General features: G+C 40.4%; 1 protein-coding gene and 1 long non-coding RNA gene across 3 annotated transcripts; both read left to right on the top strand.

Moving 5' to 3' along the window:
* The first annotated feature begins 53,038 nt into the window (after positions 1–53,038).
* SLC1A3 (solute carrier family 1 member 3) lies at positions 53,039–135,001 on the top strand. Of its 2 annotated transcripts, XM_008956031.5 has the most exons (11): positions 53,287–53,440; positions 53,928–54,015; positions 55,034–55,309; positions 76,187–76,324; positions 117,718–117,922; positions 120,751–120,793; positions 123,583–123,875; positions 126,292–126,525; positions 127,060–127,254; positions 130,533–130,667; positions 132,734–135,001. In XM_008956031.5, exons 3-11 carry the CDS (start codon positions 55,129–55,131, stop codon positions 132,936–132,938), a joined length of 1,629 nt encoding a protein of 542 aa, XP_008954279.1. In that variant the 5' UTR covers positions 53,287–53,440; positions 53,928–54,015; positions 55,034–55,128; the 3' UTR covers positions 132,939–135,001. The 2 variants fall into 2 exon arrangements, with proteins under 2 accessions (XP_003806698.1, XP_008954279.1); XM_003806650.5 differs by lacking the exon at positions 53,928–54,015 and having other exon boundaries at positions 53,039–53,440.
* Positions 76,334–113,822, top strand: LOC134730436 (uncharacterized). The gene is made up of 2 exons (XR_010112199.1): positions 76,334–76,783; positions 77,154–113,822. It is a non-coding gene; the product is annotated as an uncharacterized LOC134730436 (long non-coding RNA).
* Positions 135,002–144,179: the final 9,178 nt, after the last annotated feature.

The raw sequence follows: 144,179 nt of genomic DNA, 5'->3' as shown, positions 1-144,179 counted from the left end.
TAATGTTCTGGGGACTTTATCCATCTACTTCCTAAGTTCTAAAATGTTGGTGTTGTGTTCGTCTATGCCTTTTTAAAAGAAAAATCAATTTACTGGCATTTTAGTAGAATTTAAAGAAGAAGCAAAACTAAATCAACAGCTTTATAAGGATATAATTCACACACCATCCAACTCATTCAATTAAAGTGTAAGCTCAATGGTTTTTAGTATGTTCACAGAGTTGTACAACTATCACCACCACCAATTTTAGAAAATTTTCATCACCCGGGGAAGAAACCTCATACTCATTAGCAGTCACTTCCAATTTCCCTCCAAACTCCAAGCCCTAGGCAACCACCAATCTATTTTATGTCTCTATAAACATTTGCCTATTCTGGGCACTTCATATAAATACAATAATATAATATGTGGCCCTTTGTGACCAGCTTCTTTCACTCAGCATATTTGCAAGATTTATTCAGAATGTAGCCTGTATCAATACTACATTTAATTGCCAAATAATATTCCATTTTATAAACATATCACATTTTATATATCCATTCATCAGCTGATGAACATTTGAGCTGTTTCTACTTTTTGGATCTTATGAATAATGCCATATGGACATTCTTTTTTAACTTTTATTTTAGGTTCAGAAGTACATGTCCAGGTTTGTTAATAGGCAAATTATGTGTCACGGGAGTTTTGTGTACATATTATTTCATCACCCAGGTAATAAGCATAGTACCAGTAGACAGTTTTTCAGTCTTCTCTCTCCTCCCACCCTCCACCCTCAGGTAGACCCCAGTGTCTGTTGTTCCCTTCTTTGTGTCCGTGGGTACTCAATGTTTTGCTCCCACTGATAAGTGAGAACATATGGTATTTAGTTTTCTGTTTCTGTGTTAGTTTGTTTAGGAGTATGGTCTCCAGTTCCATCTATGTTACTGCAAAGAACATGACCTCATTCTTTTTTATGGCTGCATAGTATTCCATCGTGTATATGTATCACATTTTCTTTATCCAGTCTACTGTTGATGGGCATTTAGATTGATTCCATGACTTTGTTATTGGGAATATTGCTCCAATTGCACATATACACATATGTGTCTTTATGGTAGAACAATTTATATTCCTTTGGGTATATACCCAATAATGGGATTTCTGGGTAAAATGGTAGTTTTTTTCTAAGTTCTTTGAGAAATTGCCAAACTGCTTTCCACAGTGGCTGAACTAATTTACATTCCCATGAGCGTATGTATGAGCATATGTATAAACGCTCCCTTTTTCTCCACAGTTTTGCCAGCTTCTGTTTTTGTTTTTTTTTTTTTTGACTTTTTAATAATAGGCATTCTAACTAGTGTGAGGTGTTATCTCATTTTGGTTTTGATTTCCATTTCTCTAATGATTAGTGAATGTTGAGCATTTTTTCATATGCTTGTTAGCTGCCTGTGTGTCTTTTTTTGAGAAGTGTCTATTCATGTTTTTTGCCCACTTTTTAGTGGAGTTGTTTGGTTTTTGCTTCTTAATTTAAGCCTCTTATATATTCTGGATATTAGACCTTTGTTGGATGCATAGTTTGCAAATATTTTCTCCCATTCTGTTGTGTGTTTACTCTGATGATAGTTTCTTTTGCCATGCAGAAGCTCTTTAGTTTAATTAGGTCCCATTTGTCAATTTTTATTTTTGTTTCAATTGCTTTTGGCATCTTCATCATGAAATCTTTGCCAGGGCCTATGTCCAGAATGGTATATCCTAGGTTATCTTCCAAGGTTTTTATAGCTTTACATTTTACATTTAAGTCTTTACTCCATTTTGAGTTTATTTTTGTATATGGTATAAGAAGTCCAGCTTCAATCTTATGCAAATGGCTACCACCATTTATGGAATAGGGAGTCCTTTCCTCAATGCTTGTTTTTGTCAGCATTGTTAAAGATCAGATAATTGAAGGTGTGCAGCTTTATTTCTGGGCTCTAGCAAGTCAAATCCAGCAGCACATCAAAAAGCTAATCCACCATCATCAAGTAGGCCTCATCCCTGAGATGCAAACCTCATCCCTGGGATGCAAATTTAGTTCAACATAAACAAATCAATAAATATGATTCACCACATAAACAGAACTAAAAACAAAACCACATAACCATCTCAATAGCTGCAGAAAATGCTTTCGATAAAATTCAACCTTCCTTTATGTTAAAAATTCTCAACAAACTAGGCACTGGAGGAACATACCTCAAAATAATAAGAGCCGTCTCTGACAAACACACAGCCAACATCATACTGAATTGTCAAAAGCTGGGAGCATTCCCCTTGAGAACTGGAATAAGACAAGGATGCCCTCTCTCACCATTCCTATTCAACATAGTACTAAAAGTCCTAGCCAGAGCAATCAGGCAAGAGAAGGAAATACAAGGCATCCAAATAGGAAGAGAGGAGGTCAAACGATCTCTGTTTGCAGACTATATTCTCTATCAAGAAACCCCATGGTCTCCACCCAACAGCTCCTAGATCTGATAAACAACTTCAGTGAAGTTTCAGGATACAAAATCAATGTACAAAAATTAGTGACATTTCTATACACCAATAATGTCCAAGTTAAGAGCCAAATCAAGAATGCAATCCCATTCACAACAGGATTCACACAAGAATAAAATACATAGGAATACAGCTAACCAGGGAGGTGAAAGATCTCTATAACAAGAATTACAAAGCACTGCTCAAAGAAATCAGAGATGACACAAACAAGTGGAAAAACATTCCATGCTCATGATAGGAAGAATCCATATTGCTAAAACAGCCATACTGCCTAAAGCAATCTACAGAATCAATGCTATTTCTATCAAACTACCAATGACATTTTCACAGAATTAGAAAAAACTATTTTAAAATTCATACAGAATCAGAAAAGAGCTCAAATAGGGAAGGCATTCCTAAGCAAAAAGAACAAATTTGGGGGCATCACATTACCCAACTTCAAACTATACTACAAGGTGGCAGTAACCAAAACAGCATGGTACTGGTGCAAAAATAGACACATAGACTAGTGGACTAGTGGAATAACATAGAGAGCGCAGAAATAAGGCCACATACCTACAACCATTATGAATGTTCTTAAATATATGTTTTCATTTTTCTTTTTTTTTCTTTTTTTTTTTTTTTTTTTTTGAGACAGAGTTTCACTCTTGTTGCCCAGGCTGAAGTGCAATGGCATGATCTTGGCTCAGTGCAACCTCCACCTCCTGGGTTCAAGCAATTATCCTGCCTTAGCTTCTCAAGTGGCTGGGATTACATGTGCCCGCCACCACACCCAGCTAATTTTTTATATTTTTAGTAGAGATAGAGTTTCCCCATGTTGGCCAGGTGAACTCCTGATCTCAGGTGATCCACCTGCCTCTGCCTCCCAGAGTGCTGGGATTACAGGTGTGAGCCACCACACCCAGCCATGTTTTCATTTTTCTCAAGTATATACGAAGGGTGGAATTACTGATCTTATAAGAACTCTATGCTTATAACCTTTTAAAAAATGGCCACACTCTTTTCCAAAGCAACTGTACCATTTTACATTTCCACCAGCAGTGTATGAGAACTCAAATTTCTCTACATCCTCACTAACATGTATTATCTGTCTTAATTATAGCCATCCTAATGAATATGGAATGGTATCTCATTGTGGCTTTGATTTGCATTTCCTTGATGGTTAATGATGCTGAGCATCTTTTCATGTGCTTACTGGCCATCTGGATATCTTTTTTGAAGAAATGCCCATTCAGATACTTCACCCATTTTTTATTGGTGTTATTTGTCTTTTTATTATTGAGTTGTGTAATTTCTTTATGTTTCCCAAATATAAGTCCCTTACCAAACATGTGATCTGCAAATTTTTTCTTGCATTCTGCAGGTTGTGTTTTCACTTTCTTGATGGTGTCCTTTGAAGCACAAAAGTTTTAATTTTGATTATATCTAATTTATATTTTCTTTTGTTCTTTTTGCTTTTGATTTCGTTTCTAAGAAACCAACCGTTGCCCAATCAAAGGTTGCCAAGATTTATGCCTCTGTTTTCTTCTCAGAGTTTTGTAGTTTCAGCTTTTACCTTTAGTTATTTGATACATTTTAGTTACTTTTTGTGTATAGTGTGAGGTAAGGATTCAACTTTATTCTTTTGCATGTGGATATCCAGTTGTCCCAGCACCATTTGTTGAAAAGATCATTCTTTCCCCCATTGAATTGTCATGACTTTCTCATAAAAAATCAGTTGAATGGACACACCCATGTTCATTGCAGCATTATTTGTAATAGCCAAGATGTGGAAGCAATCCAAATGTCCATCAACAGACAAATGGATAAAGAAAATTTGGCATTTTGGTATACACATACAATAGAATGTCATTCCACCTTTAAAAAAAGGAAATCTTATCATAAGCTACAACATAAATGAAGCTTGAGGACATTAAGCTAAGTGAAATAAGCCAGTTACAAAAAGACAAATACTGTGTCATTCCACTTATATGAGGTATCTGAAGTGGTCAAACTCATAGAAACAGGAAGTAAAATGAAGAGAAAGTCAAACTCATAGAAACAGAAACAGAATGTGATGACCAGGGCTTGAAAAATAAGGACATGAGTAGTTGTTGTTCAGCGGGTATAGAGTTTTAGTTTTGCAAGATGAAACCGTCCTAGGTATCTGTTCACAACAACTGGAACATAGTTAACACTTCTACACTTTACATTTAAATGGTTAAGATGGTAAATTTTATATTATGTGTTTTTAGTACAATAAAAAAATCAATTGACTGGAAATGTGAGGGTTTATTTCTGAATTCTCAATTCTATTCTGATGATCTATATGCCAGTACCACACAATCTGAATTACTGCAGCATTGTATTAAGTTTAAAAATCAAGAAGTAATTTATCTTTAATCTTTTTTCATAAAAATTGAAAAAATTGTTTTATCTATTCTGGATTCCTTGAATCTTTATATGAATTTTAGGATCCATTTGTCAATTTCTGCCAAAAGTCCAGCTTGGGTTTCAATAGGGATGGCACTTAGTCTGTAGATCAATTTGGGGAGAATTACCATGTGATGGTGAGTTTTATGTCAGTTTGGCTAAGCTATGGTTCCCACTTATTCAATCAAAAACTAATATAGGTGTTTTGTAAAGGTATTTTGACACTAAATCAGGGAGATGGTGCTATATAATCTGGGTGGGTCTGATTCAGTCAGTCGAAAGGCCTCAGGCACAGAAGTAAAACATCCCTGAAGAGGAAGAAATTTTGCCTATGGATTGAAGTTTCAGCTTATGGCCGAGTTCTAGCCTGTGCTTTCTAAAATCTGTCTTATGGATTTTGGACTTGCTTGGCCAGCTGCCATGATTTCTTGCAATAAGCAAATCTCTTTCTCTCTCTCTCTTATTGTATGTATGTGTGTATAATATTCCCTATTGGTTCTATTTCTCTGGTAGAACTGTGACATATGCATATTAAATGCAAGATTTAACTAAATATTATTAAATTTTACAATCATGAACATAGGATATCTTTCCATTCATTTGGATCTTCTTTAATTTCCTTCAATAATATGTTGTTTTCAGAGTATAAGTTTTGCATTTCTTTTAAAATTTATTTCTAAGTATTTTATTCTTTTTACGCTATTATAAATGGGATAGCTTTCTCAATTTAATTTTTGATTTGTTCAGTTACTCTATGGAAATGTAATAGATATTTGCATACTAATTTTCTTTTTTTTAATTTTATTATTATTATACTTTAAGTTTTAGGGTACATGTGCACAACGTGCCGGTTTGTTACATATGTATACATGTGCCATGTTGGTGTGCTGCACCTTTTAACTCATCATTTAGCATTAGATATATCTGCTAATGCTATCCCTCCCCACTCCCCCCACCCCACAACAGTCCCCGGTGTGTGATGTTCCCCTTCCAGTGTCCATGTGTTCTCATTGTTCAATTCCCACCTATGAGTGAGAACATGCGGTATTTGGTTTTTTGTCCTTACGATAGTTTGCTAAGAATGACGGTTTCCAGTTTCATCCATGTCCCTACAAAGGACATAAACTCATCATTTTTTATGACTGCATAGTATTCCATGGTGTATATGTGCCACATTTTCTTAATCCAGTCTATCGTTGGACATTTAGGTTGGTTCCAAATCTTTGCTATTGTGAATAGTTGCATACTAATTTTCTACCCTGAACCTTGCTGAAATTATTAGTTCTAATTTTTTAATGGATTTCTTAAGATGATTCTGCTATTTTTAACAGAAAAAAAAGTTTCTTTAAGAAAATGGAGGCCTAGCATGGTGGCTCACACCTGTAATCCCAGCACTTTGAGAGGCCAAGGTGGGCAGATGACTGGAGGCCCGGAGTTTGAGACCAGCCTGGGCATCATGGCGAAACCCAGTCTCTACTAAAAATACAAAAAATTAGCCAAGCATGGTATTGCATGCCTGTGATCCCAACTACTCAGTGGCTGAGGCACGAGAATCGCTTGAACCTAGGAGGAGGAGGTTGTGGTGAGCCGAGATCACACCACTAAACTCCAGCCTGGGCAACAGAGTGAGAACTTGTCTCAAAAAAAGAAAAAAGAAAAGAAATAGAAGAAAAGGGGAAAAAAATAATACTTTAAAATATGTGATAAGGAGCAATTAGAGAATGACATAGTATAGACATGCTTGGATGGAAGTGGCAAAGGATACTGAAACGTAAAAGTGTGTTTCAGGTAAACCACAAATAGTATAACCCACGAACAGCTCATTAATTCACTTTTTTTTTTTTTTTGAGATGGAGTCTCACTCTGTCATCCAGGCTGGAGTGCAATGGCACAAACTCGGCTCACTGCAACCTCCACCTTCCAGGTTCAAGCAATTCTCCTGCTTCAGCTGCCTTAGTGCTGGCACTACAGACATGCACCACCATGCCCAGCTAATTTTTTATTTTTGGTACAGAGGGGGTTTTGCCATGTTGGCCAGGCTGGTCTTGAACTCCTTACCTCAGATGATCTGCCCCCCTTCAGCCTCCCAAAGTGCTGGGATTACAGGCGTGAGCCACCAAGCCGGGCCTTAAGAAGTAATTTGAAATCAGATCACAAAGTGCCTTAATAGCCATGCTAAAGAGCTTAGACTTTATTCTATAGACCTGTGCTTCTCAGACTTTAATGTGCATATGAATCTGTGAAAATGCAGATTGTGATTCAGTAGGTTTGGTGTGAGATTCTACATTTTCATCAAGTTCCACGTGAGGCCAATGCTATTGCTCCAATGATCACACTTTGAAGAGCAAAGCTAGAAGGCAGTGGGAGCCATTGTAAGTTTCAATGCACACCTAATTCAGCCAGTTTAAGAAGGCTGGCTCTGACTACAATGCAAACAGGTACAAGCAATATTAAGAGCCAGTAAAAAACTAGATGTCCTGAATTTCCTTTGAGTTGATATACATAGTTATGACATGTTCTCCAGTGGTGTCCAAATGCAAAAAAGGGGAAGCAGGGAAACAGAAAGCGAGTTTACCTCGTGTAGTACACTAGCTGCCCACCCACTGCAATCCCCAAGAGTTTTGCCTGAGGAAGGCTGTTTGCTGTATGACTGACTGGACTTTCTAGCTGAGCATCTCAGGGACTCAGAACCTCCAGAGCCAGCCTCCGATGTGGATCTGCCAAAGTAGTGGTGGTTGTGCATCGTTTCCTTTTGCCCCTTTAGAAATGACTATAGTGCAATACGCCAGAATTCCTATTGGGTAGCTTTGGGCTATCAAAACAGCAGAGAATGTGGGGAAAACAAAGAATGATCTTAAACTCTTTAGAAATGCCAAAGAGTTTAATAATATGCTTAACATTTTTGGTCCTTTGCCTGCACATGCCTGCTCCATGTCTGTTACAGGCACATTATCTTTGTGTAGCTGAGCAGAACTAAGCCTGCAGTATCTTCGTTTTAGGACCTCACTTGAGCTTGCATTTAACATGCCAGGTAATTCTAAACAGGAAAAATAAGGGGAAAAAATGCCCCAATACTATCTTTTATTTTATTTATTTATTTATTTATTTGAGATGGAGTTTCGCTCTTATTGCCCAGGCTGGAGTGCAATGGTGCTATCTCAGCTCACTGCAACCTCTGCCTCCCAGATTCAAGTGATTCTTCTGCCTCAGCCTCCCTGGTAGCTGGGATTACAGGCATGTGCCACCACGCCCAGCTAATTTTGTGTTTTTAGTAGAGACGGGATTTCACCGTGTTGGTCAGGCTGGTTTCTAACTCCTGACCTCAGGTGATCCGCCCACCTCAGCCTCCCAAAGTGCTGGGATTACAGGTGCGAGCCACCACACTCAGCCCATAATACTATCTTTTAAAGCAATTTATTCTCCCAAAATTGTAAAAGTACTACTATATTATTGTAAAAATATCAATTGCAGAAAACATAAAGAAAAAGTAGAAATCAAAGTTATTTACATTTCAACCTCCAATAATTACTATTAATTTTTTTTGGAGGGGGGAGGGATGGAATCTCCCACTGTCTCCCAGGCTGGAGTGCAGGGGTGCTATCTCAGCTTACTGCAAACTCTGCCTCCCAGGTTCAAGCAATTCTCCTGCCTCAGCCTCCCAAGTAGCTGGGATTACAGGTGTGCACCACCATGCCCAGCTAATGTTTGTATTTTTAGTAGAGAGGAGGTTTCACCGTGTTGGCCAGGCTGGTCTTGAACTCCTGACCTCAAGTTATCGGCCTGCCTGGGCCTCCCAAAGTGCTGGGATTCTTTAAATATTTTGATGTACTTCTTTTCATGTTTTCTTTCTTTCTTTTATAACAGATATTTTGCTTACTGTTCTTTCCTCTTAATGTCACAAAATGAGCATTTCTTCTGCTGTTATCACTTTTTAAATAAAATATTTTTTAAAATCACTTTATAAAGCAAGTTGCACTGCCAAGTTTTTCTTAGGAGAATACGTAAAAATTCTCTTTTCTATTTTTTTTTGTGTTTTCAATCAAGTAACATGGTATGTAGTTAGGCTTAGAAAATATGATTTATGAAGATTATATAATATTCTGTAAAATGGATATTCCACAATTTCATCAATCCACCTTTTTCTTTAAAACTGATTCATTCAACAATTTTTTACTAACACTATGTGACAGGCACTGTTCTAGGTTTTGGAATGAGGAAGTCCCTGCCTTAATGGAGATTACATCTTAATGGGGTTGTCAGTTAATTTTTGAAAAATTATCGAATTGTAATGTTGAGTGTTTTCTTCAGCAATCAAAGCTGAGCATAAAGGAGTGTGAGTGACGGGGGCGGCAGGAGTGGACCGACATAGATGTGGGAGGTCACAGAAGTCACTCTGAGCAAGTGAACGATGTGGAGGAGAGGGTTCCACGCAGACCTGGGGAAGCGCATTCCAGGCTGAGGGAACAGCAAGTGTAAGGCCTGAGACAGGAACAACCGTGGCAAGGAGGCTCCTTTGGCAATGCACAGAGCGGCGGGGAAAGTGGTGGGTGGTGTAGTCATGGAGGCAGGCAGGGCCATCGTGCAGGGCCTTGCAGACCACAGGAAGGAGCAGGAGTTCATTTTCTGTGTGATGGAAAGCCCAGAGGAGGAGCATTATGATCAAATTTACTTTCTCTTTTTTTTTCTTTCTTTCTTTTGAGACAGAATTTCGCTCTTGCTGCCCAGGCTGGAGTACAATGGCAGGATCTGGGCTCACTGCAACCTCCACCTCCCGGGTTCAAGCGATTCTCCTGCCTCAGTCTCCTGAGTAGCTGGGATTACAGGCATGTACCACCACCCCCAGCTAATTTTGTATTTTTAGTAGAGAGGGGGTTTCTCCATGTTGGTCAGGCTGGTCTCAAACTCCCAACCTCAGGTGATCTGCCCACCTCAGCCTCCCAAAGTGCTGGGATTACAGACCTGAGCCACTGTGCCCGGCCAGATCAAATTTACTTTCTAAATGTTTTCTCTGGTTGCTGTGCATAGAATAACCCCACTCCTTAAAAATGGCCTAGATACATCTAAAAGAAACCTGGAGAATATTTTTGTAATTTTGGAGTAGGGAAGGTCATGGAAGAGAAGACTGGTGCATCCATTCACAAATTCACTTAATACATTTGAATGCTAATAGCGTGTCAGGTATGGCGACAAGCCCTGGGAATACAGTGGTGATGAAACTCTGTCCTTGTGGAATTTATAAACACATTTGACAACATAGATATTGATGACTTCCGAACGGCACAAAAAGAAAAACAAATTAAAGACAAAAACAGAAAGTCACAATAAAAACAAAAGACAGCAAATGGAGAAGAAAAATGTGCAGTGTATAATCTAAAGGGTCTAATTTTCATACCATATATGGAGTTCTTATAAATCAGTAAGAAAAAGACAAATAGTCCATTGAAACATGTAGGCAAAGAAAAAGAATAGACAGCCTACAAAAAATAAAAATAGCCAATTAACAAAAGCATTTTCCAACTGCAATGATAATTTGACAAATACAAACTATAAAAAGCCAGATTATTAATATTTATTGCTGGTGTGAGTAGAAACTTGAAAAAACTTCTTGGGGAGTAATTTCTTTTTTTTTTTTTTGAGATGGAGTCTTGCTCTTTCGCCCAGGCTACAGTGCAGTGGCATGATCTTGGCTCACCACAACCTCCACCTCCCAAGTTCAAACAATTCTCCTGCCTCAGCCTCCCAAGTAGCTGGGATTACCAGTGCTCACCATCACGCCCAGCTAATTTTTGTATTTTTAGTAGAGATGGGGTTTCACCATGTTGGCCTGGCTGGTCTCGAACTTCTGACCTCTTGAACCACCCACCTCGGCCTCCCAAAGTGCTGGGATTACAGGCGTGAGCCACCGCACCCGGCTCTTGGGGAGTAATTTAGAAATGTCTATCAAAATGTGCACAGGTAGATTTGGTGAACTGTAAACCCAGTGGCCCGCCTGAGGGGTGTGCTGTCCCTTCTCCGCCTCGGTATAGTCACAGACTGCGAGCATGTGACCTACAGTTCCCCAAGAAAATGTCTTTTTCTGAGACTTTAGATCTTAACCGTTAGGATAGAAGAAAGAGTTGGAGTTTACTCATCGCTCAGTGACCCTTGGCCCAAGCTGGCCCTGCTATGAAGGGCATTCCTTTGCTTTGTGATTCTGGGCCCCCACTGCTGCAGTGGTTCTTGCCCATCTTCATGGCTGATTCTCCACATTTTTTTAGCATCTGTGAGTCCCAACTGTCCTTCCAGTATGTTCCTTTTTGCTTACGTTAGCAAGAAGGTGTATCGTTGGATTGCAACCCAAAAATTCTCAGGCATACACTAAACTCTTTCACAGTGGTTACTTGCTAGAAGTGGGACCAAAAGAGTAATGAAGAGGTGGATGGGTATGGGAAAGGGAAGAGGAGTGATACGGTACTATTACACTGGTTTTTGTTTTGGTTTGGTTTTGAGACGAGTCTTGTTCTGTCGCCCAGGCTGGAGTGCAATGGCGCGATCTCGGTTCACTGCAACCTCCGTCTCCCGAGTTCAAGTGATTCTCCTGCCTCAGCCTCCCAAGTAACTGGGATTACAGGCGTGTGCCACCACGTCCAGCTAATTTTTTTGTATTTTTAGTAGAGACGCTGTTACGCCATGTTGGCCAGGCTGGTCTCGAATTCCTAATCTCAGGTGATCTGCCTGCCTCAGCCTCCCAAAGTCCTGGGATTACAGGCGTGAGCCACCGCTCTCGGCCTACATTGGTTTTTAAAATACTATTCACTGCTTATATTTTTATAAGAATTTAAATACAGAAATAAAGAAAAATGGGAGAGTACAGGTAAGCGGAAATTGAGAAAAAAATGAGTCACCTGTAATATTACTAACCAGGGAGGACTACTGTCAACAGTTTGGGGCATACACATGCAAATTTGTACGTGTATGCATGTGTGAGGGTATATGTTTGCATGCACAGACACATTTATTTATATACCCGTATATAAAGATGGGCTTTTACCACATTTGGAGAGTTTCTTTGTCAATCAACAATATATTAAAAATGCTTATTTGACAGGGCACGGTGGCTCACACCTGTACTCCCAACACTTTGGAAGGTGGAGGTGGGTGGATCGCTTGAGCTCAGGAGTTTAAGACCAGCCTGTGCAACATGGAGAAGTCCCATCTCTACAAAAAATACAAAAATTAGTCAGGCGTGGTGTCATGTGCCTGTAGTCCCGGCTATATCTCTTGAGCCCGGGAGGCAGAGGTTGCAGTGAGCCAAGATCATGCCACTGTGCTCTAACCTGGGTGACAGAATGAAACTCTATTTCCAAAACAAACAAACAAAAAGCTGGCAGGGGCGGTGGCTCATGCCTGTAATCCCACCACTTTGGGAGGCCGAGGCAGGCAGATCACGAGGTCAAGAGTTCGAGACCATCCTGGCCAACATGGTGAAACCCCGTCTCTACTAAAACTACAAAAATTAGCTGGGCGTGGTGGTGCGTGCCTGTAATCCCAGTTACTTGGGAGGCTGAAGCAGGAGAATCTCTTGAACCCAGGAAGCGGAGGTTGCAGTGAGCTGAGATCACTCCACTGCACTCCAGCCTGGTGACAGAGTGAGATCTTCTCAAAAAAAAAAAAGCTTTTTCATATCATCAAATATTACTAGATTGTTAATGGCACTGAAGTCTTCACTTGCTATAACATAATTTATTGAATTGATACCTTACTATTAATTTTTACGTTATTTCTCATTTCCAATATTACTATTTAAATGGACATAATAACAATGCAATAAATGATCTTTGATTGGTCATTATTCAGAAATGTAGTTATAAAGGTATTTGAGGGACAAGTGGAGAAATTAAATTATGAAATGGATATGTTAGGAAATTATAGCTCATTTTGTTAGTATAATTTATGGTATTGTAGCTGTGAAAAATGTTCTTTTTTAGAGTTTAACACAGACATACTTAGAGTTGAAGTGTCACACTTTCTGAAAATTAGTTGTAAATGTTTAGCAAAAATGAAAGATGAACAGATGATAAGCAGATGAGAGAAAGAGAAATAGATGAAGCAAATATGACAAAATATTAGCAAGCATGAAATCTGGGCAGGTGGTGGATACTTGAGTTGTCACTAAAATATTCTTTCTACTGTCCTATTTGTTTGACTTTTTTCATAATACAAAGTTTTGCTTAAGAATATCAAATATTTCACAGAATTTTCTGGAGGGTTAAAATCTGAGGCAAAAAAGACAATGAAAAATATCATAGTTATACTCTTTGTACCTTTACATAATTTTCTTAAGATAGATTGCTCAAAGTGAGTTTCTGGATCAATTAGTCTATATTAATTTAAGCCTTTTGATGCAATATTTTATTAAATTACCTTTCAGAAAGATTTTAGTATTTGCACTCCTAATGATAAAAAATTTGCATACAAGAAAGTATATTTCTCCATATCCTCATCATCACAGAGTACTTACTATCAAAAAAACTTTGATAAACAAAACCTGTCCTGAATTTTGTGTTGTCATTTATTTAGTATGTAATATTCATAATTTAAATGTCATTTACAGTAATTCTATGAATTTCCTGTTCATGTTCTTTGTTCTTTTTTTATGATAGTCTGATTTTTAAAGTGATGATTAAGGTCTCTTTATATATTAAGAAAAATAATTCTGTGTCTGTGTCTGTCATTCTGTCACACATATTGACATTTCTTCTTTTTTTTTTTTTTTTTTTGAGATAGAGTCTTGCTCGCTCTGTTGCCCAGGCTGGAGTGCAATGGCACAATCTCGGCTCACTGCAACCTCCGCGTCCCAGGTTCAAGTGATTCTTCTGCCTCAGCCTCTCGAGTAGCTGGGACTACAGGTGCCTGCCACCACGGCCAGCTAATTTTTGTACTTTTAGTAGAGACAGGATTTCACCAGGTTGGCCAGGATGGTCTTGAACTCCTGACCTCAGGTGATCCACCCGGCTTGGCCTCCCAAAGAGCTGGGGTTACAGGCATGAGCCACCACACCAGGCCTCATTTCTTCATATTTTGTCATTTACTTGTTAACTATGTGTTTTTTCCCCAAATAGACCATTTTAATTTCAAGTCTTTCCTTCATGATTGCGCTTTATGATTTTAATCCCAAGATTAAATATTTATCTATTTTTGTATTTAATTAATGTCTCCCTTTACATTAAATACTTTAATCTTACAGGAATATATTTTATTATAAGGTATGCCCTAGTGTACTAACTTTATTTTTCCAAATGGCTAACTAGCTTCCCTTATCATATCTTAAATATATATACTTGAGTCCCTTTCTGTAGTTTCTGTTGTCTTTTCAATTATCTGTTTATCTGTTTCTGGGCCAGTTCCATACAATTTTATTTGCTGTAGCACTACAATGTATCTTAATCTCTGATACAACAGAGCCTTATCATTCCCTTCCTGTTCAACATTTTCTTTTGTTTTCTCTTTTGTTAATTCTTCCATGTGAACTTCAGAAGCATTTTGTCAAATTCTAAGAGAAATTCTATTGGCGTTTTGATTGAAAATGTTACAGCTATAGATATTAGGGGAGAATTTACATCTTTACTATAGAAAGTCTTCTGTCCAGGAACATAACGTGTCTCTGTATTTAATGGTCTTTTTGTTCTCTCAGGAAAGTTTTTAGTTTCTTTCAGGCAGGTCTTACACATTTTAAGTTTATTCCTAGTTACTTTGTATTTTTTGTTGCTTTTGACAACTATATGATTTTTTTCTATTTTATTTTCTAACAAAGGTTTCATCTTTATGTCTTATCATCCAATCTGTAACTTAAATTGGCTTACAGAGTGAGATAAAGAACTAACTCCTCTCTTCCCTGAATCGATGAGCTTTTTTCCAAATAGCAGCCTCCATGGAATATTTAGTCACCAAAAAAAGTTAATACAAAAGTACATAACAAGCCAGGCGTGGTGGCTCAAGGCCTGTAATCCCAGCACTTTGAGAGGCCGGAGCAGGCAAATCACCTGAGGTCAGGAGTTCAAGACCAGCCTGGCCAACATGGTGAAACCCCATCTCTACAAAAATACAATAGTTAGCTGGGCATGATGGCAGCTGCCTGTAATCCCAGCTACTCGGGAGGCTGAGGCAGGAGAATCACTTGAACCCGGGAGACAGAGGTTGCCATGAGCCAAGATCACGCCATTGCACTCCAGCCTGCATGACAGAGCAAGATTCCGTCTCAAAAAAAAAAACAAAGTATGTATACACTGTGATTGTAATTATGTAAAAATATACAAGCATATTGCCAAAGATTAGAAAATAATATATAAAACTGGAAAGCAGTTTTGTAAGAGTGAATTTTTTATGTTTAAATTTTTCTATTTAAGTTGGTTTTCTTTATAATCTTGTTTTCACAATTAATATAAACTGGATATTGAAGAGTTCATTTTTCCTCAGCATCCTTTTGAATGTAACAGTTTCTTGTATTTCACATTATGTACCTAGTGCTTTCAGGTGTTAATTGAGTGGCATTTCCCAAGCTAGACAACCTGGTGCCTGCTTAAAATAAGAGATGAAAAAAGAGAAACCCATGTATGTCCTCAAATATTAAATTCTGGAATAGGGACTTCTGTTTGGCTTAAGTCATGCAGTGTTTTTCTCCTTGCCTAAAAATTTGAAACAAATATTGTTCTGTGTGCCATGAACACTAAAAGGTTTTGGAAGAATCACAGCTCCTGTTGGCAAACACCTGCCACTCCATGGCCTGAATAAAACTTCCCCATCCTCTTTCAGGCTGCGTCTCTCTATTTGTCTCTCCCGTGACATTTTTAGAAATTTCTATTTCTTTGTTAGTTGAACTCCATGTCTTAGCATCCCTGTCACCCTCAGGATTACTTCGTGTCATTGCTTTCTTCTCTCAGTCTTCCCTTTTTTTGTTGAAAGCAATTTCCAATATAGATGTGCATAAAGATCCCTGTGTTCCAAGCAGAATTAGAAGAGGATTCTCTTCCTTTGCAAAAAGACTGCCATGCTATTGCCATTGAGGAACATCTTATCCTACGTTGGGTGAAGTAGAAGCAGAATGGGATACAATTATTGTTACCTGTGTCAAAGAGAATGGTGGATTTTCTAAAGTGCTCAGAATAGATAAAATTGATATGTCAAAGAGTGTTAATAGAATACCTCAGTGGCCTAGCATCATTTGAACATAAACTAGTTCATGGAAGTAAACTTTCCAGATAACTGAAGATTCTCACTGCCAGTCCAACTATTGTATTTCGGTATAGTATAGTGATGATCTCACTGCTTGTAAAGTTTAGGGTCATCTGCCCCTGCATTCAATAGCCTCAAACCCCTACACTTTATTAAAATTAGGCCTGCCTTTTGCCAGACTCTAAGTTGTTCCCTTTTTTCCTATCAGAGTCGTCTCTTTCTAGCAGCATCCCACCTCCTTAATTTACTTCTACTCTATCATGGCCTAGAAACCAGATGAACACACAATTGCTGAATTGAGTCCCAATGAAAACCTAAGAAAATTCTGGGACATGTTCCTTAGCTGTCCCCTGCTACGGCTTTGGGAGGTCTAATGTCTCCTAAAATCTTTCTTCCTTGGTAGGACCGTATAGGAATAACACACCATTCATTCATTCATTCCTTTGTTCATTCAATGAAAAATCCATTCACTATGCCAGATACTGGACATACACTAGTAACTAAGACAGACGACTAGTCTTTGCATGCAAGAAATTTAAAATCTAGTCCTACAAATGGATATTGTGAATTGAGCTTCCAAGAGTACCATGAAAGCATGGAACAGGAGAACTTGTCTACATAGGTCAACTGATAATTCAAATTACAAAAAGAAAAAAAAAGTCCTACATTTCAAAAGGACAAATTTGCTGCCAGGAAACCATAATAGTCCTATTAGAGGCATGAGTCAGAAGCTCTTCAGGGAATAAGTTGTTTCTGGCAGAGGAGGTTGGTTCTGGAAGCAGGTCCAGTCCCGTGCACAGCTTCACGCTCCAGGGCTGCAGCAAGAGACCGGTCCTCTCACACACACCCACCCACCCCTGCAGCTTCTCTTCACACTGAATCTGCACAAGCCCGTTTGCTACTGGAGGAAGATATGAATATAGTCGTTGGGGGACTTGAATTTGTACCCATAGCTAGTTGAGCCAGGCAGGAGAAAGGTACCATGATACATGACTTCCCCAAAGGGTTGCAGGAGTCAGCCAAGGGGTCCTCACTTTCAAGAATAAATAAAATGGAGGAATATAGACTCCTCTCTGGACAGTTTCAAATTTGAAGAGACAGCTAAGAAAGAGAAGTGTGAAAATTTCCATGAGATGAGTATTTTGGTCGCTGGTAGAAGCATCGAGTTCACAATTTAGTTTAGGAAAATCTGAACCAGTATTTCTATTCTTTCCTTACAAGTTCCAAATTTTGTGCCAGAAATTGAAAAGACTTACTCTCCCGTGCATCTCCCCAAACCTCCCACTTTCTGTATGTTTTTGAAAAGATGATAAGCAGTGGGCTTTCCTAATGGTTCCTGACAGTAAGCAGGGCAATGGGCTAAATTATTTAAAAATAAGAAAAAATCTGGAAAAATATTTAACAAGCTAACTGGTGGTTTTTGTTGTGTTCCAAAATGAGAGGCATTCAAAAGAAGGGCCTTTCTGCTTCCTATTCAAGCAGAAACTCAAGATATCATGCCCCAAAACAGGGCCCCCGGAGCAGGGAGATGAGGTCACGGCTGACCACATGAGTGGACCTTGTCCAAGAAAACTCTTTGAAGGTATCCCTTATGGTAACTGAACAGATTGTCCCCTGAGGTTGAAGCAAACACAGATAAAAAACACTCGGGAAAAGCCACTGGCATGGCACAGGGATGATAAAACGCCTGCTGATTTCAGCTACTCAATGCAGGCTTCAGGCCATTTTTCCTTAACTCAGTCCTATGTTTACCCTAAACTCCAGAACTCTCAGTTGTGAAGAGTAAGAGGCTGATGGGTGTCCATTCAATCTGCTTATCATGAAAATTACATGAAAGCTTCCTTCTACTTCATAAGAACCCAGGAATTAAAAATGCAAATTTAATCAGGGACTCCAGGCTCTCCACTCATCCAGAATAATCTTCCTAAAATGTCCCTTTCACTACCCATTGCTCAGAAGCCTGCACAGTCCTCTCAAGTCCGATATAAATGCTTTATAAACAGCCTTGCTGACGTAAGCTTGCTCCTGGGGACACAAGTACTCTGTTCATTTGAGGAAGGTTTCCACATTCTCCCATGTATCTTGTTGACGTCCATACCTGTGCCTGAGCACAGACTACCCTTCTCTGCTAGGTGCACCTGCTCATCTCCATTTAGGCCTCAAGAGGAACATAAGTCCTGACTTTTTCATGCAACCCTTTCTCCCATCATTGACAAACACTTGATTTCTACCCAATTTTTCACAGGTATCTTCACATCAGGGAGTGAGGAGCCTCTGAGATCCACGTAACCCCAAGATCGTGGTGTCTGTGACTTAAAGTAAACATGTGCAGAAAGCTAGTTGCCCAAAACCTTGTACAGACTCCAGCATAAGAAAGACAGGGTATTCACAACCAAACTTTCCCATGCATGTCCAATCTCCCGACCCTCCCAGAATCTTTGGGACATAAAGATTATTAAAGTCTCTAGGGCCATACAAGTGTCAGCCATCTAGCTGATTATACCATAGAGAGAGGTGGTCTGTGGGTTTCCTTCCCTCTCCCATCCTCCCTGACTTGCTTTTGAATAGTTTGCCTTGAGTTGGTAGTAAAATGTCCACCTTTCTATCTGGGTCTTTTTCCATGAGCTATTCTATCCTTTGCAGTATGTTTTACATCAACCTATATCCACCCCAGAAGCTTGTATACTTCCAAGTTTTTGCCGTTTTTTTACTGTACTTGGAACATCTTTGTCCTCCTCTCCTCCTGGGAAATGTCTCACCAGTCTTTCCAAGGTTCAGCTCAAATGTAACTTCTTTCTTCATCTTCTCTTTACTTCACTCTTACATAATATTAACTACTCCCTCTTCCCTATCTCCAAGGTATCTTATTCTTTACTCTGTTTTAGAACTCATCAATTGTGTATAGTCAATTGTTTATATATCTGCCATTCCCAGCCCCTGGAGAGGAAGAACTAACTTATTCTTTATACCCCCAGTTCCTGGCCTTGTGCCAAGCACATAGTAGATGTTCTTAATGTATGGAATTGAATGCGAAGTGCCCAGAGGTTCTTGAAATGGGCCGGGTGCCACTCTTTTCCACACAGGTAGAAGAGGTCTAGCCTCGGGCAATATTCTGCTGCTTCTGCTGCTTGCTGGAGGCCCTATTGACTCTCCCATGTCAACACACAGTTTCTTCCTTCTTATCCCAGCTCTGACACCCACTTCTGGTTCTGCTTATTCTGCAGACCCATTGCAGGCCAGCTTCTCAAATGTTAGTCTTTTGACCCCTCTCTGCACAAGCCTAAGTACTTGCCTATTATACTTGAGCCTCAGTTTCCTCATCTGATAAAACCTACTGTTAGCACTGTTGTATAGAGAAAAATGAGATGTGTATATAAAAAGTGTTTTGTTCTGAAATGTCTAACAATAATGCAACCAAACTTAAGTTTATATTTTAAGGTAAAATATATTTCTAATCCAATAATAGTGATGATGCAAAAACAACTCACAAACTTGGCATGCAAAGGAGTTGGAACTATGTCTATGTGTGGCCGAATAGATTAAGAAAAAAAAATTATAACAATGTTAGTATGATGGAAAAAAATATAAAAAGTTACTGAATATTAACTTGAAAGTTACTGAATATTACCAGTTTTAAGAATGAGAAATGAAAACCTTTTTTTTTTACATCCTTAAGACATCTGATTATTATCTCTCCATAGACACCTCAAATCCAATATGTTCAAAAATAAACTCATTATCTCTTATCCACTCACCCTCCCCCAAACACACTTGCTTCTATACTTACATTCCTTCTTTTGGCCAGTGCCTCTACTATCCATCAGTCCCTCAAACCTGGAGGACCTACCCCTGACTCCTCACCATCCCTATTCCACCTGCCCATCCAATTGGTCACCAAGTACCATGGAGTCTAAATGCTAAAATGCCTCTTGATTCTCTCTCCTCTTATACAAACTCATTGACCCACTTTTAGGTGCTCACAATTTCTCACCTGTTCTGATTCATTTGTGTCCAATTAGATCTTCTGTCTACAGTTCATCCTCCCAAATGCCACTAGAGAGAGCTTCCAAAGACACGAAGCTTAACAGGCCACTTTAAAGTATTCTAGGACTCCCCAAAACTCCTTAGCATGTCATTCAAATTCTTTCATGATTTCACCTCTGCTTACCTTTCTTTCAAGTTATACTTTTAAGAGTATTTTCTAATATGGAAAAGTATCTTCTAACATAGAAAACCTTCTTGGACCTTCCCAAGGTGAGCTTTCTCCCATACATCCTATAGCATTGTGGGCTCACTTTAATTAGAGCATATGTCTCAAACATTGTCATCTCTAATTAGGTATCTTCTCCACCAGACTGTACACTTTTTGCTTATTCAACTAAGATTTTTACAGGAAGATATTAACTGAAATTCTTCCATTGCCTCCTCTTCAAGGCAGGCAGCACATGAGTGAAGTGAGAGGAAGTGGAAGAGAACAATGATGGGAATGGAGGAGTAAAGAAGAGGTGAGTCCCAACGTGGGAGGAAGAAAAGAATAGACCTTGAGGCTTTTGTTGGTGGATGAAGAGAGAAAAACTCCATACCCAGCAAATGTTTGGCCACGTGACACCAGCAAAAATCAAGGAATTTAACCCTTGATATGAGTCATCTTAAAACAATACAGACAGCAAGACTACCCACCATGGCCTCTGAAAAAGGCATCTGACTAGACAAGCTTTTGCCTGATGGATGTGGACTAATCCCAAAGAATGAATGTTTCATTGTGAATTATGTTTTGACCACATATCAACAGGTGACTGCACTTAAAGGACTTCAGAGGTTTTTAAAGAGGTTTTCAAATATTCTCATCACAGAACTCTCTAAGGGCAGATATACATTTCAAAAACAACATGCTGAAGAAAACACACGCTCACACACACACACACTGGCCCAAACATAGTAAAAAGAGATCACAAAAACAATAACTCTTGGTAAATTTAACCAGTTAGATTAGTTCTTTGTTGACCTCTCTCCACACAAACATGCTACTATTGGTCTTAACATCTAACCAAGCCCAAGTTTATATAGTAAGAAATAGGATATTCTAAAATGCCATCTTCTTAGGAATCAGTCTTATACACATGAGGTAGGAATTTTATCTACTTAGTAAATGTACTTTTCTCAACCAAACTTTCTGCCCTAAAAGCACCAATATCTATAAAGAACATACTACAGACTATAATTCTAGTGTTATCATTGACTCAGTTACCTACCACTTTAGATATACCTTATAGCTGTTTTTGTGATTTGCCAACATGGGGTATAAAATAATGCTGAGTCTTTTTAAAATATTTACATTAAATAACTCTGAGCTCTACTCTTCTATTGTGAAAATGTATTGCCTCCCTCTTTGGGGTATCTCACCTCCCATACTAAAAGAAAGAATGCAAAGAGGCTTGCTTTGCTGAAGGCAGCAGTCCTGGTTATTACCCCATGATGGAAGAAAACTGGAAAATATGAGGAGTTCATTCACTGAAGAATGCCAGGCTCTAGTGCAGTTGCTGCTGGTAAAGTGCTTGTGGAAAGCAGGTAGTTTGATACTGAGATTCAATCTTTGGTCACTGCTGCAAGAACAGTGGTGATTTATCATACTTGTGCTGGCCACCCGTCACTAAAGAAAGGAACCTGGGCACCAATTCACATCCATGCTACTGGTCTGGCAGGAGTTTCTTAAGGTGAATTAAAAAAAAAAAAAGACACGTAAAAGTCAACAACAGTCACTACACAACAAAGGCACATTTTCTAGTTACCTGGCTCATTCTGAACAATCACACACAGATGTTTTCCAGATATATGTCCACAGTGCCAGGAAGGGTCCATCAGGAGGAACCTTACAGCCTCGGCCACATCCTGAGCTCCCAGCCAGCTCTTTCCTTGATGATCTGGCCTTGGTTCCTTTCTCTCATAGTGAATGTACACATCTACCTCAATCTGAGCCACCTCAATTCATCAGAGATAATCTCTTCATGTTAATCTGCAAAACAGAGGGTATTGGTGTCTCCATTCTATTTCTTCTAGAAAGCTCTTTGGTTTTGTGCAAATTGTTCACTCTTACAACCCAGACCCAAATCCTAGCCAAGGAGAATGTCTCAGTCAGAGTCCTGACAGTAAAGAGATGGCACATGTATATACTGAAGATAGTTAATAAAAGCACAATTTAAAGATGTGGCAGGGGGTGGGGAGGGAAATGCAATACCATACTAGTAACAAAGGAGGGCCATCACCCTCTATGGGACTGAAGGGCAAGGGGACAAAGTAGATCAGTACCTAAAGAGGGTAGGCATAAGGAGAGGGCTACCTGACAGGAGCTGTGACTTATAGTGGAGGAGCAGGGACACAACTCACCCTCCATGACCTGTTAAGAAAAGCTGTAGGAATAAACACTCCAACCTCACTCTTCTGCCTTTCTATCTCCTGCTGATTATTTCTGTTGGCCAAATGCAACAGAATGCCAGAAGGCAGGGGATCACGGTCAGTGCATGTCAGCATCTTGAGTACAGAGCAGGGTAGAAAAAAATGAAGAACACAACTGGATGGGGAAGGGTGAGACTTAGCATAGAAAGCCAGAGGGGAAATGCCCCATATATTAACACTATTCACAGTGCGTTTCACAAACTGGTGCCAGTCTGTGAGGTATTTGCGGTTGAATTGCCATGAGCTAAATACAGAAATACAGAATGTACATTTAGAAATCTTAATAGCAACTTAGCACAGTCAGCATTCAAGTATGTGATTGCTTCATTAAACAGGAAGTAGAACAGTTCAGTAGCTATTGTTTCCTTGAGGAATATTGTTCATGGCATGAGCTATATTCTAGTGGTGTACAAACAGGCTCATGATAACACATGAGATATTTTAAGGCAAGTTTGTCAACTAAAACTCAAATATTTATAAAAATATTTTAAATTGTGAGAATTTATTTATTTTTACAACTTACTATTCTATCACTTCAGTTATTAACCAAGCCTATTTTTATTTAGATATGAATTACACATTTTTTCTTATTAGAAAAATTAAGGACTAATATTTGTATTGACATTTCCATGTCTGGTATTGGCAAAGTAGCTTGTATTGACTAACTTTTCTGTAGATCGTGCTGAAAATTTTTTTTTTTTAAATCATCATCTGAAGGTTCTGGAGAGCAATAAAAGAAGCAGAAACTGGAGGAGAGTCAGTGTTTCAAATCAGGGAACTGCACTGGATAAAATTTGTAGGTCAGGCACGATGGCTTACGCCTGTAATCCCAGAACTTTGGGAGGCTGAGGCGGATGGATCATGAGGTCAGGAGTTCAAGACCAGCCTGGCCAACGTGGCAAAACCCCGTCTCTACAAAAAATACAAAAATTAGCCATATGTGGTGGTGCATGTCTGTAATCTCAGCTACTCAGGAGGCTGAGGCAGGAGAATTGCTTGAAGCTGGGAGGCAGAGGTTGCAGCAAGCTGAGATCATACCATTGCACTCCAGCCTGGGCAACATAGCAAGATTCTGTCTCAAAAAAAAAATCATGTTTATATAGCTTTTTGTCTGAGAGTTTGCCCCAGTTGACACAAGTCTAAGATAACTAAAACTCAAGCAGAAAGTGCCAGTTTGAGGAATCAGATATGGAATTTGAAGAAAATGTCAATAAATTTAATAATGGACCCATTGAAATTATCCAATATAAAAAGAAAGAGGAAAACATTGAAATAAGATGTACAAAACTTTAGGAACCTGTAAGACAATGTCAAGGAGTGAATGCATAGCTCACTGCAGCCTTGAACTCCTGGGGTCAGGCGATCCTTCTGCCTCAACCTCTTGAGCAGCTGGGGCTACAGGCACACACCACCATGCCCAGCTGATTTTTTTTTAATTTTTTGTAGAGACATCCACACATGTCCAAACACACATAGCACTGAGAAAGCCTTAAGCAATGACACACATGTAACAATAAGCATATCTAGTATCCGTTTGTGGTTTATAAACACCATTGTTAGCCAAAAGCCAGGTCTCCATGGAGAGAAGGAATACAAGATGATCCTGTGGTATCTCATGCTGAAAAGCAAGAAAGTGCTTAAAGAATAAGAAAGCATATCAAAAGGACAAAAAGGCAACTTGAAGGAGCTCCCTCTGGCCAAATCTAGGACAACTGATAAAATCAACTAATGTTAACTATAGTGGGTAAAAATTTGATTCACATGATCTTTGAGTAATTTTCACTAAAATATCTCCACCTTATAAGGGATAGTTCTGGTGGACACCATCTTATCCATATGATCTAAGTCAATATCACTAATATTGAGACAAATCAACATGGTATGCCTCCAGATATGATATACTGAGAAGGATATATCGCTTTATTCCTGCCAAAAATACATAGCCCGAAACTAATCATACCCAAATTGAGAGACATTCTACAAAACAAACAGTCTTGTTCTCTTAAAAAAAAATGTCAAGGTTAAATAAGACAAGGAAAAGTTAAGGAACTGTTTCAGATTAAAGGAAGCCCAAGAGACCTGACAACTATTGCTACATGTGATACTGGATTGGATCATGAACCAGAAAAAAAAAAAATAGCTATAAGGGACATTATTAGGACAAGAAATGAAATTTACATAGGGACTATGGATTAGAAAACAGTGTTATAGGAACTTAACAATGTTAAGTTTCCTGAATTTAATATCCTTATTTTCAGAAAATCCACACCAAATGATTTAGCAGAAAGGGGGAATGATGTCTTGAACCTACATTCAGATGGTTCAGAAAAATAATATTTTAAATAAATACACACATGGATATGAGACAGAAAGAGACAGAGGCAGACAGACAGGGAAGGGGGGATGAGTGGAGACAGAGACAGAGAGGAGAATACTAAAGCACATGGTAGCAAAATGGGAGCTGGTAAGGGCATACTGGAGCTCCTTGTAAAACTCTTGCAACTTTTCTTCTTCTTCTTTTTTTTTTTTTTCTTTTGAGACAGTCTCACTCTGTCACCCAGGCTGGAGTGCAGTGGCATGATCCCAGCTCACTGCAACCTCCGCCTCCTGGGTTCAAGCAATTCTCTTGCCTCAGCCTCCTGAGTAGCTGGGATTACAGGTGCCTGCCACCACGCCCGGCTAATTTTTGTATTTCTAGTAGAGACGAGGTTTCACTGTGTTGGTCAGGCTGGTCTCGAACTCCTGACCTCATGATCCACCTGCCTCGGCCTCCCAAAGTGCTGGGATTACAGGCATGAGCCACCGCACTCGGTTTCTTGCAAATTTTCTATGAACTCGAAATTGCATCAAAATAAAAACTTAAAACATATCATTAAAATTATATAGTATTTATAAAAATATTCAGTGATCAACAAATTGGTGTTATTTTCTTGGAGAATTTGTGAATTATTCTTATTAAAAATAATGTTTTAAACTGAAATTTTCTTTAGAAGTTAAAATAATGCATCTGAGTTCGTTAGCATATTTTTTTAAAAAATTATATTAATAGCTGAACATTAAAAAGAATAAAAGTGAAATAATTATTCTTGGTATATATTCATGTACTTAATCAGTTTTGTAATTCTGTCTATAATACTATGTCACTTGTGTTCTTCCCTTGCTTCTATGTATTTGAAAGCTTTGTTTTTAATAATTACAATTTGCTATACACTTCAAAATAAAAGTTTTTAGTTGTTTCTGTCACTGAATAATTTCATTAAATATTTTCAACATAATTTTTAATATGAAATTATTATTTTTAATTTTCTCATAAAATAGCCTGCAGCGTTGTTTATAGGTGAATATTTTATTAATAAATTTGAAATCCATGACAGCTTCAATTGACTCTTCTCTTTTGGCCATAATATTTTTATGTGAAAAACTACTTGTCTTCACAGATGCTGGCCACTGCACAGGCAGCTCTGGTCAAAGTCTACTAAATAGAGGCTATTCTCAAATTTTGACTTTTTTTTTTTTTTTTTTTGAGACGGAGTTTCGCTCTTGTTGCCCAGGCTGGAATGCAATGGCACCATCTCGGCTCATCGCAACCTCCACCTCCCAGGTTCAAGCGATTCTCCTGCCTCAGCCTCCCGAGTAGCTGGGATTACAGGCATGTGCCACCGCGACCAGCTAATTTTGTATTTTTAGTAGAGGTGAGGTTTCTCCATGTTGGTCAGGCTGGTCTCGAACTCCTGACCTCAGGTGATCCACCCGCCTCAGTTTCCCAAAGTGCTGGGATTACAGGCGTGAGCCACCGCACCCAGCCAAATCTTAACTTTTTAAATTGAGATCTTAAATATTTTAGCCCAAATATTTTTACAGGTACTGTTTTTTTCCTTTAGACTACTTTTTGCAACAAATATTTTTACAAGATGAAATTTATTTTAAAGTGTCCCTTTTTATGATTCTTCTAAATATGTAATCAAATTTAGATTCTGCAAAATAATAGGTCTTCTCAATTTCCATCCATTCTAGAATGTAACATAAACTTATAAAATTAAAACTAAAATCTTCATCAAAAGATTTTTCCCACATGTTAACCTGTTTCACCACTTGAGCTCTCATCGATTTTTTTTTGCTTCTTCTCTTGCTTCTATGTATTTGAAAGCTTTGTTTTTAATAACTACAATTTGCTATACACTTAAAAATAAGTTTTTAGTTGTTTCTGTCACTGAATAATTTCATTAAATATTTTCAACTGATTTTGAACAAGATGCACCCAAAATGAAGAGAACTTTCTTCATCATTATGGTTGATGTTTAGGTTGATTTGCCAAGTAATTCTTCAAAAAGCTCAAACCTTTTTTTTCTTTTTTTTTTTAAGTTCTGGGATACTTGTGCAGAACGTGCTGGTTTGTTACACAGATATACATGTGCCATGGTAGTTTGCTGCACCTACCAACCCGTCACCCTGGTTTTAAGCCCCACATGCATTGGCTATTTGTCCTGATGTTCTCTCTCCCTTCGCCCCACCCCCACCCCACAGACCTCAGTGTGTGTTGTTCCCCTTCCTGTGTCCATGTGTTCTCATTGCTCAACTCCCACTTATGAATGAGAAGATATGGTGTTTGGTTTTCTGTTCCTGTGTTAGTTTGCTGAGGATGATGGCTTCCAGCTTCATCCATGTCCCTGCAAAGACATGATCTCTCATTCCTTTTTATGGCTGCATAGTATTCCACGGTGTATATGTACCACATTTTCTTTGTCCAGTCTATAATTGATGGGCATTTGTGTTGGTTCCAAATCTTTGCTATTGTGAATAGTGCTGCAGTAAACATATGTGTGATGTATCTTTATAATAGAATAATTTATATTCCTTTAGGTATATACCCAGTAATGGGATTGCTGGGTCAAATGATATTCTAGTTCTAGATCCTTGAGGAATCGCCACACTGTCTTCCACAATGGTTGAACTAATTTACATTCCCACCAACAATGTAAAAGCATTCCTATTTCTCCACACCCTTGCCAGCATCTGTTGTTTCTTGACTTTTTAATAATCGCCATTCTGACTGATGTGAGGTGGTATCTCATTGTGGTTTTGATTTGCATTTCTGTAGTGATCAGTGATGTTGAAAAAAGCCCAAACATTTTTAAGGTCTGATTGATGATGCATGGCAAAGAGAAAGTATATACTGCCATCTGAAGTTTTTTGTTTGTTTTTTAACATCAGCTTTATCATAAAAAAATCAGTTACTCTATATACACATAAAAATATGTGTAAAATTTAACCACTAGCAATTCCTATTTAAATTGGTAAAACACCGAAATCTGTTTGGAGGCAATTAGGAATTGTGTGTGCACCACAGTCAATCCAAGTACACTTCTGTTTTATAGATATCATGATAAGAACATAGTTTTTACAGTGGTGCTATGCTCTGCCAAAGTTTATATTCATGTCACCACAGACACAAATAATTTCATTTTCAATGCTGAACTTTTCCTTGAATTCATCTCAGTATGCATAATGGTGTCAGATGTTTCGCTTTCAACAAATAAACTTCCAAAAGCATAACTTGATTTCATGAATTGTCAGGCGAAAAGAAAGTTAAGTCATTAACTGGAATCAGCTTGATCAATTTTCTATTTGACACAACTGATTACTTTGATATACAATTGGAATTATTTAACTGTTTGCAAAGTTCTTCTACTGTTAATGGAGCCAACAGTTCAGCATGGCTTTGCACACGCACAAGACATGTTGGTACTGAAAATGGTTGAAGTTAATTTAGAAGAACAGACATTTAATCTAAATGAAAAGTCACTTCAAAGAATGATGTATAAATAAACCTTTCCACAGCTGCACATATTAAATTGTTTTCTCTGACCACAATCCTCTTAAGATAACTTCCAACTTTGAAGTAGGTGCTGTTGCTTTTTCGGCAGATGCGTGTCATCTGCTTTTTATAGGTTTAGTGATATCACTAAAACCCTTTGATGGATAGTAAATGTCAACATTTTTGTGCAAGTTCTATATTCATCATCAGCTATCTTGAAAAATGAACATTTAAGACCTAATTTTTCATTAAATATGCTCTTTCAGGTTGTTGGTTTTGTTTTGTGTTTGTTATCATCATTGTTGTTGATTTTCCTTTTGTTTTTTAGCTCATTGCTGCTGAAAGTACTTTTTACAAAATTTTTAAATAGAGTTACAAAATAGTAATGACCAAACCATTATAGCAAGAAAGTTTATATTATTTTCTGAATATGACACTTGTGTCACTACTATTGAGCTTTATATCCACCACATATGTCTCATATACCCATCCTGTAATTTCCATTATTTCCTACTGATAGACAATCTTGTGGTTGTGAGTCTTCCCAGCCATGGCTAGGTACATACAGGGCACAACTGACTGGTAGACCAGGTGGCCAGTAGAGACAGCAGCATCAAAGAGCAGAAGGGGCAAGCTGTCGCTATTCACTCAAGTGTGAGTCTTTCCAGCTAGCTGCCTGCATGCTGTTCTTGGAAGGAGAGGTTAATTTCATTGCATCTGAAAAGAGGTGGAGAAAAGAATATGAGTTATCATTGGTCCTCTTTCCAATTTAACCACATGTTGGAGTAAAAACTCTGTTTACTGCACATGCATCTTACATGTGACCGTGGCAGAACCAAAAGTACAAGATAGAGGGCTACCGTATCCATTTTCTGTGCTACATAACAAATTTCCCTCATCTATAAAATGGGCATAGCAATGGGTCTACTTGTGGGGTTTTTGTAACAAATAAAAGAGTTAACAATACAAATATGATTGGGTTAAGGAAATATATAAGAATTAGGTATTATTATAATAATTATTACTGCTTTCTGGAAAAAAACAAATACTATAATACTTTCAACAATTCCTCATTTTTGAAATTGTTAGAAACCAAGTTGTTTTTCAGACTCTTCACTGTCATGAATGCTTTCTTCGTGTTCCATTTGCCAGTTCCTGCCACTTTATAGTTGTATTTCTGTAAATAATAATTCTACTGCTACAACCTCAGCAATTAGCTTTTATGGGCAGTCATGTTACGTATTTGTTGGCTTATATTAAACTTAAGATTTTTTTTAAAAAATGTACACCCAAGTATATTTCATCTAAACCATTACTAAGCCATAGTTTCCCACTTCAAACTCAAATAGCTGGTTTTATGAAAGTACACTTAGAATTTTCCATCCAACCCTTTTTATGTAATCTTGTTAGTTTCCATTCATAGCTCTATTTCTTATGAGATCTTTTTGATCATCCAAGTTATCAGCTTTGGATTATTTGTCATTAAGAGCATAGGTTTGGGCCGGATAAGGTGGCTCACGCCTGTAATCCCAACACTCTGGGAGGCTGAGGTGGGTGGATCACCTGAGGTCAGGAGTTTGAGACCAGCCTGGCCAACATGGTGAAACCCCATCTCTACCAAAAATGCAACAACAACAAAAAATACATAAATAAATAAAATAAGCTGGGCGTTATGGCGGGCGCCTGTAATTCCAGCTCCTCAGGAGGCTGACCCAGGAGAATCGCTTGAACTCAGGAGGCGGAGGTTGCAGTGAGCCGAAATTGTGCCATTGCACTCCAGCCTGGGCAACAAGATCGAAACTCCATCTCAGAAAACAAACAAACAGGCCGGGCGCCGTGGCTCACGCCTGTAATCCCAGCACTTTGGGAGGCTGAGGCTGGCTAAAACGGTGAAACCCCGTCTCTACTAAAAATGCAAAAAATTAGCCAGGCGTGGTGGCGGACGCCTATAGTCCCAGCTACTCGGGAGGCTGAGGCAGCAGAATGGGGTGAACTCGGGAGGCGGAGCTTGCAGTGAGCCCAGATCACGCCACTGCACTCCAGCCTGGGTGACAGAGCAAGACTCCGTCTCAAAAAAAAAAAAGAACATAGGGTTGGGTTGTATTCAAATAATTCTAGGCCTCAATACCAGCTCCACTCTTCATTAATTCTATAGAATTGTGCAATTTCAATCCATTTTCTCATCTGTCAAATGACAATACTAATAAATATTTCACATCACAGGATTCTTGGGGTGATTAAATGGTATAATAGTTGATACCTGTCAATATAGTATATGAATAAAATATTTTATAAATGATATTTATTATATATAACATAATATTAGATTTTAAATGCAACATGTCAAATATTACTATTTATATAATATTAATAAAATATTGTTATGAAAAATTATTCACCAGGATAAAAATAATCACCAGGATAATAATAATAAAAATAATTTTAAAAAACTGTATTCTAATAGAGACTTCCTTCTAGTAGGCATATGACAATTTTAATAGCTACAAATCCATCTGTCAATTTTAAAACTTTAGCAGCAAGAATGATATTACTGTACTAAGATAGTCAACATAAATTTTGATTGACTTCTTACACTCAGATCTTTCTTTTTTCGCAAATGTTTTGTGCCTTATTCATATTTTATTCTTCAGCTCTTTGAATATATCCATGTCAGTGTATCCACCTCAGAAAGTAAGTTCCTGAACAGACTTAACCAGACACCTACACTACCAAGAGGGAGCACACTGGGACAGAAGTCTGCTGCCTGGGAGAGCACGCACACAAAACACATTGCAAGGCAGCTCATCCCAAGGGCTGCACAAATCCTATTCCATCCGAAGAAAAAAGTCACCTATTTCAGAGCCACACACAGAGCAAGCACTCTGTACACATGGAGATAGCATTCCCAGCACTGCTGTATGGATTCCCTCTTCTCTCCTGGTGCCCACATGAACTTCCCCTAGGATATCCTACATTCTCTCTCTCTCTCAGTCCACTTATCTCCCCTCCTACACAAAAACAAATTTTCTCTCTCTCTCTCTCCCTCCTTTTCTCTCTTGGACTTTGGGAGTGTCAAGAAAGAGGGGTGGTGGGGAGGGTTACACTGGATCTTTTACATAATCTTTGAATGTTTAGCAAAGCACAGAGCTTCTCAGGGCATTTCTCCCCACTGCACAGCCAAGGCACCCAACCCAGCTGTTCCATTCACTATTGTCCTGGCAACCCGGCGTGGTTGATCTTTCCCTTGTGCTACTTTTTTAAAAGCCCTTTCATCACAGCTTTTCCCTTTGGAACATAACAAGAAGGGACAGAGGTGAACGAGTGATGGCCGCTCCTTGTCACATTCTCCACATTACTAGGTGGCCTGCACTGCCTGGACAGCCACCCCATCCCCAGACTCCACCCTGCTGAAGTGCCCCTTTCCTGCTGGCATTGGGGCTAGGTCTGACTGCAGTGTGGTCCGCTGGCCCTGTCCACCTTCCACTTTGCTCCATTTCCCTTTCCTCCGAGTGCTTTCGCCACCATCAGGCCCTGGTTCAGCCACTGCTGCTGTCCAGTGCCCTTCTGCTAAAGAGCAACAACTCCCTGGTGAATGCCAGAATCATCCTTAAAAAGTCTAATGGAGAAGCTAGTTCTTTAAGATATCAGCTCTTAATCTCCCTCCTCCAGAACCACAATAATGCTCTGGCCTCGCCAGATGCCTCCGTTACATGTTACTTCTACACACAGGGAGAGACGCTATTCACATTTTCAGGGTGTGTAAACCGAGACTCTGAAAGATTAGTAACTGGAAGGAAGGAGACAAGACTATTTCTTCAGTGTGTAACAGACTCCAGCTTTACACAAACCACCTCCAGGTAAATGTTCCTGGGGCTGGTTACTGATGCTCACAGTCATTAGGCAACTCACCCGACACTGGAGCTGAACCTAACTCCTCCAACTCCAAACCCAGCATTCTTTCTAGAATTTGAGAAAGAACACTTTTCCCCAGATATCTCAGGAATAAAATGGCTCCCTCCCGAAGGCTCCCACCTCCTCCCACAGCCTCATTACCTTCATAGCTACCTTTACCATCCTGGAGGGTAAGGGTGCCATTTTGTTCACCTTGACATCAACTCTCTGTCTCCCACACTGGAGATGCTCAACAATATATGCTTTATGGAGATACTTTAAGACAGACAAAGGTCTCATAGAGGGAAAGCTTTTATTAATACTTAGGATCAACCTCATACACAAAGGCGATTGGAGACACTGACATTTTTTCCTAGGTGAATCTACTCCTAATCTGACCCTCCCACCCAGCGCCATTAAAAACACAACATACATTTCCTTCTTCTGTCTATCCATGGGAGTTAGTAATAGCCTTTATAGCACTTATTACGGTATGTCAATATAACTTCTTTCTCATTCTATCTCTCCACCAGGCTGGGAGTTTATCAAGGATAAGACACCCTGTAATTCATTTCTGTGATAGATGAATAGTAGGTGGTAGGTAAATGCTTTTTGAATGAATGAATGAAGATTAAATGAACCAGATTCTCTGCTTGAAATAGGAGGTGGGGAAGGTTGACATTGTCTATGAAGTTGTCAGACTCTTTGATCTATTGAATGCTAGCGTTCAAAGGCACTTTAGAAGTGAAGCCAAATTCCTTCATCTTACCAAGGGGGAAGCCCAAAGAAGTTTAGCAACTTGCCCAAAGTTGCACAATTAGCCACTGAGCTGGAACTAGACCTCGGGTCTTCTGGTTTCCAGTTTAGTGACTCCTGTCCTTTTGAGAATTTGCAACAAAGAGGAGGGAAGACTTAGAAATCTCCCAAAGTGTCCCCGTTTCTCCTTCAACCCAAGTTCCTTTAGAAGCCAGCCCAAAACTGTTATCCCTTTTTAGGGGCCTTATATCCAAGGCAGCTGTGGGAGATCATGAAGAATTTGAGCTGGGGTGGATAAGGAAAGACACAACTCCCCTGATGTTCTCTCCCCTTCCCTCAAAAATTGCTTTCACTTCTAAGAATTTACCTTCATCTGTAAGGTGGACAAAGTTTTATATTGAAGGACTTTTATCACAAAGTTATTTACAATAGTAAGCATTTTTCACAATATAAGAAGTGTCCAAAACCGGGAAAATAGTTAAATAAATCATGGTACAGCTATACAATGACTATTATGCACTAACTGAAAAATCGCATTTTGTTAATACAATGAATTCATGCATGACATAAAAATATTAATATTAGCTAACAATTAATGTTTACCATATGCCAGGTGCAAGCTAAGAATTTTACATGTCATCTTATTTAGTCCTGACAGCAAGCTTGTGAAGAAGGTACTATTATTACCTCCATTTTACAGAAGAGGATACTGAGGTTTAGAGAGGTTAAGTAATTTGCCCAAGCTAAAACAACAAGTAAGGACAGAGTTAGAAACTTCAGAAAAATGTCTTTATTATAAAGTTATGTTTTAAAAATCTGATGTACAACTTTCTGTATTATATTATTCCAACTATCTAGTTATTTTATTCAAAGAAAATATCACCAATGTAGTTGTTCCTGGCTAGTAGAAATACGTACAGCTTTTGTTTTCTATAATGTGCAATATTTTTCAAATGTTCTATAATGAATAAATATTTCTGTTTATTTATTTGTTTTGTTTATTTAATTCACAGTGAAAGCTTTTTTAAAAAGTATTGTCTCCTCGGGAAATGGCAGCTACATCATCAGAATTTGAAAAAGAGGAAAAGAGGGGATACCTTAGAAAAAGTCCATAGGAAAATGAGAGAAGTTGAGCCATCTGGCTGCTGGCACCCTATTCCTACCTCCTCCAAGCCTCTTCCCCTTCACTAGTAAGAACATTCCCAACTTAGGACCCAGAGTAGCAAGACAGGAGCTGCTTGTCTTGCAGTACCAACCATCGGTGAGATATAGATATATGGTTCAGATTTTGCCTCTCAGATCCACTTGTGCCAAACTCAAGAGCCAATGACCCAATATAAAGGAATCGCGATGTCTTTTTTCTCCCACTTGAACATTTCCCAAATTTCAAATTAGTGAAAGTTGCTGAAAATTGGGTCCCCCACATAGAAATGATGGCCATACTAGTAATGAACAGTTAGTGAGAGCCAACATTCCCCAATCTTCACACTGAACAATCTCTCTGTGGCACTGGAACCTGCTTATGTTTGTCTACGTTCATTCGTTCAACAAACTTTCATTGATCACACAGTATATGACTTTTTCCCAAGCATTGACAATACAGAGGTTAAAAAAATACAGACCAGCCCCCTGTCCTCACAGAATGTGTCTATAAACTCTTAGCATTCCTCCCCTCAAGCCCTGGAATATGGCCTGGCCTTGGTGACTTGTTACTCATTAATAAAATGCAGCAGAAGTGACACCATGTCACTTGTTAGTAAACAGCAATGAAACTTCTCCTTAGCTTTCTCTGGAGTGCTCTTGGAACCCAGCCACTATGCTGCAAAGAAACCCAGGCCACAGGGAGAAGCCTCATATAAGAGTTCTGGCTGAGGGTCTCGACTGAGGGCTCAGCTGATGGCCACTATCAACTACCAGATACATGAATGAAGAAGTTTTTGAGATGATTCCAACTCCAGCCCTCATCTGGCAAGTAAATGAGAGACCCTGAGTGAAACCTGCCAACCTGAGCAAAGGCAATCTTTCAAACTGTGAGAGGTAATAATAATAAATAATGTTTTGTTTGTTTTACACCATAAAGTTTGAGATTTTTTTTTAGGCATCAATAGATGAGTTTACGGTGTAGCAGGGGAAAGCAGACATTAAATAATTATCCAAAAAAGGAAATTACATTATAAGAGTACCGTGAGATTCTTCACTTTCCTGGCTCACAAACCAGAACTGCATCCCAGTTCGTCTCTATGCCCTCCCAGCTTCTCTCTCCTTGTTAATGGCATCTCTGTCCTGACAAAAACTAAAACTGCAGAATTTGTGTCATTCTGCACTATTTTTTTCAGACTCATACCTAATTGGTAATCATATCCTGCTGATTCTACTTCCAGAGGTACCTCCCATCTGGCTCTTTCTTTCCAATCCTACCACCACCTGGGACCACACTGGGCCCTGAGAATCTCATCCCTGGCTTATTGGAATGCCCTCTCCAGTCAGTCTCACAGCCTCCATTCTCTTCCTTGTCAATCCATTCTATTCTCTGCTTTCAGACATATGTTCCTATACCAGGTCATCCCCAATTTTTCCCTCCCCTGCTCACAAAACTTTACTATCTCTTCTCACTTCCCGCCCTCTTCCTTTCTCCGCCATAATGTTGTGTGCTTGACTTAGCTTCTCACAAGACTTTTGGGATTAAGTGATTCCCGGCCAAGAAATAAAAGCAAAATCGTCCTATTCCCCAGTGGATTCGGATGAAAATTGGTAATAAAATCAGGCACAACTCCAAAAGGAGACATTGGAGAAGAACCAAGTTGGGTCTATAGTGTGCCACATGAGATGGCACACATATTTATGCTGTCTGAAGGTCACAATCATGTTACCATATCAAACTGAAAATGTCACCACTATCTGGAGAGCTGGACATGTTTTATTGGGAAGATATTTTTCCTCTCTGTACCTGTTACAAACCCACTGGTTGATTGAGTTGAGTAATAAATATGTGAGACCTTCTGTTTAAAAAAAAAACCAAAACTTTACTATCTCTTCATGGCCTAACAAATGCAGGCCAAATGCCTTAGACCTTTCCTGGTCTGCTGTTCACCTCTGATCTGGCTTTATTTTCCACACAGTTCTGCTACTGCCTGCTACACTCCGATAATCTGGACTTCTCCACACACTCTGAATGCCTCTTCTCTTTGATGCCTCTGAGCTCTCTATCCCCCCATCTGGATGTTTTCTTCCTTCCCCATGTGTCCAGGAGTCTACCTCCTATGACTTTCAAGGCTCTTATAGCAGGGATTGTCATCAGTCCTAAGGCCAGCTAATAATGATAGCTGTGACTGAGATGGCTTATGACCGAACATCTTGCACAATGGAAGTTAGGAGTTTTAACTGAGCGTGCGGTCAGCTAGAGACTACAGTTCCCGCCCTTCTAATGCAACTTGGCACAATCAGGTGACTAAGTTCTGGAACATGGAATGTAATCAGAAGTGAAATGAGCCACTTCTGGGTGATGTCCTTAAAAAGATGAAGCATGTCTTCACCTGGCCTTTTACCTTTCTTGCTTGCTGGGATGTGGTAAGAGCCAGAGCAACCATCTTGGTCTTAGAGCTGGAAGCCATGTTAAAATGTGGAGGCCCCCTTACAGCCACAGAATTCCTACCTCTGGACAGAGAGAAGAATAAACCTCTATTATGCTCTGCTACTGGAATTTGGAGTCTTTTTGCTATAGTAGCTTAGTCTATACCCCAACTAATATAATAGTTAATCGTTATATTGACATTTTTATTATGTGGCAGATACTCTTCATCATGTTATTTAATTTTCATAAATGTCATTGTGAAGAAGATAATATTGAAGATGAAGAAATTGAAGCTCAGAAAAGCTTTGCAACTTGCCCAAGGCCACACAGCTAGCAGGTAATCAAGTTAGAACTCAAACCTAGGCCAGATGATTTCAGAAACTATACTCTTAATCACTATTTATCCCTTTGCTCTATTCCACAGCCTTAAAGGCATAGGTAGATCTCATTCAGGCTTGCCAAGTGTCCCCAAAAGCACCTAGGAAAAAATTCTTGTATATAGTAGATGCTCAATAAATGTTTGTTGAATGAATGATTGATCTTAGGAAAACTTTGTGAAAGTTTCTAACTAAAATAATGTGATACACAGCTGGGCATGGTGGCTCACGCTTGTAATCCCAGCACTTTGGGAGGCCGAGGTGGGTAGATCACCTGAGATCGGGAGTTCGAGACCAGCCTGACCAACATGGAGAAACACCATCTCTACTAAAAATACAAAACATTAGCCAGGCGTGGTGCCACATGCCTGTAATCCCAGCTACTCAGGAGGCTGAGGCAGGAGAATCACTTGAACCCTGGAGGCAGAGGCTGCAGTGAGCCAAGATCATGCCATTGCACTCCAACCTGGGCAACAAGAGTGAAACTCCGTCTCAAAATAATAATAATAATAATAATAATAATAATGTGATACAATTAACTGTTTCTGGTGACCAGTAGGCCGCATCGCTATTTTATAGAGACCACTATTCTGGGTGCTTAATACCAACAAATCTCTTCCCAGAGAATACCATGTATTGGAGCACTTTTTGTCAATATCATTATTCATCTTACAATCAACAGGGAGTCTATGTGAATTATTGGGAAAAAGCGTTTAGCCTGTTTCAGTCATCTATATTTATTTACACAGCTGTTCTTCCCCTTGTTCAAGCAGAAGACTGTGGTTCAGAAATCAGAGACGGAAATAAAATTAGGGGCTTTTTGAAGACTGCTGTGTGGTATCCTGCATCCTGGGCTCTCAGCAGGGATGTGGGGTCCAGGGACTTTCAAAGTCTTTCTTTGTGCTATGTTAAGGGTCCTGGTAGAAAGTGAATAGTGCTGAGAGCTTGGGGCTGTGGGAGAGGTTATTATAAAGTACCGGCATCCTACTGTGAGGGCTGAATGTGTTCCCTCCTTCAGGGCTCTTATCTGGAGCGCTTCGACAGAAAGGGAATAGAACAGAACGTCTGAACTGTTCTAGGGTTGTCTTCAGCCCTCCTCTGGGAAAACTTTTAGCAAGAAACACAAATCAAGGGGAAGCTAAAGAATGATTTTTAAAAAGGGTCTTCAAACAGTAACAGCCAGGCTTTGTTTTTTTCAATTAAGGGGACAAAAAGAAGAAATCACAGCCAATTCTCTTTCCAATTAAGTCTCATGGACCTCCCAAAATAAAACACAGATGCTGTGACGAACACTAACACACTCTTCAATGAAGTACGCTTGAACTCAGTGACACTTAGAGAATGATTTTTGAAACTAAAAATTTAAAACAAAAACAAAACACACAGAGAGAGAGAGAGAGACCATAAAAGCTTATTATAATCATGGCTTGCACTAACTCTATGGGAGGTTATGCAGTAAAGCTCAATTCTTTTTCATCAGTACATTCAAAATAAATTCATTCTTCTCTTTCACTTCCAATACAGATATACATTTAAGATGATTCTTCCTCCTATGTGTACCTACCATACTGATATTAACATATCAGTTTAAAACTAAGCATTATTTCATGTTAGAACATATGTTTGGTAAGAATGCCCATGCCCTAGAATTTCATGAAGTCATGTGTCCCAGGAAGAAGTTACATGGGTAGGAGGGCTAAGATGGCCCTACCACCTAGAGGACATTTAGATTAGGAGGAGCTAGACAAACATTGAAGAGACTTGCTTGACCCACTGCTGTTCGGTTTTAATGAGGCCAAATCTCATGGAACAGGGGCAGAATGGGCGGAGAGTGGGTCATCAGCCCTGGCTAATTCTAGTTTCAATTCAGCAAATTAGAATCACGGTTCGCGGCAGCAATCCCATGGATGCCATCGAGTGTAACCGCCCAACGGTTTCACCTTGCCCGCTGCCTAGACAGAGCCGATTCATCCAGACAGGGGAATTGCAAGAGAAAGAGTAATTCGCGCAGAGCCGGCTGTACAGGAGACTGGAGTTGTATTATTACTCAAATCAGTCTCCCTGAGCATTCGAGGATCAGAGTTTTTAAGGATAATTTGGTGGGTCGGGGAAAGCCAGTTAGCCAGGAGTGCTGATTGGTCAGGGATGAAATCATAGGGAGTCGAAGCTGGTCATTTCCTGGGTGGGGGCCACTAGATGAGATGAGCTAGTTTATCGATCTGGGTGGTGCCAGCTGATCCATCAAGTGCAGAGTCTGCAAAATTTTTGAATTTTGAACCATGTGAATATGTTAACTATTCAAAAGATAAATAAAATGGAAATTATTTAAAAATACGAATTATTCACTCTCCTGATGGTAGTAATGGTTTCACAGGTATATAGCTATGTCAAAACTTATCAAATTGTACACTTTAAATATGTATAATATTATATCACAGTAAAGCTACTAAAAATATGATAAATGACAAATTTATTCACTATCCAATAAATACTATTAGGATATTTGGCTGCCATTTTAGAAAGTGAAATAGAAAAGTTAGATGCTTACATTACAGCAGACACAAAAACATATTCCAATTGGATTAAAGTGCTACATGAAAAACAAAACAAGCTGGGCACAGTGGCAGGCACCTGTAGTCTCAGTTATTCAGGAGGCTGAGATGGGAGAATCATTTGAGCCCAGGCGTTCCAGGCCAGCCTGAGCAAAAGAGCAAGACCCCATTTCTAAACAAATAAACAAATAAAATAAAAAGGAAAACAAAACAAAGCAAAAGCCCTATAAAAATTTTGAAAGAAAATATTGGAGAGTTACAATGTACGTTTATTACTTTTGAGTGGGGAAGGCCTTTCCAAGAAATACACAAAGCCTAGAAGCCATGGAGAAAAAGTAATAATAGCAGACTTCACCACCCAAAATGTAAAGCCTCTGACAAGAAAGACACCATGAATGAAGTTAATGTCATTGAACAAGGCATCAAGATATCCAGTAGAGGCTGGGCACGGTGGCTCATGCCTGTAATCCCAGCACTTTGGGAGGATGAGGTGGGTGGATTGCTTGAGACCAGGAGTTCAAGACCAGCCTGGGCAACGTGGTGAAACCCTGTTTAAAAAAAAAAAAAAAATATATATATATATATATATTAAAAATCCAGTAGAATATATATCCAGTAGAATATATATCCAGTGGAATATATCTTTAGAGATAGCAGGGTCCTCCACTATTCTGCACCACAGGCCCCTATCACAGTCTACTGAAGCAGCTTCTCAGATGACATCTGGAGATAACTGAAAGAATTGTAAGGTGATATGAAAATATCTGTGATTTCTATGGGTGACAAAGTCCGAGTACTGCTAAAACTCATGTAATTTTCTGCCTACATCCATTAGTTGAAGGAATTGCTGAATTTCAACTAAAGGTTAATGAAAATAACCTAAATATTTTTCCCATTCAAGTTCACAGACCCCTGGAGCCTATCCACAGAACCTTTGTAGGGTGTCTCCAACCCCATGGGCAGTGTTCCAGGGAAAGATCTTGGCATAACCTCAAAAGACAAAGAAATGCAAAGGGTAAAATGTAAAAGTCCAATCAAGCGGTATAGCCCCCCTGGGGTTGCTTAAATTACGTGCCCTCAAGCCTTCAAATTCATAACAGAGAGAAAGAAAAGAACACCTTTCTTCATATGGCAGCGTGGAGGTGAGAAGCAGTGCCGTGTGTGCCCAGCTTCATATGTCACACCCAGCCAAAATCTCTAGGCAATGGGCAACATGACTAGCTGAAAACAGAATTCCAAAAAATTCCTCTAGGAAAGCATCTGAAAATTGTTTGGATGACATAATTATTTTCTTAGCAGGTATGTATCTATAATCCTAGGGAGATTTAAATGCAGAGGTAAAATAAATAAAAGACATAGTATTCTTTGCTTATGCCAAATTAGGGGAGACTCTGAGACTATTTGATGTTTTCAGTTCTTGTAATTTTAAGATAATTTGGCATGTTAGATAGGACTTCTGCTTTTTCCTCCCTTATCTCATTATCTTCCTTCCAATTCCTCGATATCTTCTCCACCTCTAGACATTGGAGAGCCCAGGGCCTTTATCTGTTCTCTAGCTACACTCACACCCCGTAGGAACACTATCTATAGCGGATAAAACCAAATCTAGTCTCAAACCAGACCTCTCCCATGAATTCATTCTCTCATATCTAACAGTCTATTCAACATCTCCCCTCGATTGTCTCAAATTTTGACTTCCTGCCCTGACCACACCCCACAAGTCTGTTCTCAGACTTCCCCAAATCAGTAAATTACAACTACATTCCTACAGCTACTCAGGCCAAAAACCTTGGTTTTAGAGTCATTAAATCTTATATAAAAATTTGGCTAACAAAATGAGGCAGAATAATAGAATAGAAATTGGATTAGGTATAATACCAGCTTTTGTAATCGTGTTTGTTGTACTAGCATGTATAATGTTAAATAAAACAACTTCGGCCATTTAATTTTTAGTTATTCCACCCCATTTTGGTTTTGAATCTTCTCCTCCATCTTCATTCATTGTCACGCTCCCTTGGCATGATTACACAGAGTTTTAAATTCCGTATGTGCCACAGGTCCCAAATATAGAGCTCCAGCTTCACCTCTCTCAAGAATGCTGTTGCCACCTAGAGATTTCCATTGGAGATCTACGAGCATTCAGAGCTCTTCATTCCCCTGCACCTAACTTGAACCTTCAGTCCTCCACCTCATTTTAGCCTGCTGAATGTGGAGTGAAGGCTGGGAGTATAAAGCAGTGGAGGAAGGAGGGCAACACTAACATTTTAGTCTATATTCTGTACACTTTTGCAAAGAGATGTTTTGAAGACTTCAGTCTTCAAAAATCTAAAAGGAAAAGAAAATTAATTTAAACTTGTTAACAAGTCCAAGCTCTATATAATGACTGAAAGGGCAATAGAATAAGATAGCAAAATCTGTGGGTCCAATGTGGGTAGAGCTGAGGAATCTGGAAATGTTAAATCAACTTTAAGAGGAAGAGGCCAGGCGCGGTGGCTCACACCTGTAATCCCAGCACTTTCGGAGGCCGAGGCGGGCAGATCACCGGATGTTGGGTGTTTGAAGACCAGCCTGACCAATATGGTGAAACCCTTCCCTACTAAAAATATAAAATTAGCCGGGTGTGGTGGTGTGCGCCTGTAATCCCAGCTACTTGGGAGACTGAGGCAGGAGAATCTCTTGAACCCAGGAGACAGAGGTTGCAGTGAGCCGAGATCATGCCATTGCACTCCAGCCTGGGCAACAAGAGCGAAACTTGGTCTCAAAAAAAAGAGGAAAACCAGGGCTCCGTGTGGTGGCTCTTGCCTGTAAGCTCAGCACTTTGGGAGGCCAAGGTGGGAGAATCACTTGAGTCCAGGAGTTCGAGACCAGCCTGGGCAACAAGCAAGACCCCCATCTCTACAAAAATAAACAAATAAAAAATTAAAAAATAAGAGGAAGAACAGATAGAAGCCATGCTCTAGTCTGTACTGACTTTGTAATGAGGTTCAAATCCCAGTTCTGGCCGGACACTGTATCCCTGAAGAACATCTGTGCCCTTGCCCACTCCTATTTGTTCTTTTCCATTTTCTCATCCTCACAACATCGATTTCAACTCATACAGCCAATGGGCATTTTAAAATGTCCAGGCAGCTCCTTTTGAGTTAAGATACACCTGAAGGAAGGGTTTTCTTCCATAAAGCCCCAACATCTCCAAATAAAGATTGCAATCTCATCAAAAAGACCCAAGAGAATACTTCAAAATGGACAACAAGCAACCAATGAATTCTGCCTAGCTAGAAGCTCCAGACTTTGAGGACTCGTGGATTTGTGATGATTTTTTTCTGTCTGTGATGAGGAATTGGGAAGACCAGACATTCATGGTGGGTAAAGGAAATGCCAGAGAGGAAGCTCCAGGATTACCAGTAAGTGCCTCTTGAAAAGGGCCAGTTTTGGAAAGGTAGGATTTGCTAGTGCCTGGCTATGGTAATGAGTTTGCAGGAAATGACTGATGCAAAGCAGGGTTAACCTGAAGTAAATTTACCCCTCAGCAGGCCTCCTTTCCTTAACTCCGCCCCCACGTATTTTAATCAAGAGGCAAACCCCCAGGCTGGGATTAGACAGGGACTACATTTTAATCACTAAACTTCTTCATAACAATAGACCTCACGTAATGGTCCTAACTTCCTGGAAGATTTTGAAAGCAGAACTAGGGGGAAAAAAATCTCTGAATCCTTTGGGATTTAATGGAGTAAAGGTGCAAGTCCAAGTAGCTCTCTAGAAAGGGGAGACTCCAGCTACCCTGTGCAGGGCTTGAGGGGTGAGTTCCATCTTAAATATTACATTTGAAAAACAGCAAACATCTAAAAAGAGTTTCCCTAATAAAATTATTCACTCTCTTCTACATCTGGTGACAGGTGCTTCTTCTAGTCTTGTCTCTCTGCCTTGTGAATGTTAGCAATTGTGACGATTTGGTGAATCTATTGCCCTTTAAGACAGGTCTTCCTCTAATGGAAGAGAAGAAAAACCAGGGTTTTAATCAGAGCACGGATGGGGGCCTGTTTCTGCTGATAGATATCTTGGAATACGGAAGAATGTTGGCCGCCTGGGGGTTGCTCCCGTGGTATCTGTGTCACATTTGGATGTTTGGGTTTTTTGGTTTGTTTGGTTGGTTGTTTTGTTTTGTTTTGCTTTGTTTTTGGCTCATGGAGATTGGGTAATTCTTGGAAGGTCTTCAGGCTGATTTTGTTGTGGTTGGTGTTACTGCTTGTTCTGCCAGGTACTAGAAAAAAGACTAGCATTCTCCAAAGTGCATTAATATAAACCTATTTTTGATTTCGAAAGTCACACTGAAAACTTCTTCTTCCTTTCTTTTTTTTTTTTTTTTTTTTTGAGACGGAGTCTTGCTCTGTCGCCCAGGCTAGAGTGCAGTGGTGCGATCTCGGCTCACTGCAAGCTCCGCCTCCCGGGTTCACGCCATTCTCCTGCCTCAGCCTCCCCAGCAGCTGGGACAGGCGCACGCCGCCACGCCCGGCTAGTTTTTGTATTTTTAGTAGAGACAGGGTTTCACCATGTTAGTTTTTGTATTTTTAGTAGAGACGGGGTTTCACCATGTTAGCCAGGACGGTCTCGATCTCCTGACCTCGTGATCTGCCCGCCTCGGCCTCCCAAAGTGCTGGGATTACAGGCGTGAGCCACCGCGCCCGGCCCAAAAACTTCTCTTCAACCCAAGAAATGCTGTCACTGCCTTGTCAAGAAAGCAAGGGATACATCTTGTTTCAGCTTTGTTCCCACTCCTCAACTTGTCCTGACTTGGAACTCTCTCCTCAGTCTTTTTTCTGACCTCTTGCCGTGGGTAAACAGCAGTCTGGGCCCCCTTGCTGGTCCCCTCACAGGACTTGTCTTGTTCCCGCCATTTCTTCCGCCTGGCACGCCTCTCCCTAGCTACTCCTAACTGCAGAAAAACCTTCCTCATCTTTAGAGTTCTTTCTGAAATGCTGCCTCTTCCATGAAACCCTCCCTTTTCCCCCACAACTGGAATGAATTCATGTCTGTCCTGTCCGCTGAGGGATTTTATGTTTTCATCTCTCTCATGAGGTCTTCCTCTGACACGTATTTCATTGCACATGTTTTCCCTACCATAATGTAAGATCCTTGAGGACTGCCACGATTTTGCCCCACTTTCTGTATCCCACCTTCCCTCCAGTGCCTTCAAACATAGTGGGAATCTGTAGAATTCTGAGAGTAGTATTTTCATGCGGACTGTTAGTCCCAGCAAAGCAGAATTGTGTAGCGCTTAAGTTCCCAGGCTTTAAGTGCAAGCGGACTAGGGTAGAATCTTGGTCCAACCACTTAACCAGCTCCTGACCTTGGCAGTTGCTAATTCTCTGAGAATCTCAATTCCTTCATTGGGAAAGTGGGAATAATAAAACTTAGTAACAATGGGATTGTTGTGACAAGTAAATGAGGCAAATATAAAACACTTGGCATGGTGCCTGACACATAAGTCTTTTCAAAAAGACTTAATAAGTGGTGGCTCTTTTATTATTATTACTATTACCATTAGCCATAAACTTCTGTGCAGAAACCAAAATATTCTTACCACATGTTAATCTATTTAAATAAATTAAGAGTGATTGCTCTGGAGAGAGGAATTCATGAGCCCTACCAATTCTATCTTTTTCCAAAGACTCTTCTATAAAGAGCAATCAGTTTCTAACAGTGCTGACCAATAGAAATATAATGTGTTATATACATATTTAGAATTTTCTACTAGTTACATTAAAATAAGCAAAAATAAGCAAGTGAAATTAATTTTTTTCTTTGTCGCCCTGGCTGGAGTGTAGTGGCACGAACACAGCTCTCTGCAGCCTTGACCTCCCGGGCCCAAGTGATCTTCCCATCTCAGGCTTCCAAGTAGTTGGGACTATAGGTGTCCGCCATCATGCCCAGCTAATTTTTGTATTTTTTATAGAGACTGGGACTGGGTTTTGCCTTGTTGCCCTGGCTGATCTCAAACTCCTGCACTCAAGCAATCCGCCAACCTTGGCCTTCCAAAGTGCTGGGATTACAAGGGTGAGCCATGGTGCCCAACCAAAATTAATTTCAATATATATTATTTAACTCAATATATCCAAAATATTACCATTACAACATGAAGTCAATATAAGTATTAATGAGATATTTTACATTTTGGGGGTACTAAGTTTTCAAAATCTAATGTATACATAACACATAAAACAGCGCATCTCAAATCCTACTAACTCTATTCAAGTGCTCAATGGTTACATGTGGCTAGTGATTACCATATTGGGCAGCACAGATCTATAACACAGAATTTGAAAACCTCTCCCTCATAAATGAATACTATCATTCCAGGCTTTCACAGAATGTAGTTGGTACTACAAGACAATGTGTTTCTCTGAAAATGGTTAGGACTGGGAGTGCCAACTCTAGACTCTGGTCTGGACTCTGCCATTTACTTGGATAACTTTGGGTAAACCATTAAATTTGGCAGTTTTATTTCCCGCATTTGTCCTGGGGCTTAGCTAGGTCTCAAGGCACAAAAAATAAGACTGCTCTCTTCAACTCAGTCTGTCTCATTGCCACCTACGTCCCTAGGAATAGGCCTAAGACCTGAGACAGAAACCCCTACACATCGTAGCTACGGTTGAACTTTTTTTTTTTTTTTTTTTTTTTTTGAGACGGAGTCTCACTCTGTCACCCAGGCTGGAGTGCAATGGTGCTATTTTGGCTCACTGCAAGCTCCGCCTCCAGGGTTCAAGCGATTCTCCTGCCTCAGCCTCCTGAGTAGCTGGGACTACAGGTGTGCGCCACCACGCCTGCTAATTTTTGTATTTTTAGTAGAGACGGAGTTTCGCCATGTTGGTCAGGCTGGTCTCGTACTCCTGACCTTGTGATCCACCCGCTTAGGCCTCTCAAAGTGCTGCTGTGGTTGAACTTTTAAAACAAGCCATGTTTTGAAGAAGATTTATTTATTTATTTATTTGAGACGGAGTTTCGCTCTTGTCACCCAGGCTGGATGGAGTGCAGTGGCGCTATCTAGGCTCACTGCAACCTCCGACTCCTGGGTTGAAGCAATTCTCCTGCTTCAGCCTCCCGAGTAGCTAGGATTACAGGCATGCACCACTATTTATTAATTGAGGTATCATGAATACTGTGGAGTTCTTAGAGTTTAACTCATGCTTTTCGTTTTTCCCCCAGAGGTTATTCCAGTTTATGGGAATTTCATTCTTAGAATTTGAGTACTTTGAGTTACCCAATCCAGTCATTTCCAAATCTTGCCCCAATAACTTGGAATACGCTCAGGGTCCAGATGCTGGTGGTTGGGGTTAGGGAAGAGAGAGGAGGAGGGGAAGCTAGAGGAAGGGTGAATCAGTGGCTCTGCCTCCCAACTCTTCAGGTTTATAGCTGATGTGTCATGTTTCTTGTTTCATCATGAGATTTGATTGGAACAAAGGGTTAAAAAAAAATTGAAACCCAGACCTCACCTCACTCTTCAGTTTGGAGGAGAGGACCTCCTACAATACTGTATTTGCCCAACCTTGCACCAGTCAGGTCTCCTGACCCCCAGTCTCCATGCATTTTTCTCTAATGTCACATGACCTATCCTGATTTCACCTGGTGATTATTAAGCGATTTTGAAAAATCTACTGCATGTCAGCACACAACTGAGGCCTGGGGTAGGAGTCAACTAGTCATCCTGTGTTAATTCTATTTCAAGCAAGTGTGATCCATCCTTCCTGGGGAGGCAGTGGGATGAGGAAGGAGGCTTGCATTTGCTTCTTCTATGACTCAAAAATGAACTGCCTCATAAGGCAATGGGAATTCCCTGCCTGGCCAAGGAAAAGGGGATTGTTAAGCATTCTGAAGGCTTTCTTCCCTGGTCTTTCAGCTTAGAATCAATCCATAGGCACGACATTCACAGAAGATAGAATTTGACTCAGGAGCACAGCCCAAATCTTGAATGTATGTTTTAACGCTTAAACTAACTTTATTCTAACCTTACCCCCAGATTACTATGATTGCATCCAATGTCCAAAAGTTATTTCAGCCACTAAGGTTGATTTGTGCTCAAGGCCCAGTTTCCACCGTTCACCCTGTTTTCTCAACCCAAAACTGCATTTTCTGTTGCTTTAAAAATTTGCATATTTTCTCAGTGCCTGTTTCTGACTTACAATAAACAATACCCAGACCTCCTGCCAAAAAAATGTCCAAATGCGAAATAGTTGCTATAATAGTCGTTTCTGTGATGGCAACTTTGAGCTGTGTGCTTTTAAATTATAATTACTTTTTTCCTTACAAAAGATGTGTATCTGTCTTGATTGCTGTAATTATGATTCTATACCAGCAAACAGTTATAAAAGATTCATGTCATCACTGTGCTTCATAAAACCCATGCCCCTCAATAAGCTTCCTTTGGTGACTGTATTATGTTTGTGTTTAATTTGTGGCAGGGAAATCCTAATGAGAAGCCATTAATCACTGAGTGTATATAAAAATTTGTGTCCTTAACTAAACAGACCAAAGTGGATATGGCAAGCCCGTTATTGGCATGACATGATTTAGAATCAGGAAAGCGATTTGAGAAAAACAATCTAGTCTAACCTACTTTTACGGATGACATTCAGAACTGGGAAAGGAGAGCATGTGGCTTAGTGACTGCACACATAATGGGACCAGGAGCCCAGAGATCCAGGTTTGAAACCTGAACTTGGCACTAAGGAATTATGGCACAAACTGACTTGACTTCCTCATTCATCCTCGCTTCCCAACTGTGATGTGTAGAATCCACACATTAAGGAGGTGCCTCACCCAGGGAGCTACCTGGGGGCAAGAAAAGGGGGACACTGAGGTAGGCTCTGAATCCCACCCACCCCCCATTCAATTAGAGCAGCCACACTTGGATCTATTTTACATTGTAATGATTGAAGAAGGAACTCATTGGCTTTTTTTTTCCTTTTAAGTTTGATGTTTACTGACTTCCTTTCTCCAAGTCTTAGAATTGGAAATGGACTGATGAACCCTCTTGTGTTTGTGACTGTGTTGCATCTGTTTATTGGTGCAGCAACTCTTTTCTGAGCACCTTCCGTTCTGGTTCCTAAGTATGCAGTAGTTAACCATACAGGCCCTGCCCTCAAAGACCCTGCAGTCTAGACAGGGAGAATTGCAGCACAAAGTGGTAATGACTCTGGAGATTTAAACCCAGGGGGCCTTGGGAGCACATAGGAAAGGCAACCAAGCCCGTTGGATTTGGGGAGTGGGAGGAGATTAGAGTTGACTCCCCAGAAGAAATAACAGATTGTAGGCCTTCCTTTTAATGTTCTTTCCTTTCTTTTCTATCTGTCTTTAAAAAAACTCCTGGGGGCTTCTTTTGGGAAAAGATGAGAAATCAACATGAAGAACTCTTGTCTTAGCGCTGACTATAATCCCCAGCATATTACTCAATCCCTACTGATCTCCAACATCTGGGTCTACAGGACCAGTAATAATAGAGTAGAATAGACCTCAAAGTATTATCACGAAGATTAAATTAGATAATGTGTGTAGAAGTACTTAAAAAACTATAAAGCCCTGTAAACATGTCTGCTGAAGGCTTCAATTCCAATCAACCTACAAAATCTTTTCCAGCTAAACTGATATTCTTGGTTCTACAAAGTCTTGACTCATGTTGAGCAACTGGGGAAAATGTCACTTTTCAATATAAATAATAATTGATAACAATAACATGTGTGAAGCCTTCATTAAAAAGCAGACCCTCTTTAGCTTTAGAATGGAGAAAACATGTTGTTTTTTAAGGCATCATTATGTCCACCTGTTGGCTCACTTGTGAGAAAAATAACAGTTGGTGTAATTTCTTGCCACGTGGGAATCTATGTGGGGGGGTTCCTCTTGCTGGTCTTCACCTTTGTGTTGGTGTTCCCTAGGCTTCTGCCCTTGCTCAGTCCTCTTCTGAAACCCCATCAGAGGTCAAAACAGAAGAACTTGCTAGAGCCACATGCTGATAACTAACTTGAGTGAAGTGAGCAGGACAAGTGGGCTGGAGAGTGCACACTCCACCTACAGGAGGCAGCCTTGGCTCAGTGTCAGCCGACCCCTTCAAGGGCCTTGATATTCTCAAATGGTCAGTATTTTTCAGTGTGAATGCGAACTCACCTAGTTTGTAAATGCTCCTCCTGCCCCTTGACTTCCTAACCCAAGTCTTAGTCACTTCAAGGCTTTGCATTTTACCTAAAACGAAAATTACTTCCCTGCTTAAATCCTGTGGCTGGCTCCCCATTGACTAGGAGTGGAGTTCAAGTTGTAAATTCGGCCCCTACTGGCCTGTTCTCCAGCAGGAACCGCTACTGGCTCCCTGCCATGCCACACGATGGCTGCTATGGGCAGGCACCTGCTAGAAACAGTGTACACAATGTGGATCCAGGCACGGCCCCTTCCCTTAAGTTGCTACCAGTCTTTTTGACATACTAACTGGTAAATAGGCCTCAGCACACAGCGATCTCATAACCTTCTGTTGGGCCCTGTCCTGGCCCACTGCTTAATAATTACGATGCGTTTATGGACTCCTTGAGGAAAGAAACTGGTATTTGGAACACAGTGGTTTCTCAATATTTGTTGAAAGAATAAATGAATGTGATAAAGTTAATTTTAGTTCACCTCTCTGTAGTTGGATGTTTTTAGGCTTCATATGACTATAACTTTAAAATAAAACCTAGTTATTTAAAAATTCAACTAACCAGACTTCACCACAGGTTTTTTTGTTGTTCTGCTTTTTACATTCATATTTAAGAAGAAAAAAAGATCAAGACAAAATGGAAGACAACTACCACAAGTTCTTCTACACCTACTGCCTCTAACACATCCACTGTTACACTCTGGGGTTAAGTCAGGTCCTGTTCATTGTCTTAGCATTCTACAATTTCCAAATTCTAGGAGGAGAATTGACATTCATGATGATCCTAAAATGCAAGCTATTTAAACAAGGAATGATTTTAAAACCATCATTAAATTAAAAATCAACTTGGAAAATATTGAAAAAAGATTAAAAGGTTTTCTAATCCATTTTGTTGCTCAAAAAAAAATCCAATTAACCAAAATTTCCTAATTTTGAATGGTGAAGTTTGACTGGCCTGTACCATGCTAAGATCAGCACGTGCTTATTACCATAATCTCTTGTTCTTCAAACCAATAAATGCTCCTTTTCAGGACAGGTTGGATTTGGTTATTTCTTGTTATACTGACATTTTTTTCCCAAAGAAAGAATTTACCGATAACATACTTAATCACACAATGTTCACAGAAAGACCTTGACAGATTTTTTCAGCAGGAACAGCATTTGCTGCTGGTGTTTGTGTTTTTTTCATTTGATAATACTAACATTAATATGATCCCCCAGCTTCTGTGTCTCCCACCCTGAGTAGCTTTAAATGAAATACAGCATACAGAGACTTGTTCATAATTTCTTGATCTTTCATTTATTTAGTGTTTCTAGAAGGAAAAAAAAAAGATGTTTTAAAGCTCAAGGGACTTAACTATAAAGTAGAGGGGAAAAGGTAGAAATACGCGTTGAGGAAACCCAGGAGGCCCCCAGGCATGACTTTTGCTATAGCTTTCCAGAAAGAGAAAGTGGTGCTTAAAGAAGTAATTCCCAATGTTTCCCTCCAGACTAAAATTGGATGAACTCTGAACTGAGACTCTTTGCATCTCATTTTCTCATTAGGTTTTATTACAGCCAACAAAACTTTCAGTGGTGAATTACTTCCCTTCTCAACAGAATACCAGACTCCCATAATGTCTACACAAACTGAAATAATGAAATGGTTTTTAACCAAGCTTTAGGGATTAGAGAGGAAAAAAAAAGTAAAAAAGAAAGGGCACCAGGGTCTTCCCATCTCTATGCTAACCAAAGTGTGGTTTTCCAGCCCTTTTTCTTGCCTATTAACAAAAATAAAAACAAAAAATGGAAATGCCACTGGGCTTGAAACCCCATTTAAAATCAGATTTCTCTTTCAAGTTCCCTTGCAATACAAGTCAAAGTCATTTCCACCAAAAAAAAAAAAAGCGGGGGGGGGGGGGTGTGCAAATTAATCCTAAACTCATGGCTCAGATAGGACCTGGTATAGTAAATAAATGCTTTTAAAAGTAGTCATGGCATTGAGAAATGGCTCCATGCACCTAAGCCAGAGGCACCAATGTAAAAACTAGTAATTGTGTTTTAACACAAAAGATTGAAAAGCGTTTTGTTTCACATCCTAATATTATTCCACCCACTTAAAAAGAGTTACTTAATATTGACTCTGTATTAGGTATAAGACAAGTTCTTGCCCTCAAAGAACTTATAATTTAGTTGAGAAACCAAAACTTAACATGAGCTTAAAAAGAAGGATGCAGTACAAAACATGGTATAATTAAGTGTTAAACAATGTAGTATAGATGCTCAGTGACCTAGGAGATCAGAGGAAGGGAAGGGTCACTGAGGGCTGGGAATGTCAAAAGCATGTACTTTCAGTAAGTTCTCAAAATGATAGCATGTTAGAAAGCTGTTACAATTGCTGCTGATTTGTAATTTTAAAGCATTGACATGATTCACCATTGCTTTCCAACCAGTAGCTGTTTAAAAAGACATACAGTTGAGGGTGAAAGGAGATATTTCTTTATGATCTCCAGAGATTTGTATTGAGGGGAAAAAAGACATACTTTCTTGTTGAATAATAGACCAAGAATTGAGCATATTTTGCATGGGGAATATTAAATTCAGTGAACAAGAATTCAAACCTCAGGCTGTGATTCTGGTATAAATTTTTGTTTCTAATGAGCCATTTTCTTCCTGCTAAAGAAGATTTAAGTTTTGGGAATAAGTCACCTCAAAAAAAATTTTTTTTAATTTTCTAATATCTATTTTCACAATTTATTTTTCTTTTAAGAAAAGTGGACTAGAAGCGCAAGTTACCTTCTCAAGGCAATGAGAATTTTTTAGCTCTAAAAATGTTGTGTGTGGTAGGGAGAACATTTAGCATCCTTTAAAATGGAGACATCTGAACAGCAACCTATCTTTTGAATCACCAAATCTCAAGTGTGCTTTGCACTGTTGGTCTTAAAATGCTTTTCATTTTCTAGTTTGGCAAAAATTCCAGTCTCTTTACATTTGCTACCTTTTCCGTCTTTGCAACACAGGCAGTGTGAGCTAAATTAGGTTTGTTATAATGAAGTTTTGAAGTTTAAACTGCTGAAATAGAGTCATGTCCCTAACTTTAGACAAATTTAGAGAATCGTAGTAAGCATTATTTTTTTTTTCTACATACTTGTCTGCATTCAGGGTCTTCCCAAGAAACGTCAGTTAATTCCCCGGTTCGAAAAAGGAACTTTCTCGTAACAGTTGTACAACCAGGCTAAAGAGCACACCCTCGTCTTCCCTGAAGGGGAGGAAACATGCAATAATGTGAGGTAATTAAATTTAGCCTTAGAAAAGTCTTTGAAACGTTCTAATCAAGACTTTCAGCTTTCCGATTGTGTGCGCTTTATTTTTCAATTCTTCCTAGTCCCGGTTTTGCATTTCTAATGACAGTGAACTGACAAAGCGTGAAAGTGGTCTAAGGAGCAAAACAAAGCCAGCAAGCCTGCTTCTGGTGTGCCAAGATTAATCAATATTCCAGAAACCTCGGGGTTTCCCCTCCTCCCTGTGCGGTTTCCATTCCCCACTCCTCCTTTCCCGGGCACAGACTCCTCCCCTTTTCTTAAGTTGCCCTGATAGTAACTTGCAGTTTCAGAGCACATGCACACTGTCAGGGCTAGCCTGCCTGCTTACGCGCGCTGCGGATTGTTGCTCCGTTGTACCTGCTGGGGAATTCACCTCGTTACTGCTTGATATCTTCCACCCCTTACAAAATCAGAAAAGGTAAGTGTCACATTCTGTGTTCCTGCTGGGTTTAATTTCTCCTTTCACTTCTCTGCCGATGTATTTTGCCTTCCAAGCAGAGGAGTAGCCTGAATCAAGGCTAGCCATTTTGGTAGATAAAGTCCATGTTAGTCATCTCACGTCGTGAGAGTGTGGTGTCTGTTTATGCCGGGTCCGCTGTTAATTCGGAGTTGAGTCATTCGGGGTGGATTGGGGGCAGATTGTGGCGCGAGATCTAGAAAAGGATCAAGGTTGAGCGGATCTGCTTAAAAGTGACTGGTAAGAGGAATCAGAGCTATTAGTATAAAAAAAAAAAAATCTGGTCTCTCCTATTTCCCGGTCTTCACTTCTCCCTAAGCATTTAATCCAGTGTGAAGTCTTAAACAAATTAGAAGTCTTAGTATCACTGACCCCAACTTGCAATTTTATTTAAAAGGCAAACTGTTAAGACAAGTCTTTTTTTTTCCTGCACTGGGATTGCGAGAAGTCATTTGCGAGGAGTCCTTTGGTTTCCAGTTACCTCCCCCACAGGCGCACACGCTGGCTGCTTGCGTTGGCAGCGATACACATCCATGGTACGGCTGGTTTTCACTCGGATTGATTATGGGAAGGGCTATGGATTAGAGCTCCTGTAAAGCACCAGGAGGAATCCCTTGATTTTTCAGAACAGCTGATTTCCACCAGGAAAGAGATTTACTGAAATGTTGTTAAATAGCGTGAGTGCTTTAAAGAAACCAGAAACCACAAGCTGTAATGTTTGGAATGAAAATTGGTTTCATCTCATCTGTTCTAGAAATCCCAAATTTTTAAATGCTAAAAAGTCAGCGATAGTTTCCTCGGAAGACTCCAGCATGTGTGTCACAAAGAAAAACACTACTTCATACTTCTACTTGTGATAAAAACGAAGCTGAATTGTGATTTCAGATGATTTATAGATGTGCCCAGAGCACTTTGCTTATTTCATGGAAAAAAAATGAAAAATTACCCTGTAAAATAGTCACATGTATTTCCCATGTACTGTGGGCACTTGTGTTCTTTTTATGACCATATTTACTAGTAGATATTATTATATTTTTTTCTTAATGAAGAAAATAGTTGGTTACTTTACTGCATGTAACAGAGACAACTCCCACCTATCAATATCTTAATTATTTTTATTGACCTGGTTATGCTTTCAACCATGTATACAGCATAATTTGTCAAGTAATGATTGAGTACTTTCTGTGCATTGAGTTCAATTGGACATTTACTGAGTGTGTACGTTGTGCAAGGCATCAGCTGGGTTCTGCGGGGGAGGGTGGGAATAGGGGTTCTCAGTCAGATCTAGCTCTGAAGAACCCTTTTATAGCCTCATTGGAAGGGGAAGGATGGATTTTTAAAAAGAAAATAGAATATATTCCGAATTTATGCACATTTCTCACACATGGTCCACTAAAATATGCACACTGCAACCTTGAAGTCTGGTATTGTGGCTCTCCAGTCCTTGATTCCTGCTGAGATTATGCAATTTGCCAAGAGCTTGCCTGGTGTGGAGCAGCACTGATTTCTCACCCTTGGAGGCTATAACTCATGTCTCTTTTTCTCCCATTCTAGTTCTGTTTTCTAATACCAAAGAGGAGGTTTGGCTTTCTGTGGGTGATTCCCAGACACTGAAGTGCAAAGAAGAGGCCCTCCTAGAAAAGTAAAATATGACTAAAAGCAATGGAGAAGAGCCCAAGATGGGGGGCAGGATGGAGAGATTCCAGCAGGGAGTCCGTAAACGCACACTTTTGGCCAAGAAGAAAGTGCAGAACATTACAAAGGAGGATGTTAAAAGTTACCTGTTTCGGAATGCTTTTGTGCTGCTCACAGTCACCGCTGTCATTGTTGGTGAGTCATTTGATTAAAAACAAAAAAACCTGTATCTTGTTTCTCTGGGGCATCTGGCTGCCCGGGGAATATTATCAGATGAACTAGTTGTAGGTATCAAAATGATAGCCTAGGCTTTCCTCTGAACTTGATGATTTTTCTCCATAAAAATGACTGTTTTGGCATGTTTGGAGCAATATATAGTAAACACATCATTAGGCATCATTAGGCATTATGCAAATCAATTGTGTGAGGAAGAAAAATAAATAAAATATTTTCCCATTTCATGTAAGGATAAGGAAGTGATCATTTAATCATGAGGCATGACAAAGCAAGCATGCTAGATTTGGCCAAAATGTAATTATATACAATGTCAGTTGCACTTAAAACTAATTTATACAATTAGTACACCTAAAATGACATGTTGGTTCCAAATAGTAATTATATTCTAACTGGTGCTGACTTGAAGCTGAGTATCAACGCTTAGACACACAGACCGAATCTTTTATGTGTTTGCACTCTCTCACCCAGCAACTGGGAAAGGTAGATTGGGGAAAGTGTTAACACAGATCTCTTTCATTCATTGCTTTGCAGAGCCTGCCATAACCAGCTATACCTTTTTTTGAATCATTTCCATCTCTTACTAATTTAGCAGGATTGACAGCAATCTGTACTAATAAAATATTATTGTTTTGTTTTGTTTATTGATCTTAAAAGTTATAGTTTATTACTTATGGGTGACATTGATCCTACTTTAAAATATAGCTGAAAAAACCTACTTATTTGGAATTTTTGACCAAACCAATACAGAAATCCTTAGATTGACAAACATATACGCCAATGCCAGGTTGTAAAAATATTCTAACTTAACCTACCAATTTGCCACCAAAAAACAGGCATTCAGTACCGTTTTAATCTCTACTTTGGAGTTTGCCAAGATTTCCATCAACTTTAAAGAGGTAATGATTTAATAAAGATTAAGAAAATTCTGTAGTGTGTAAATATAACTTTTTTCAAGAAAATTGAATTTTTAAATTGTAGACAAATGAAGTATAGCAGGAGAGTTTGTCACAAGATTTTAGATACATCCCATTTTAACATCATTGTCTTCCATTAGTAATCACTGGTGATTAATGATGGTTCAATTAATTTAGAGATATTCAAAGAGAACATGTCCTAACTGACCCAGAGAAGTAATGGCTTTCCACAGTAGGTTTCCAGGCTTGAATATATTCCTGGGTGAAATATTTCAGTCCCACATCATTGTCCTGGAAGTCAATGCAAAATACAGTCTGCTTGCCTCATTTTTCACTCTGAATCAAAGTCATTGCCAAGCCAAGCAATAGCTGCATAATAATAATTGCAAACATTTATATAGTACTATTCCAGCTACTCTGTAGGAGTTTTGTTTATATTAGCTCACTTAATCCTCAAACAAGCCTATGAAGCGAGTGAGAAGGTATGATTACTATGATCTTCCTCATTTTGTAGATGAAACTGACTGTGGAGAGATCAAGCAATTTGCCCAAAGTGACAACACTAGTGAACTCTAGAGCTGGAAGTCAAATTCAGTCTAGCACCGGAGGCCATTCTCTTAACCACTCTATTCTTCCTCTGCTCTGCTGCTAGTTGACATCTTTTAAGAGATGCCAGGAAGAGAAATACCCTCATGAGTTGATGAAGGCCAGTTAGCTGGCAGTGCTAGATGCATTCACACAGCATTGTCATTTAACTGCATGATTTACCCAGTTACCTCAAAAGAAAACTTACAGTTCTCCTATAGACCATTAAGCCACTTCTTTCTCATTCATTTAACAAATACTCATTTATAATTCATGATCCTATACGTATAATAAATAGAGCTCAGTAATACTGGAGTATATTTGAAAAAGATGGAGAAACACCATTCAAAATGGTGTTGTAAACACCAGAAGAGTTGAATTTCTAAGACAGAAATGTTTCCATTCAAGAATAGTGGAATGGAAATTCATAAAACTTGAACATGGAAGACAGATTGATGGAGAAGGAAGTTCCTAAGTCATTAGTACAAAGCAATAACATCTCTAATAAAAAGAAGATAATGCCAGGATTTAAAAGTCCGTTTTTCTCTAGGAGTTCTGGGATCATCCGTAGTGTTTTTCTCTAGGAGTTCTGGGATCATCCCTAGTCTGTTTTTCTCTAGGAGTTCTGGGATCATTCCTCACCCAGTGAGGGCTTTCCTAAGATTTGTGAGAATTGCAATAAGAGTTGGCTGAGCTAGGGTAGATAAGTTGGCCGGGTGCCCTCATGGTTGGCTTTACTAATGGAAACTGAGGAGGCAGAAGCAGCAAGAAGAAGGCACTAACAAAGAAACACATAAAAAGAGCTCATTGACAGTCAAAGAGACCACTGAGTCTACATCAAAGACTTGGAATAGCAAATAGACAACTTAGGAGCAAACAGATTTAGGAGAGAAGGAAGAACCCTTCAGTTATCTGTTAGTGTGTCTTCCATCAAGAACCCAGTGGATATAAAGGCTCTATTTAGCTTGTCACTGGGTTCCATGTCTACCAGTCCTAAGAGATAGGAAAAGAATGTGTCTGTACACCAACTCTTAATTTATTTGCTGTAGCATAAGAAAAAACAAGAAAGATGCTAGCAAGGAAGAAGGAGATAATTATTTTCCCCCAAGATGAGAGATGAGAAGAGCTATAGTTATTACCTAGTTTTCAAATTCCTAGGTTTTTATTGCTTTTAGTAAAAAAAAAAAAAAAAAAAAAAAAAAAAATCACTGGGAAAACCTATGTACTGGGTTGAATCTTTTGTTTAGACTGTTTTGTTTTGCCTTTTTGAAATAAAATGTATATGATTTAATGTGTAGAAGTGGAAACTAGAAAAATATTATGATAAAGACATGTGAATCCATATATTCAAAATAAAGCAGAAAATTATAAATATTTTGATATCAATTCATCTACAAGCATAAGCATAGAACCATTTGTACAATTTTATGTCATTTCTACTGTCATTTCTAAGCAATGTCAAAGTCTGAATGTGCCATGCCATGACAAAAGCTCATGTAACAAGAGCGGTTAGCAATCCGAGAGAACACAGTGCCAAGCTCCACATCCCTTAGAGGGCCCATCATGAAAGCATTAGATAATGGTCTGCCAGGGCTGTCGTGGACATCCGTCTGACAAAAACCACACTGGGAAGAGTGGTTATTGTCTTTCTTCCTCCAGAAAGAAATTTCTCCCTTCAGACTGTGGTAAGTTGTGTTAGAGTGACCTCAGACATCTAGCTGAAAGAAAGGAAAAGTCCTTTGTCATGTTCAAGTCACAGAACACTGACTCTTTCCATGGCTAGGGAATGAATTGCACAATAAGAATGAAATCTCAGGCCAAACAATATAAAGAAATGGGTCATAAGATCAGCTGCAAGGTTGGGGGATATTTATAAATAGGAATGCATAGAATTGAGTGGTAGTTTTACCTGAAGGCATTCACAAACACAGTAAACTAGCAGCTTTCTCTGATGTTGGTCTTGGCGCGCACGCACACACACACGCACGCACACACACAGAGTTTACATTTGAGTTCTCCTTTTTTGATGGTCTCCTTGCACAGTTCTTCTTGCACAGTTTACATTTGAGTTCTCCTTTCTCTGATATTGATCTCACACACACACACACACACACACACACTCACAGAGTTTACATTTGAGTTGTCCTTTATATGGATTTGAAAGAAATCGGTGACTTCTCGGAAAGAAATCATCCTGGCTAAATTTTTATAAAGCATTTCCCTCTGTTCTCTAATACTCTGGCAATGAATTTAAATTGCACTAAAATTCAGTGGAGGGAGGATCACTTGAGCCAGGAGTTCAAGATCAATCTGGGTAACATAGTAAGTTCTCATCTCTCCAAAAACATTTTTTTAAAAAGTATCCGGGTGTAGTGGTACATGTCTGTAGTCCCAGCTACTTGGGGGGCTGAAGTGGGAGGAGGATCACTTAAGCCCAGGAGGTTGAGGCTGCAGTGAGCCATGTTCATGCCATTGCACTCCAGCCTGGATGACAGAGCGAGACCCTGTCTCCAAATAAGAAAATAATAATAATAATAATAATAATAATAGTAATCGCTAACACTCACAATGTATGGAAAACTCTATTGTGTTTAAGTATATTAACTTTATTTAATTCTCACAACAACCCAGAGAGGGAGGTAATTTTATTACTCTCATTGTACAGATGAAAAAACTGAAACCCAAATCCTTATCACACAGCTGATGAATACTGAGTGGGATTCAAATCCACCATTCCGGCTCTAGGTGCTCATTCACCACACTGTTCTGGGTGCTATAACACCCATTCTGGCTTTACTCCAGCAATTTGCTGAGGGTCTGCCTGAGGTAGCAACGGAAGAGATGGAAAAGAGAGGTCGAACTGAAAGCCCACTGGTGAGACTTGGCAATTGATTCAATGAGAGAAGGTGGACTGCAGACCAATGGCCCACTTTCTGGCTTAGGTGGCAGAGTGGCTGATGATGCCACATTTGAAGGTAGGATACAGGAGAAAGACTGGGGCCTTGGGGGTGCACGAGGATAAGTTCAGTTTGGACCTGTTGAGTTTGTGGGGCGGGATGCCACCGAGGTGGATATACAATGGAAGAAGCTTGCTGCAAATCAAGATTTAGAAGGTATTCCTACAACCTCCAAACTGAACGAAGACAGTTCTGTCTTTGGATTTCAAGTGAATAAGGATCAGTGAATCGGGCTATCCTACTGCATAAATGAGTCTACTCTGTAAGTGAGTCTATTCTCAGAACAGTTTCCATAACTCTAGGGCCCTCTCCTTCATACTTAAAAGCACTAATCTTTCAGAAATGCTGTAGTGGTGTTCTGTGCCTGGACGTAACTGACCAAGCCAGTTAGGTCAGCCAAGCAGGTTAATCAATGTGGTTTGCTATCAGCTGCTGGACTGAACTGACCTGGTAGTGGGACCACAATAGCCAACTGCTTGAGTTCGTGGAGCAGGCACAGTCGGGCGCCCACACCTCTCAACTTCCTGAACCCCTGATAGCGGGGCATTTTCACACTGATTGAACAACAGCAATCCAAACAATGATGGACAGATAACTGGGTTCAGACTTACGGTTTCTTCAACACTTCTTGGAAATGAGCAGGGAGAGAGGAGCTTCAAGAAGCTGGGGGTAGGGGGATCCTGAGTCCCCTGGTGTTACCAGAGCTCAGCTGTGCTTTCACTCAGCAGAGGCTGGGAGAGGAGGAGGAGGAAGCTATGGATTTGCAGAGTTTTTCTCTGGAGAAGCCACACTGGGTTAGGTTATAAGAACTAGGGTCTGATTTCTCTGTGCTTTATCTTCTCCCCTGGGAAAAAAAAATACAGAAAAATTGTCAGGGCTAGTGATAACACATGTACCCACAGCACACATGCCTCCCAGCCCTCTCCCACCTTCTCCAAAAGCACTCCAGGAGCTGCCTCCTACTGTGACAGTGTAGCCCAGTAAGGTATAGTGGAGATCAGAGCTATGTGCTCTGGAGTCAGACAGCCTAGGTTGATGTCCAGTTCTGGAACTGAGCCTCTGTTTCTTCATGTATAAAACAGAATAATTATAAAAACTGTCTGCCAAGATTTATATCCCAGTTCTGCTGTGCACAAGCCATATCACCTTAAATGATTTCCCTAAGTGCTTGCCAGGTAAAGTGTCCATAGACATTGTAAACCCCACATCTTTTATTTACATCTCTGATATGGCTTCAAGCTGTCATGCACTGATTTGATGATGCTGATCTTCCAGAGTGCTATAAGACCCTGGCATTTGGGGAGGCTGGGGGGCAGAAGATACTCACCTGGTTTTGGTTTAGAAGTGGCTTCTATTTCCTTAGCTAGAGAAGAGAGCCAAGAGAGTTGTAGGAAGAGCCTTAATAGTTGTAACGGGCTTTTAGATGCAGAAATGAAAGCCTCAGAGTAAGTGATACCATCATTATCTGTCCCTTACCGATCTGGCCTCCTGAGCAGAACCAGAAAGTAATCCCCAGGCAGCCGTTATCACAGTAGACTACTTAGTGGAGGGGGCGCCTGACAGTAGATGGCTCTCTCAGGAAAACAGGGAGGTGCTAAGAAATGTTTTAATAAGTGTTGTAATACACTCAATAGTGAATTTTTTGTTCATACCTCTCAGGGCCAATCTGAGTGTTCACCACCTCCCTGGTTTCTTCTTTCCTCCAGCCCTTTGGTGCCTACTGCCCATTAACTGCCACTCTGGTCAGAGTAGGGGCTGGCTGGAACCCTGAGAGAAATGTGGCTGGTTTCCAAGAGAGTTGGGAAAGGTTGTTTTGAAGCAGTGGGTAGAAGTCTTAATGTTGTTCTAAGTGTATCTCTGGATTCTATTTTGCTCTTTTTCTTCTTGTCAATTCAGATATTGAGGAAACAGAGCAGGCAATTTCAAATTTCTCTTTCAAGTAGGTAATCAAATAAGCAAGTGTGTTCAGAACAATTAACCTTCAGTAATAATACCTTTCATTTTTGTGGTGGTACAGTTTACAAAGCACTTTCTGTTGCACTCTCTGTAGCACGTAAGCTATGACCAGGCCACCCTCCTTCTGATTTGTATCTGCAAATGTCTGGGACGCAGCTAAGAAAGCATTGAGAGTCTAAAGATCCTGGGTACAGGCCCGGCTCCATCAACTAACTCGATTTTTATGATGTAAGACAAATCTCTGGGTCTCATTTTCTCATCAGCAAAGTAAGTTTGGACTAATGTCTGCTTCCAACTCCAAAATTCTATCATTTTAAGTCTAGTTTATCTTCCTCTAAAATATCTGAATATATAGAATAATAAACAGAGGTGTTTTGCTTTGTTTTATTTTGTTTTGCTTTGTTTTGTTTCCAGGGCATGACACTGTACCATTGCTAGAATCTTTTTCCTAGATAACCCATTCTGGCTGGTCTCTCCAGTCTAACAAATAGCCCCCTTCTCTCCCTTTGACCTCTTGAGGGCCCCTGGCTCTGGGTCTGATAATCAGTGTTTCCTAGCCAGTGTTTGAGAACACAGTGAGGGCACACTTTGCAGAAGCCCCTTCTGCCCTTCAGTCTCTGCCTGTCTCTCATAAATTAGGGGAAGAAAACCACGGGCTTTTGTTTTTGCTGTGGAATAAATAAGATTGTGAAGAGCCTAACCTGTTTAGAGGAGGCAACCAGAGTTTGAGCACTGTCTTTTCCAAGCTGTACATTCCAGGTACTTGATATTTATGGAACACTAGGATACTATCATTCATCAAGTATTTGCTGGCAGCTAGGTGAGCTGCATCATTGCTGGGAGCTGAGAAAACACACAGAGCACTTCAGTGCACAGAGTTTAGCGACTATACTCACTGAGTATAAAAATGATGAATTTTGTCTGCGTGCAGTGGCTCACGCCTGTAATCCCAGCACTTTGGGAGGCCGAGGCGGGTGGATTACTACGTCAGGAGTTCAAGACCAGCCTGGCCAAGATGGTGAAACCCGGTCTCTACTAAAAATACAAAAATTAGCCAGACGCGGTGGCGGCTGCCTGTAATCCCAGCTACTCAGGAGGCTGAGGCAGAGAATTGCTTGAACCCGGAAGGAGGAGGTTGCAGTGAACTGAGATCGTGCCACTGCACTCCAGCCTAGGTGACAGATCGAGACTCCGTCTAAAAAAAAAAGATGAGTTTTATGTCAAGCTTCAGTGCTATCAAGATTGCCTAGAGCTTATTCCCTAGGCCAAGAATATTCACATCACTATGCCCTATCAAGAGATATGCTCAAGAGAGTTTGAAACCAAAAAGAGAAAGATAAAAGGCCCAAAAAGGTTTAGATAAAGGAAGATATACCCTGGATAAGTTAAGGGAGGGCGCTCCCTTTTTCCCTTTGTATAACTTATCAAAGATTGGCGGGTAAATTTAGGCGCAGCAAATTGAAAGGCACAACCAAGGTTTGAATTTCAAGACGGGGTTTCTGTCTCCAGAGAGGGCAACTCCATTCTTCTTGTCCTCAGACTTCTCCAGTTCTCCAACAATGTTTCCAGGCTACAAACTGCTGCTGCTTCACACAGAGAAGACAGCTGGCTGTTAGCGAGAGACTTCTTATTCAGAACCTTGTATGATGAGGCTCGTTTATCCCTAATGAGAGTAGGGAGAAAAATATACCCTGCAAAGATGGTCCCTTCTTTTATACACATCGCATTACTTGAAATATCATCTTTCAAGCAAATAAAACAAAAGCCCGGGTTTCTTGTGCTTGTCTAGAAGCTTGCTGGTATCTTCAGCTACTTGATGAATGTGAAGAGAAACATCAAGAAGGAAATTATGAGTCTATGGAGAAACTCCCTGTGAAAAAAGTAGTCATGCTTTTATTTAGTTATTTATTTATTTTTGTTTTCTTAGATTTGCTCTTTTAGGGCAAATGAAGTAGTTTGTAAGCAAACCTGAGATTCAACAAACTTTTCAGGGCCATGTAAGTTCTGACTTTGCAATGCTTTCCACGAGACGATGGGTGACGAGGAGCTTGTCATCTTTGCAGAGCGGTTTCAGTTTTCTCATACTTGTAACTCCAAGGGCTAATTGGTTGAAGTTGCACATGAGCCTATAATGATTGATTTCAAAGTTTTTCCAGATTCGCTTCCTTGTCTCCAAAAAAAAAGAAAGCGGTTTGGTCAGAAAGTGATCTACTCACTATAAATCTGAACACAATTAGTGACTTTCCTCTCCATGGCCTAAACTAAGTAAACTCCTCGTTAAAGCAAATTAAAGCAGGATTGAGGAGAAATCAACCCAGACTCAAAGCGACATTTTAGAAAGATGCAGGCATCCAGCAAAAATATTGCAGAAAAGAATCCAATACGATTAAAAAAGAAAGAGGGAGAAAAGGTTGTGGGCTTTTTTTTTTTTTTTTTTTTTTTTGGCCTATTTTATTTTACTTATGTAGTAAATAAATTAACATAGTCCAAAATAAAAAAATAGAAAAGCTTATAAAAAGAAAGTATCTCATTGACCCCTGTCCCCCAAGGTTCCCGTTTATCTTGTTATTCATTTCTCGTATGCCTATAAAAATAAATATGTATTTATTCCTTTTTTGACTCTTTGTATACAAATAATAGCATAGTATACATAGCCCACTTTTCACCTTGCTTTTTTCACTTTACAATATACCTGGGATATTATTCCTTAGCACGTAGAAAGGCCCCTCATTCTTAGGGCTACATTGTATGGGCATAATATAACTTATTTAAGCAATTACCAATTGATGGACACTTTGGTTGTTTCCAGTCTTTAGACATTTTTATTTAAAAACGTTGTAATGAATGATCTTTCACCCATGTATCTGGATATATCTAGAAGTGAAATTGCTGGGTCTAAAGGTATACTCATTCATAATGTTGATAAGTATTGCTAATTTGTACCCCATAGAATTTGTAGTCATTTGCTCTCCCAAATTGTGGGATTTAAAAAAGAGTTAGCCTCGGTACTGTACTGCCTCTGCCAAAGGTAAGCATGAGTGGACTTTGCAGTTTGTGCAGGTTCCGCAGACAGACTGAGGAAACTAAGAAAATCAGTGCATTGGAAAACTGCAATTTCAGGATAGAATCAGGTAGATGCAGGTATCTCCCTGCTTCTAAAGCCCAAATTTAATCCATATACAACACCCAAAGCTTTAATTTGTATGTTACATTCAACTTTTGAAGCCCTTTCACATCTCTTACCATCTATCATCTTCACAATAAACTGTAAAAGAGATGAACCAGGGTTTCAGTTTTTATCCCTCCCTCTAAGCCTTCACCCCCTACCACCAATTTAACAGAAGTTTAGAAAGTGAAACATTGAGCGATGTGTCAAGGGCACTTAGAAATAAGAGACTGCCAGAAATAAGTCTATAGAAGCTAGGATCACCCTGCTCCCAGGCCAGCCCTGGCTGCTTTAGTTACAGTCTTAGGGGTTGCAACCTGTCCACAAATAATTCCCCAGAATACTGGTGCTAACAGTCTGAGCACAAATGGGTCTCGGCTGGGCTCTAGAGCAGAACATAAAATCAGGAAACTAGAGCAAACTTTACTCTTCATACAGCACAGAGACATATCAGTTAGTAGAACAGAGACTCTGAAAGAACAGAATAGGGAATAGATGGAAATGGGAACACCCTTGCTGTGCACCAGCATATAACACACAAAAGGCACCAGGGGAACTTGGGAAATTTTAAACATATTTCATTCCCAGTTTCTATTTGCTCATAATAATTTCTTTTTTCCAGAAAGGAAGGCAACAAGTCCTGCTTTTAATTGCTATTTCTGGAATAGAAGATTTTTAAAAATAACAATGGATTGGACATTTAGAATACCTGTAGGATTATTTGTAAATTAAATTACCACTTCACATAGCCTTTTTTGGTGCAGTTTTTGGAAGAAAGCACCAGGCCTTTCTTAAAACTCCAAGGTTCTTCTGATGCAGTTATCTCTAAGAGTCACACACCGTGTGCACATAAGTCCGTGTCTCCACTCTACTTGGTCATCAGTCACCCAGGGCTCGCTCATCTGGGCACCCCTGGTGGAACAAGGCTGGGGCAGGTATTTCCCACCTTCAACAGGAAATACCAAAGGACAAAAGAATGAGCCAGGCCAAGGCCCAAATCTCCCAAGGATGTGGAAACAGAGGAGTGGGGGAGGGTTAAGAGGTTGCCTCCAACGCTGAGTAGCTTCTCACCAGGAAACGCCTGAAAGTTTGACAGAAACAAAAGACCAGGGACCAGCAGAACTCTTACCCAGGTAGATTCACCATTATGGCTTTGCTTTCTTTGTAAAAATAAGCTAATACAGACTGGCACAGTGACTCACTGCTGTAATACCAGCAACTCAGGGGGTTAAGGCAGGAGGATCCCTTGAGACCAGGAGTTTGAGATCAGCCTGGGCAACATAGTGAGACCCTGTCTCTAAAAAAATTTCTAAAATTAGCCAGGTGTTGTGGAGCGCACCTGTAGTCCTTGCTACTCAGAAGGCTGAGGCGGGAGGATCACTTGAGGCCAGGAGTTCGAGACCAGCCTGGGCAACAGAGTAAGACCCTAGCTCTAAAAATAATGAAAATAAGCGAGTGGAAATTTATGTCCAACAGCTTCATCAAACTGTAGTTTGTAAGCAAACATAAAAATCATAAGTGTGAGACAGGCTTATGATTTCTCCAAATTGGGCCAATTCCTGAAATAGAAATTTTTATTTGATTTCTCATATAATTATTGCATGCGTGCCATAATAATTGTAATGGCTAAATTGCTAAAACATTTTTTGACTCATTAAATGCTCTCATATGCATTATCAAGGAGTTTAGAATTCATTAACAGAAACAAGATGAATTAGTATAAGCAGCTAAGATTTATAATGCTTTTGATGAACATGGTTCTTTTAAACTCAGAACTTAAAGTTCAGGAGGATCTTAGACACCACCCATTCCAATTGATCTCTCTCATTTTGCAGATTTTTTTAAAAAAGAAAAAAGAGGCCTGAAGAGATTGTGCGATTTGAAGATACGGAAACAGGCAGACCTAAGTTTGCCATCCCATCCTCTCATATCACTTACTGCAATGTGCCTTGGGCAAGTGGCTTATTCTTTCTAGGCCTCAATCTTTTCATTAATGAGATACTGATATTAAACGCTACAGGTTTGATGTGAAGATTAAATCATTTAGATAAAGCATCGCCTACCCTAAGTTACTGACAGGATCAGGCCCAGAACTGTCTTTCTACAGCATCACACTTGCTCTCCCTTCTACTCAAAAAAACCTACCTTAGGAGCAAATTCGGGATCCATAGCTATCATTCCTCATTTGTGAATTTAGAAAGCTAAGCCTATGAGAAATCATAATTCAGTCAAGATCCAGTCCCACAGACCATGAGAGCAAAATCACACGGTTTTGTACAGAGGGGACAGTCCTTAGGGTAGGCTACTATGTTCAGGGATTGCAGTAGGGAATCAGATTTACTGGGGAGCACAGAACAGAGAGATTCCTGCATTCAGAAAGTGTGCTCAGCACCAGCTGGGGCCCAGGCACTGTTGGATCCTGCTCATCTGAAAGAAAATAAGACATGTTTGTTCATTCGTTCAACAATATATTAAGCACCTACTGTGTGCCAGGAACTGTTTGAGGGGCTTGATATAGGTCAGTGAACAAAACTGTCCAAAAAAAACAAAAAAAGTTCTAACCTTGTGGAGCTTACATTTAGCAGGCAAAGAAAATAATAAACAACAAGCATAATAAATAGAAAATTATATTGTATTTTGGAAGGTGATAGGAACTATTAAAACAAATAAAACCAGCTAAGGGATAAGAAAGTTCAAGGTAGACCTATTCAGAAAGTGACATTTGAGCTAGGTCTTTTTTTTTTTTTTTGAGGCAGGGTCTCTCTCTGTCACCTAGTCTGGAGTGCAGTGGTGCAATCTCGGCTCACTACAACCTCCACCTCCCAGGTTCAAGCGATTCTCCTGCCTCAGCCTCCTGAGTAGCTGGGACAATAGGCATGCACCACCACACCTGGCTAATTTTTGTATTTTTAGTAGAGAGGGGGTTTCACCATCTTGGCCTGGCAGGTCTCCAACTCCTGACCTCAGGTGATCCACCCGCCTCGGCCTCCCAAAGTGCTGGAGTTACAGGCGTGAGCCACCACGCCTGGCCGAACTAAATCTTAAAGGAGGTAAGTGTTGTGGATATGCGGGAATGATGTTTTAGGCAGAAGGAAGAGCCAGTGCAAGGACCATAAAGGGGGATCCTGTCTAAGATGATGGAGAAATGACAAGGAGGCAAGTGTGGAAACAGGTGAGAGGGAGCAGAGTAGGAGATGGGTTCTGAGGCAAGGTGGATCTAGGGGGGCTTGCCAGGAGCACCCATTGATTGCATGGTCTTGGGCTTTGACTACATGAGAGGAGGAGTCAGTGGAGGGAGTAGGGGAGAGAGATCCTGACCTAGGTCTCAGTGTTCTTTTGGGAATAGGCTGGAGAGAGGTGAAGTAGAGGCAGAGAAACCAGTTAGAAGACTACTGCAATAATCCAGCCAATAAGGAGGGTGACTTTTTAATCTTGGAGCCTTCTTCATTTACAAATTAGAAAAAAAAATTTGAAGCATAGAAGGCAATAGAGTTATCCAGGATCACACGGGGAGTTAAGGGCTAGGACTAGAATCTCGACATCATTAATTCCTTAAACATTTGTAGAGCATCTTCTCTATGAAGATAGAAGCAGCCTGGTAAGGAGGCCCAGAGACCTCTGCATGTTAGATTGACCTCTAACTGCCATGTATAGCTCAATTGTCAAGTGTGGGTGGGACTTGTGACTTCTAACCAACAGAATATGGCAGAGGTGATGGGATGACACTCCTGTGATTGTATTACAATTATACGGCAAATTCTTGTAACCTTGAGACAAATTAGTGCTAGTTTGGTTTTGGTTTTGCTACCTAAATGGAAATATCCTAACTGTGAAATGGCAGCATTTGTGTCACGTAAAACCAGTGAGTGGTGTGCTATCAACACTGTGATTTTCCTTGAGCCACGAAAATGGACATCCTGGTCCCCTTTCTGGCTAGATATGCAGGCTGAGGTTTTTCTGGGCAATGGGTATGAATGCCTCCTGGCATTCCTGTAGCACTAATGCTCAAACAGCTGGCTGGCTCATCTTGGTCAGGCACTTAGTTTTCTCGTGGTTGGCCTCAGAATGCGAGGTCTTTCTGTCAAGATCATTGTCTCTATTGCTTTGAGATTTCCTTTTGACATCTGAGCTCCTTTGGGGCACTACCTCGTTTTCTGGAAGATTTGGCGTAGTAATAACTCTTAGAAGACTTTGGTCTGCCAAATTGTTCATGACAAAGTTTGCAGATAGAGGAGGTACTTTAGTAAAATTTTACTATTTCAAACTCCAACATTTACCAAAAGTTAAGTAGTATGATTTGGTCTGAAATTTACTTCAAATCATGCCTCATTCTTTTACTCTTAAATATTTTCTGGCATCTTCAATAGTTTTATCATATTAAATGTGGACCAAATTCTTAAAGTTGGTCTTTAGCTTTTAACTTATTGTGTGTGTTTGGCCTTAAAGAGTAAACCTATGATATCTTCTTTCTGAGGCTCCAGTGTGCACGTTGTGTCTTAGTTTAGAAAATGAGACGATATTTAATTTTCCAAAGAAGTATTTGTTGTTGGCCGGGCGCATTGGCTCACGCCTGTAATCCCAACACTTTGGGAGGCCGAGGTGGGCAGATCACGAGGTCAGGAGATCGAGACCATCTTGTCTAACACTGTGAAACCCCGTCACTAAAAAAAAATACAAAAAATTAGCCGGGTGTGGTGGCAGGCGCATGTAGTCCCAGCTACTCGGGAGGCTGAGGCAGGAGAATGGCGTGAACCTGGGAGGCGGAGCTTGCAGTGAGCCGAGATCGCACCACTGCACTGCAGCCTGGGCTACAGAGGGAAACTCCATCTCAAAAAAAAAAAAAAAAAAAAAAAGAAGTGTTTGTTGTTAGGAAAACAAGGAACCCCTGAAGGACTCCTTTCTTGAACTTTCTACATTAGCAAAGAGAAACTATTTAAGCAAAAATGCAACTTTGTTTATAGCATTCATCCAGCACAGTTATTTTGATCACTTTAAACATTCTAGTCAATATATTTTCTAGATTCTAGAAATCTTGTTAAAATACTAACACTGGAGTAAAACAGAAATCTTAACTAATATTGATAACCAAGGGTGCATGATCTGAATATTGCTCATGACATCCATATATTGTATAACATCACCTAGATACAAACTTTGCAAAATTTGTTTCAGCTCTAACAAATTCTACTAGGAAGTTATTTTGATTTTCATTGCTATTTTTGCAGAGTAATCTATAATAAAGGATTCGTTCTTTTGCACTGAGGATCTGGTGGCCATAAAGCTTTTTGTCAGCTTTGGGACTATCAATCAATGTGTTTCAAATAAGTGACCACTAATGAAGCTCAGTTTTGCAAAGGGTGAGCTGCTTTACCACAGAGAAAGACTGGTTGTGGCCGGGTGAGGTGGTTCACGCCTGTAATCCCAAAACTTTGGGAGGCTGAGGTGGGTGGATCACGAGGTCAGAAGATTGAGACTACCGTGACCAACACTGTGAAATACTGTCTCTACTAAAAATACAAAAAAAAAAAAAATTAGCCATGCATGGTGGCGCATGCCTGTAATCCCAGCTACTTGTGAGGCTGAGGCAGGAGAATCGCTTGAACCCAGAGGCAGAGGTTGCAGTGAGCCGAGATTGCGCCATTGCACTCCAGCCTGGGCGACAGAGCAAGACACCGTCTCAAAAAAAAGAAAAAGAAAAAGAAAGACTGGTCATGCTACGTCTCCTTGGTCGGAAAGACAGAGCAAAGAGGGCTCTGAGAAGTCTGTGTATCAGCCTGTGTTTCCATGAAGGCTTTTTTCATTGCTGGGCTAGAATGTAATAGGAAACCAGAACTGCCTACCAAGATAAGCAGCCTTCGTATTCACCGCATTTCCTCTTGATTTGATGCTGATAGCTGGCCGACCCTACCTCTGGCTTCAGCTCTAACGTGGCTTGTAGGAGCAGAAAGCTGACGAAAAATGACTTTTGTTGATTCATTCAGCAGTGAGTTGAGAAAAGCTAGCTGTTGACTTCGTTAAGTAAAATCAACAAAACTTTTCCTCAGCTTAAGCTCTAGATTTAGTTAATGTCATTCAAAATAGATGAAAAAGTAGGCAAAATATTGTGTACCCATTCAGACTCCTTCAGTCAGTACCATGGTTGTTGAGAGGCTGCGAGGACAGTAGAGTGGGTGAGTCTGGACCCTGGAGCTGGACAGTGTGGGTATCAGGTCCACCTCAGCCACTCCATGGACTTAGGTGAGCACGTAACCCCTCTTTAAGCCTACTGTGGCGCCAGCCTGCCAGCTGTGTGGTTTTGGCAATTTACCTGCCCTCTCAATGACTCTGATTCCTCATCTGTGAGATGTGGATAACAATAATAGTCCTGGCCTCGATACAATGTGTGAGGCAATGTGCTTGTGAGGACTTGGTATCTGCCACGTGGTCAATGACTAGGAGCTGTTGCTGTTAAGGACGCAAACGTTGACACACGTCTTCATTAAATTCTTAATTAAATGTCCTTTTCACGTTACTACCGATGGTTTCTAGTGACTGAAAATGTGTGCAGTGGAGGGAAAGGCAGACTATTTTAATTAATAAGCTTTATATAAGTTTTATTAAATCATGAAAAAGGATTTGGTATAGCCATTTTTGAAAGTGGCTATACCACCTTTGAGATCTTCAGCAAGTAAGAAGACCTGTAAAGGGTTCCAAGATGTGCTGGTGCTTACAGGACATGTGTAGGAGATCCAAGGTTATTCCTCCAGGGCGTTCACCATGTAGGAGTTCAAGATGCTAAAGACCCAGGAACCAGGCTCTTTTGAGACCTATACTCAGGCCTAGGCTACAAGAGCATGTTTGTGTATGAGAGGCATTAAAAGAGTAACGGAAAGAGCACTGGGCTTTGTGTAGAATCCCTCCACTCAACCACTTATGAGATCTATAAGCCTGAGCAAGTTAACTGACTTCTGAGCATCAGTTTATTCATCTTTAAAATAGACACAAGGCCTGGTACAGTGGCTCACGCCTGTAATCCTAGCACTTCGGGAAGCCGAGGCAGGCGGATCACGTGACATCAGGAGTTTGAGACCAGCCTGGCCAACATTGCAGAACCCCACCTCTACTAAAAATACAAAAATTAGCTGGGCCTGTTGCTTCATGCCTGTAATCACAGCTACTCAGGAGGCTGAGGCATGAGAATTGCTTGAACCAGGAGGCGGAGGTTGCAGTGAGCCGAGATTGTGCCACTGCACTCCAGCTTGGGTGACGGAGTAAGACTCTGTCTCAAAAAAATAAAAAGAAAATAAAATAGATACAATAATATCTACCTCATAAAGTTGTGATGAGTGTTAAACACCAACATTAACACATAGTAAGGGCTCAATAAATTTTCCCCTTTCCCAGTGTAATCTCATCTTTTTCAAGAGTAGAAATAGCTCACCTGGTAAACCCAGAAATAGTAAACCAAACAAAGCATAGTCAGGGATAAAAATGATTCAAAATGTGTCTGAATCTACTATCACTCTAAACAACACCTCTCTTCAAAACTTTTGACCTAAAACTATCCCTTATAAATAAATGATGTCTCCTCTCTATAGAGAAGAGATGTCCTACTTTAGAGAAATGATGTCCTCCTACTATAGAGAAGAACTTTTAGACAATGTAGGTGTTGTCTTAAGGAATGTAAAGAAATAGAGACACATCCTAGAGTAGGACTGCACTTCCCAGCAAGACCAGCTTGTTGACTATAAGGAGAGACACACACAAAATATCACCACCTCTTGAGACTTTGCTTCCCTTACTGTCTTGCATTGTTCTGTTAGATATCTGTTTGGCAGGTAAGAGACTGTGTCATTCACACATTACCCAGAATTCATTCATGGAGCTGGCTTACTTTCCCTCCTAACACCTAAATAAAAATTGGTTGCACTGAGTAAGTGCAGGGCTTGAGTGGGGAAGAGGAGAGAAGGTAGTAGAACACCCAAGGAGAGGAAGAGGCTGTATACACAACCAGTGTTGTTGTATCAATGGGAGTAGAGTTAGTGTAGGCTCAGATAAGACTCTGGAAGATGAGATCAAGTGCACCTAGTATTTAGAATAATCACTTCCTTCATCAGCCCTTGTTTGACTTTTGCTTCTAGAACCTATATCATTAGCAGAACAGCTATTCTATCAATTACTTATAAATAAGATAAATTTTATGGACTAGATAGGATCCTGCCTACCCTTGGAAATATTACTGTATGTAAGTAAGTGTATTTCTAATAACAAACAGCCAACTTGGATATGAATTTGTAAAACCAAGTCTGGTGTTCAACTGTTGTTTGCAGAATATCTAAAACTCCTGACAGCTTGATACGTTCAAATTCCAGATGACCAAAATGAGCCCCTTGTGTTTACCATGCACATGTTTTGTTATAATTGAATGTCAAGTGTTTAAATCCATTTAAATGAAGATCAGAAAAGCATCATCAATTCCAGTAAAATTAATTTGATTGGAAGTAAAGCAAAATGTTTGTTTGTTTATTTATATGTGATAAAGCACTTATCTTTGTGTGACTTGGCTTTTATGTGAGCAAGCAGGAAAAAGACAGATATAACCAAAGTCTTTTATTAATTCCTATAAGTTATGGAAGCTGCTGTGTTAAATAATACACACTGTAAATCACAATTAAATGCCTTACACCAGATTGAGTTCCAGGAAGATTGAAAGTTAAATATTTTAAAACAAAACAAGTAAACAAAGAAAGAAACATGAATTTAAGATCTATCAAACTTGTGAGGGGGGAGGGAAATTAAAATGTATAAACTCAAGAAGAAATCACCTAATAAAAAAGGTGTGCAGACATTGTTATAAAAATGCAAAACACCTGTACATGTTTAATATAATGTAAGGCAAACAAACCAGAAAAACAGTTATAGCAAGTATTTTATACATAGGCAAAGGGTAATTATCTTTATTATATAAAAATAATCTACCCAACATATACACACACACACACGTACGTACCTAGACTCTTAAACGATTAGGATTGAATAGATTCTTGGAGAAAATACAATTAGGAAAATTAGTCAACATCATTAGATGTTAAGTAAATACAAAATAAAACAAAGTATATACTATTTACTCATCACACTATCAAATTTTGCTTGTTTTAACAATCTTTTTATGATAATACTCTGCTCCTGGGGGTAGAGGAAATAAAGCCTCATTCACTAATAGAGCATTAAGCTACCCGGCCAACCCACGCAGAAAGCAATTTCGTAACATGGATTCAGGTAGTCGTATCCTCTGAGGTAGCAGTTCCCTTTCTCTAAAACTACACTAAAAAAAAAAATCCCAGATGTAAAATAGCCTTCATATATTCATCATGATATTCTTCATAAAAGTGAAAAATGCCAAACAACCTAAATGTTCAACAATAGAGTGAGGACAAAATAAAGCCTGATACAGTGAACGAATCTGATATCAGGAGACCTAAAAGTGATGTTTATGGTGACCGTATATGGAAAAGTATATTCTTTATGATTTCCATGTGTTTAACTATGTATTGGAACATTCTGCAAAGAGACACACAAAGTGGTTGCCTTTGCTCTACAGGAGAAGAGGAAACACATAAAGGGGTTAAGAACCTGGGATCTGAGTCCAAATTGTCTGTTTTTAAATCCTAGCTCTGCCACTTGAGTATATTTGACTTTAAGCAAGTTTTAAGTTCATCGTGATTAGGTTTCTCCCTCAGTAAGTTAGTGGTAAAATAGTACCCTCCTCCTGGGGTTGTTGCAAGGATTAAATTTGCTGCTAACCTAGGTAACACCCAGCATATAGCAAGAGCTCAGTAAGCATTAGTTATTTACTATTTATTTCAGTGATACAACCAATATGGGCAGGATTTTGCCCCACCTTTCTGCGTTTTCCAATTCAACTTTTCTCCTTGACCATATTACTGTTACATTGGAAAAAAGCAATAAATATTTACCTGAAGGCCCTGAGAGCTGGGTCAGCTGGATTTTTTTTAGCCACGTAGATTAAGATTCTTATTAGAATATCACAGTTTAGAGACAAAGAATGGATACTTTATGGTTGCTAAGACCCAAGAATTGAAATTGGAGTTGCAGTGACAATTCAAATGAACTTTGTGTCCCATTTCATAAGAAGTTAAGACAGTTCAGTTTCCGTAAAAGACTGCTTGCCTCCTCTAGAAAAGCTTGTGCCAACCCAGTATCATTCCCGCTTCTCCCCACCACCCCACCACCCCCAGCCTTTAGCTCCTAGTTAACTCAGTGCTGGGCATGCTGCTTTCTCTATAACTTACATGGACTTTTTTTAAAAATGGAATCACATGTTTCAGTAGTAATAGCAAGGCAAAAACTTTAAAAACATTTACAACACTGGCATAAGTAAATTTTCTTTGGCAAGGAAAGTAAATTAGGTAAAGGGGAGAGGGAGTAAATTTACACTTTTATTGACACCAATACCTTTATTAATTTCTGAACATTTCAGTAGTTATCATGCATAATTTGATTTAAATGCAAATTTCTCATTCTAAAAAGATTTTAAAGTTTCAGTTGTAGAGGGAAAATTAAGGGGAAAATTGCATTCTCTTTCTCCTATATTCTCCCACGTTTTCAGGGAAAATTTTGGGGAGAAAATCTCTGCTCATTTTGGAGTCTTCTCTTGCCAGCAACTAACAAGTCTGTACAATACAGTTACCAAGGCAATGTCAAGACCATGTAGACAGAGGGAGAAAATGTGGTGTGAAGACAGGGAGATGATGAAAATGGATTAACAATGTGAACATGAGGGGTTTTTCTAACTGGAAAAAAAAATAAAATCACACTATCCTTTAAAAGTGGTTATGTTAGCAATTCTAACATCTGTTGTTATAAAGGAACTTAATTAAAATAAAGCCTTTTTTTCTATATCACCTGTTCATGAATAAGCTTATTTGTTTCCTAATTATGTCCCAATCTTTGTAACTCTGTATTGAGCCAGGTCAGAATGAGTTCCACTGCATTCAAGTTAGACAAAGGGATTTTTTTACTTGTTGAAACTAGAAAGAGTTTTTTTCTATAAGTTCTATTGAACCACGGATTCAGCCAGACCCTCACAGATAATGACTGCAAAGATAGATACATCTCTTGCTCCCAAAGCAGCACAGATATTTGCTGCTTAAATAAATACAACCACCAGCCAAATACTTACTCATTTTGCTAGGGCTGTTCCTTCTGTTTCAAAAAAGACTCAATTTTTCCTTTTCTTTTTTTTTTTTTCCTTCAGGTACAATCCTTGGATTTACCCTCCGACCATACAGAATGAGCTACCGGGAAGTCAAGTACTTCTCCTTTCCTGGGGAACTTCTGATGAGGATGTTACAGATGCTGGTCTTACCACTTATCATCTCCAGTCTTGTCACAGGTACCATAAGCAGTTGTTAGTTTGTTTGGGTTTTTTTAAGTGTGTTTATTGCAAAAGATTGCTTAGAAAAGCCAGTGCTTTAGGTTTCTGCTGGATGCATGCTCTGTTCTAGATAAAAAAAAAAAAAGTCCCTTCAAAATGATGGAAAGGAGGCTTTAGTAATGCATGAATGATTATAACTCTCGTATTTTACCAATCACAAGAGGAAACGAATTTAAACAGCCACGTAATCTGGTTCGCCTCACAGTGAACGAGGTGCCCTGCTAAACACCACACCATCAGCCTTCTCTGACCACAGTGATGTAGTTGACAACAGCGTACAACAGGTCTGTTTTCTCACCCTCTTATCCCACCCAGATAACATCTGGTTGGACAGCCTATTAGCTATTGATGCAAGAATGCTTGTTCTCAGAACCACCAGGACTTGAGCGGGAGCCTTCTTGGAAGCCTCATCAAGAGGTAATGCCCACAACACTCACCAACTCTGCTGCCACCAACACTTATCTTTTCCTGGTGTACCCGCATGATTTCATTTCCTTCTCCAGTTGCCTCCCACCCCCGTTACCTTTTATGCTGGTGGGAGAAGGGGGAGGGGGCGGGAGATTTTCCCATCTGAATATTTTATCAGTGGACACTTGGATTTTTAACAAGTGGAAGCTTTGCAGGATAGGATTCTATGTTCTATGACAATGAGATAACCATTTATTCCTGCATGGGAAAAGGTGAAAGAGTCATTTGTCTATGTGATTGGTGAATCAGATGGAGCCAAGAAGTTGCAGAAAAATGTTACTGTACATTCCTTCCTGCCCACTCTTCTCTTTCCCCACAGCACATCTCTGACTTGGAGAAGGAATTTCCATAGACACTGCCCGAGCAGGATGATTTCTGGGTTTGTAGGTAAAGCTCAGAATTCAGGTATTACTGACCCTATTCTCTTTTCCACCCTTGGCTCACTGTTCCCCTGTTGGGCATATACCACTCTACCTCTATGTGAGCTGGCACTGAGAATCCTTCCCATCCCAGGGAGTTCTCAAGGATATTTATACTATCCTTCAAGATCTCTGTGTAATGAGAACTTCATAGTACAACTCAAAAGTCATGGAGGAACATTCTATTACATGCCTTGGAGGGCTGGCTATTACTTAGACAGGAACTATGTCAGATTTTCCCTCAATGCCTTGCAGATCTCTGCTGGTTTCCACTTGTCCAGGGCCTTAAACAAGTGATTGCATGTACATATGCTTTCACTGGAGAATGAATTGCCCATGAAACAGTCCTGGAGTTGATTTGATGTACTTGTTTGTGAAGCTGGGATGGTCCATTGCTGACCAGGGGTAATCACAGCAGCTACAGTTCTTACCACAAAAGCTATATTCATGCTGACATGAGGGCACATGCTTATTTTATTATCCATATGCTGATATTTTTCTGGGAAACAAATTATTCACAGAAAGCACTTGTAAGACAGAACCCACATCTGACATTTTCTGTGGTAGAGCAGAGTCTCTCCTCACCATCCCTGCTGGCAGGGCATCTGGATTGAGTGCCTGCAGTTTTCCTGTACACAAACCGAGGGGTTCTGGATCTTTTATACTTTCTCTTCAAGGGTGGAACCAATGTTTAGAGGTCTCTGCTTTCTCTTAACTGTGCTGAAAATCCAATGTGTTACTCTTTAAAAGAGAAAAGCCCTTATATGATACAATTAGAGAAGTGTTACTTCCCCTTAGTAGCAGTCCCAGTTGATCACCACCTTGAAGTGGAATTTCCTGATTTTTCTTAATACCTAATAACAAACAACTTTATTGAAGAAATAAGAACTTTGGTTGTGTAATTTTTCAGAAAAAAAAAATACCATGATGCAATCCCTTTGCATGGCTAAAGAGAAATTTTTGGTCAAAACTTGGAAAAATTGTTAACATTTATAATATTGTTAAAGAGAAAAGAATTATAAGCTGCAAACAACTAATATAAAATGAACTTTTAAAACTGTAACCTAATTGCAAGTTGGGAGTGTTGCCAAATTGGACCATTAAGAGAGTTTTAGCTCTTGTCCAGGACTGTGCTAAGGCAAGGAGTCTGAGGGGCAGAATTTAGTTCGCCAAAGATCTTTTTAAGGTGTTAGTCTGAAGTGAGTAATTTCCAAACTACACAGTAATTTAGATATTTATGATCAAATGGAATGAATGATGGATTCAGTAAGAATGTCCTTTATGGTTTTGAATACAATAATTCTAACCCAAATGAGGGTATGACCCAGCTATAATGGGAAGGGAGGAACTTCTACAAATTACACAGACCCCTGGAGGATCCCTGTGTATATTGGGAAATGTTACTGGAGAATGTGTTGCCTAGGGAAGAAACAAAGGCAGGCTCCATTGCTTTAGAGTGGAAAGGCAACCTCAAATGCCTCCAGTGGCCACGTGGGTGATGCATGTACATGAAGCTGCCCTTTCAGGCTATTTTTTGTTTTCCTATTTTGATAGAGTCATGGATACAGAGAAATATTTCTCTTCAACAAGAGAACTAAGAGGGACAAGTATGATGATAAACGGAGAGGGACCCAACTACAGAATAATATGGCAAAAGGCAGGCAAAGAGACTATTGAGACAAGGGCCAGATCTTCCTGTTTTTCAAGAGTATCCAGAAATCTCAAATTTTTTAAGAACCTGCAGATTCTTTGATACAATTCATGAAACAAACCAGTGCAAAGCAAACACAGTACACCTGCAGGCCCATTCCAACCCTCAGACTACCAATATTTGAACTCAGGTTTGAATGTCAGAATCCAATCATTGGCAGTCCTGTGCCAAAGCTTAACTGATAATGTGGAATTCACTACCGAACATCATGTTTACTGCTGACTAAACAAATTGCTATTGGAAAGCCTCTTCTCTCCATCTTCTGGGTATAACTGCATTGTGTAGTAGCCATTCTGGTCTTTTCTGCACCAGAAGGAACACTGGAGTAAGAACTCAGAGGTCATGCTCCCATAGGAAATATTTCCCAGTGGGGAAATACTTTATAGACTTGTTTCTCCTAAGTTCAGTTGTCCCAGGGTCTGTAGACAGAAACTGAAATGCATAAAACTATTATTGTGTTTCTTGGACTAAGCTTTTTATTGTGGAAGATTCTAGAAAACATGCTATAAGTTTAATTGTACTAAAGCCACATTTAAATTCTGAGACATCTAAGTTATATTTTTTACTTGAAACATCCGTGTTTATGAGTTGTGGCTCTATGGCCCTTGTAAGCCATGTTCCCTTTTCCCTGAATTTGAAACTCCAATCTTTCCAAACATCCCTGGTGTGTATTAGCATTCCAGAGGCTGCCAGAAAGAAGCTGGGAGGAAGCCTAATGGCTAGATTTGTACTCAAGTACCTATTTTTTGGACAAGAAGACTATGTCTGTGCCAACACACCACACAATAAAATAGGGGTTTGGTGCCAGTTTCTATTGATTTGGTCAGGATGGGCAGCCAAACTAGAAATTTCATGCCAGAAATATGAGTTGGTTTGGCTGACTTAGCCTGATTAAATTCACTGGATAATAATTAAATGTCACATCTGGTTGTGCAGGGTAGACATAACTATTACCTCCTCACTTCTGAATCTTTTCAGAAACTAGTGCTTTCTTCTTTTCTCATTCTAAGTGTGCATTCCCCCTCAATCACTTACCTCAGAAGAAATCTTTGGTGTCACCCCAGTTTTCTGGAAGTGGGGAGCACAACTTTTGACATGCAATCTCCGTGGAGTTGGGCATGATGTAAGTAAAAGAGGTGAGAGAGGAGTGTCAACACAAGAGTAAAAGCAACAGTGTCTGGGACGTATGGTAGGGCACCCTGGAGGCAGCATTATCAAGTAGATGAAATTTCTCATTTAACATTCATTCATTCTTTAACAGCTGTTTATTGCGCTCCTACTATGTCAGACACTGGGGATACATGAACACAAAGATACAGTCCCCAAGAAGATGTATGTTGGGTGCTGAGGAGAGAGCTTCCCTGCATCCCTTAATTCACATAATATTCCAGTTCCAACTAAAAGGAGATAAGACTCGTTCTCTGTACTCCCAACAAGAAAGTGACAAGTTGATTTTTAAGAACATGATTTCAAATCTGATTTTCATGACACAGCATCTCCATCCTAAAGTCAACTAGCCCAGAATTTTCCATCATAGGTACCATCTCAGTCTCATTTACTTAATATTTTCTTTAAACCAACATACTCTTCTTCCACAGCCTACAATCATTACCCAAAATGGAAACCTCCTATTACTTGTCATGTGAAGGAGATAAGTAACAATGTTATGAAATTGTAAATTGATACAATTGCCTAACAAAGGCTCTGGGAGCCTGAGACCCGACTCCCCCGCTCTTGTAGTATTTTTAAATGGCTGGGCATCGTGGCTCATGCCTGTAATCCCAGCACTTTGGGAGACTAAAGCTGGCAGATCACTTGAGGTCACATGTTCGAGACCAGCCTGGCCAACATGGTGAAACCCCATCTCTACTAAAAATACAAAAATTAGCCAGGAGTGGTGGCGTGTGCCTGTAATCCCAGCTACTCGGGAGTCTGAGGCAGGAGAATCACTTGAACCCAGGAGGCTGAGGTTGCAGTGAGCCAAGATCGCGCCACTGTAGTCCAGCCTGGGTAATGGAGTGAGGCTCTGTCTCAAAAAAAGAAATATAAATAAATAAATAAATAAATAAAGGGGATTAGCAAATGTTAACAAGGTGTTAAACACACATTAGTACCAAAATAAGACTTTGCCTTTCCTGTAATCCAAAGAATCAAAAGAGAATTGAAAAGAATGACTTTCTCACTGTGATTTAATATTAATTAAGGTAGGGTTTCCATGCCACCAGAACACCTATCCCACTTTGGAAAGCACTGATCTGGTGGTCCAGACATTCCTGCAGTGTCCCTTCCAAATGACTGTCCAGCTTCTTCCTGAACATTTCTAAAGACAAGAGCTCTTTGGAACCCATTTGTCCTTAGAAAACTCTAACAATACTTTTTTTTAATCCAAAATAAAACAAATAAATTTAAAAACCAGAAAAACAAAACACAACACCTGCCTCTCTGGTCCTCTCCTCTCCATGTGACAAGCTCTATGATGTGTCACATATTATTTGGGCAGCTTCTTTTCAAATCTATAGACCAACAACTTCAGTCAAATGTGGGACTCAATGACTGTTGAAGGCAATGAGCTAGAATCACCAGCAAAGGGCTTTCTTAATTAAAAATAAGAAATGTTGTACCTCAAAGTATGGTCCTTTGGCTTCAGAGAAATGACAGTTACAGTAAGAGTGAACTAAAGTTTTGTCATTTCATGTAACACAAAAGGGCTAGACAATTCTTAAATCTTCAGCATCTGAAGGGTTTGTCAAGGGCTTGCAAAATGAGTCGAAATCACTTAAAAGAAATTTAATATCTTAAACTATGCATTGCCATGGCTCTGGTGTATGTCTGAGGCCTGTTTGAATACTCTGAGCATTTATGGACAAGAAAAGGAGCTGTAGATTTCACCACCTGCCCCCCTCAACACCTACCCATACGTTGTATTGAAAAAAAAAACAGTATCTAACGCAGGGAGGAGTTTCTTTAGGCTTCCCTTTCATTCTCTATAAAATGTAAGTGATAAGATACCTGTGTCACAAGGTTGTTGTGAGGATTTATGCCTGGCACATAGTGTGTGCTCAATTAATGGTAGCTGTTGGCGGTAAGAGTAGCAGCAAGAGCTGTCTTCTGGCGGTTCCCATTGTATAAATGAAAATTCTAGAGCAAGAAGACAGAGCTTCAAGTCAGGGACACGGAACTAAGGCTCCAGATTTCACAAGTCTCATTTGTCTGTGATCCCTGAAGCAACCACTTTCCTATTAAGGTAAATTGAAGAAACCATAAAATTAATCCGGTAACAACATGGGAGCCAGCGAGAATTCCTACCTCATTACCGGAAGGGATAGGTTTCTGCCCTGCGGCATGGAATTCGATTACCTTATCACAGCTGCATAATTGTAAATATTTTCATTGGTTATACAACTGCTCTGTCTTTTCTGAGAAACTCAGCCCCAATGTGTAACACCCTGGATTCCACGGGGCAGCAAATTCCACACACTGCACCCATGTTGTGAGCGGAGATTTTCGGGCTGACCAAAACTTGAGGCGAACTGAGTCTCCATCTTAACACTCAAACACACTTCATGGCTGCCTGGAAACAAGGCAATCATTATGAAGCTTCAGCCCAGTTCTTCTGAAACCAACGTATTGGGCCTGCTTCATTGTGTCTCTAGGGGCTAATCACAAACATGTGGGAAGGGAAGCTAAGGAATGCCTGTCTAGAAAGGGAGGTTGTATAATGTAGTGGGAAGAACCTATCTGTGGGGTAAACTTTTTTTGCATCATGTAGAAAGCAAATCTGGGTAATTAAATGTGTGTGTGTGTGTGTGTGTGTGTGTGTGTGTGTGTGTGTGTGTGTGTATTTAGGTTTTGGTGAGGTATAAAGCCATTTAAGTCTAGCTATACCAAAAAGAATTTACCTTTCCATTACAGATGATTCATTCAGTAAGCATTTGTTGAGGATCTTTATGTGCCAGGTGCTTCTCTAGGAGCTGAGGATACCAAAATGGAGAAGACAAGATTTCTGCCCTCAAGGCGTTCAACGTCTGGTTGGGAGATGGACTCATGATTGCAGTATTCATGGTATCAATGACATGGGTAGTATCATCTCAATGAAGGAACAACTTAGGGAAGGAAAGATGCACCCGTCTCTTGCCCTGCCTCTCCAGTGTTCGGGCTTCCTTGCTGGGAAATAACTCTATTAGCAGAGAAGAAGGGGCTCTTTTCTTTCTTTCTTTCTTTCTTTCTTTCTTTCTTCTTTCTTTTCTTTTCTTTCTTTCTTTTTCTTTCTTTCTCTTTCCTTTTCTCTCTCTCTTTCCTTTCTTTCTCCCCTTCCTTCCTTCCTTTCTTTTTCTTCCTTTCTTCTTTCTTTTTTTTTTTTTTTGCCCTGAATTGTTTTCCTCTCACCTGAGTCTTTCACCATTAAATGCAGAAAGAACCAGAGGTGGGGCCGTGTGAAATTCCCAAGAAAAGTCAACCTGAGGAACATGGCCTCACAAATGGGAAGTAAAGGAGAAAAGGTGCTTGACAGGCTTTCAACGACAGACACCTTCCCTTTCGGAGGGAGCTTGCAGGAAGGGAGCCAGGAGACCTGAGGATCTCTGGCCTCATGCAACCTTGCTCCCAGAGCAGGAATCCGCTCTCCAGCCCCTGGAAAGTGGCCATGGAGCTCCCCTAAATGGTCCATTCTTAGGTGGTCTCAACTACGAAGTCTGTCTTCTGTGAGGTCCACCTATTGGTCCTAATTGTGTTATTTGGCACAATTAGGATGGCAGTCTTTCAGATGGTCTCAGGGGAGCACCTAGCAGTCTCTTGGGCACCTAAGCATAAGCAAAGTGTCCCAGTGCTTCTTCTGTGCCTGTTCTCCAGGACTTCCACCATCCTGATTGCCTCTCCACCATCCACTGTGCTCCCAGAGCTGATTCTGGTGCTCCAGATGTCATGTGACTGGGTAGGGACAGTGGTCTAGATCCAATCCTCTATTAATGCAGGCCAAGGTTGGGTCCGCTGCTTTACCAGCCACGACAAACCATTGGCTTAGAGGAGTTAAGCTTGTGGTCAACTAAATCCTGCAGAACTGAGTGTGGAAAGATTTTTGTGGCAAAAATGGAATTGTTCTTCAATTAAAAGATCAGTAATAAAAGGCATACGGCTTTGTTGTGAGATGCTGCTTTCCAGAAGGCTTGAGCCTGTGTGAGTTAGAAATTCTTATTTGCTAATTTCAGCAGCTTCAAGTGAGCCAGAGATTTTGATCAGTTCTCATTTGGAAGAAATTTTTGAAAAATTTAAAGAAAATGTAAATAAGAAAGGAAAATTTAAAGCTTCCTTTATCTCTAGGAAAAATAAGATTTTCCACCCTTAAATTATCAACTTAATAAATCTCCTTCAGAATGCTGTGGAACTGCAGGTTTCTTCTGCTGATATCATGGTTTCCAAGAGAGTGAGTTACCTGGTTAATTCTGACTTGGAGGTTTGTGCCTAAGGATTGGAGGTGGCAGGTTGGGGTTGGAGGTGGGGAATACTTCCGAAGTGAGACACTGTCTTAGGCTCTTCTAATTTCTAGAGCTCACATTCTGAGAGGATGCACTGTCCCATCAGATTAATTGCACTACGTAGAGGTAGTGCCCAGCTTCCAATCCCTGCCCCCCACCCCAGAGTTCTTTAATTAATTGATCTGAAATGGAGCTTGGGAGTTGACATTTATTTGTAGTTCTCTAGATGATTCTATTGTGCACCCATGGTTGAAAACTACCACTTTACAGTTTTTCTAGAATTGTTGTTTTCTGGTGCCACAGTCCCCCACTGTTACTACTTTAGTTGATACCTTTATTAGTTCAGATACCCCCTCTTCTAGGAAGCCTTCCCTGGCTTTCCCCTGCTAATACAGGGTCGCAGAGGTGTAGATACGTTTCCACCTTATCACAGTTACTGCATCACAATGGAATGCACTGTTAACATGTCTATCTTCCTCATAGAGGCTTCTTGAAGGTACTGTGTCTTTATCTGGCACGTTCTTTGCATTGCCTAGAGGACAGAGTCTGCATTCTTGGCAGGACAAATAAGAGCCTTAGCAGCCTTCGCAAGCCCCTCTACCAGCTTTATTGCCTGCTGCTCTCCTGGCAGAAACCCTGTCCGTCTCTCAACGTCCTAATGCCCTCAGCACTTCATCCTTAATATGCTTCCCTCTTCCCTAGCTCCATCAGAATTCTTTACCTACTTCAAAGTAAATTGAAAGCTTAGCTTTCAATCTTTCCGTAAAGTTAGCCCTGTTGATCCCTCCCTGGAGTACCTGTCACTGTCACTCATACATTACCAGCACATGCTGTCATGCTCCAAACTAAACTGGAGGGTTCCACTAGGACCATGTTTGATGTATTTTTGTGGCATCTGGAGCAAAGTTCATCCTGCCTGAGAAGTGTACCATTTTTAATGGTTTTTTGTTTGTTTGTTTGTTTTTGAGATGGAGTCTCGCTCTGTCGCCCAGGCTGGAGTGCAGTGACGCGACCTCAGCTCACTGCAACCTCTGCATCCCGTGTTCAAGGGATTCTCCTGCCTCAACCTCCTGAGTAGCTGGGATTACAGGGGCCCGCCACCACACCCAGCTAATTTTTGTATTTTTAGTAGAGACGGGGTTTCACCATATTGGCCAGGCTGGTCTCGAACTCCTGACCTTGTGATCCACCCGCCTCGGCCTCCCAAAGTGCTGGGATCATAGGCATGAGTCACCGCGCCTGGCTAGTTATTTTTAATCACAAAAGCAATGCATTCTCTATTAGAAATGACACATACAAATATTGATGAGCATTAAGTAAAAAGTGAAATGCTACTCTGCAAAGGTAACAACCGTTAACAGTGCTAGACCTGTTGCTGGAGAAGCAGTGTGTGGTAGGGAATACGTGTTCAGGCTAGAAGGACTGAGTTGGAAGCCCAGCGTGGCCACTTCCCAGCTCAGTGACCTTTGATGGGCTACTTTATCTCTCTCTGCCTCAGTTTCTTTATCTACACAATGGGGATAATAGTAGTATCTACCTCATTGGATTGTTGTGAATATGCAAGTTAATACACATTAAACATACTGCCTGACACACAATCACTGCTAAAACATCGGCACTATTAATCTTTCACACGCTTTGTTAAAAGCTTACACACAAATATACCATTGTTTTTATGAAAACGGAATCATATGTATTGTTCTATAATATGCTTTATTTGGATAGTATTCTCCTATGCAGATATGTCTTATCACTGAATGATTAGGGTATCTCTAATATTCTGCTCTTTCAAATAATTCTGCAGTAAACTTCAGCATGTATGTATCTCTGTAGTCTATTTCTGAATGATTGATGACTAAAAGCAGAGCTGTTAGAGCACCAAGCATGTGCCTGTAAAATCCAGAGAGATGTTGCTAAATTACCTCCCAAAATTATTCTCCCAAAAGGATGCTGTTTTCTCCTACTCCTTCAGAAGATATTCTCCACTGTAAATTCCATACAGTTTTATTTAAAGTCATTTTTATTACTCGGGTGGTGCATGAATGCTTACTATTTGTGTAAGTAAAATAGAAAATGCTATATATAAGGGAAAACATGAAAGTACACTGCGCATGCACGCACGCACGCACCTCACAAACACGAAGACCCCCACTATATTGACTAATTTGAATAGACTTCTAAACTGATTACCCTGGAAATGACTGGGAACCCGCATTCCGTTATAAAAAGACTCTGTGCACCATAAAGCCAAGTAAAAAGATGCTGGAGTTTCTGCTAGCAGAAATAGACAGAGAGAGAGAGGAAGAGGTGGGGGCGGCTGGGGGAAGGGTCTATATCCAGACAAGGATTTCTGTGGCCATGTCATGAATTGTATGCCTCCAGAGGACAGTTCTGTTTTTTCCCTCTGTTTGGTATTTGGTGGTCATTTCATGATAAGCAGAAAGAAAACTTTGGGATAGTGCTATTCTCTGCTGAAGGACTGATTTACCTGAATGATCTTCCAATTTTGAGTCTGGGCAGAATCTAGGGTCCTAAGTCTTAAGTGTCTGCAAATTCATTTTACCAGGCAAGATAGACTTCTTTTTGCTTCTTCATGGTGAAGATCCTTGCAATAATCTCCGATCCTCAGGCTGGAAGCCGGTGCATTACCCCATGATGTACTTCTTTCACTAACCCATCAACTTCTATACCACCAGTGTAACACTCTTCTCAACCAGACTGCCTCATATGGGGATACAGGCTTGCCATCTTTGTGTCTATTTTTTTAAACAATTGTTTGAGTTTCCATCCAGGTTTTCTTCAAAGGGAAGAAATTTCCCCTAAATTACCAAGCTAGTTTCCTCTCACAAGGCATTGGATTAAGAGTGGCCAGTAGCTGAGCTTTGTGATTCTGAGGATAAGTAATAAGTCAAAAAGAGCTGTTGGCTAATCCTTTAGAAGGATTCTAAAAGAAGAGTAAGATGATTGTAAACTTCCTAGATCCAGGCTGTTAAAATGACTTCCATATTACCAAGACTTGTCAGTACTCTTAAGGGAAAAAAGAGGGGAACCCCTATATATAAAAACACAATCTTGTTTCATCTATAATACCCCTGGTCCCCCTCCTTCATCTACACTGCCACCCCCACCTACACCCACCACTTGATCATTTTATAGCAGATATTTTATTACATTTTTGAAAGCAAAGGAAACATAAGACAGGTGTACTATTTTAAGATTATATTAACATATTTCATGTTTCTTTAATGCCCCAACACACACACACATACACACACACACACACACACATACACACACACCAAGAGCTGATCACTTGAACAAATCATTAACCAATTGACTTGCTTCCCATTTCTGGTATAAGCTTCTGTACCAGTGCTTTATATTAATTACCAAAACCCTCTTGCAGACAGAGCATGATACATCTTTAGTATAGGATGATGCAATAAAATGTTTATGCTGTGAAATTTGGGGACAAAATTTTTCATCATGGCATAATGTGCATGTATGGGCACACATAGCTTTGTATGTTTATTCTTTTTTCAGAAGTCCTTCCAATTCTAAAATGTATGGTAGTCTGACAGTGCCTCTAATATTGATAATTCTTTTTAAGTTTATAACTTTTCCCAAGTTTGTTTCTGCCCTTTAAGGTTTCTTAACTAGATTATTTCTAGTTGAGCTGTAATTTCAGCGTATAGTTCTCCAGAGTGTTTGTGCTAAGTGCTGAAGTTTCATTATTTTAAAGCTACCTCCCTGAAAGTATATTACAAATGTTCTACAATTGTAATATAGTGATTCACACACACAAAAAATCCCTATTATCAGCATACCTAAACTACACACTAAATATTTAAGAAAAAAAAAGTGGAAACATTAGCTTTTATACTGGAATCTTGCCATTTCTTTTTCAATTTAGAATAGAATTTTATTGTCTTATCTTGGGACTCTATGCTTCATGACATATCTGAAAGCATTCTTTTGGCATGGATCTGGAAGATAGTTTTAGAGCCAGACATCAGTGTAGTAGTTCTCAAGATACTGAAAATTCATAACATTCTTATGGGTATAATAAAAAATGTTTACATATTGAATTCTATGAATTCTATAATATAAAGTAGGAGCACACTTACTATGTGAAATATAACTCCTATGCAATATAAAAGTAAAATTATAAGCATATTTCCATAAACAGTAAAAGCTATTGAATCTAAGCATGATTGATAATTTCAAATGTTCCAATATCATTTAGGCATAATACTTGAAAGCTTTCAAGCCCTTTTTCTGCTAGCATTCAGAAAAGTAGAGGACAAGAAAGGATGAAGAAAAGCTTATAGTGAAAAAATCTTAAAATTGAGAGAATTCAATCTCTTAACTTTAATCTATAAACCTTTTTTCTCCGAATTGGTTACATTGGCATCATTATTTGATTTTAGCAGCAAACATTTGGGTTTAGCTTATGGAAGGCAGATGTCCTGTGGGAACGTGACTTGAAGTCACCATATAACTTCCCGCTAAATAAACATCTGAACTATAACTTGACAGCTACCAAGTGAGGTCAAGTGTCTGAAAGTGCTGTGTACACCACATAAGCACGTTTTCCTTATGTGAAGGATGCATTTCTAGCAATGTGGATCAGACTTTCAAGTACTCAAAACATACTTGCTGCCAAACTTTGCCACCCACCACTAACCTCCATCTGATCCTTAGAAGGTAGAAACTTATTTTACAATAGAAAAAGAGATTATTTTATTTGTATGATGTCCCTAAAATTATTTCTTGGTATTGATAGACCTAGGTTTATCTTATTTCAAGTTTGCCTTATTTTTTAAGAGGTTTATTGAGATATAACTCACATACATGCAATTTACCCATTTAAAGTGTACAATTTAATGGCTTCTAGTATATTTACAGAGTTGTGCATCCATCATCACAATCAATTTTAGGACATTTTTATCACCCCAGAAATAAAGCCTGCATTCGTTGGCCATCATCCCCCAATTCCCCCAAGCCCTCAGCCCCAGGCAAACTCTAGTCTACTTTCTTTCTCTATAGATCTACCTATTATGAACATGTCATGTAAGTGATATCATTCAATATATGGTCCTTTGTGACTGGCTTTTTTCACTCAGCACAATGTTTTCAAGATTCATCCATGGTGTTGTATATATCAGTACTTCGTTCCTTTTTATAGCTGAATAATAATATGATACATACATATTGCATATACATGGACATGTGATATGTCCATATAATGGAATATTACCCATTCATATAATGAACATATCACATGTCCATATTCCATATATGACATGTCCATATAATGGAATATTATCCATTCATTAGTTAGATATTTGGGTTTTTCCTATTTTTTGGTTTGGTTTGGTTTTTGCTATTATAAATAAGGCTGCTTTGAACATTCATGGACATACATTTTCATTTCTCTTGTGTATTTACTTAGGAATAGAATTGCTGGGTCATATGATAACTCTTCTTAGCCTTTTGAAGAATTACCATGCCATTTTCCAAAGTGGCTGCACTATTTTACATCCCCAGCAGCAGTGTATGAGGGTTCTAATTTCTCCACTTTCTTACCAACACTTCTTATTATCTGTCTTTTAGTTATTATTCATCTTTTTATCAGGGTGGGTATTAAATGCTGTCTCACTGTGGTTTGATTTGCACTTCTCTGAAGGCTAATAATGTCAAGTATATTTTTATGTGCCTATTAGTCATTCATACATCTTCTTTAGAGAAATGTCTATTCAGATCCTTTGCCCATTTTTTAATGGGGGTGGCTTTTTGTTATTGAATTGTAATCGTTCTTTATATATTAAACTTACACCTTGTAAAAACGCTGGGCACTAGACTATACAGGGATTACTGTACCACTTGTCATAAATCATAGCTATGGTTCTTCTTGAGAAGAATTCCTTACTGTAGTTAACACCTGCTCTAAATAAGCACTCTGAAGTGCTTGTTACAAAGTGTAATGTGGGCCAGGCACGGTGGCTCACACCTGTAATCCCACCACTTTGGGTGGCCGAGGCGGGTGGATCATGAGGTCAAGAGTTCGAGACCAGCCTGGCCAACATGGTAAAACCGAGTCTCTACTAAAGATACCAAAAAATAGCCAGGCGTGGTGGCATGTGCCTGTAATCCCAGCTACTCGAGAGGCTGAGGCAGGAGAATTGCTTGAACCTGGGAGGTGGAGGTTGCAGTGAGCCAAGATTGGGCCATTGCATTCCGTTAAGCCATTGCACTCCAGCCTGGGCAACAGGGCAAGACTCCGTCTCAAAATAAATAAATAAATAAATAAATAAATAAATAAATAAATAAATAAATTGCAATGTGAATTATGAAACATCAGTGAAAATAAGTAGTTTTATATTATTATGTACTTTTGAAGTAAAACGTCTCCCCCCACCCCCCCATAGCAAAGAGATATAATAGCCAAAACCAAAAAGGAAATACAGTGGGATGTCATTAGTAATACCTTTTGTTTGTCTTAGGTGTGAGAGGATTCTTGCTCTTATCTGTGTGATACATGTTTTGGCTAAAGCTTTGAAGTCATAAGATATGTAGTCTAGGTATTGTAATTGTGCATTTCATATTTCAAAAGTTGTAAAATTCAAATGTTAAGTCTTTGGCTACACTAAAATAATTGTTGAAATCCCTTAAAATGTAGATGGTAAACTCATCAGTTATAACTTTTTGTTGCATTAAAATATGAGTTTATTTCTTTAGTTGTAGTGAATAAAAATAAAGTTAATTACAAAAGTAAAGCAGGTAACACAACTATTTGAATATGCTTAACGCTATTGAACTGTACCTCTAAAAATAGTTAAGATGGCACATTTTATTATGTGTTTTATGCCATAATTAAAATTTTCAAAAATAAGGCAGATATAAATATTTTAATGTCAATTCTTTTGAGTGGACTATTCTAAATGATTATTTGCTTATCAGTCTAACTTAAGCACAGTTAATCACTTTTACACTGCTTTGAGTTAGATAGCTGCTCCCTATCCTAAATTTTACTTTCTAAGATGAGTAATACAGATACTCAAGTTAACCAGGGTGTTAGTCCGTGGGTCAGTGATCAGGTATCTCGAAGTCAAGACATTCCTCAGCCGCCCCTGTGGTTGTCCTGTGAGGTGGTTGGTGGTGAGGGTGGGCCTGAGGCGAGACGACTGCAACAGGAGGACCTCTGGATTACATACCCAAGTTCCCTCTCAGGAATGTGGATGCTAAAAGTGAAGTGCTGATAACAAATCTCACTGGTATGAAGTAGATTTTACAAGCTGCTTCAGTCTCAGGCTATATCTCAATTTATGGGGCGGCATCATTGCTGAAAGTTCTGTGTAGGTCTTTTACAATAGTATTGAATTTTACATTCATTATAATGCTTTTTATTATGAGCTCTAATTCCAAGTTAGTTATTTTTAATTCAGAAAGAAAGCAAATATTTGCTTTCTGGAGGTAACTGCACTTGAGTATCTGCAAGGAGAGCCCCTCAAGTTCTGTTTTTGGGGATCCTCTCCTTTTGAAAGCACTAATCGGACCTCAAAACCAGATTTTATCTTTGAGGACTGACTTCCACTGCCCTTTTTTTTTTTTTTTTTTTTTTTGATAGAGTCTCACTCTCACCCAGGCCAGAGTGCAGTGGCCTGTTCTCGGCTCACTGTAACCTCCACCTCCCAGGTTCAAGCAATTCTCTTCCCCAGCTGCCCAAGTAGCTGGAATTACAGGTGCCTACCACCACGCCCAGTTAATTTTTACATTTTTAGTATAGACAGGTTTCACCATCTTGGCCAGGCTGGTCTTGAACTCCTGACCTTGTGATCTAGCCTCCCCCACCTCCCCCCGGCCTCCCAAAGTGCTGGGATTACAGACGTGAGCCACCGCGCCCAGCCCTCCATTGCCTTTTGACCATCAACAAAAAAGGCCAAAGTGAAGCTTGCTGGAAAGGCTTTCTAAGCCAACCATTCTCAGTAATTTTGGGGTTGTTTCATTCGTCTTTATTTGGATGAGGCTAAAATCAGTTGCACATTTGTAGTGAGCATTTTGGAGTCCTGTTCTTTGAATTATCCATTATTTCCTATATAATTGGAGAGTTAGGGTTAATGTTTTCTTCTATCTCATGTCTTGAATTCCCAGCAGAGGCTACACAAAATTTACTTCTACTTCATATACCAGTTTATCATGGTGCAGATTATTGCTCATTTTTATTCTTGAATAGAGCTACAGGCCAAGCAACTTCTTTCATTGATATTGATGTCTTCTTTCACATATGTAAGTAATGTATGTAGTGATTACAAGACATTCCTTTTGTTCATTAAAGAAAACCCCCAGGAGACTCTTTGGAGTAAGCTATGTGTAAGCCACTGAATACTCTTTAAAGAAGCAAACCTATGTCATTAAGGGAAAGCTAAAGATACGTAAGTTTTTTGAAGTTGACATCAAGGAGGGCAGCATTGCTTGGCTGGTGCAACTGCCAAAGACAGGACAGATCATTGGTCTGACCAAGGACAATCTGGAATTGTAAAGAACGCTGATAGAATATTGCATGGACAAGTTTAGATAACAAGGGCTGGTATTTTTCACTAACACTTGGTTTCCTCTGTGTGTTTTGCTTTTTCAGATTTATCATTTCTGTGTTGAAATCCACACAAGGGACATAAAATAACCCTCAAAAAATATAAACACAATATCCAAACCTTTGGGAAATTTAAATGTTAAGTATTATTCAGTAATGTCTGCCCACCGTAGTTGGACAAAACCACATTCAGGTCTATGTGTCAGCTTTGTCCCTCAGCCCTGTGATTTGCTTTTGGTGGCTCAGGTCCACCTCTCCAAGGGCAAGCTCCATGAAGGCAGACAGTGCGTCTCCATTTTGATGAAGGCTTGCAGTCAAGCTCCTCAGTGTGTGTTAGAGAGGCATAGAGCTCTGCAAGGGTAAGTTCATGTCTATAACAATAATTGACCTCCCTAGTGGAAAGACAGGATTTTCCCAAGGAAAATAGTTTGCGGTGTCATATTTGTGGTCTCTCTAGAGAGACAATTCCATAAGTGGTTCCTAAGCCTTGGAAAATTCTCTTTTGCAATAGTACCCACAAATAATGTTCAAAGAGCTATTTTTGAGGCAAGGATTCCTCACATTTTTGCAGGTGTAAGTCATTCCTGCCTCAGTGGAGTACAAAGAGTGATGTGAGGGAAGCAGAGCTGCTGGCAGGAATTTTAAAAGTATACTATATTTGTCCCACGTTAACTGTGCTTCTGGGGTATAAAGGTCAGGGATAGAACTGGTCCTGTGGGATGTTTCCCATTGAAACCACCTCTATTCCAATGCCTTGGTGTCACTAGCCAAGATGTATCTATTCTAATAAAATATAGGTCTCATATGACACCACATTACAAAATACAAATTTTCATTTGTTTTTGTTTATCTAGTCTATTGGAAATGTGTGGTTCTTTTGTAGTTTCAGTTAAGAGTCTAATTTGGTCATTTTCCTCTTAAAATACTCTTCAAGTCCTGTGAGTACTCAACAAACACTCACTGTTGACCAGTTTCTATTTCCAGCCACATACTGTTCATAATGAAACCTACTTAGAGGATTTGAATGAAATAATTTAATTATTTTCAATGTACAAGAGGCAAAATTATCTGCCATGAATTTCTCTGGAGTAAAGCATCCTCAGTCCATCCAAGTAAATGTTTTCATTTTTGATGTTCAATCAAGAAACACTCAAATTCAACTGTATTTTTTGTTGAGAAGAATATTTCCTTTGGCATTCAAAACGATCCCAAACATTGCTTGGAAGAGAGAAGTGGGGAGAGAGACCACATGTATTAAAGCACATTTAACCAATTTTACTTTGGCACATTTTGTTTTGCCATTCTACCTATCAGTCTTCTCACACCGAAGAGCACTTATAAACATTAAGATAGAATTTTAATCTTTCATGGAAGGAGCTTTTTGTCAGCATTGGAAAAAGGGAGATTTGGGTCAAATTTTGACTGAAGGGCCATTTCCTTAGCAAACATCCAGACTCCAGGGATCCATTTTGTTTTATTTTTGCCACTGAAAACTGTTTTTGAGAAAAGGCAAAAGTCAAAATTATTAGGCTTTAAAAGACAGCAGTTTCTTTTATCACAATTTGCCGCAATAACTTCGTGGCTTTTTGTTTGTTTGTTTATTGTTTTTAATTTACTACAATATTTATTGGGAGGAGACTAAAATCAGCTATAAATGTATGGTGAACATTTTGGAGTTAGGGTTAATGTGTAAGCCATTCTGCATTTCTTTCATTACTGAGATTTTTATTTAATTAATGCATTAATTATCACGAAGCTTACTATTTGGTGTCTGCTTATCTCTTTTTTTGAGGACCAAGCATATAAATACGCGAGGAATAGTGTTTTATTATTCTAAATATCTTGCCATTATTAAGAGTTTTTTTATGATTATACTGTCTCAATGTTGAAAGAAAAATTTTTAAAGATTTGCATTTCAATTTTTTTACCTATAGGCAAGACTGTACCACTCTGGGCAACAAACTTAAGTTTCAGAAATTTAGGAACTTTTCAAGGAAATTTGAGATTTGTGTCAAGAAACCTTTTTATTAACGATTAATGTAAAATTTGGAATACGGTTCTTAAGTTAATGCGAACCTGCAAAATCTACCATTTTTGCCTCCATAATAAGTCAGACCTTGTACAACTTAGAAATGCATTCTGTCCCACGTCTCATGCTGTCCCTTCCTCAGAATAGTCTGGGAGTTCAGCTTTTATAACCTTTGGTTGCCCTTGGAAGGTATTTATGGCTTGGATGGGCTTTGTTCATAATCACTGTGTTCTTGTAGGATAACCCCCCTGGCCTTCTTGTGACACTGAGCTACTGATAACAACTTCTCACGTGTACAGATAATCCAAATCCACATTCAAAAAGTGCAGCGTCATCAAGACAGACTTGAAAAGGCTTTTTTAGGCATCAACAGGTCATTAAAGATAGCACATCTCACCATTTTTCCCTTCAACTACATACATTGTGAAGACTTAATGGGGGAAGGTGTAAGATTTTGATCTCTCATGATCCTAACTGCGTTAATGGCCTGTGGTTCAAGGGTTACTAAGATTGCAATAGAAGAAAAAAATATAAGAGCAAAAAAATTTCCCAAGAAACTACCACAAATACATACTTTTATACTGCACATAATGAACATTCCCGACTGTACAGTGCTGTAATTATAGTCCTTATGTATGTTTAATTGTAAAAGTCACACATCTACCCTACTTGAATGAATGTATCTGATTGACTCATTGGTAAAAGATTATTTGTCTTGACAAGGCCTGGTGGCTCATGCCTGTAATCCCAGTACTTTGGGAGGCCAAGGTGGGTGGATCACCTGAGATTGGGAGTTCGAGACCAGCTGGACCAACATGGAGAAACCCCATCTCTACCAAAAAAAAAAATATAAAATTAGCCAGGTTTGGTGGCCCATGCTTGTAATCCCAGCTACTCCAGAGGCTGAGGCAGGAGAATCACTTGAACCTGGGAGGTGGAGGTTGCAGTGAACTGAGATTGTGCCATTGCACTCCAGCCTGGGCAACAAAAGCAAAACTCCATCTCAAAAAAAGAAAAAAAAAAAAAAAAAAAAGATTCTCTATCTCTATTCCGTATCTCTATCCACACACACAAAAAGGGACAATTGGCATAAATTCCTATTTTTAGGCTTCCCAAAGAAAAACACAATCCTATGTTCTGTTGGCTGACAAGACTAAGATTAAAAAGTGACATAAAGCGTAGGGCTGCAGCCTTTCTATAGTTTATTATTTGTCTCCTAAAAAGGAAGATATTTGTATTTCTTTTAGGAACTTCACTCCAACAGATTTATTCTAAAACAATTCCTGACTGTGTTGAAATAATGAGGTACAGTTCACTTTGAGAAAATACCCTAAAGAAAAGTCCTGATCAATGATTCTCAAAATTTTTCCAGTCTCAATATACTTATGGGATAAAAAGTCATTCTTCTCAGTAATTAATAGTAGCTAATATAACCCTTTGCTTTTGTGTTTATTGTTGGTGTAGAGAGAGCAGAAGGAGCTATGTTAATTTGTATGGCTTTTAAAAACTAAAGATTATTCTGATATCCCAATATTCATTTCCCCCAGTCCTCAACCCTTGAGTGAGATGGGCCTTCCCCATTGAGAATCACTGTGTGAGTTTTCCAAAAACAATTAATTATAATACGTTCCATCATGGATTACTTTAGTGCACTTAAAATTTGACTCAAAATTTTACAAGCATTGATTTTACTTTCAGAAATACGTTTGTGGGCAGATGTGAAATTTTCCCATGGGAATATCAGTCTACCTTACTGTTTTGGGGACATCCAAGTCTTAGTGTAGAGGCGGGTGGGGAAACTAGATTAAATGTTGGGTGAACTTGTCTACTGTTTCTACCTTGACCTCTAACTCTCAGGTGAGGGTGGAAGTCCTCTCTCCTGAATACAGGATAGGGATTGTCTATAGTCTGAGGGAAAGGCTGCTTTCCACCGGGGTCATTTATCCATCTGTAAAAGAGGATTTTTCTCCCCTTAAATATAATCATAATACCCATTATCACTTGTTAAAACATAAATAATAATCCTTTAATAATGCCATTAGTCAGTTTTCAAAAATCCCCATTTCTTTTCTTTCTCTTTTCACAGTTTGTTTGAATCAAGCCATATTCATACATTGAATTTGTTTGACAGAGTCTCTGAATCTGTTAAGTTTGAAGGCTAGCTCTCACATTCTCTATCACCAGCTTTATCTCTGTCTTCCTTTCCCACCCTTCTTATTTGTAATTTGTTTGTTAAAGAGATCAGGTTGTCAGGTAAAATTAGTCTTCCACAATCTGGATTTTGATGATTATGTCACCATGGTATTGTTTAACATCTTTCTCTTTCCCCCAAACCATTGGTTTTCAGTCATGAGAGATAGATATAAGCATTAAAACTCTATAGCTGAAATGGCCTTGAAGATCCTTTGTAACCCATAGCTTTTAAAAGCTGGTACAAGTCAATTGGCCAAAGGATATTGAGTTAGGCAGGACCAGCCTTTGGCAATGCAATTGCTGCTTCCTCAGACTCAACAAAAATTATTTGTTTTCTTTGAAAATGGGAAAAAGCTACAGGATAAGTCATAAGGCATAAGCATAACTAGAATTGTCTGCAAAATAAGCTTATACACATGGTAAAGGCCTCATGATTCTAAGCCTGTGTCCCAGGTTCCCTTTCAAGTTACCAAGATTTGCAGAGTTACTTCATTATTATGAAGATGGTGAGTGCATGCAGAACAAATGTATTCCTGGTAAAAGAACATTAACATGATGGGGAATGCAGCTATTCTAGATGTGACATATAAGAGTAGGGAAACTAAGTTTATAAAAAAAAAAAAAAAAAGGAAATATAGAAACTAGGGGCTAAACTAGTAACTTGGCCCCTCCTTGGGTTCCTTCCCCACACCAGGCTTGCTGATTCTTCCTCCCTAACTCCACTGACCTCTACTATGGCCACCATCTGCACCCTAGTCTGGGCAATACCATATTGATCCTAATCTACACTAACTTCCTTTCTAGTCTCCCTGCCATCCCCCTACCCCACGATCCAGGGTCTTGCTCTTTTCTTATCTACTTTTTTTGCACAAAGGTAGCATGTTCTTCCTAAAACTCAACTCTGGGCTCATTCCCCACATTGCTTTTGGAATAAAGATCAAACTTCTCACATGGCTCCAGCTTGTGCCTTTCTGTCTTATTTCTCACTCCTCCTCCCCACCCTCCCACCCCCAGCCCAACCCCACTCCCACCCTAGTGTCTGCCTGGACTCTTTTCCCCAGCTTCTTCACCTGAAACCCCTCCTTACCCTCAGGTCTTACCTTGCATGTCACTTTCTCCAGGAAACATCTCCTACACACACAGTACAGTTAGGCAGCCCCATCGCCAGTCTCCACCTCTTCCAGCCAACTGTGTCATGAAAACGGGGACCATTTTGTTCAGCTCTCCATCCCTGGGGACAGACAGAAATCATCTTTCGAGATTCCAGAGAGTCTTAAGTTATTTTCTAAAGTGTTGTGAAAGTCTCCACTTTCATGTTAAAAAGTACTATATGCTGCATAACATTTTTCAGAAAGGGTTATTATGGAAGGGCCGAGGGCCAAAGTTCCAAGGTCCTGAAAGTATTACACTGCTTCCCTGAGCAGTGTCAGACCAGAAAAACCAACACCGGACTCTTGACTCAGGGAAATATTGCACCCTACTGCTAATTTATGTGGTTGGCTTTTTTATCTTTTTAAACAGGCAAAGAGAGCTTTGCCATGCTTTTCCTGGAAAGATTCACTGATTCAATCCTTCAGCTAATATTTGGTGGAATGCCTACTAAATCCATGGCATGCAATTCTGCCGTAGGACATGAAGTCGTGTGTGCCTGCTGTTGAAAGCAGTGAGTGTTACATGAGAGTTTTCTGATTGCCAGCTAGTTTGCTTCCCTGACAGGCATTTCCAGATGTGAGGAAAGATTTATTTTGGCACTCCCAGCTCCAAGTGGCGTGAGCGCACACACACATACACACACACACACACAACATTCACTCTCCTTCAGTGCTTAGGATTATCATCCTCTGCCTTCAAAGTTGGTAAATTGCGTTTGCGCTACAGCAGAATAGCTGGCTGTTGGTAACTTTCAAGGGGAGAAAGGGCATCTCTCCCTCCCCTGCAGCTGAGTACAACAGCTTAAAAATAGAACAATGTGTGTTTGGTGTGTTCTTTTCATCCTCTGCATCAATAACAGGTGTACAGTTACAGACACAAAGAGCTAGATTCACGTCTTCTGAAGCCTCCAGAGAATTCCCAGAGTTACCCATGGAGCAAGAACTGGGCCTAAAATATTTAGTAAAAAGAAAGTAACCCAATATATCTATGTATTACTAACACTGCTGTCTCACATGGCTTTATTCTTCTCCTCCCATAGTGATCCCCAGATGTAAATGCACAGCGGAAGAAAATTTTACCAAGAACAATTCTTAGCGACATTACATACCCACACTTTCCCCAAAACAAAATAAAGTTAATACCTCTAAAAATTGAACCACAGAAATTGGCGTGACTGCTGTAAATAGCAAACTTGGAAATGCTTTGGGTGAGGGTACAATACTGACCATTCAAATGCTTCCACTGGTTAATGCAGGTCTAGCTTCAAAAACCCAGTGTGAGAAGTCAGATTGATTTGCTAGTTTGCTTTTTATGCATTTTCTAAGATGTTTCTTCTTGTTTTATGACCTCTTAGAAGCACTGACCTCATATTTGCCTTGTGATTGAATGCTTTGCCCATCTTGCTGCACATCTGTGATCATTAATGGTATTACTTAATGAATAAGTTAGCATGTAAATTTGCAATGTGGAAACTGCATCCCCTGCCATCACACTTCTCAGCAGCTGCTTACAATTCTTTCACGTTCCCTCCCCAAGGAAATGGTTCATAACAGAATTGAACAGATGCTAGGTGTTTGGCAGCATTGTGAGCAACACTGGTTTTCAAAATTTAGGTTATTTCATGTCAGATAATTACAATTTCAACAGCTTTTAGGCCTTTAATGTGTGGCGGTGTTCACATAAATACTTAACCTCTGACTCCACATTTACCCCTCCCAAGTTCCCCTAACCTATTTATTGGTTCTGACAACACCACTACTAAATTCTTGGCTCTCAAAGTCGAATCTGGTAAACACGCATGGGCAGATCTGACTTGGCACTAAAATTGCTCCTTCTTTCTAGGTGAGCTTTTACAGTTGTTCCTGACAATAGTCAAGTGTTGCCAGAACTCCAATGTATAGTTTAGTAGAGTTTCCCAAGTGCCTCTCTCCTGGGCCCCTCGCTTCTGACACACACAGATCTCTTCTTTCTCAACCTGATGCACTGTTCTGTCTCATGGAATGCTGTGATGCCCTGGACTTGTGAGCTTTGAGAGCAAACACTAGGTCTTTCTAGAGCTCCTGAGAGTGGCATACAATAAGTGCTCAATAAATGCATCCCACATGAGCTGAGGATAATTAGCTAAAAATAAGGAAAATATTGATGCTTTTGTTTGTTTGTTTTGTTTTTGAGAGAGCCTCGCTCTGTCGCCCAGACTGGAGTGCTGTGGTGCGATCTTGGCTCACTGCAACCTTCGCCTCCCGAGTTCAAGTGATTCTCCTGCCTCAGCCTCCTGAGTAGTTGGGATTACAGGCATGTGCCACCATATCCAGCTAATTTTTGTATTTTTAGTAGAGACAGGGTTTTGCCATGTTGGTCAGGCTGGTCTCAAACTCCTGACCTCGTGATCCACCCTCCTCAGCCTCCAAAAGTGCTGAGATTACAGGTGTGAGCCACCGCGCCCAGCCTAATGTTTTCTTCTTAATCAGCTTTAATGTCAGAAGACTCAAAATCCACATCTGAGAGGTTCTTACACCCCTCCAGGGGCTGTTAGGAAACACAGTGAAAATGGTTTGGGCGTACAGAAAACACTCTGTGAGTGGGATGAGCCAATGGAAATGTTCTCGTGCTGCAGAACACTCAGTAGTAGATGAAGGGTGGTTTGTGTATCTTAATGACTGAGTCTCTGCTCATCGATATCCCAATCACTTGACTTCTTAACACAGTTTATCTCCCTACTTGAAACGTTTTACCTTTCCCCCCATTTGAAAGTTATTCGACACACATTCATGAAGCATTTCACAAATGCTGCAGCCTCCCTAAGACTGGATGCTGATAACACTTCTAAAGGGGCACAGACTCCATAAGACTGTGGATGCCGATACACTTCTCAAGAGGCACCATTTCCTTTCCCCTAGCAAGCCTTGTATAGCTCTGTCCCCTCACTGGATACACAGAAAACAGTCTTGACCGAGCATCTGCCATATGTCTTCATGCTACGTTCCCTTCCTTGTCCCCATTGCATGTGTGCTCTGCATCATGCAGGGCTGCTATTGTCTAGCTGAGGCTGTTAATTCATTCAGTATTGAGGCCCTCCAGTTAGCTGTGCTAGGTGCCTAAGAAGGAAGTCACAGCACTGTTAACCATAGAGTCCAGGTCCTACATCTCCTTCCTCTGCAGAGTGAGGAGATGTTTTCATCTGAAAAGGTGAACAGGGGCCAGCTGAGTGGTGCAGGGGACATTCGCTTTGGCTGCATTTATTTGTAGTAATTCCTGTTTGGTTCTTAAGAACACAAACTTCTGGAGCTACCAGTTGCAGCATTGACTAGCTGTGGGAGAAGTCACTTTGGCATTCAGGGCTTGTTTATGGAGTGGAAATAATAGTAGTGACAGTAATAAAAATGTTTGTTGTATGTGCCTCCTGGGGGACCTGGAGGTGAGCTCACGGGGAATCATGGCTGTGAGCATGGTCTATGTGAATCTATAGGCATTGGCTAATGTCAGTGACTACTACACTCTGAGATTCTGCTTTAATATTATAAACACCAACTTCAAAAGCCCTTTTGGCTTCTTTGCCGGAGAGTATCAGGTGTAAGGTCTCTCTTTGCACTTGCATCAAATGTCTGCCTAGAGAGGATCATTTCCTCAGCCTCGGCTTGGTCAAATGATGGCATGCTCACTGGCTGTGCCCTGGCTTTGTCACTAATTGTTAGGCAGTTTCAGAGATCGTGTTGCATGTTACTTCACCCCCTTTCTGCTGACTGGCTGCCTCCTGAGTGCTGCTTACTGCAGTGCATAGATGTTTCTGAAAACTGCTTATGGGTGACCCTGAGTAAACAATTAAAAGTCACTGTATTTTCTATGTTAGAATTAAAAAATCTACCTTGCCAAGAAAGCTTGTGACCTTGTAAAGATTGGGAAAACTCCACTTGTCATAAACTTAACCAGTTTCCAACTCATGCACTAAAGCAAAGCTTGAAGCCACTTTGCCTTATCAAAAGGCCATGAAACTTTCATTCTGTCCTAGCCTCACCACTAACTAGTGGTGTCATTTTGTACATCATCAAGCCTTTTGGGTTCCTTGACCTCACTCACCAGACCTGGAGGGCCCCGGCCAGTTTTAGGCATTTAATTTTGACTTTTTGATGACAGAATGGTTTCCAAGGGTGTTTGAGATTCCCTGTGGGATTATGTTCACTACAATCAAGTTTCCGTTGCATTAAGATGAGTGCAAGTTAGAGGAAACACATCACAGGGTTTACTTAGCCTGGAACAGAGCTGGACGCATGGTTGCTCCTCAGTAATTAGATAAATAAGATGTGATTTACATCAGAAGCTGTAAATGACTGAGAACATTGGTGTTGCAGTAAAGATTATACTTATTCTACCTTAAAGTACTAAAATCCTAATCTTGATTACAGGTTAATTCTATAATTGGTCAGTGACTTTTTAATTTTACCTGCCATAATAATTGCTAGCAACTACTGGGTATAAAAAATATGCTGGTTATTAAACATATGTACTTGTTATTCCTTCTGAAAGGTCATTGTTATTATTCCCATTTTATAGATGAAGAAACTAGGTCTCAGAGAGGTTGCATAACGTCTCAGGGTCTCCCTGCTAGCAAGGGGCTGAGCTTGAATTCAAACTCAAATCTACGTGTCACTAAAGCCCCCTCTCTCTAGAGCCATGTAACCCCTGATGTGGTATGTGGCCTCTAGATTAGTACTGGATCAGTTTATAATTTTAAAGTGCATTTGTTCCCTTAAGTCTTTTCTCCACATGAGCTAAATATTTTTCATAATTTTTCTGTACTCGTGTACTTAGCCCTTTACATCATGTGTGGTTGAACATTCTATTATTTGGTGAGACTATGACTGTCTAATTGTTCAGTGAGAATCTGACTTGTCTACGCAACAAAAGAACTCCTTGAGAAGAGGAGCTACTATTTGTACATTTGCATTGCAGCCCTGGTTGCAGTGATGAACTCTTGCTATAGTATGTTACAAAAATATGTCATTGATTTGTAGATTGAGTATAGTTGCTTAATTATTCTCACCTGCTGAATTTGCAGAATTTGTCATTCATCATTCATTCAACAAAGCTATACTGAGTTCCTGCAGTGTTAGTCACTGGGCATATAGTAATCAATGTAAACCATCGTGTATTACTATACTTGAAGGGCTGTGACCTGGAAAATCACTGATATGTTATTCCAGAACGAATAAAAGTGAAGTTGAACTTAAGGCATATACTTTAAAAGAATGGACTTTTTAATAATCATTGTAGCACAACCAGAAATTTTTGCTAATGAATTATCCAATTAACTTTTCTGAAGCCTAAAATAATTATGCTGTTATTTCTTTTGCATATGAATAACTTCTGTTTGTATTGATCCTTGATGCATTTACATCTCTGCCCAAATGATATGACATTCCTATCTAGTGGGGAAGGATATTTATTAGCTTATTCTTCTCTAGATTGATACTACTGATTCTTTTAGGAAAACAGTAATTCCTGAAGTTACAAAGTCAGGCTAACAGTATTCCCACAAAACATCTTGTAATAGCTTCATGTGCATTTTTTTGTTTAAAAAGTGCTCCCTTTCTATAATCACTTTTTGGTTGTGGAATTCCTGAAACAATTTGTTTTGGTCATTCTGAAAAATTCTGAATCTTCCCTAATACCTTTAGTAATAAAATAGGACCTGAAAAAAATCACGAAGTGTCTTTGAATCTGGCTGAATATCTAGACTTAATGAGTGTTTAAGGCTCCATGTCAACCTGCAAAGACACCTGGTGAAGCACCCTTGTGTACTTTTCTAAAAAAACCCTGCCCTGTTCCATACTTTAATCAACGACTCAACAACATAGAAGTCATCTACATAGTGTTTTCATATGACATAAGCCCAAAAAGGATGGCTTCCACTACATATGCCTGTGATCATGATTCATAATGATTTCAATAGGCTGCAATGCTGGATGGAAACCAACATGATGAAGTTGAGCAAGGAATAAGTGTACACTTCTGCTTTTAGATTCAAAAGGCAATTGCGCAATTACAGGATGGGGAACAACTGAGCTTGGCAGCAGTTCATGTGACTAAAGGCTTAATGTGAACCAACAGTAGGAAGTGGTGGCTAAAAAAGAATGAATATAGCCGTGTGCTTCCTCAGTAGAAATATTAATAGTCACTGTACTCTGCACTGACCGCACTGCATTGGGAATAATTTGTTTGGTTCTGAGCACATTCAGGAGAGGCTTTGACAAAGCAGAGTAGCTACTAAGAGGGTGTTGAATCCAATCCAAGACACATTTATTAGACTCCTGTTTTGGGCAGGCAATGTGCTAACCAGGGCAGGCAATAAAGATACAAAGAGACTTTGCCAGTCTCTAGGCTCAAGGAGTTGAAAATTTAAATAGAGAGTCAGACAGGTACACGCATGACTATAAAACAAAGCCCCCCATGAAACCAAGAAGCACAAAGAAAGGGTTGCGGGAATTCAGGGGCTGGGCTAGTGGTCAGATTTCCACAGGAAATGAGGACGAGAGCAGAGGAAACCTTAAGAGCAAAGAGACAGAGACAGGAAAACCCAAGGCATGTCTAGGGAATGCTGAGAAGTCTGGGTTGCCTGGCAGAATAGGGTAGGCCTGCGTAGGAAATGAAGCTGAAAAAAGGTTTGGGCCAGAGCGTGAGGACATTGACTGGTAGGCAGTGGGAGGCATTACAGGTTGGTGAGCATCTGGAAATAATGATATATGAGGATCTGTTGGAGAAATGATGCATATTGAGTCTATAGAAAAGAAGACCAAAGTCCCCTGGTAAACATATATCAGACTTGCTTTGGGTTCCTCCAGAAGCAAAAATTTATCTCAAAGGGAAAGGGTTAAAAGGAATGAGATTTTAGATTTCTAAGCAGTGTTTTTTTTGTTTGTTTGTTTAATCAAAGCTGCCCATGGTGAAGACTTACCCTAGAAGATTGTGAGCACCATTGTGGTGGGACTCAGAGAAAGTTTGGTAACTGACACTCTAAACAGAGTTGGGGGAGAAATGCTGCAGCTTCACCAAGTGGCCTGGGCATTCTAGGGATTACCCATGGCCTTTGCAATGTGTAATTATCCATGCTTGAGGTTTTTTTTTCTTCTTTGACTTAAGACATCCATTAGTATGTCATTTTCTGAATAAAGCCACTATGTTATGACTCTCCAGTTCAATGAGAGATGTCAAACTAACTCCAGTGCAGGTCCCAGGGCTGTGACAGTAGCCACTCACCATGACTGTGGCACTTTACAACTTACCCTTTTTTTTTTTTTTTTTACTGTGATATATGGCTTCCTTTCAAACATGACTTTAAGCAGATTACTGTCACGATTCCACATTGGATAGATCAAATGCACATCAATGATTGATACCAGTCTAGTGTGAAGAAGAATTTATTTTACAGAAAATCTCCAAGACAGTAGGCATAGTGATCAAACAGTGGGCTCTGGAGTTGGAGAGACTTCAGATGCCAGCAATGCCACTTATTAGCTGTGTGATCCTGAGTGAGGGACTTAACCTCCCTGTTTCCTAATCCATAAATGCAGAGTGACCATTGTTAGCCTCCACCTTGTAGGGTTGTTAGGAGGATAAAGGAGGTGAAGCACTCAGCACAGTGCCTTGCAGTAGGCTCTAATTTGACTGAGTTCTTATGGTTTACAGTGGTGTTCCAAGGAGCCCTTCAGAGCTAAAAATCCTTTTTTAAAAGCAAAAATAAAAACATCACTGTCACCATATGCCACATATTATTAAGGCATCACGTATGTTAATTTATTGTATTCTCAAAAACATCCATTTGCCAAGAGAGTGAGGGATTACATACCTTGACCAGTCACAAGCTGATAAGTGGGGAGAGCCAGGATTCAAGCCAAGCAGCCCTGGAGTTCATGTTGATGACAACCATTTCCTTCCAGTTCGTACCAACACGTTTCTGTTTTCCTCCAATTCCATTCCAAATCACTCCGCTAGATAATTTGATGTGTTTTATTTGTTTAGGCCAGTTTCACAATATTTTTTTAAGTCCTGTTGACTGTAATAAATACATCAAAGGCTTAATGTTTATGTCCTTTGCCAGAGTATCAAGAAGGTCCTTAATAAATGTTGAAAGAGTGCACGAATAAGTGAAAAAGTTTTAATTGTAGGAGTAATTTATAGTCACTTTTAGAAGAAGCATGTTATCCTGAACGTAACTTCACTACCTTACCAATTCATTCCATTATTTGTGATGAGCCATAGTCCTTTGAATCCTTCATTTAAAAATCATTGTTTTGTACCTGGCTTCTCTTTACCTTATGTATAGTTCTTCTATTCCATACTTCTCTTTAACAACAATGTCCCCAGTTCTATCACTCGCTGTCTTTTTAAATCATTTAGTGTGACTATATTTTACTCAAATATATCTATCTACCAATTGTGTTTGTTCCAAACCCTGGTGACTGTATCTTCATCACTCACTCTATTCCTAAATTCCAGATTAAAGAATTATTTTACCAACCCATCTCATGCAACTCAAGTCAACCAAATGTTACTTCCACAACCTTTCTCTATACGCCTTCCTAGACCCCAGAAATCTATTCAGGATAAGTGAAGTTTGCTATAAGGGACTGTCCACAATTTTCTTGTATAATTTTTGGGATTCCTAAATACCCCTTGAAAAAAAACATTGGAATATGAAGCTGAGAAGAAACTATGCACATAAGTATTACAAAACTAAAGTAGAATGTGCAGAAACAACTCCCTCCTAGAGAAGGAAGAAAGCTACAAAAGTGTTATGCCACTACTTGTGGAATATATCAGCAATTATTCAATTCCATTGATGCCCTTGGACCTGGGGGCAAAAACGTAGCTTTTCCTGTTCCAAGGGAAGAATGTTCTGTTACAATGGTAACCAGAAACAGGGAAGCCGACCAATTCTAGAGTTTACTCCGACAGTGTTTTCACTCTATGCAGTAACACTGCTTTATTGTTTGGCTCTGGTAGCTGAGAGAACAATCTCCCACTCCCTAGGTGAGACTATTCTTTTATAGGAACTATTCTTTTAGATAAAACAACCAATGAGCTTTCAAATGCTGAGAAAACTAATCAGAACTGAAAGGGGGTGCCGTTGGCCACAGCCCAAGAAATATGCGGACTAAGATAAAAGCCCCTTCTGAATTTTTCTCCATCCAATCTTCCTTTGATTTCTCATCTCCCTTCCTTTTCTCTACGTTTTCTCTTTTCTCTTTCTCCTCTTGTCATTCTCTCAGCTCTATCTCCACAATCTTCCCTTTCTCCTCTCCTCAGCCCCAGCTCTATCACCAAAGATTTCATTTTGCACACTCTTTTTACTGGCCAAAGTGTGGACCTGAATTTTTTAAATGTATTTTCTTATATAGTAAATAAGATTCACATCTCTGGATTTAATTTAAAAAATAGACAAAGTGGTGGCTCATGCCTGTAATCTCAGCACTTTGGGAGGTCCAGGCGGGCGGATCACCTGAGGTCAGGAGTGCAAGACCAGACAGGCCAACGTGGCGAAACTCCGTCTCTACTAAAAATACAAAAATTAGCCAAGCGTGGTGGTGGGCACCTGTAATCCCAGCTACTTGGGAGGCTGAGGCAGGAGAATCACTTGAACCTGGGAGGCAGAGGTTGCAGTAAGCTGAGATCATGCCACTGCACTCCAGCCTGGGCAACAGAGCGAGACTCCATCTCAAAGAAAAAGAAAATAAACAAGGTGAACATGTTTTATTCACTAGTTGCTTTTTTTTCTTTAAAGAAATACATCTGTTTGAAAAATCTTAATTTCAGTTTCAAGCAACAAACTTAACTTCAGTCCATTTCAGAGTGCTAACGTTGGAATCTGGTTCCAGAATCTTTGCAGAGTGTGGGTGGGCACAGGTGCATGTGGCTCCTTTGGCCATAAGAATCTGCTGCTTCCCAGCCTCATGACTGGGCCTGGAGTCACACTCCTGCTTCGGCTGTTCTTTGGCAAAGCAGGGCCAGAATGAACTGGTCTTTAACATTCATATATTGCTTTCAACTTCTATGAGGCTTTCATTTCAATTCCTTTTCTTCTGTGAGGGACAGGCCTTCCTTGGGAAGAAAGGTCACCCCTTGAGTCTGACATGCTCTGCAGTCAATTTGAGAAGCCTTTTGGTTAATTTTGGACAAGTCAAGCCTGGTTGTGGAATTCGGTCCCATTTAGCATTCTGCCAGCTAGGAAACGTGCTATCTCGATCATCTTCCCAAGACAGTCATGCGGGAAGGTCTTTTCGGTAACAAGAAACACAATCCAAAGTAAAGACAGCTTTTGTGGAAATTGCAAACTACTCATCCAGTGGTCAGTTGTAAATCATGATTCTTTTGGAAAGAAAGGGAGACAGGCTGGGGCTCTGGCCCTCAAAGAACTTCCTCTCATTAAACCAAAGCAATTTGCTGCTCTCCCCAGGCTCTTTCTGTGCGTAATTTCACCTACTTTTCCCGCCACCATCAGTGCTCCTGGTGCTGCTGGTGAATGGGCATCATGGGGAGACAGGGCTTTCCACGTGATAGAGGTTTCTTTCCAAACCTAGGCTTTACAGGTAGATCCAAGGGTGGCTTTCGTCAGCCTGTTGCCCCCACTGCCCAACACACACTTTGCTTTTTGCTGCTATTTTCTGCGGTCCTGGGTTTCTAAATCTTGGCAAGAGGACAGTCATTCCTTTGTGCTCGGCTGTTACAATGAGGTAGCCAGAGAAAGGGTCTTGGTCTGAGGCTGTCAGCTGTTACTAATCACGACTCCCCGGCCCATGGTGGGTCCCGCTCGCCTCTCCCTCTTGCTCTGCTTAGCACACATAAAGAAGATGAATTACTCTCTGGTTCCTCTTCAAAAAAGCATATTGTGCGGCACATTCCAATACAGTGAGCGAAGGATGGGCTCATGTGAAGGGTAAACGGGTATCCAAATCACCTCGCAGCGGGGCTCGCGCCGGCAGCTGTGGGCCTCTGAGAAGTGAATTTCGGAGCTGCCCCTTCTGAGAGTTTCCGGCGACCTCGCTGAGAGTGAGAGGAAGTCCCTGCGGTGGGCCCTCTGGCAAACCACATACTGGAAAGATCGCGGGACTGTGTTAAGCTGTCATGAGAGTCAATTGAATGGTCAAGACCAGCGTAGACAGAAATAAAGCTTGACCACTCAGAGGCCGCCATGGGCTGCTTACCCGGGAGAGGCAGTCTCCACCCCAAAGGTTAAGCCAAAGGGCGCTAGAAGTTCTTTGATGTTAGAAGTAGCAGTGGTGGAAGTTGTGCCTCAGTTTCCTCTCATTGCTTCCGAATTAAAGTTCATCCTCAAAGGACGACTGTAGCCAGAGAAAAGGGATTGTCTGCTTAGTCCTATCAGACCGAGGATACAGTGATTTACTTGACTTTTTCTGCCACTAATAATACTGTCTTCGCCACTGATTTTTTTCTACTTAACAATCTTTCAAAAGAGAATGTTTCTCTTTTGCTTTTCTACACTTCATTTTCTTTTCTTGTTTGTTTGTTTTTGTTTTTTGAGACGGAGTCTCGCTCTGTCCCCCAGGCTGGAGTGCAGTAGCGTGATCTCTGCTCCCTGCAACCTCCGCTTCCCAGGTTCGAGCAATTCTCCTGCCTCAGCCTCTCGGGTAGCTGGGATTACAGGCATGCTCCACCACGCCCGGCAATTTTTTTTTTTTTTTTTTTTTTTGTATTTTTTGTATTTTTAGTAGAGACGGGTTCCCCATGTTGGCCAGGCTGGTCCTGAACTCCTGACCTCAGGTGATCCACCTGCCTCAGCCTCCCAAAGTACTGGGATTATAGGCGTGAGCCACCGCGCCCGGCCCTGCACTTCATTTTCTTAAGGAACACTAGAGCTTGAAGAAAAAGACCTGTTGACAAGTTTTAAGGGTCAAATTTAAAAATCAGTTTCCCTGATAAAGTATGTGCCATCACACGTGGCAAATCTGTAAGGAACACTTGGTGTTTTCATGTAATGTAATCGTATAAGGCTAAGCCGTGTTATAGGCTAATAAAATGTCATTTGTGATATTATAAACAGCCATAATGAGAAGGAACCTTTGACCAGGGTGAGAACCCGTGTGAAAATGCTTGTGACTGTGAATTCTGCAAAATCGTTCTCCGCTCTTCATGGAGATGGTTTCATTCTCTTCACCAAGAATCACTGATAAAAGTAAATTGCCTTCTTTGCTCAAAATTCCATGAAGTGAACCTTTCTAAAATGTATTCCCTTGTTACGATGTCCATAAAATTTCTGTTCAAGTGAAATGACCCAATACCAAAGGTCACTATCCTCATTCTGTGGTCTCCACTAGTGAGATGAAGCAAGTTCTTGGGTATGGTGGACAGCCCAAGATCATAGGAAACAAACATGGTAGGAAGGGAAGACAATACATAGTTCATGGTTCCTTTTTGTTGCTGTTGTTGTTGTTGTTTTTAGACAGTTTCGCTCTTTTTTGCCCAGGCTGGAGTGCAATGGCATGATCTCAGCTCACTGCAACCTCTGCCTCCCAGGTTCGAGGGATTCTCCTGCCTCAGCCTCCCAACTAGCTGGGATTACAGGCGTGCACCACCACATCTAGCTAATTTTGTATTTTTAGTAGAGACAGGGTTTCACTATGTTGGCCAGGCTGGTCTCGAACTCCTGACCTCCAGTGATCCACCCTCCTCAGCCTCCCAAAGTGCTGGAATTACAGGTTTGAGCCACCATGCCCGGCCCATGGCTCCTTTTTAAAGCCTCTACTATTAACCAAATGGGGGTTTATGCCAGTGTTTACAAACATTTTTTTTTTACCAGAAACTACAATAATAAATATATTTTGTATTGCAACCTGGCATTCACACACATACACACAGAGAGCTGAAAAAAAATTCTCACAAAACAATACTTACCTTTACCACATGTGACACACTGTGATATTTTCTATTCACTTTGATTAATTGATGAAAATACTAGTTATGACCTACTAAATTGACTTCATGAAGGCACACATTTAGACCACAGGCCTCTCTTTCATTCCCTTCTCTGCATTTCTATTTTCATTTACTCATTCATTCACCTGTTAACATATGGACAGATAGAGCTATAGCAGTTACTTCTATAGGCTCATCTGCAAGAGGGAAATATGTTAGCAAAACAGGGAAAATAATACAGGAGTGCCAGAGAGAAGGCAAAGGAAGGGAAAGCAATAGGGTGCCCATTCCATGGTGGTGAGTAATAAGTGGAAGTTTTCCAGCCTCCTGGCCTTCCTGAGCAGCTTAGGGCCACCTTGCCGGGAACTCATTCCCAGCTCTGGAAATGAAACTCCGGGTGCCGCTGGGTTTGCATTGACACTCTTTCCCCACAAGGTTTGTCTCTTGTTGTTCCAGACAGAATGAACCTCATTATTTTGGATTAATTGGGGGAAGATCAACCAAAATTAGTGAGTCAGAATTAAAGAGTGTTTTAAACAAAAGCAACTTTAGAATTTGTAATTCATATAGTAACCCAATCTAAGTGTTAGAAAAAAAAAAGCCTGTGGCTTCTATCCAGCATAGCAACAAAAACACTAATAAGAATGGCTGGTTATTCAAAAAAATGATTATTGAGCCCCTCTATGTGCAGACACTATGCTAGGCACTCAGGCCACTGCGATGAATAAAACAGATGGTCCCGCTCTCTTGGCACTAAAATTCTGGTAGCAGGAGACACAGAATGAACAAAACTGTCCTTTATCAAGGACCTACTTTGTACCCTGTAAATATGTTTTCTCTAATCTTGCAATGTAGGTATTGTTAGTGTATTTTCTACATCAGAAGTAAGGCTTAGAGGTGAAATAATGCTTTGTGAACAGCTTGTTTATTATGTACCTGTTTAATAAGTAATAATAACACCTAACATTTGTTGAATGCTTACCATGTGCTGAACACTACTTTAAGTGCTTTCTATATGGAAGCCCCTTTAATGCCAGTGAAAACCCTATGAGGGAGCTTCTATTTTTCACATTCCACAGAGGAGGAAACTGAGGCTTGGAGAAGCCACATGGTACCAGAGCCAAAAGTAGAATCCAGGTATTCTAACGTCAGAGTCTGAACTCTTAACCACTGTGCCACTGTCTCTTAGATTACATCCCGAGGCTATCACTGGCTTACTAACTGTGATGCAAAATTGTGACATAATCATTCTTTACCAACAATTTGGAATCCAACTTTTAATGATTTGTCTTCGGTTCCAGAACCCTTAGAATCATAGCACTTTGCAGTGTTTTTACAAGCTAGTCTATAAAGGGGCCAGAAGAAAATATTTTTGCACAGAAAAACAATATAGTTCTAGAGAGAGATTTGAAGTGACTTTCTTTGTGCTCCCTCCCCACCCCTCACTGCCTTTCCTGGGTGAGTTTTTTCACCCTCCTCCTCTCTCTCTTCCTAGGATGGCAGTGTACCCTGGACTCAGCAGTGGGCAGCTGCCTAGGACACACGGGCCCATTTTTCAATCTGTAATTATGAAGTATATTGTATTTTTAGAGTTTGATTTTCTTATTTAAAAAATCTTATATTCACATGAATATGATACATATTAGCGCTCATCCTTGATTTCCTTGTAAGTTTGCCCATCTTGAAATTCTAGGAGGGTTGAGAACAGGCGTCTTTCATTAGATGCGTGTATGAGAAACTCATTGTGGAGAAGGAGTACATCTAAAATAAAATAAAAACTGAAACAGAACAATCTTCTTGAATCAGCAGTTGCCATCACTCTTTTCTTTCCTTCTGGACCTGTTCCAGTGGCCCTGGAAGAACAATGAAACATCATGGGGATAAGTGGGAAGACAATTCAAAACAGAAGACTACTTCTCTAGATTTCGTGTTTCAAAACCAGAGATGGGAATTGTTGAGGGAAGTACACTGATACATGTCAATGTCCAAGTCACAGATTTTCAGCAGACCGGAGAATAAAATCCATGCCAATGATGGAAACTTGGGAACTTGGCACATTTTATGTTGTCCTTTAATACTTGACTGAATGTATATTTTATTTATCCAAGAAGTCATATTAATTATTATACCATAAGAGATCTAATTTACCATAGAGACTTACAGAGTACCACATACACATTTCCAAAACATTCCCTCTCTGCCCCCTAAAATCCCATGAATTTGGTGCATATTTGTTGTGACAAATCAATTGCCAAAAGACTGTCTTTATAATTACCTATTTGCTCAAGAAACTCCCTTCCTTTCCTCTCTCTTCCATGTGATTACTGCCTAAAATACTCAGGTGTTTGAAGCAAAGTTTTAATCTTTTACTTTCCAGAAAGCATCTTATTCAGTCTCCTTCTGATGCTTAACTCATTGTTGAACAGAAATAGGTTTGGAGAAATGATTGCTTGCTTGATAAGTGGTTATTTATGGGTAGACTTGTAGAAAAGAAAATAAGACTCAAGTGCTCACAGCAGCCAGCAAATATCCACGGCTCTCCACCCTCCATTAAACATGCTCTGGGCTGTTTTTCTAGGAATGGTGAAGAATTTGCACTGATATTATCAGCTCTCTAGCTAGTCCTTCTGGTGACCAGTGTTAATTGGCTTGATCTTAAAGTAAGTTTAGGGAATACTGAGTAATGGGACAGAGATTTTTCACAATTATATTCCTCCATAGAATTATCTTCAAGCCAAGTGGCTCATCTTAGCAATTAACTCAAATGCAAGAAAGTTAGAGAAAGTCAGCATGGATAACAAGCAAATGAAACATGGGTGACTCCTGGCTTGTCCATAAAAAGAGAGGTATAGCAGTAAGAATACTCTCTTGGAAATGTGGGTTCAAATCCTGCCACTGCCATTTATTAGCTGTGCAATGCTGGGCAAGTTATTTAACTTCTCTGGTCTCTTGTTTCTTCACCTATAATATAGTATCAACAATATCTGCATTATACAATTGTCATGGAATTAAATGACCATTACCATCAATCAAAGATAGAACTTAGCGAGTGAGTCTTTGGACCAGATAAAAGTTAACTCAAAATGTACAAAACACACACACAAATGTGTCATTGTAAGTGAAAGAGCCATCATGGTACTTATAACAATAGTACAATACAGTATTTCTTTGGATTTCAGGGGGGTCTTGATTCTGAAGGCAGGTTGTTTTCATAATAAAGATGTCATGATGTCTTGAATTGGGCTAGTTTAGCTAAGCCCAGATCAAATGAAGAAAAAGAAACTAGTCAAGATCATTATCTTTACCACTTGCTCTGGAATGTGTTTCTCAAATATGTATTTAGATGAATGCATGGCTTTCGTAACACACTCCCACAATTACCTACATACCAAAGTAACTTTCCGTCTCCCCATCACCCCAGTGCCCTTTTCTCCCATATATTTTAAAGTGATAAGGCTCAATGTAAACTTCCTCCTTCCCAAACGTTTAGGGCAGTTCCTGCCAAAGTGCCCCATTCTACAAAGTGATTTAGTACTTTAACCTTGCTCCAGACACTCTGACATCTCTGTTTAGTCTCTGGTGTAAAAAGGTTCGTCTCTCATATTTCTTGAGGTTGGGGAAAGGAAATGGTCACAGAGTTTAGGTGAGGGTGGGAAAGCGATGCCCTGCTCATTTGGGGTTTTGTCTTCCAGAGTTCTTCCTCCATTTTCCTGATGCCACCAGTATTAAGGCCATTGTGTATGAACAGATTGTATACAACTGTCCTGCTGTTGCCCTGATGACAATGTACCGCCTTGTTCCTGGTGGTCTCATTTGTTTTACAAGCCAGGGTACCTGGAACAGAGGTGGTCAAGTAACTCTGTGTGGGACTTCGATCCTCCTTTAAGGGAAGGACCTACATGGAGATGTGATTAATGAATATACCTCCCTTACCTTTCTTGGCTGAAACAATAGCAGCTGTTACTTTATTCTCTTTCAAAGTATAAGGGCCAATATGCAGAGGTGAGTGAGGCCTCTCATTTGATGATTGAATCTCCTTCTGTGCTTTTTGGGAAAAAATGCCTTGATGGTTGTCTTCAGCTATTTAGAATTAGAAAGTATGAAGAAAATGTTTTCATATTGGTTTTTACTTTAAACATTTTTTAAAAACCTATGAACTTTATTTTCTAGAGTCGACAGCCCTGTAGCCGTGGGTATTGGGATAACTTTCCCTATCCCTCTCCCCATGGTGTGAGAAGGGACATTAAACCTCATCCTTTGTTTGCCACTTTGGTTTCCAGTGCTCTGCCTTGACCACTTAGCACTCTCTCCGAATAGCTGTAGGTCGAGAATAGTGGGCAGGAGCATCAGAGAAGAGTTGGCGTGAGAACGGAACAGCACCACAAAATAGAAGGCGAGAGGGAAAAAAGCATCTCGGAGGAAGAAAATACTGCCGCCTGGTACTCCCTGGTACCCAGAGATATCCGGCGTATTGTGCTTACACTACTCGCCGGTTCCACAGGGAGAGAGCCGGAAGAATTGCAGGCTTTGGTGGTGACAAGTTCAGGCACTCATGGGAAAGAGAGTGGGCCCCTTCTGAGAGAAATCATTTTGAGCACAGCCAAGCCAAGATATTTTGAGATGTGATTCAGACCTGAGAATGAAACTGCGGGGGGATGGGATACTTCGGTTGGGAACAGATTAGCCCATTTTTAACATAGTTGAAGTGTTGAAGTGGTGCCATCCTAACAAATGAATACTTAGCCCCGGGTTTCGAGAAAGTGGCCAAGGATAAAAGAGGCTAAGTGCATGGCATCAAAGCCAAAGCTGGCCTCCTTATCTGTGGGAGCTGCAGTTGGTTTTCTCAGAGGCAGAAAGTACACTGAACCTAGTTACATAAGACCCGAGTTCAAGTTCCCACTCCATTCCACTTGGTGTTAAATCCTTTAGACTGTTACTTAACTGCTTTATAATCTGCATTATAGGTTGTTAAAAATAAGAACATATGAAATACTAAGGGCTTATAATGAAAATTATAAGTGATACGATTCAAATACAAATGAAATTATAAATTGAAGGTCATGGCTTCAATTTCCACTTAAGCTAATTACCTTTGTATTAAGATTTTTGAGCAAACCCAACCAGTTATCTGGCAATCGTAGACACCATTTGAATCAGTACTTTACCTTCTAAATATGCAAATATTTAGAGTTCACATAAACTCTAAATATGTTCATGTGAACAGGGCCACTACCTGAATATTAAACCACCATTAGAATCTGATACTTGTCATTGAAATACAGTATAACCTTTTAATACATTTGTGGAAACACCATTTTAAATTGTAAAAAAAAAACTCAATTAACTATAATTGGATTACACTATAATTGGATTTTAGTGGGATTGGGGAGGATAAAGAATGAAGAAAAGTGAAGATACAGCTAATAAAACAGAAGAGCTCATATTAATATAGATAATTTAATCTTTTGAGAGTTTTTTGTCTTTTCCAATAGTTTTTCAGCCCAAAAAGCATTGAACTGTGTTCCATTAGCTACAGCCTTTAGGAAAACCTTAAAAGTCATGCCTCCTTTTTTCTCTAGGATGACACCTTGCCTGAGGCAGACTTTGAAGATGTTCTGAAAATGAGGGAAAGAGGGATATTTAGCATGAGATGAGGCATCTCAGACCTGTGGGACAAAGTAGAGGAAGACAGGGTACAAGAATGAGAACTGTGCCATGATCATTTTTAAAAATTCTTTGATTGGATGAGATGAAATAATAGCAGAGAAACTATTTGAGAACCTTATAAGCCAATGTCTACTTTAAATGCAAATTGAGGATAGATCAGCAGGTGATCAGAATAATAGCTTAAATTGTACATTAAAACATCAAAAAAGAATCCCAAATACATATATAAAATAATTCTTTTGAAAGAATTTAATGGCAGTTAATCTGTGTGTGAATCACCAGAGTGCTTGAACTTGAGGTAAACTTAGATTATCCTGCTAGAAAAATGTTTTAAGTATTTATTTACACACACATGCACACAGGCACACTCACACACGCACTACTCACACTCATAGCTTCCCCAACTAGCAGTAACCTAGGAAACAATCTGATTGCACTTTTGGACCATTAGAGAACAGTATTGATTTGGCCATGTGAAATCAACTCTTGGGGCAGAAAATGAGTGACTGCATGTTCACTGACACTGCTGATGCCTCACCATTCTAGCCTCGGCCTTTTCCCTTCACCTTGTGAGATTTGGGGCCAGGTTCTCACAACATGTACGAAATCCCATGGCTGGGTGGGATGAGGGTAGGGGAGTATAAAGGAAATGCTGTTCCCATTGTTTTCCACTGGAGAATTCCCTGGACTGACTTCCTGAAAATCTTCTGTTTGCCTCCACCAGGAATGGCGGCGCTAGATAGTAAGGCATCAGGGAAGATGGGAATGCGAGCTGTAGTCTATTATATGACTACCACCATCATTGCTGTGGTGATTGGCATAATCATTGTCATCATCATCCATCCTGGGAAGGGCACAAAGGAAAACATGCACAGAGAAGGCAAAATTGTACAAGTGACAGCTGCAGATGCCTTCCTGGACTTGATCAGGTATGTCCTTGCAAGCCTGTCCTTTGGGGTGTATTTTCGCCATCCAGACCCTCTTACTGGGAAGCTAATCAAACCCTGGAAGGGGTGTGTGACTGAACCAGCCTTGCCAGGCTTGAAATGAAGGTCATATATCTTTACTTCTTTCTTATAGAAATTGAAGAAAGGATCCATTTTCTGATCTTGTATGAGAGAGGCGAAAAGAGCAAGGAGAGGATATGGATTTTGAGAGCCTTGCTTTTCGGATTCAGAATCTGGTCACTGACCTCTCTCAACTATGCAGCTCACCTTGGAATTTTAATAATTCTTAACCTATTTTTCTTAAGTGCTGTTCTTTAAGGCTAATTTTTATTCAAGTATGCCCTATTCTTTGGACCCTTCTGATTTTGAACTTGTGATCAGTATCATTGCCCACTATGCACAACGCATTATACACAATTTGGTTCCAGAGGGACTTTAGAGATCATCTTGTCAAACCTGTCCCAAGGTTTTCCTTTCATAATGTTTATGGAGAAAGAATTTGGCAGGTCTGTAATAAAAGAATAAAGGATGGCTTCTTTAGCATTGTTTTACATACAAACCATACATTGATTACAAATGAGTTTTATCTACTACTTGAAGCAGACTTGGTAATAGAGTCAACCTTATGTAGAACTGTGAAGTAAGCCAAAATCCAATCCCAGCACCTTCCTGCTTCCTCTCCCCTACACACCTGCCCTTGCTCAGTCAGGTCCTGGCAGGAAGCATACCACATACTCTAAAGGAACCTTGAAGAAGGTTTGCCAAGGTGCGGGCAGCCTTAAAGGAACCTACAAACGATGGTAAGGCCTCAAAGCCCTAACTGTAAGAAACTATTTTGTTAACACCCTTAGCTATGAAGGAGCAAAGGAAAGGAGGTGTTACTGGAACCCAGAAAGAGCTATAGCCTCGGGAGGGAAGGGCCTCAGGAGTCCTAAATGGAGGAAAGGAGCTGCCACAAAATCTGTCAAAGAGAGCTCTGGGAGAATATAGACTCCCGCTGCCCTGTGATCTGTCAGTGCATGTCACTAGACAAACCTAATAGGAGTAGGAAGCCAGAGGGCAAGAGAACCCATGTGTTGTGGTCCATAGAGGCCAGGATCCCAGGGCATAGACAGAATGGAGAGTGAATCTAGAAAGACAAAGGAAAGATATCTCAGCATAGGCTCTAGATGCCCCATCTGCTCAGCATTCCCCCACTGTTTAGTCCCTCCCAGCCTGTCTTCCCAAAGACTAGCTCTTTCCTCCCAGCTTTTCAGCTAACTTACCTGCAGAGTGATTGGGTTGCCAATTATAGATACCTGTCTAAAGGGCCCATTCCCCATTGATCATCTGAAGGAAATTCCTCTATGCCATCTCAAGGAATGGGGCTGTGGCAGGTAAAGCCAAGAGAGATTTGGGGAGCAGAGGGTACCTTCAGCAGCACCTCTCAATTCCCACCATGGGTGACTTTGCACCATCTCTATGTATATAAACACTACCCAAGGGGCCTCTTCTTGAAAGTCCTTTTTCAGGGAGTTAATCACAATGATCTGCAGGTATCAAGCCACCTTATAACATTATTTCATACCAAGCTGACATTCAGTAGCTATGTTTTTATTTAGTTCATACAACTAATTAAGGCTTTTCACCATTTCTGCATGAACTTTACCCTCAGATAGTTTAGATTAGAAGTATTTTATTATATTACATTTTCTTTCCCTGTAATTTTTATTCCTTGTTTGAAGAATTGGAATCTTGTCATCCCCAGTCTGGTTGATCCATCAGAAGACTGTGTTTCTGCCCTGCCTTGCTCCAGTGAAAAATGTATCCTGCCCACAACCAATCACTTGGTTTGAACATTTATCCTGGAATCTCCTGAATGCATATTTCTATCAAGGTTGATAGCAACAACCTCATAGAGCGTAGATAGGAAGGAAAACAGGATGGTCTAGTAGGAAGAAAGGGACAAGCATTTATAATACTAAAATATAACTTTGATAACGTGCAACTGCTGGATTCTTGAGCCTGTGATAACTGCTGGATCATTTCTCCTTCTCCCATAGTCTTTCATCTTGGAGCTCTAATGATAGTTTAATCCAATCTCCTCTTTAAGAGATGAGTCAAATGAGACATAAATGGGTGCCATGACTTGGCCAGTGTCACACAGCTGATGACAGACTTCCCAGCCAGAGTGTTGTCCCTCACTCTACCCCCTACAAACACAAACAGTGCTTTGACAAAGTCTCTGAAGAAGTAACAAGTCCTGCCACATGGGCTTCAAGTTCAAATTTTGCAGGTCATCTCTCCATTGGCTACCAAAGAGTTACAGAAGCTTTAGCAATTCAGTGCCAAAACCCCATTCCCCAGAACGCCTTTGGGAGGCTTTTCTGGAGAACAAAATTCCATGGGCTGACCATGGCTTTTGATTCAGAACATTTGGCTCCTAGACACATGGCACAATAACCAAAATGACCACTGCTAAACAATACCCTAGTTAGCCAGAAAGCTAATGATAAAAGTCATTTCCAGTCTTACTTTGATTATTCCTAGTAGCAGGGTTTTTAATAATATAATGGCTGAATGAAGAACCCCATTGGCTGACAAGAGGATAAATGAGTCAAGTTTTGACTACCCTGAAAATATGAACTACATGGGCCACACTTAGGGAGCACCATATATTCCTTTTCAAGCTGTAAAATCCACTAACATTTTTGTTTTTCCATTTGTTGCTTGGTTCAATGCAATCTTTACCTTACACACAATGAAACAGAATTTAAGGAGCAAACTTATTACTTGGAAAATTTTGCAAGTGACTATTACTTTCTTTGCAGGAACATGTTCCCTCCAAATCTGGTAGAAGCCTGCTTTAAACAGGTAAACACTCTACAGACATTAACTTGCCTTTTAAATTCCTCTTTTCTATACCAAATCAAGTGGGACCCTCTTTTCCCTGCTCATTTCTCTGCTATAAGAAACACTTTTCTTGTCAACCAGATTAAAAACACTAGCGTTTTCTAGGAATTTTGGGGGGAAAGGATGGTTCTTACCTTGTATTGAAAGCTTAGTAGTTGTCAGACACAGTGTGTCTTGCATACAAATATCTCATTGAGTCTGCTATTGTTAAGAAGGCTAATCACAAGACCCCCCCTTCCTATCACCCAACTCCCCACTGGCAAAAGCCCACCAACCAAACAAACACCAATATAAAATATATTTATAACTTGCCTTAAAGAAGATTAGAGAGATTATTTAGATTTCTGGGTTTGATTTAAATATCAATGGACTGTTTTTTTTTTCAAGTCTACCAAGTACCTAATGGACTCTAAAGGACAGCCAAAGCAGAAAGGAATGGCATCGTCATTCATGGAAATCCCACTATATGCCAAGCACTCACATTATTTTTAGTCCTCACATAAATACTATAAATATCATTGTCTTCATTTCACTGATGGGGCAGCTCATCTATAAGACTCAAAGCAATTATGTATCACGCACAAATTCTCACAAGTAGTAAGTGGGAAGACTCAGAATTCAAATTCATTGTGTTGACTCCAAATTCTATCTGCTTTCTGCTACTCCATTCTGCTTCCAAGAAAGGAATATTCAGGGCGATGAGACACCAACCTGGAGGCTATACTGAGGTCCAGCTCCTTTTAGCTCATATACAAGCAACTCTTGGCTCTGTGTTGCAGATACAAATACCTTTTACCATTAGAAGATAAAATCAATAAAGCTCACTTTAACCTCACTTGAATATAAGAGCTTTGTTCCCTAAAATATTAAAAGGGAAACAGACACTCTGGGTTAAATAATATTTCCCAAACATTTCTCCAGATGGTGTCAATTCACTCCTGTTGTAATTCCCTAACGCTTCTGCTTAGGATCTGTAAAACAAACCAAACAAAACCCCAACCTAGTAGAAGACTGGATTTTACACATATAAGTCTCCCTTTGTTTTTTTCCCCTTGTAATAATTTTTAAGACTATTTTTAATATGTAATGCATGCACACATTGAAACATTCAAACCAAATTCTTTCTTTTAAAAAAAAATAAGCCTGAGGCCAAAATCTAACTTTCTTTGTTCAAAAACAACTATAACTATAAATAATAAGCGCCTTTCAATCCAACCAGCCAACTCTAGCACCATGGGGCTGACGATTCCAGTAAGTCAGCTGGCCCTGTGTGATATCAAAAATGCTGATTTCCAGATCCTTCAGATGGAAAAAGTGCTGACTTGTACAGATTGATTGTGTTTGATTTGGATTTGCATTTACAGGATTTTGAAGGGAAAGAAAATGTTTCTCCCCAGGTCTAATTGGCTTAGACCAGGATGCAAACAAGGTTGCAGTTTCTGTGCATGCTGCAAACAGATCTAAGGGGAATGAGTTAGAGGCATAAGAAAGCCTGATCTGGATTGAAAATCTACCCTGGACAATCCATAAAATGCATAAGGACCCAATGGAGTAAAGAAATTTGAGAGTTGGTTGGAATAGATGAATGGGGCCAATTTTTTTGTTGCTTGAAATTACCAGTGCTACTAACTGTTCATGAATGTGTCCATAGTATTGACAGCTGGCCATGGCTTTGTTTGGGAGTAGTTGTTTCCCAGTGGATAAGAAAGTTTTCCATTAACCCTTGGTAAAGAAATGACCAAGCACTTCATATACAGCAGCACTTTCTTCCCCTAGACTCTAGATTCACTCACCATCACTCACCATTATTACTCTCACTGGTGCTTTCCCTACAATCGCCATCAAGATCAGGAATTCTATTCTCATTAAAATCACAGAGGGATGAGCTTACTTGTTTCATGTGGCCAGCATCTCCTGACTGGGGCATCTATGCAGAAACTGAATAGATGATGGGAAAAAGACCATCTCTTGAGTTAGAAGAGAAACCCCACTATAGACTTGGAGAAGATGAGTTGTCATCACCAACTATTAATCAGGCACCTATTCTTAAGAACTAATAACATCAAGAATGGCTTGGAAACAGCTTGTTTAGGGATTTTTAATTTGTAATACCCACTGAAATCTCTAAACAGGTCTAATCCTTGAAGGGCTTTGTCATTGAGCACCATTAGCAGAAATTAGTACAATACTTTAAAATTTGCAAGATGTTCTCCTATATTCTGTTTAAGTTGATTATCACAACACTGTGAGGTAGAACCAGCACAATTGTTCTTGTTTCACAGCTGTAGAATATGAGAGAAAGGATACCAGGTGATTTATCTATTATACCATAGCATGATCCCCACAGAAAGGAAAAGGACTATTGTGAATATTTGGGTTTATGGTTTTTAAAAAATCCCATTATAGTCATTTTATTAGGGTTTCAGAAGAAAGCAAAAGCACATGCATGTGTTTAGTCCAGCATCTTTAGCTGGATATCTCTTTCCTGTTATCATTTGTTATGTATTTGAGTGTGTGTATGTGTGTGTGTGTGTGTCATGATTTGTATGTATTTCAGTATGTGTTTCTGTCTGTCTATGTTGAGAAACTAGTAGGGGTTTGCCACAGATTAAAGAGAGAGAGAGACTTTCTATAACCCTCATCTCTGAATACAAAGTAACAGATATCATTTTAGAAAATTTGACAATAGGAAAATATAAAGAAAAAAATAAAAATCACCTTTAATCCTCATTGTGCTTTTTATTTTTAAGTTTAAAACCAACTATGAGAAGAGAAGCTTTAAAGTGCCCATCCAGGCCAACGAAACGCTTGTGGGTGCTGTGATAAACAATGTGTCTGAGGCCATGGAGACTCTCACCCGAATCACAGAGGAGCTGGTCCCAGTTCCAGGATCTGTGAATGGAGTCAATGCCCTGGGTCTAGTTGTCTTCTCTATGTGCTTCGGTTTTGTGATTGGAAACATGAAGGAACAGGGGCAGGCCCTGAGAGAGTTCTTTGATTCTCTTAACGAAGCCATCATGAGACTGGTAGCAGTAATAATGTGGTATGTATTTCCATTTTCTGTATATGTTATATATGAGATGGTTATTGCCATCAACATGTGTTCTGTACTGAGGAAGGTGCCACGAGGCAGGATGGCCAATTGCAGTTATCTCACTCTGGTAAGCCCAGGAAAATCAATGAATCTCTGGGCCTCTAGAGGCCTTGAACCTATCTGCAAGCCTCTTCTAATAAGTTTGCTTCCTTGTTTTCAAAAGCCGTCACCTCCTTTTACCCCAGTGCTGATGGAATCTCATTCCTCATTTCTCCATTTTTTATCTAGTTTTTCATTGAAGACATAATTATTGAGTGTCTACTATATGCTAAGCATATAGTGCCAGGCACTGTGGATATAGCAATAAAGAAAACATACAAGGATATTCCAGATCTTACATTCTTTTAAGGGAGACAGACAATAAACAAACAAATCAATCAACCATATGCTTTAGTCACAGGTGCTGTGGAAAAATAAAATGAAATTGCAGGTAACTAGGAGAAGGCACAAAGTTTGCCTTGGATGGTGCAGAAAGGCCTCTGAGGAGGTGACGTACTTTGTTAAGACCTGAATGAACAGAGGAAGCAGTCATACCAAAGTACCAGAAGAAGGGTGTTTCCAGTAAAGGGAAAAGCAAACGGAGAGGCCCCCTAGGCCATCAGGAAAACTGAGGGCTCCTCATCTGTTTCAGCCCTAAGAAAGAAATGTAAATGGCAGTTCTGCTGCAATGTCTAAAGGATTCACAGGAAGTATTACAAAACGCCAAGCCACAATTTATAACAAAATTTGCTTTAATAAAGTTGACAGCAGGAGACAAAGGAAGAGACTATAAATCCAAGAGGAACATTGACCTTGGAAAGTAAACTTTACCCAACGGGGAGAGAACGCTTTGATTGACTTAGGCTTTGTGTGGAGGTTGCCTCTCTTTCATTCTTTATTTTTAATCCAGTCTCCTCTGTGGCACCTGAGGCAGGAAAGCATCCATTGCTAAGAAAAGCACTCAGTCACCAACATGATTAAAAATGCCCTTGTCTTTAATGCCAACAAAGCCCAGAGAAATCCATTTTTCAGGAATTTGTACAAGATGGATATGAACTTGGGCACAAAGACAGATCAGAATGTGGTCTCCACAGGAGCCCCCACTTGGAAGGCTCCTTTGAAACCCTGGCAGGAATGAAAGTGGACATTTATCTTCATATTATTAAATGCCTCCACCTTTCACCTCTTTTATGAAAGAAGCCCATTCAAGGCCACTGAATGAACCTCACATGCAGCTTGTCTAGCTGTACATTCGCCTGCACATTCAACGCTGAGTTATTATACTTCTGAAAACAGGTATTCCTATGATTTCCTGGCCTGGGTTCTTAAAGGACTTTTGAAAGAAGCATTGTATTTTTCGATTTGAAACAAGTCCTCCATAGTTCCCAGGAGACCCTTCTTCTTAAGTGTGATTGGCTTCTCTGTGTTTGGAATGTGAGTTTGGTTGTAGTTGGCTGCACATATGAAACAAACAGAAGGGAAATCCAGGCAGTGAGGACTTTAAGCAAACTCTAGGTTATTTCAACATGTAGAAATCATTTTGAGTCTCAGTTTATTGTCTGCAGGAGGAAAGCTCATAAATGGCAGTAGCAGCCTGTGGGGAATAATGACTTCATTAGAACACCTATAACCTGATTGCAGTAGTACATACATGCACATTATTAAGTTTAATAATGAATTTATTTTATGGACATCTTCTATTTATGGCAAGTGGTACTAGATTTCCATTTGTACTATAACATAGAATTTTCTCTTAAAGTAAATTTACTTAAGTAAAAAAGGTGATCTGAAGAATAATACTAAGTAATCTTGTAAGTGGTATGAAGATATGGAAAGGCAATAATAAAAGTGGCCCTTGAATAAGAGAACTGACTGCAAACCTGAGACACTGGTGTAGCATCGTGTGCCTCTTGCTTTAACTTGGGAATTAGGCTCTGATGTGGAAAATGCTTCCAAAAGTCTGGATATTGGTACAGTGGATTCTGGCTGTTCAGGACACTTAGCAAGGGAGCAGGAGGCAGAGGGAGTGAGTGGCATCTGAGGACCAGAAAAGTGACCCCCGTGTAGTGAAAGGAGGGCTGGCTAGGAAGACAGAGGTGGGTATCAAAAGCTCTGTATCTGCCTTTTCCCCCAGGTTTAAGAGAAAAACATTGTGTCCTAGAGCAATTCTCAGTGAGGGGAAAGCCCGATTCTGCAAGAATCAGGGGAAATTTATATTTACAAAAGAAAAAAAAGAAGTCCACAGTTTCTGTAAGTCCTAATGGTATCCTGGGCAGGAAAGTTTGGCAGTCAACTCTCTTTTCCCTTTTTCTTATCACTTGGAAATTTCTGTGGACTAGCTTGGTGGAAACCAGACTCCAACCGTGCTGGTGTTGCTTCTCCCCAGGTATGCCCCCGTGGGTATTCTCTTCCTGATTGCTGGGAAGATTGTGGAGATGGAAGACATGGGTGTGATTGGGGGGCAGCTTGCCATGTACACCGTGACTGTCATTGTTGGCTTACTCATTCACGCAGTCATCGTCCTGCCACTCCTCTACTTCTTGGTAACACGGAAAAACCCTTGGGTTTTTATTGGAGGGTTGCTGCAAGCACTCATCACCGCTCTGGGGACCTCTTCAAGGTATGTATGTATGTGTGGAAAATGAGTCTGAAATGTTACCTTGAACCAGGGCCCCTCAAGTAGGGTGTAGGAGAAGCCATTTTATTCTGAGTTTTAAACTTCCAAGAATGATGAGTTAGCTTTCTCACTTCTGATGTCAATCACACTTGTTTGGGATTCAGGGAATGCCTGGCTACATATCTTTTGTGGGGACAAATTGGAAATCAACTATCCTTTCCCGCCCACTTCATCTCTCTTTAGTTGACATTCGCCTGAGGGAGAAGAGGCAGAGTGACTTGGCACAGGCTGTCGTGATGAGGGCATGATCACAAGTGATGCCTCACAGAGGAACCCAGAAGCAGGAGAGCTGCCAAATGACCCCGTGAGGGGACCACACTGTTCTTAACCCGCTCCCCTATTTATACAATTGCTGACTTAGTTCCCTTTAAGTTAGAACATGGGAGAGGAAGGAACTGTCTGTCCCAAAGACCAAACGCACAGACAGTCAGAACTACCAGGACACTCAGCTGATGTGCCCTATTTCACTGTTCTCAGTTCTGCCACCCTACCCATCACCTTCAAGTGCCTGGAAGAGAACAATGGCGTGGACAAGCGCGTCACCAGATTCGTGCTCCCCGTAGGAGCCACCATTAACATGGATGGGACTGCCCTCTATGAGGCTTTGGCTGCCATTTTCATTGCTCAAGTAAACAACTTTGAACTGAACTTCGGACAAATTATTACAATCAGGTACAAGGAAAGAGTTCTATACACCCTTTCTTAAGAATGCCTTTAAGGCTGGGCGTGGTGGCTCACGCCTGTAATCGTAACACTTTGGGAGGCCAAGGCGGGTGGATCTCCTGAGGCCAGGAGTTCAAGACTAGCCTGGCAACATAGTGAAACCCTGTCTCCACTAAAAATACAAAAATTAGCCAGGCCTGGTGGCACGGGCCTGTGGTCCCAGCTACTTGGGAGGCTGAAGCAGGAGAATTGCTTGAACCCGGAGGCAGAGATTTCAGGGAGCTGAGATAATGCCACTGCACTCCAGCCTGGGGGACACAGCAAGACTCCATCTCAAAAAAAAAAAAAAAAGAATGCCTTTAAAAGACAAGAGGATGACCAGGGTTGGGAAGGGGATCCCACATAATCAAGAGGTGGGGATTTGGGGTAATCATCCTATATTTAGGTATTTTAATTGGTTTTTTTAGATTATAGATGTATACACTCATTAATAACAAGGTTCAAAAAATATAAATATGTATAAAGTAAAAAGGGAAACTTGCCTGCCATCACATCGCTCCACATCCTTCTGTAAGTGACCATTGTTCATGTTTGGTTTGGAAAGACTTTTCCTATGCATAGACATGCACACACTTCTTTTTTGTAGTTAGTGAAATTATACTATACATACATGTTTGCCTTTGATTGGTTTGCTTATTAATAGACCAATAAATATGTCTACTTCATCATTATTTTTAATGTCTGTAAAATACGTAGTATGGATATTTCTCCTTTTTAAAAGTGTTAGATTATACTTCAATTTTTAAAAGCATTAGAATATGTTAGCTTGTATAGATACTACTAGAAAATAAAAAGTTAGATGAACTTTTTCTCTTGGGTGAATTTTTAGACAGTGTAAGATAGATGACAGACCACACTGACAAGTAGTTCAAGAATCTGATTTTTGTGGAGAATTTTTTTTAACTATTATATTTGAGGTGTTCAGCGAAAAGTTATTTTCCTTTCCATACCTTCCCCCCATCTCTTAGTTTCCTTCTGCAGAGGCAACCAGTGTTACCTGCAAGTTTCTTCTGCATCCTTCCAGAGATACGCCAGGCATACACATGTGCATATGCAAATATAATCCCTCCTTTTTGCTTATTAAAAGTTATTTTGCACAAGGGACCCATGAGTCTAATGGCAACGGGACACTTTAAGCCTCACTATCCAGATCAGCCTCTGCTCTTCATTGTTGTGGGGTTTTTTTTTAATTGTTATTAAAAGTACATTTTGGAGAGCAAAATAAGTCAGATTTGGGGGGATTTTTATCACTCAACATTTTGTTGTGAAATGCCCTACATATAGGGAAGTTGAAACAATATTATAGCAACCATCCTCTACCAGATGGAAAAATTGCAAACGTTTTGCCATTTTTGCTTCTTCTTTCTCTGTCTTTCTCTGCCATTATGACATTTCACCTGTACATAATTCAGCATGCATCTCCTAAGAATAAGGATATTTTTCTACATAACCACAATAGTAAGAATCTTAAACATACTTCCAGAATATCCAATCTATATTCAAATTTCCACAGTTGTTCCCCAAAACATGTCTTTTACAGCTTTTACTTCCAGACCAAGTTCAAATCCACATTTATGGCCTACATTTGGTGTCTTAGTTTCTTTTCATCTAATCAGTCACCACACATTTGTTGTTATGTTTATTTAGAAATAAGTTGTTAGACTCTGTGTATATGTTTTGTGTTAGTAGAAAATGATAATAGTTGTAGTAGGATGCATTGGAGTAAAAAGGAAAAGGCTGATCAGGGCCAGAGGTCAATGACTGACCTGGGGGTTCTGGGAACCTCAGGCCCAAAGTAGTTACAATGGGACTTAGGAGATCATTATCTCAGCTCACCTGTAACCTATACTTTGGCATATTGATTGAAAGGCTCTGGGTTATTAAAAAAAAAGGTGACAGAGTTAAAAATAACAGTAACAGTGACAAGCAAGATAGAAATATATTTCTCTTTCATGCAGCACAGCTCTGCTCCACAAAGCCTTCAAGGCTGATTGATAGGTGTTCTGTGGTATAAGAGACTAAGTCTCTAGGGTATTATCATTATCCAGGTGGTCCGGGATGACTCACCACCCCCAGATTTTAGCCAGTGGGAAGTGGGGAAATGGTATACCCTGCAAGTTGCTCAGTCACCTCCATGCATGTCTGACTGGCCAGAACTTAATCTAAGCTTCAAGGGAGGTTGGGAAGTGTAGTCTTCATTCTGGGGAGCCATATACCAGCTAAAAGTCCCAGTATCTTAGAAGGGGAGCAGTATGGGGACCATGAATACTTTCTGTGACAGACTTAATACTTTATTAATACCACTTATAACCAGATAATACTTTACTGTTTATAAAACATTTGCTTTGCAAGCCAGGTCTACATTGCCTTCATAAAAAGTATTTCTAATACTATAAAACTTTGTTCATAAATCATTTTGCTTTTGAATTAACTAAGCAAACCAAACTAAGAAACCAAATTTGATTCTTTTAACAACATTAATCATGAATGTTCAGTAACTTTACAACCCTCCACTTGGATAGGGGAATTATTAGAAACAAATTATTATTGTAACTCTACAGCATTTTAGACTTTGCCTTACAAAATACTTTCAGGGATGTTAAAAAGTGTATGGCTGCCAGTTTATTTAAAAACGACTAGAATAATAGGTCCAACTTCACAAGGGTCACTGTACAAGGACCAAATGAGATAAACCATGCTTAGTATATCAGAAGACACATAGTAAGCACATGATAAATATTAGTTAGCATGATGATTAGTTCAATTTTTTTTTTTTTAATCTCATTTACGGGCCGGGCATGATGGCTCATGCCGGTAATCCCAGCACTTTGGGAGGCCAAGGTGGGTGGATCACTTGAGGTCAAGAGTTCGAGACTAACCTGGCTAACATGGTGAAATCCTGCTCTACTAAAAACACGAATATTAGTCAAGTGTGGGGGCATGCACCTGTATTCCCAGCTACTCAGGAGACTAAGGCACGAGAATCACTTGAACCCAGGAGGAAGAGGTTTCAGTGAGCCTAGTTTGCACCACTGCACTCCAGCCTGGGCAACAGAGTGAGATACTCTTTCAAAAAAAAAAAAAATCTCATTTACGTTTTTTCTGAAGCGCGTCCTCTTGTGTTACATGGCAAGTCAGGCATTGGCACCGTGCGTATTTTGCAGCGTATATGCTCTACGTGGGGAGCTTTGTAAAAGTGTTTTCTGTTCTGGTACTTCTGTTAACAGCATCACAGCCACAGCTGCCAGTATTGGGGCAGCTGGAATTCCTCAGGCGGGCCTGGTCACTATGGTCATTGTGCTGACATCTGTCGGCCTGCCCACTGACGACATCACGCTCATCATCGCGGTGGACTGGTTCCTGTGAGTATGCTTGGCCTGCATTCCAGCTCACTGTCACAGGGTCCCCCTCTGTCACTCTAGGGCACCAGGCAGCCTGGCACATCTACAGAAAGAACTCTGAGGAGAGGGGCCTCTCGGCCCATAGTTAAATTGTCCTTATTGTCTGACCCCTGGTCCTTATCTGGAGACCGAGCCCCAGATGCCATGTGCACTCACTCCCCTGTCAGCCTAAGGGGCACATCTGGCTGCCACACATCTCACTCCATAAAGCCATTCAGGAATTGGGAAACCCGCTGTCTGCAAAGGCAACATAAATCAGCAAGGCTGTTTCTGAGTTGCACAACATGACACCACAGCAGCTGGAACAAAGCTGCAGGCCCCACATGCCAGCTTAGGCCCTGCCTCTGTGTGCTTCCCATTCCAGTGGGAATGATTTTCCCATCCTAGCCCAATAGGGTGAGGCTGAGCTATGCCGACACTGGGAAGAGAGCTAGTGTCATTAAGTGGAATTGGGTTTCGGATCTAGGGAAAGTTACAAGAAATGTGCCCTCCACATTCTCAAACTCTAACCTCTACAGGCCCATCCCTTCGCCCCCTTCCCTCGCTCTTCCAGCTGGCATTCTCTGTGCCTTTTCTCTTAAAAATTTCCTTCCACTTTTGAAAATCTTTCCCCAGGATGCCCAAAGCAAAGCCTAAAACAGAGTACGTGCTGGAGTTAACACAACATATGTTCACTAGAACTGCAACATGAAAAGAGCTTGACAGTGTGCGTGAAACCCCAGATTGGGCGAGAGGATTCACTCCCCAGTTACTTGGACCTGTGTTTGTGTCCTGACCTTGTGTGAGACCGGGCAGATTACCCAACCACCCTAGTTTCTACCTCTGTAAAATGAGGGTGCCCGTGTCCTCTACCTCCTAGGGGTACTGCAAGATTCAGTGCAATGATGCCTAGAAAGCATGCAGCCTACTGTCTGGCCCACAGTCAGCATCAGTTAACATGAGCACTCTCATATAAAGCTACAGTTCTCCACAGTCTTTGATCTTTACACTTCAAAATTATTGAGAACTGAAACAGCATTTGATCTATATGGGTTGTATCTATTCATATTTATCATATTAGACACACTTATAAATTTCCACTTGTTAATTTATTACATGTTTTATTTAAAGGTGATAATAATTCATAAAATAAATTAATGGAATGAATTTATTATCATCTTTAAACAAAAAGGTTATATATGCTAACATAAATAGCATTTTTTTGCAAAAAATAACCATTTCGACCCCAAAATTTATTTTATTTATTTACTTGTTTTGAGATGGAGTTCCATTCCTGTTGCCCAGGCTAGAGTGCAATGGCACAGTCTTGGCTCACTGCAACCTCCGCCTCCTGGGTTCAAGTGATTCTCCTGCCTCAGCCTCCTGAGTAGCTGGGATTAGAGGCGCCCGCCACCACGCCTGGCTAATTTTTGTATTTTTAGTAGAGACGGGTTTCACCATGTTGGCCAGGCTGGTCTCGAACTCCTGACCTCAGGTGATCCACCTGCCTTGGCCTCCCAAAGTGCTGAGATTACAGGTGTGAGCCACGGTGCCCGGCCTTGACCCCAATATTTAGTGAAAAGAATGGTACTATTTTATGTTTTGCAAGTTTTCTTAATGTCTGGCTTAATACAAGACAGTTGGAGTTTCCTGTTTCTGCAGTTTCACAACTGCTTCAGTGAGTTGTGACATCACACATCATGTAGTCTTTGCAAAACTCCACTATACATTCATGAGAAAATGAGACTGAGAGGGACAAATGACATCTTAGTATTATTATGAGAATGGCTTAAAGAGAAGGCTCATTCCCCACTGTTGGGACTCTCACTTCAGTCAAACTAATAACTGAACATTCATCATCTATATGGCCTTATAACCTTTAATAGCCACTATTATGAATATTATGTGTCTATTACGTAATCTTGCAGTTGGTAGATACGGCGAACTGAATGTTAAGAGGTGCTTCGCTGGCCAGTTCCTAATGTAAGTTGAAAACTTGTGATGCTCACGGGAGCCTCGTTTTTCCCTCCTCCCCACCCTGCCTGCAGGGATCGCCTCCGGACCACCACCAACGTACTGGGAGACTCCCTGGGAGCTGGGATTGTGGAGCACTTGTCACGACATGAACTGAAGAACAGAGATGTTGAAATGGGTAACTCAGTGATTGAAGAGAATGAAATGAAGAAACCATATCAACTGATTGCACAGGACAATGAAACTGAGAAACCCATCGACAGTGAAACCAAGATGTAGACTAACATGAAGAAACACTTTCTTGAGCACCAGGTGTTAAAAACCATTATAAAATCTTTCCATCTCATTACAGCTCATTCGCTCCAGCAAGCCCGTTATCTTCCCTTTCCTCCCTTCTGATAAGACTGGAAAGTAGTCCTCCAAAACACAAGGGAGGATTTTGGGTGGCCAAAGTGTACAATTTTCATCCCACAATTGAAATTTTTAAATCATTTCATGTTAGTCTTACCTAATAAGGTACCAAGATCACAAATAGTGTTGATCAGATCTTACAAGTTTATGTGGCACACAATCCTATAAATGTGATTTTTTATATAAGTTAAAGAGACAAATAGTAGGCTAAAAACATTTTAAAATCAACTTTTGAAATTTAAAAATCTTTCAGAATACAATTCAGTTTTAGTTTCAAAATGTTAACAACTTGAATTACAACCAGTTATCAGTTGGACAGTAAGATTTTATCCCTTTCTCTTCTGACTGGTATACCTATTTCATTAGTAGCTAGGTGCACATATACATCTAGCACAGCTGTGAGGACAGACAGAGGGCAAAGTTTCCATGTGGCCTTGAGCAAGTCCCATCTCACCTCTAGGCCTCAGTGTCCTCATCTATAAAATGAGGGACTTCCCTAGAAGTCTTCATGGTCTCTTCCAGCCCAGACATCCTGTGATGTCATGAAAGCACCTGCCCTCTGTTTCCCCTCAGAACACCCTGTACCATCCATGGAGCACGAGGCCTTCAGAAAAGACACTTCAATGGGAGTGAACATTTCTAACTAAGGACAGGATGGCTGTGTGTGGTGGTCACCAGGTCCTGTGAGCAAAGTGCAGGTTATGCAAGTCGCCAGGCAGGAGGCCATTCCAGGAGTGGGATTATTCATCAAACTCTTTGCCCAGTTCATCCCAATGGGGGAAGTATTCCCTTCTTTCCTACTCTGGGAAGAATGTTTCCTGCCACTCCTCAACTGATGATAGACTTCGAAAACAGATGAGAAGACTAGCAGCTAGCAAGGGTGCTTGTGGTCACACTGTGGAACACTAAAGAGCTAGGAAAGAGTTGAGCACAGGCAACATTACAAACAAAGGATTTGAAAACACCAAGAGTACAGGTCTTCTTTAAGGAAGAATACAAAAGAAGAGGTTCATTTTTCTGGCTTTTTTTTTTCACCTGAAACACTTTTTCTCGAGTCCAAAATCATTCCCCCGTGAAGTCTGCTTACCAAAACATAAGACGACTTATATATTTGAAAGAAGTCAAATGAATGAGCTCTCTAATAGAAGTCCATGAGTTGAGTGGGTATTTCTTATTTGAAAGTGTTTTTCTTTAATCAAAAGTCCTTAGAATGAGGGAAACAAAATATTTATTTGTTTTGGAATCCCACTTATCAAATCATTCAAAACTTTCAGCTGGAGTGGGGTTTGTTTTTGTTTTGTTTGTGTCCATAAGAGAAATGGTAGAAGATGAATCAGTATGAAGACACTGTCAATGAGGTTATGAGAAAAAACAGCAGGGGCATTAGTTTCAGGCAAGGCAGCTCCCAGGTTTAGAGATTAATTTTTACCCCCTAAGGAATATCCAGTCAAAGACGCTGAGTGGGAGCTGTCAGGCAGTAGCAGCTGTGTTTGAGTTTCTGGCTGAAAATGGTGAAGAATGGACTTAATTATGCTAACAAACTGAAAAATCTAGACATAGATCCTCTGATATACAATTAGAGATATTTTTATATAGACCCCAAGCATTCTGTGTATAAAAGTTAACATTAGGCCGTGGTGCAGTAACCATTTAATGTCGAGGCTCTATTTTGGAAATACACTACAAATGTTAAAGTACGTGGCTGTCCTCTTAAGACACTAGTAGAGCAAAGACTTAATCATATCAACTTAATTCTGTTACACAATATGTGTTTTTTAATATACTAACCATTTCTTATGGAAAGGTCCTGTGGGGAGCCCATCCTCTCGCCAAGCCATCACAGGCTCTGCATACACATGCACTCAGTGTGGACTGGGAAGCATTACTTTGTAGATGTATTTTCAATAAAGAAAAAATTAGTTTTACATTAACATCTTTGCACGTTGTTGTTATTCTTCTCCTCAAAGAAAAATACATTTTCCATTCATGGAAATATTACAATAAGCTCAGGGCAGTCTCTGGAAGGATCCCGTGCAGCAAGGTAAAATCTTGGCAGAGCCAGCTGGGGGAGCCAGCCACAAGAAAATAAGTAAGGACATGCTCTCCTGCTCAACTCCAAGAACTGGAGCTGGAAACAGGAGGAGGTGAGCAGAGCACTTTGCTGTACCAGGCCATATTTCCTTGTCCATGTCAGATTCAAATTTCTCAGATGAATTGAATCATTTCCATGTCGGGATTAGAAAAGTGTGATACCACCATGGGCCCTTCCGAAAAAGTAACTTCCTGTCTGACCTCCAAATTAGGTAGATTTATCTCTGTGATTATTACCACCATTTGTGAAAAGAGCTAACTAAGATCTCAAGGGATTTCCAGAAACAGCCATTGTGCTAGTGCTCTATTCATTAAGAACAGCTTACGGATGACTACTTTTCATCATGCTTTTTAGTAAAGAATTGGCAGGCAATATCATGAAATCTCCAGATTGAAGTAGTGTCTGGAGCCTATAATCTGACCCTCTCTACCAGCAGGTGGCAGCCACCTAGAGGAAAGGCTCTTAAGTTGGATCCATGGACCCCTAGGTCATCCACATGAGAGTTCAATAGGTTCATCGCCCTTGAAGTTGTGGGGAAAGTTTTGTGCATTTGCCTTTTTCTGGGAGTAAAATTCTTAATTTCAATCGGTTTCTCTAACAGATCTTACGACTAAAAAAAAAAAAATTTACAAATCGCTATGTTTGAACCATACACCCTAACTTTTGTGAAGGCATATATGGTATTTACATGACCAGTTTGGGAAAAGAAAGGCTGCTCACAAACTGAGGGAACCAAGCCTGGCCACCCTGAGCAGATCAATATTTGCCCCCTGTGAGACGTTCTGGGAAGTGCCGCATAAAATCAATCCACTGCTAGGAAGTGCTCCCTTCTGCCGGGACCATTTTCTTCCCTTCTGCAGCCCACGCTGGGTTTTGGCCACCTCCACAATGCAGACATAAGAAGCAGGTCATCCGCCTGTGGGAGGTCTGTGGAAAGGCCCTTATGGTTAAGGGAAGTGCCTCTCAGCCAGAGTATGACAAAGAGGGTGGAGAAGCAGGCCTTAGATCCCTACATGTGGTAGTCACACATGTGCTCACAAATGGAACTATGAAAAATATGCAGGTTCACAGCTTTTTTTTTTTTTTTTTTTTTTTTTAAGATACAGGGTCTCACTCTGTGATTATGGCTCACTGCAGCCTCGAACTCCTGGGCTCAAGCGATCCTCAGCCTCCCGAGTATCTAGGACCATAGGCTCACACCACCACGCCCAGGCTAATTTTTATTTTTATTTTTTGTAGAGACAGGATCTCGCTATGTTGCTCAGGCTGGTCTCAAACTCCTGGCCTCAAGCCATCCTTCTGCCTCAGCCTCCCAAAGTGCTGGGATTACAGGAGTGAGCCGCTGCACCCAGCCTCTGGCTGACATTTTTTAAAATGTTTCTTATAAGTTATTACATTTAACAAAATATTTAAATCCTACCCTCAGAAGTTAGGGGTCTACGTCTTCCTGTATCCACATTCATCCTGGTACCACCACTGTCCCACCCAAGCAAAATTCTCCTTTTCAAGAGAAAAAATCTCACTTTACCTCACTATACCTATAAGTAAAGGCATAGAAAAAAAAGTAAAATCCTTGACTCATCTACACAGTGTTGAATACAGAAGTGTGAGTTCTGTTAGCTGAACGGGCCTGGAGGAAGCGTGGCGGGAAGGCTGGATCCCCGCCGCAGGGGCTGCGGGGCTGTGGCTGCCTGCGGGCCGGGCAGGGCCGGGCGCACGCCCTCCTTCCGGGTGGCCGCGGGCCCCGACCCCAGGCTGCCGTCAGTCGAGCGGCCTCCGCAGCGGCCGCGCTTCCCCTTCTCCCACCCGGGTGGTCCCAGAACTGGAGCAACAATGGCCGGCTCTGTGTGGCCGCGTCCTGGGGCCAAAGCAGTCGGGACGTGTCACGCCGAGGGAGGGCTCCGAATGAATACGCTGACAATAAGAAGGAAGGGAGAGCGAGGGAGGTGATGAGCAGCGTCCTAGAGGGAAAGCGGGAGATGAGAAATCTACGAGATCCGCGAGGCGGCGTCCGGGGAGCGAGCCTCGTAGTGGCCACCAGGGGGAATGCGGAGCTCACCTTGGGCCGCTTCCGCCGGGAGCTCTAAAGGGAGCTGGGGCACTTCCTCTTAGAGATCTCACTTGGGTAACATCGAATTCCAAGTCTTCAGTGCCGAGAGGGAGCAATCTGTGAAAGCCATCAAGTCAGGTTTAAAATTCCTCAGTGCCCCCATGTCACTTTTCCCTCTGTTCACCCTGCTTCTTCAATAGCCTCCCTAGAGGACCCCCTTCCTTTCTGGGTATCCTGTTTTGTCTCCCTTGTGCCTCATCTCTCTTCTCTCCCATCTCCTCTTCCGGATTCTCATCTCCCTCTTCTGTCACTTACATGTTTTGCAGCTACAGACAGGTACTCAGAAGGTGGCATGGTAACGTTTTCCTGCAGGTCATGCCTCATCGTGCCCACAAAACTGCTGTCTCAACCTTCAATTTTGAAACATTCACAGCATGCTGAATTCCACATATAAGTAGGGTTGTCAGATAAAATACAAGACACACAGTTAAATTTGAATTTCAGGTAAATAACAATGTTTTAGTATGAGTATTAAATAACAAATAATGTGGTGGTATAAGTATGCAAAATACTGCATGGGGCATCCTGTAATTTTATGTGTTAATCTGGCAACCCTCTAGACACTTGAAATGTGGAACTCAGAACAATTTGTATTTGCTTCAATGAAGCTGATATTATAGGCGAAAGAGATTGCTTGGAGTGGGGGGATCTTCATTATAAAATAATCACCCCCATTTTGAATTTTTCTCTGAAAGCAAAAACATGCTTTAAAAAGCAATTTAGATCTAACATCTCCTACTATTAATTGTTCTGGTGACATTATCACTTATTATGTGCTTGTAAATCTTGTGGCCATAGTTAAAAAGCTTGATGAATCACCTTTAGGATTTCACAAAACTGTCTTGAATAAATTAAGCAATACCTCAGTTATCCATAGTTGAGATATTTAAGACTGACATCTGCTTTTGTTTTCTTCCCTCTCCTATTTTCTTCTTTCCTTCTCTCGCTCCTTACTTCTACCCTCCCCACTGCCCCAACATAAAATATTTTCTGTAATCCATTACAGGGCTGAAAATTTTGGCATTCACATATTGTTCTCCAAAGACGGACATATTTTTTTCATTTGGGGGGCACCTATTAGAAAAGCACCCATTTTTTTTCATATTGTGCTATTCAAAGTTGATTATTTTCCAGTCTCTGTAAAGTTGAGAATAAGGCATTTTTCAGTCTCTTCAGGGAACTCCAGCCTCCATGAATGGGAATCATTCCCAAAAAAAACCCCTTTTTAAGCCAAGTCTGAAGGATATGAAAAAACAGGACCCAACTGACACCGCACAAGGGGAACAAAATCAAATCATAAACTCTTTCCAAGAATGACATATGCAAAATCATGTAAAGATGGTAGTGAGTGTCCTAGAAGATGGTGTCAGATGACAACTTTTTTATTTCTTTTCCAACTCTTTAGCTTCAGAGGATCATAAGTCCTGGAAGCAGCCAGCCAGGAGCTTCCAGACATAGCTGTCACAGGGGAAAATAAAGACCATTTGGAAGTCAGCTCAGCCCTGCACAATGAACTGATGACTGGCCTGCCCTGGGGAGAACTCAGCACGCAAAGATTTTTGTCGGCAACACAAACCTCTGAATGCTATAACCAAATTCCCCTGCCCTTGGCACTCCAGTGCCTCAGTGAGGCCTTCTTTCATTTAAGCCCATGAGGAGCTGTTAGCTAAAGAAGTGGAAAACAAACATGAGAAAGTCAGCAGGCATGTTAGAAAACTCACATGGCTAGACTAAAAATAGCTTTATGCTTCCTAAAACTTAAAGGCCTTCCGCTTCAGAGTGGTGGTTGAACTCAAACTTCTACACGGGGATGGGTTGAATCCACACTTGTTACACCTGAATTCTTAAGCAGTTCAGAGACCCTGGCTAGTCCATTCCCTGCACCTCAGCATCCTCATCTGTAGATGTGGGGATTGCATGAAACCTACCGTCTCCAAACCAACTTTCATATCAAGTGTCTGTGTATTGGAGGGGATGCTAGAGTTAAAACGCTTAGTTAAATGGTCAACTGCCCTTAGCATATGATAGGTTAAACTTCAACTTCCCTATCGTAAATGGGCATCATAATACCTTCTTTATTGTGGTGTAATGAGAATTAAATAGATAATAACTAGATATAAAATTCTCAGCACAGTTCCTGGCACTCAGGGAGATTCTTAAGATGTTCAGAACAACACTGGCTCAGTAGGGAGGAAGAGGCACGGGGTGACGCTGGAGGAAGGGAGAGTGGCTCCCGGTGCCATCTGGACCTGCTGTGAGCTGGAAGGAACTCCCTGAGGAGGCCACAGACCTACATTACCCGGGGGGGACGCTTTGCGGAGGTCGTCACCCCTGGAAACCGGCATCATGAGACACTGCCAGGCCTCTTCACGGAGGGGCCCGGGCCTCTGCGCCCGGGGCGGCCCAGCAACCCCTGCTCGCCTCCGCAGAGGCCTTTTGTCCCGCGGGCTCTCCCAGCGGCCCCGCGCTGCGTGGCCGTTTTGTGAAGGGCACAATCCGATGTTCTGAGGAGACCACCCAGCTTCCTCTCCCAGAGTCTACCAGAGAACAAAACCGCCCCTTCGTGTGCCAGCGACCTCCCCTTCTGCCAGACCCCCTCCCACTGGCCTCCTCCCTGCCCTGCCAAGCGGGGACGGAGAGCCAGCCGGCCCTGGCCCGGTGGGAACCCAGTTGATAGTGCGCTTATTAGCTGTCCTGAGCGCGGGGACAAACTTTCTGTGCCTGGGCCGCTGCTGCCACCCTGCGGCCAAGACCTTTCTCTAGGCCCCGATGGCCCAGAGCAGCCCAGACCAGACAACGTGCAAACAGGAGCACTTACAGCAAACTCCTCCCTGAGGGGCTCAAGGAAGGCTGGAGAGCCAGGAAACAGTTCCGATGACTGAAGGAAAAAGGAACTCATGCTCTGTGGCCACAGCACTGATTCTCAAAGTGTGGTCCCACAACCAGTATCAGCATTCCCTGGGAACTTAGAAATACAAATTCTCAGACACCACCCTAGACCTACTGAATCATAAACTCAGAGGGTAGACCCCAGCAATCTGTTTTTTGGTTTGGGGGAGATTTTAGAGATGGATCTTGCTGTGCTGCCCTGGCTGAAGTGCAGTAGTTATTCGCCGGCACAATCATAGCGCACTACAGCCTGGAAGTCCTGGGGCTCAAGTGATCGTCCTGCTAAAGCCTCCCAAGTAGCTGGGACTACAGGTGCATGCCACCTTGCCCTGCCCAGCCATCTGTCTTAACAAGCCGACCAGGGGATTCTGATGCACACCCAAGTTTGAGAACCACTGGTCTAGACTCTAAAAAGAAACGGACCTCAGAGGTGACAGAGCAGGATGCTAATTCTGGCTTTGCCTATGAGCTGTGTGACCTTGGGCAAGTTTCTTAACCTCTCCTTGCCTCCTCTGATTCCTATCATGATGAAAATCATTCCTAATTTCCAGGATTGTTGAGGATTAGATCAGAAAGAAAGGTGAAGTCACTGACATATATTCGTGCTTGATAAAAGGTGCTTGCTTCGGGTGTTATTATAATGGGGTCATAAATGTGCCCGCATTAACACTAGAATGTACAGAGAAAACACAATTCCTCTTTTCATTTATTTAGCAGGTATTTATGGGATGCCTACTGTAATGGGCAATGTTGATAAAGCCCCTCCCTCCAGGGAGGTACATTTTAATATCTGTGTAATATAGGGTGCTATGGACTGAATTGTGTTCTCCCACCCTTCACCAACATTCATATGTCAAAGCCCTAACCCCCAATGTGACTATATTTGGAGATGGGGCTTATAGGAGGTAATTAGGGTTAAATGAGGTCACAAAGATGGGGTCCAAATCCAATAGGATTGGTGGCTTTCCAAGTACAAGGAGAGAGAGAGAGATCTCTTTCCACAAGCACACACCAAGCAAAGGCCATGTGAGGACACAGTGAGAAGGCAGCTGTCTGCAAGCCAAGAAGAGGGCCCTACAAGAAATAAGTCATGCTTAGAGGGTCAGAGGGTCAGACAGAGGCATCCCAGTGAAAGCAACACCGTAAACTGATGTATCTTCCTCTCCCCACACCTCTGCGAGGCAGTTCATCCAGCACGCTGCTTTTGAGCATCGATGTGGCTGAACTACACAAGCAGGATTACTCTATTCTTAAAGATTCCCAGTTGCTGGTTTTAGAACTTAATCCCCCTTCCACATTAGAAATGCCCTCCTTTAGTGAAATTGTAAAGTTCCCTTACCACATATAATATAAAAACCTTCAAGTACAGAAGGGAAAGGCATATATAGCCTGGGCTGGGCACGGTGGCTCACACCTATAATCCCAGCAACTCGGGAGGCCAAGGCAGGAGGACTGCCTGAGCCAAGGAGTTTGAAGCCACAGTGAGCTATGATCATGACATTGTACTCCAACCTGGGCCACAAAGCGAGACCTTGTCTCTAAAAAAGAGAGTGACAGACAGGAAGGAAGGAATGAAAAAAGGGAGGGAGGGAAGGAGGGAGGAAGGAAGGCTGTTGTGTAGCAGGTACCTCACAATGATCCTGTGAATAGACATAATTCTCTTCATTTTACACATGAAAATGTTGAGGTTCAGAAAATAAGTAGCTTACTCCAGGTAAAAATCGCAATTTGAGTCTCTCTCCAAATCCAAAGCAGGTGTTTTTCCCCTCAGACTGTTTTAACCATGGAAATTATGTCTGGTCAAGCACTGCAAACCAAGAACTTCATCTGAAACATACTGTGGTAATATCTCCTAGGCCAGTGTTTCTCTTTTTTTTTTTTTTTCTTTGAGACGGAGTACTGCTCTGTCGCCCAGGCTGGAGTGCAGTGGCACTATCTTGGCTCACTGCAACCTCTGCCTCCTGGGTTCACACCATTCTCCTGCCTCAGCCTCCCGAGTAGCTGGGACTACAGGCGCCCGCCACCACGCCCGGCTAATTTTTTTGTATTTTTAGTAGAGACGGGGTTTCACCGTGTTAGCCAGGATGGCCTCGATCTCCTGACCTCGTGATCCACCCGCCTCGGCCTCCCAGAGTGCTAGGATTAGAGGCGTGAGCCACTGCACCCGGCCTAGGCCAGTGTTTTTCAAACTGTAGGTTGTCAGTTTAGAGGGTCCCAATTAGTATTTTTTAGTGAAAGAATAGAGCAGAATAGAACAGAAAATATCACATGTATTAAAGTATTGTTTCAGGAAATTTTTATTATAATTGTGCGCATGTGTGTATAGGCTTGTAACTTGAGTAACTTCCATTTCTTGATTAATAAGTGTAAAGCCACAGTTCCAAGCTTTTTCTGATCAATAATCCATCACCAATCAATAATTTTTCCACCCCTTGAATTCAAGAGTTTGACTGCCTTGCTGTTTCCAGAACTGATCACCTTCAAGGAGCTTTTATCTTCCAAATACAAACTGTTTCTTAGGAAGTGATGCTGTGGACTTTCATATTAAAGAGCCAAGTGTTCTACCACCACACATTTCCAAATTCAGTTCTGGGTTCTGTAATATATGTTCTTCTGACCTAGCCTTCCAAAATCACCCCACACTGATGAATGTGAAGATGGGCACCAAGACCAAGTTAAGCTTCTCTTAGACAGTACCTGCTGGTGCTGCTTGCCAAATGAATAAGCGTGCCCTGGCACCTAGCTCTGGAAACAACCAAGTAGAGGAATCTCTTGTTAGCACTGACATCTGGTGGTCACTGAGAGGCCAGCACCCCAGCATCTTGAACTTAAAAGTATGCACCTGGGAACCAGGCACCAACCCCGACGACTCCAGCAGAATTGATTCCTCGTCCCCCTCCTCTCCTGGACCACCTACCTTCTCCATGCAGCTGGACTCAGCAAGCTGGAGGGAAAGATCAAGGATTTAGAGTCGGATGCAGCCAGTGTCCACAGCCTAACATGTGATCCCGGGTAAACTATCTAAACTCTGTAAGACTCAGCTGCAAAATTGGGATAAGAAAACAATCTACACTGGGCATTGGGGTATCTTATTTAACTCTCAAAACAACTTCTTGGATGTTAAGTTCCGCATACCTATTAAGCATCCAAATGTTGATTCCCTTCTTCCTTCTGTCATTTTATTTAAGACACGCTCTATTCCTTCAAAGTCTTGAGTCCCACTTCCTTTCTATCATTTTTTGTCTGGCTTACTCCATTGAAATAATAGCTAATATTTATGGAGTGCCTACTATGAGCCAGGTGTTGTTCTGAGATGTACACTGTTAAAATCGAGCTATGTCAGCCCTCTGAAGTCAAGACTATCATCTTCCCTCTGTTTCACTGATGAAGAAAATGAGGTGGGGTGAGTTTAAGCAGGTTGCCCAAGGCCACAAGTCTTGGGACTAAATTTTTAAACCCAACACTGTAGCTCCAGAAGGCACACTCTTAACTTTTGAGCTGAATTTGACTCTTTGCCTTCTGTTGTAATAATAGCTAATGCTTATTGAGTGATTATTAAGTGCTGGGTTCTTATATATATTATCTCATCTAATCTTTACAAAAACCTATGAGATCATTATTATCATTATCTTCATTCTACAGATGAAAAAAACTGAGGTTAAGTGATCCGCCCGAGGTCACGAAGTCAACAAATGGTGAAACTGGAATTCCAACTTGGATAGTTGGATTCTGTAGTCTTTGGCCTTAACCATCCTTCTCCTGGAGGGGATGCTGGAGTTATGTAGTTCCAGCCTCCCAATGAGCCTGTGATCTCGAAGGCAGAGCAGTCTCTGCTGGTAGAAGGCACTTCCTTGCCAGATGGTTGATGACAGTGATAGTGATCTGGCTACGCTGGTGAGGCCAGTCCTGCCTTTGTGGCTGCACAGTAGCGCAGCTTCAAGGAGAGGTCAATAGAAAGGCCTCAATCACTCTCAGGTGACTCTCAGCAGATTTCCTGTCCAGTGTCTAAAGGCAAGGG

This window comes from Pan paniscus, chromosome 4 (assembly GCF_029289425.2).
Source record: "Pan paniscus chromosome 4, NHGRI_mPanPan1-v2.0_pri, whole genome shotgun sequence".
NCBI lineage: Eukaryota > Metazoa > Chordata > Mammalia > Primates > Hominidae > Pan > Pan paniscus.
The sequence above is the reverse complement of the archived record's forward strand: the minus strand, read 5'-3'. Positions and strand labels throughout refer to the sequence as shown.

Excerpts from the sequence above, each read along its gene's own strand:
- SLC1A3 (XM_003806650.5), top strand. The coding sequence starts at position 55,129 with ATGACTAAAAGCAATGGAGAAGAGCCCAAGATGGGGGGCAGGATGGAG. Across the intron at positions 120,794-123,582 it reads TAGAAGCCTGCTTTAAACAG|TTTAAAACCAACTATGAGAA; the intron begins GTAAACACTCTA and ends TTTATTTTTAAG. Across the intron at positions 130,668-132,733 it reads ATCGCGGTGGACTGGTTCCT|GGATCGCCTCCGGACCACCA; the intron begins GTGAGTATGCTT and ends CCCTGCCTGCAG.